The sequence below is a fragment of the Pelobates fuscus genome, chromosome 5 (genome assembly GCF_036172605.1).
Source record: "Pelobates fuscus isolate aPelFus1 chromosome 5, aPelFus1.pri, whole genome shotgun sequence".
In the NCBI taxonomy this organism is placed as follows: Eukaryota; Metazoa; Chordata; class Amphibia; order Anura; family Pelobatidae; genus Pelobates; species Pelobates fuscus.
Window position 1 is genome coordinate 356,766,026 of NC_086321.1, and position 144,179 is coordinate 356,910,204.

Here is a 144,179-nt window from a genome sequence, read left to right on the forward strand (position 1 = left end):
GAGGAGGAAATTAATAAGGCGATCACAGACCTTAAGGGCAACAAGGCCCCAGGACCAGACGGCTTTGACGGCTCATACTATAAGATCTTTAGGGACGTATTGACGCCCAATCTAGTGAAAATGTACGCAGAATGGATGGAGGGTGGGTGCCCCAATTCAGACATGCTCACGGCTGACATAGCGCTTATACCTAAACCAGGGAGAGACCCAATAGAATCCTCCAACTATAGACCCATTTCCCTGATTAACTTTGACGTTAAGATCTTCGCGAAGATTTTGGCCACAAGACTTAACCAACTTCTGGGTATGCTAGTCCACCCGGACCAGGTCGGTTTTGTGCCAACAAGACAATTGTACGAAAACACCAGGAGGGGGGCAGACATCATATGGTGGGCAGTGAGATCTCGAACGCCTTCTCTGATCCTTTCCCTGGACGCGGAGAAGGCGTTCGATAGAGTGCAATGGCACTACCTATTTACACTTCTCGAACAACTACGGATGCCAGAAACCTTCATAAAGGGCATTAAAGCCCTTTATGCCCAACCGAGGGCGCAAACCAAAGTGCCGGGAGCGACCCCGACCCCGTTCGCGACAACCAACGGCACGAGACAGGGCTGCCCCCTCTCCCCTCTACTCTTCGTCCTCTCGTTAGAGCCTCTCCTGCAGAGGATAAGAGAGGATGAGAACATCTCGGGTATACAGGTAGGAGGGGAGGAGTTCAAAGTCTCTGCATATGCGGATGACGTCCTGGTCACACTAACCAAACCTGCTCAATCCCTGCCTCGACTGGTGACAATACTAGAGGACTATGGCAGCGTCTCAGGCTACAAAATTAATCTAGATAAAACGGTAGCCATGCCTATAGAAATGGACAAGGCAGGGACGGACAACATAAAAAACACCTACCCCTTCAAACTCACACGATCAGACTTCAAATACCTTGGGGTAAAACTCACGGCAGACCCTGAGAGGCTATTCAGCGCCAATTACACGCCCACCATCCAGGCGCTCTGTAGGGACCTAGAAAAATGGCATGAGAGGCCCATATCGTGGATTGGCAGGATGCATGCAGTCAAAATGACGCTGCTCCCACGTATTTTGTTCCTATTTCAAGCCCTTCCAACTAAAGTCACCAAACAAAACCTACAAATACTACAAACACACATAGACAACTTCATCTGGGCACAAAAAAGACACAGGATAGCTCGACAGACTCTATACCGACCTAAAGCGAAGGGAGGACTGGGACTCCCGAACCTCTATCATTACTACCTCGCAGCCCAACTGGCCCAGATAGTAGCATGGCATACACCGGAGGGCGCACATAGATGGGTCGACCTCGAGACAAAACTAATGCACACTGACCTCCCTCAATTTTGGATTTGGGTGCCAAAACAGGACCGACCTTCACTACAAACATCTTGCCCAGCGATCCTCAACTCCGTTAGGATCTGGGACTTAACAGCCACCAAATTCGCCCTGAAACATACACCCTCACCGCTAACTCCGTACCTACGGAACAAAGCGTTTGGGCCCGGGCTGAGCGCACGAGACTTCAGGGGGTTAGAAAGCACAGGAATGCAAAGATACAAACACATGTACATAGGGGATTCCTTCAAATCCTTTGAAACCCTACAAACTACAGCACCCCTAACGACCAAGGACGTCTTCCGCCACATGCAGTTACGTGACTTTGCCAGACTCCCGAACATAAAGAAAGCAGCCCAGACCCCTATGACATTTTACGAACGACTATGCGACGCCGAAACAATCCAAAAAGGGATGATCACCACAATTTATGCCCAGCTCAGTGCCCCAGACAGAGGAGCCGCAGACCCAAATTACATACACCAGTGGGAAACAGATTTAGGGGGAGCAATAGAAGGAGAGGACTGGGTAGACATATGGGAAGCAACAGCAAAGACGTCAATATGTGTGCTACAGCAGGAGCAAGCATATAAGATGCTCATGAGGTGGTACACCACACCTGCTCAACTCTATAAAATGGGAAAAACAACGACAGACACATGTTGGAAGGGATGCGGTGGCAAGGGCACCTTCATCCACATGTGGTGGGAATGCCCAGAGGTGACTAAATTTTGGAAAAGTATCCAAACACTACTTCAAGAGGTCCTCGCACGGCACATAGACCTAGATCCCTGGGCGATCCTCCTATCCAGACCACATGACTGCCTTTCTAAAAAAGAACAACAACTACTAAATAAACTTACGCTGGCGGCTAGAAGGGCACTGGCACAAAAGTGGCTACAGCCCACGGTCCCCACTGACAACGACGTTATAGTTAAAATCAAAGACACTTATCTGATGGACAAACTGACTGCCCAAGTAAGACATACAGAAAAATCATTCCAAAAAATCTGGCAACCATGGGAAATTTATGCCAATGAATAATTACAAAATAACCGAGGGTCGCGGGCTGCGGCTCGGCGTGCTTCCGCCTACCGGGCGCCCCAACGGGCACAGTACCTCCACCTCCCATAACCTCCCCCCCCCCCCCCCCCCCTCAATCGTAACTCCCACCCTACCCTATCCTACCCCCTTCCGGAACGACCGATCAGTACCTCAGAGGGCTTGACATACCAGACAGGTACGACAATCTCAACTGGGTAGAATATCACACTACGACGCAAAAGGCGAAAAGTAACTGTGTTAGTATACAGAGAACTACCTCGTAAACACAGAAACTCCACGCCCACCAACAGATTGCCAGCCCCATATAAAGATAACTGGTAAACAAGATACGAAATGTAGTACTGAACTTTCATAACCATGTTAATAGTCACTTAGTTTTCTTTTTTCTTTTATGGTATGTTTAATTTTGATACTTGGGCCACCAACGCCCGGATTATGGAAAACCAGCGCCAAGCGGCATAACCCTTTATACTCATGTATAATGGCACGATATACATCTTGTTAAAACACTGTATTACATGTGCATGAAAGACCCCTGCGTGGGTCATCTACTGTACTTTTTTTTTGATGCCGTTACGGATGCTGGAACAAAAATAAAGAATTTTAAAAAAAAAAACAGGCTATGATTTAACCATTTATTTGGGTCATCAGAGCACTACAGTTTTAGCAGGTTCTAAATCTCCTACAGTCACATTGCTTATGGAGGAGATGTGGTTTCGAATAGTTTGATACGGAATTTTATAACATGACAGGAGGCTTCCTATTTTGCATTAACTCTCTTTACTAAACTCCACAGCAGTAAAGAAAAAACGTAAAGTAACAAGTAAATCACTGAGCAGCACAGTATATAAGGGTCATACAGTCTGCATAACTTCCTCTTTCTTTACTGCTCCATCGCAGACAGGTCAGAATATTTGCTCCTCTGGAGCTCTTATATTTATATTTATATTTATTATAATTTTCGTCCTATTTATTTGTTTATTTATATGTATTCTATTTCCATTAGCCTAAATTGCTGTTTACTTTAGCCTTTGTACTTATTTAGTGGGCTGTGGGACTAGGGGCTCTCTGTGGCCTTTCGGCCCTCTTCTCTGCCCCCTTTTCACCTCCTGGGACCTTTCCCTGGCTTTACCCCGGTCCCCCAGGCCTCCCCACCGCCCCCCCCTACCTGGAGTGCCCTCCTGGGCTCCCTCCTTGCGGCCCGTTCCGTTCGCGACCGGTTCCGCGCCGGCCCGCTTCCACTCGCGGCCGGCCTAATAAATTTAGTCCCCGGCTTTGCGGCCTACCTCGCGGCCGCCATCTTGGATCGCGAATCTCGCGAGAATTTCGCGGCCATCTTAACCTTGCCTTGTACACCTCATTAGGGACTCAGTGTGCCTGTATTCACCTGCTATTGCAGCCTGCACTGCGGTTTTTCACACCCTTTGTGTCTGAACAAAAGGATTACCTGCTCAATCACCTCTATATGCTGTTGTTTTGCTGTCTCATCATCTTCTATCAAGATATACTGTGGCTGGGTCAGTCAGGTCAGTGCTGCTGCCTGTTTATTATTACTGTGACCTGCACTTAAGGGTTCTACCCTGTGCAACCGGGGTGAGCCCCCATTATAATACGCTGCTTACTGGGAGACTAGCTGTCGCAGTTCTCTCTAACTGGGTGAGCCCCAGTTTATAAGGTCACTATCATACCCTGCTGGGGTTATTCTGGGCTTGTTCCCACCATTATACAAACCTGACCCTAAGCCTATTGTCAAGACCTGGGTGCCCGTTTTTACTGTGCCTTCAGTGACGTACTTGCCTACCCTTGCCATGGAAGATTCCCAGAACCTCCCTGTGGACTTTCAGGCCATGATTAACGCAGCTGTCGCTGCCTCTGTGGAGAAGGCACTCTCTAAGACCCGAGCCGCGGCTCCTGACGTGCCAAAACGCAGACGTTCCCGCCACGAATCGGAATCTGAGTTATCCGACCACCAGTCAAGGGACGATCCCCGCCCTAAAAAGCGCCATGACAAAGGCGAAGGTTTCACGCCAAAATCGACTAAGTATAAGGCACCTGCCAAACGCAAGCCCTCTAAATTACACACCCCGGCCCCGCGTCTGGAATACTCTTCGGACGAAGAGCAGGACCCTGCCCAGTCCATGGCAGTCCTGGATGAATGGCAGGCTGATGCTTCCGACTCGGACTACGACGCTTGGGGCTCGGATGAGAAGTCTGTCTCCGCTTTCATGCGAGAGACCCTCCTGGGTGCTGCCCAGTCTGGAGGTACCGAGGATACTGCGGACGCAGAACCTCGCGACTCAGACACTATTTTGGACCCCTCGGGTCAAGCGATGTTCGACCCCCGTAACATACGGCACCCCAGATCGGGTGATTGGTCGCCTCCAGAACACCTTGCCAGGTTTATGCACCTGTGGCTTCGCAAACCTCTTGAGAAGGAGGTACCGTATTAACGGCAAACTGGCAGACCTTGGCACTAAGGAGATTGGGCCCCAGGCACAAGGAAAACTTTTCGGTGAACCGTTCCTCAAGGAACTCAATAAACACGTGAACGTGTTCACCTCCCTCAATAAGGCGCAGTCATCCATGCGCAAAGTTTTCCGAAGCACCCCCACCAGAGGGGTTTTTGGAAGGGCTGGCCGGCAACGGGGCCGTGCCGCCAGCCGATTTTGGCCTTCAGGCCCCCGCACCCAGCCAACACCATTTTACCCGACAAGGGACTACCGACAACAACCCTTCTCGAGAGGCTCAGATAGAGGTCGCGGACCCCGCGGACGTGGACGTTCCCGCTTTGCCGCAGGTAAGAACCCATATTCCTCCACTGTTACCTTGTACCCGCACTGCGGGCCGTATTTCCCTTTCTTTCCAGAATTGGGCCGCCCTTTGCTCAGACACATGGATTCTACAGACTGTACAGGGTTATGTCATAGACCTAGCGGGGACTCCCTTTCAGGTTCAGCCCCCTCGCCCCATCCACATGTCAGCCTCCGACCACAACCTGGTCAACGCGGAGCTACGCGAGCTCCGAGACAAAGGGGCTATCCAACCGGCCCACGACAGGGGCGGCTTCTTCAGCAACATCTTCCTGGTTCGGAAGAAGTCAGGAGAATACCGCCCCGTCATCAATCTACGCGCCCTCAACGCATATGTGGTCTACCGCCACTTCAAGATGGAAGGCATCCACCTCCTACGAGACCTCCTTCGAAGTCACGACTGGTTCACCAGGCTCGATCTAAAAGACGCCTACCTGTCAGTCCCGGTACACCCGGACTGTCGAGCACTCCTACGTTTCCTCTGGCACGGACGTCCTTGGCAGTTCACTTGCCTCCCTTTCGGACTCAGCTCAGCCCCATGGTGCTTCACCAAACTCCTGAAGCCAGTGGTGGCCCACCTAAGATCCAGGGGCGTGAGGTGCATCATCTACTTAGACGACCTTCTCCTCTTTTGCTCCGACGAACACAGGCTCCGCCAACACACTCGCCTGTCAGTGTCCCTCCTGGAATCGTTGGGTTTCGTGGTAAACCAACAGAAGTCGGAGCTGACCCCTGCCCAAACTATACAATTCCTCGGCTTCGAGATCGACTCGACGACTTGCACTCTGAGACTACCAGCCTCAAAGATTGCAGCCATTCGCAAGGAGATTCGCAGGGTTCTCCGACTCGACTCCATTCCACTACGCAACCTGGCCAGGATTGTGGGTCTCCTATCCGCCTCCATCCAGGCCATATTTCCGGGTCCCCTCCATTACAGGGCCATGCAACGTCTCAAGACCAAGTACCTACGCCACAGGCCTACTTACGACCAACCCGTCCCGGTGACGACGGAAGTTCGCGAGGAACTCTCATGGTGGCTGGACAGCATGCAGGCCTGGAACGGCAGGGCCATATTCGGAGACACCCCAGACTTCGTATTGGAATCAGACGCCAGTCTGTGGGGTTGGGGTGCCACCAACGGAACCGTCTCCACGGGAGGAACATGGACAGCGCACGAGCTCTCCATGCACATCAACTGCCTCGAGCTCTTGGCAGGCTCATTCGCGATCCGCAGCTTAGCCCGGGAAAGCACCAACTGCTGCATCCTCCTACGCATGGACAACGTGTCCGCAGTCCAGTACATCAACCGCCTGGGAGGCGCTCGCTCTCGCCTGCTGTCGGATATCACGAGGGACATCTTCGACTACTGCCTCCCAGTAGTAGGACCGGACTTTTTTTGCGATGTTGTACATTTGCGACCAGGCATCTTTTTGACACTTTTGTGGTGGTTGTGTTTAGCTGTAATTTTCCGCTCTCTCATTTACTGTTCCCATACAAATTATATATTGTTTTTTTCAGGACAAAAGGGGCTTTCTTTACATACCATTATTTATATAATCTCATGTAATTTAATTTTTAAAAAATGAAAAAATATGATGAAAAATTGAAAAAAATACATGTTTTTTGACTTTTATGTAAAAAATCTTTTACTCATCTACAAAAGCGAATGAAAAAAACTGCTAAATAGATTCAAAATTTTGTCCTGAGTTTAAAAATACCCAGTGTTTACATGCTTTTTGCTATTTTTTTGCATGTTATAGGGCTATAGGTACAAGTAGGATATTGAGGTTTCAAAACCTATATTTTTAAAATGCATCAATAGTGACATTGTAACACTATTATCTGTCATAAATCGCTAAATAACACCCCACATGTACATATTTTTTTTAAAGTAGACAACCCAGGGTATTCAATATGGGGTATGTCCAGACTTTTTTAGTAGCCACTTAGTCGCAAACACTGGCCAAAGTTAGCGTTCATATTTGTTTGTGTGTGAAAAAAGTAAAAAACTAAATTGAACGCTAATTTTGGCCAGTGTTTGTGACTAAGTGGTTACTAAAAAAGACTAGACATACCCCATTTGCAATACCTTGGGTTGTCTTCTTTTGCAAATGGTATGCCATCATGGGGGTAATTCTCATTCCTGGGCTACCATACGCTCTCAAAGGCACGTAACCAACCTGGCCATTTTCAATGTAAAAATATGACCCATATATTTGACCCTGTAACTTTCAAAAACGCTATAAAACCTGTACATGGGGGGTACTGTTATACTCAGGAGACTTTGCTGAACACAAATATTAGTGTTTCAAAACTGGAAAATGTATCACAACAATTATATCATCAGTAAAAGTGCTGTTTGTGTGTGAAAAATGCAAAAAAAGTCACTTTCACTGACAATATCATCGCTGTGATATGTTTTACTGTTTTGAATCACTAATATTTGTGTTCAACGAAGTCTCCCGAGTAAAACAGTACCCCCCCATGTACAGGTTTTAGGGTGTCGTAGAACGTTACAGGGTAAAATACAGTGATAGCAAATTAAATTCTCTGAACTTTCGGCCTGGGTTGGCAGGCAGGTCCCTTAAATTGCAATCAATAAAATAACTTAATTATGTAAAAATATTACATAAATACGCACGTAGAATTTAAATATATATGCATATTTATATATTTGAAGTCTACGTGTATATTTATATAATTATTTATGTAATTTTGTATATGGACATATGAATAGTTCGTATTCTTTTTATTTATTTATATATACATAGATATATATACAATTTCATTCTAAGTGTATTTTGATATAAATATATATATATTAATATCAAAATACAGTTAGAATAAAATTTCGTATAGATATATATATTTTTTTTAAATTTTTATTATTATTTTTAATTTTTTTAGTTTAATTTAAATTACTTATTATTTGTAGTTTATAATAATATATACACAATATATATAGTTATTATATATATTATATATATACACGTGTGTAATTTAATTATAAGTGTATTTTTATATTAATATATGTACATATTAATATAAAAATACACTTAGTATGACATTATATATATGATATTTAGACGTATATTATATATATATAATATACGTCTATATATCATATATATATACACACATATATAATTATAATTTTTATTTATTAACTTTAAACTTTATTTTTTTTATGATTTTACACTAAGCAGGGAGACTGCCTGTCAGCACAGACAGTCCCCCTGCAGGCAGAGACATGGACACCTATTGTGACCATGTGGTCGCCCTGTTGGGCGATCACATGGCCACAGGGGTCCTAATCCGCCATGGGGAGACTGTCTGGGCTGCAGGCAGTCTCCCCACAACGGGAGCACCGCCGATCGCCGCCGGGGGAACGACGGCGATCGGGTAAGTACATTGGACCGTTAGGACGGTTCAGGACCGTCCTCGGTCGGCAATGCAAAAATGCCGATGACGGTCCTGAACCGTCCTCGGTCCTTAAGGGGTTAAGGGGTTAAATTAACGGATTCCCTCTTCCAACAAATTATCGCTACATCGAACTGGATAGCACTCGTCATGCACACACATCAGCATGAAGAATAAATGTATTATTATATTTGCCATTTATATAGCACCAACAGATTCCTTAGCGCTTTACAAGGATTCCGTGAGTGTCACTTTTACTTCTATACATTTGTCATTATAGCTTTTTCATCTTTTAGCATAGATCTAATAAGCATTATATTTATATATTTATATATATGTATTTGCAGATAGATTTAATGGGTAAAACTACTCATGAAAGGTGAATTGAACCATGGAAAACAGTTTGATTAGTCACTACATTTGGCTAAACGGTAGTTTAACCCCTTAAGGACACATGACATGTGTGACATGTCATGATTCCCTTTTATTCCAGAAGTTTGATCCTTAAGGGGTTAAAGGTCTGGTTTAGGACCAGCTACCTTCTTCCCAGACTTGTTAAACAAAATCAGTAATGTAAACTGAACAGATTTTTTACACAAAAAGTTGTCTTTGCAGATTTCAATGCCCCGTGAGAGCTTTATAAGACAATATGTCGATTATTTACCCTTTTTGTCCCTAAAAGGATAAGAACTGATTAGTTCCCAACCTCCAGCTGCAATTTCCTCCTAAGACAGTACAAGACAATGCTTCTTTGCTGTATCAACCCCATCATGACAAAAGACATACCAGACCTGTCATGATATAAAGGTTTGTTTAACCCCTTTGTGACTGTGGATGTACCGTGTGTGCCGCTTTCCGACAGTGGACATATGGGGTACAGTATCATATAGGAAAAAGCCTAATACGTGCCGATCGAGGATTAGCTAGGGTTAGAGAGTCAAAATTTGATGTTGGTCAATGTTGTGACACACATAAAGTGCTTGCCAGAGACACTATTTGGTGAAAGACATGCCAGAATTTGGATTAGTCTCTAATGTGACCTGGTAAGTCCTTCAAAAAGCCTGGCAAGGGTATATATGGTGGGTATTACTGTACTTGGGGGCTGTATATCGGTGGTCTGTATAGTAGTGGGACATAAATGGTCTGTGAAATTCTCCTTAAAAATGAAGTGTGTGCAAAACACAAAATATGTATAGCCAGCAGTCTTTCCAGTGGTTGGCTATAAAATAGTTATAAGTTATAATAGTAGAAGAAAAGTGGCAAAATGTTCTTAGTTCAATTTCTGGGAAGTGTAATTGTCACCAAAATATACTTTTATGCAGTAGTTATAGTTTTTTTAGCATTATAAAATGTATCATTTTTCTTCAGTTGCACTAGTAATGTAGGAAGTTATTATAAGCAAAACAGTGATATTTAATTCAAACCTAACATTGTGTTATATATGTAAATAGGGAATCAGAAGAAAGGCCTAGCTGTATTTTCAAAAAACAATCTAGAATAATGAGTCCTGTGTTTTATGAATGGGGAGCTACAGATATCCGGATCTATCCATATCCTTATCTGGGATTTCAGATAGCGGAAGGACAGAGTGGCAGAGAGATCCGGAGCGAGCTGGAGCACAGACTTTGGGGTTAAGCCATTCATGAGCAGTTGAACCCCTAGAGTTAAGTCAGCATCAGGGACCTCCTGGCACCATAACAACTTAATTTCAAATATAGTCCTTTAAGTCACAAGAGGCCCTTTGGGATTACATCCATGATCAGTCGATTTATTAATCTCGGTACAGTAATCTGACATGGAAGCATGTTCAATGCCTGATCAACATAATTCAGAATTCATATATACACACACACACACACACACACACACACACAACACTATCTGATTTATTTTGATTAGATTTTTTCCCAATTTTTGTTAAAATGTCACAGTATGCATGATCCCCTCCTCTTTACCCTCTTTCATTACCTGATGTTGACCATTCCTGTCTGCAGTACCAGCTATCTAGTGAGACAGCAGGGTTAGTAAATGTTCTATCAGAATCAGATCTCCCTCTGGCTGCACTTACTACGCCATGTTTGTAAGTTGCGAAGCACCTTGAAAAGATGTTTGCAGAGATGGATCCTACAAGCACTCAAACCGTACAGGACTTTATTTTGGTTTATTTTATTCAGTGATTTATGTTTTATCAATGTCCTTGTAACTGATATACTAAAAGGATTATATTAAATACAGTAATAATTAATACGGTTTTATTTCACTTACAGGCAGAGGTGTAACTAGAAACCACTGGGCCCCGGTGCAAAAATTGCCCTGGGGCCTCCCCCGATGTGTTTCATCCCCCCCCCCCCCCTTTGCCCCTCCACATGTCTCATTCTCCCCCTGAGTCCCTCCACATGCCTCATTCTCCCACCCAGTCTCTCCACATGTCTCACCCACCCCACACCAGACCCTTGCGTGTCATCCCACCTCCATGTGTCTCATTCTTCCCCCTTAGCACCTCTATGAGTCTCTCCCACACCCCAGCCCCTCCATCAAGATCTCCCCCCTCCCCAGCCCCTCCATCATGATTGCCCTACTCCACAGCCCCTCCATCAAGATCTCCCCCCTCCCCGGCCCCTCCATCATGATCTTCCCCCTCCCCAGCCCCTCCATCATTATCTTCCCCCTCCCCAGCCCCTCCTTCATGCTCTCCCCCTCCCCTGCCTCTCCATCATGCTCTCCTCCTCCCCAGCCCCTCCATGATGTCACCCCCACTCCCCAGTCCCTCCATAATGCTCTCCCTTCCCCTTCATCATGCTTTCCCCCCTCCATGATGCTTATCCCCCCTTCCCAGCCACTCCATGATGCCCCCTCCCCTCTCCCCAGCTGGTGGCATCATGCTTTCCCCTCTGCCCTGCCCCTCCTTGATGCTCACCCTCTCCCCAGCTGGTGGCATTATGCTCTCCCCCCTCCACAGCCCCTCCATCATGATCGCCCCCTCCATCATGATCTCACCAGCCCCTCCTTCATGATCTTCCCCCTCCCCACCCCCTCCATCATGATCTGCCCCCTCCCCAGACCCTCCTTCATGCTCTCCCCCTCCCCTGCCTCTCCATCATGCTCTCCCCCTCCCCTGCACCTCCATCATGCTCTCCCCCTCCCCTGCACCTCCATCATGCTCTAAACCCCCCCTCCAGGATGCTCCCCTCCTTCATACTCTAAACACTCCATCCGTCATGGGCCTGGTCGCAGTTGCGACCCCTGTAACTGTGGTAGTTCCGCCACTGCTAACAGGTCTTTACACCTCAAATGTAAATTAGTAGAAAAGACTCTATATTATGCAAACTTGGATATTAATATTAGTGTTAAATGTAGGGGGGGAAAGGATCAAAAACTTTAAAATTGGTTGTCAATGCAGTGCCAATGTACAGTTTGTTAGGATACTTTCACACAAGACTAGGTGATTATCTAAGTATTGGTCCCTAATATTGTGAGGCAGTCAGAAATACCCACACTGTTGGAAATTCTGTGGACTACAATACCCAATAAGCCCAGCCAGCTGTGGGTTCAGAGTTTATTTGTGCATTACTGGGGAATCTTAGTAAGTGACTGAAGACCTATAATGCGTGAGGAAAATGAGATGGAACAGGGAGACAGTGATGACAACATGTGGTCCTTGTGTCCAACAAAAAAATAAGGACTTCTTTTCCCTATGTAGAGCAGTCATTTTGACAAAAAAAATGACAATGGATGGAGCATAAGCAAGGTTTTGTTTCATTTGCCAATCAGATTTATCTACAATCCATCAGTGAAATCGATCCCACAGGAGACAAACAGCAGTGGCAGCTTCGTGGACAGAGGAGAACAAAATGGCTGCTTCCAGGTATTGAGATCCGGCACAAGGAAGAAACTATTATAAATAAGGGCAAGTGGCAAAGCGTCTAATCCTCAAAATACAGCGGGCATAAAGAAAGTAAAAAGTAACTAAAACAGGAAAAGGCTGCTTTAAGCAAAACACAGTTAAGAATGTGTGGTTGGACCATATGTTTGTTAATGTGTATATAGAAAAAAATAACAAATCAGTGATATGACCAAAGTTTGTGTATAATCTGAGCTGAATAGATTGTGTAAAGACGAGATCATGGTAGACACATTTTTTATGAATTGGAAAAGGATTTCAGAGCCATTTTACATTCACACATCTCCTTCATAATGTATATAGTTTATTTTTTGTATATATTAAAATTAGACATTTTCACATCTGAACGGCTGAGGTGACATAGGCGGTGAGTGGTCTCATAGTCCTAGATACCGCTACCATGTTTACGGACAGAATGACTTGTTACAAGGGCTAGACTTACATGGTTGGCTCCAATATTCTCTAAAAAGAAAAAATGACATGCCTTTTGAGTAGGCTATAAGTGACATCAATGCATTGCATGACAAGGCGTTGGGTGGCTAATATTTAGCAATGCCCTTCTAACACAAGGGGTTTTGTGTACCATACGGGATCCAGCCATCACGTCTGCGCTAAGACTGTAGTGATTGACATCTACTTAATTTTGCCTTTAAGGCCTGTTTAAATTGATTGGCAGACATTAAAACTGTACCCTAAAAGCAGACCCTTCGATTGGTCATTATTTTTTCTTCACGTACCATAAGCATTTCTTCAATGCTTTTCTTAATTATGGCCACTGCCCTGGGTTTCCTAGAAAAAAGACCCTCCACCATCAGCTGGAAAATGTGAGAAGAAAATTGTCCTACTGTAGGCAGAACAATTGCTTCCACATTTTGCAGCTGTTGGACTTTGCCATGCTTTTGCCATCCACATTCTAGTCGTCTTTATCCTTGGCTCCGTGTTTTAAGATGCGGGTGAATTCTACATAATTAAAGTTGCCTTTCTTGTCAATGGGAGCTTCTCTGTACATTTCATCCACCTCATCATCTGTGAAGCGGTCTCCCATAGTAGTAAGGAGTTCCCTCAAGTGGTCTTCATTGATGACACCTTAAGGTGGGAGACACAGTAAGGTGAAATGTTTGACATAAGAGTACTAAATATGAAGAGCAAGATACAACAAATTGACTAATGGGGAAATAGGTGGGATGCTAGAACAGATTAACAAAAATAGACTGAAGAAATCCAAAGATGGGGAGGTTGGTAGAAACATAGAACATAATCTATGAATAAAGATTGTAAAGTAGAAGAGGAAAGTGAAATGAAGACTGGGGAGGTTCTAGGATCCACAATTCTAGTGAGGTAGATAGGCAAAAAATCTTGTTAGGTACTCTTGAATCTCAAATATTAAAACTGCTTATTCCAAATAATATCTTAGCAGAAGTTACATTGTTCCAGTGCACATTATGGACCTTTATCAAGATGTTTCAATAAATGGCTCTGCTTCTCTAACAACATCACTTGTTTTAAGTGTTAAACTCTGTCGTATTTAACAATATTGCTTCCGACCTGAGAGAGGAAAACTCTCTAAAGCTGGTCTTTTAAGTATTATGTTAGTCCAATAAAAAAGTTTTATGTATATTTACATAATTATTTGGGTGTTTTTTTTACAACATAGATGACATTTCTATTATTGCCTTTTGTAATACTGGCTACATTTAATGCCACAGAGTTCCAAAAGCCAGTTGGTTACTAGACCACAGGGATTCATGAGATTGGTTTCAGATCCAGAGTAGACTGCATATCGCCACCTGGCTCTAAAACTGGTATTGCAGTTTCCTTGAGAATTTTTATCTACTGTTCCACAAGCAAACTTCTGGTAGCTTGTCTCCTTGATTTGTAACCCTGGTCTGGTACCTACAGAGTATGACTGTTAGGCAGACAGAACCATGAAATCTAACATAGTGATGGAAAAGTCAAATCTACATATGGTCCAAAAAGTTTATGTGATGTCTTGCTCTTGACCATAGATCTCAATTTCCATTTTTTTCTATCATGTCCCTTCCTGTCATCTCGTAGGAAATTATTTATAACTCGTATTTGTCACATTGTACTTTATTCTCCTGCAGTGTACATACCTGTGCCCTCTTCATCGAAGCAGGCAAATGCATTCCTGATGACATCTTCTGGATCTGTACCATTCAGTTTCTCTCCAAACATGGTCAGGAACATGGTGAAATTAATAGGGCCAGGCGCTTCGCTCATCATCGCTTCTAAGTATTCATCCGAGGGATTTTTACCTGGAACACCCACAAATATTTAGGTGAAATACTGTATTATTTATTGTTTACCATCCACTATATGTATCTCACTACGTGTGATTTGGCTATAATATGTATCTAAGGAAACTACCGAGGCCTAAAATACGTTTTGTTTTGTATGTTTAAATTTTTTTTGTCTGTGATAGTTTAATACAGTTTTTGATGGTTGTATTCGAATTCTGGTGTTAGGTATTCTCTACTTGATTGCCGCACATCGCTGTGTCTTCAGCATTTGTTTCATATATGGTCATCAAAGTGCAGGTTGTGATGATGTCTGTAGTTGTCCTGTTTGTTGTTATGTTTTGTATAGGATGTGAATGTCTACATTTCATGTTGGTTTTCCCTCCTCCTAGACAATATTTGTTAAATTGAGGGGTACGTGAACATAATATCCTAGGAAGTAGTGGTTCATTTAAATAGAAGTTGATGTTACCTTAATAGTAATTAAATCATTGGCAACAATATTTAGAGCAATACGTGAAATACTTGGCCAACAGTTACAGCTTTCATATATTTAGTCAACTTCTGGCAAAGAAATCTGAGATGTACTTACTTGCCATGTGTGCATTGTTTTATTTACGCTGTGAATTTAGTCACCAGTGTGTCATATGCAGACCCTTCTTGTGTTTCGTGGAACTCTACTGTTACACTGGGTAGTTAATATCCACAAACGGAAGTACATAATACAAATTCATATTTTTTCACCAAAAGTGGAGTTGTGTTGATGGCACATTGAAGCCAACAGATTATCATCTTACAAGGTGTTTACTGGGGTATACTCCGAAAATTATCAAAAATGAGGAGGACAAAATAATCTGTTGGCAATTGCCAAGGAAGGGGACACCCATGTGTACGTAGTTATTGTGTTAGGTAGTAGTATAACTTTGTTCATTTACCCATGGATGCCAACATATCATGCAGATCTTCTTTGTCGATGAAGCCATCCCGATTTTGGTCAATCATATTAAACGCCTCCTTAAACTCCTGAATCTGGGACTGATCAAACATGGCGAAGACATTGGAGGTCGCTCTCTGAGGGCGCTTCTTGGTGGTCTTTGCTTTGGTTTTTTTGCTCGACATGGTGGCGTGTGTTTTGGGACCTGTGGAAAAACAATAGGATAATGAGATAGGTGAGAAAATGTGACATGGATGTATATAAATCAGCTTGAACCATTGCTCTACTGTGCCTTTTGTATCATTATGATTTCGCTAAAAAAGATTGAATTCTAGTCCGTACGCATTTTATACTTTGCTAGTTGGCTTGAACCCCTCATTTCCTCATTTTCCTAAATACCAGGTTTAATAATGCAAACAGGCTAATGCACCTGGACAGAGGTGTGTATAGGTTTCATAGTACCCGGTGTGGAAATTTATTTTTGACAACGTATATGTGAAGAGAACCAGAGAAGGAATAATAGTGTAGTATTTAAAACTGTAGTGGTGATAAATAAAATAAAAGATGTGCACTCACACTTTTCTGGAGCTTCACCTACCACATCTATAACTTGAAGAATTGCCTCTGCACTTGATCCATAGGCGGGGATTATTCCGCCCAGGCGCATACACTGGAGCTGTATTGAAGCTCCAGGAAAGTGTGAGTGCACATCTTTTATTTTATTTATCACCACTACAGTTTTAATACTAGTGAGTATTCACAAAAGTGTGAACTGAAGGAAATTCAAAGCCAATTTCACATTTTAGACCAAATAGCTGAACTGGAAACATTTTGTAGGAAACTCTATTTTTGCCAATATTTTGAAATCTTGACAAATCACACGTTTCCATCATATAAAATAAACTGTGTTTGTTTCTATAGTTAATATTAATTAATGTAGGAGAGGATTAGTAGACAAGCTGTCATTTATATTTTTAATTTATATGTTTTGTTCACTCTTTACTTATCCCTTTAACACTTTATTTCAGATATTTTAAGAGTTTGTGGCTTAGTGTGTAAATTACTAATGCAGTTTGACATAAAAGTATTTCCCCCTCAGTTAGCTGCACACAGTTTTACTCTTAATCCATTTGGAATGCCGCTATCACTGAGTTTAAACACCCACACAGTTCACATTGTCATAAGCTAATCTCCTCTTCCCTTTTGTTTGTCTGTAAATATAGACCTTAAAGGGACACTATAGTCACCTGAACAACTTTAGCTTAATGAAGCAGTTTTGGTGTATAGAACATGCCCCTGCAGCCTCACTGATCAATCCTCTGCCATTTAGGAGTTAAATCCCTTTGTTTATGAACCCTAGTCACACCTCCCTGCATGTGACTTGCAGTGGTGTATCCTGGTTTTGTGCTGCCCTAGGCAGGACAAAACTCAGGCGCCCCCCTCCCGCCCGCGCCACCCCCATCCAGCCCTTCCCCCGCCTGCACCACCCCCACCCTTCCCCCGCCCCGCCTTCTAAATACACACACACATTCACTTACAGATACGCATACACTAGCTAACAGAAACACACACTCGCTAACAGAAACACACACACACTTACAGACACACTCACACTCACTAACAGACACACTAACAGACACACACTCACTAGCAGATACACACACACTCACACTAACAGACACACACACGCACTAACAGACACACACTAACAGACATACATACACACACACTAACAGACATACACACTAATAGACATACATACACACACACACAGACACACACTAACAGACATACACACACACACACACACTAACAGACATACACAGACACACTAACAGACATACACAGACACACTAACAGACATACACACACACACACACTAACAGACAGACACACACACTAACAGACAGACACACACACTAACATACAGACACACACACACACTAACACACACACACACATTCACACACGCACACACACACACACACACACTCTAACAGACATACACACATACTCACTCACATATTTACCCCCCCCCCCCCCCAGCCTCCTTACCTTTGGGAATGCTGGGGGGGGTCCTATTTCTCCCTGGTGGTCCAGTGGCTGCTGGGCGGCATTGGTGGGCGGCCGGCGAGGGAGCACTTCCTCTGAGCTGTCTGCTCAGCTCCCTCGCGCGCCGCACAGTGAGGCTGGGAGGCGGAGCCGGATTATGACGTCATATTCCGGCTCCCAGCCTCACTGTGCGGCGCGCGAGGGAGCTGAGCAGATAGCTCAGAGGAAGTGCTCCCTCGCTGGCCGCCCGCCAGCGCCGCCCAGCAGATCGCCCGCCCAGACGGCATGTCAGTTAGCCGCAAGGCTAACAAGGCATTTGCCCTGGGCATTTGCCCTGGGCATTTGGGGGCGGCGTTTTTTGCCGCCCCCTGGAAAATGCCGCCCAAGGCAAATGCCTTGTTTGCCTCGCGGCTAATACGCCCCTGGTGACTTGCACAACCTTCCATAAACACTTCCTGTAAAGAGAGCCCTATTTAGGCTTTCTTTATTGCAAGTTCTGTTTAATTAAGATTTTCTTATCCCCTGCTCTGTTAATAGCTTGCTAGACCCTGCAAGAGCCTCCTGTATGTAATTAAAGTTCAATTTAGAGATTGAGATACAATTATTTAAGGTAAATTACATCTGTTTGAAAGTGAAACCAGTTTTTTTTTTATGCAGGCTCTGTCAATCATAGCCAGGGGAGGTGTGGCTAGGGCCGCATAAACAGAAACAAAGTGATTTAACTCCTAAATGACAGTGAATTGAGCAGTGAAATTGCAGGGAATGATCTATACACTAAAACTGCTTTATTTAGCTAAAGTAATTTAGGTGACTATAGTGTTCCTTTAATTAAACACTAAATGCTGACTGTATAGGAAACCTAATAATGAGAACAAAAGTGAGAAAGCCAATAGATGTAGTAATAGGTCATAGAATAGGGCTACCATCTAGTGGACATAAGTGGGACTACACCAGATTTTTATAAATAAATCAAATTGGTCTTACACTTCCTCTATTAACACTTTACATACACTTTAATCAGCCTTTCACACAAACCACTCTATTACAAGTGCCCTATTAGAGGAACAATCCAAGCACCATAACCACTACAGCTCGTTGTAGTAGTTAAGGAGCTTGCAGTGCTCTTGTGACCATGCAGGGTAAACAATCAAATAGTTTGATAACTTACCTGGGGCCACCCAGGTAAGTTATCTCCCTTGGTAAGGCCACAGGAGTCTGAACCCGGCACCTGGTGGTCCCCATGTAAGATGTCAAATTGTTCACAATAGTGTTTGGAGTGTTCCTTTAAATTTTGCAAAAACATTCAGCGTGCCATGGAACAAGGCAATTCTACAGAAGTTATTTTCCCATAGATTAAAAAGATACGGTATCTAATATCAATCGCCAGAACATCTTATTAAACTAAAAATAGAAATTACATTGGGTTTGCCAATGCCTGAAATGTCAAACTATTAGACAAACCGCAATATTTATATTTCCAAATTTGTTTCCATCCCACTCAAAATGACATGTGGCTTTCCACTTCCATAAGATTTCATTCTCAGCTCTCTCTGTTTGCCACAGTGTTCCACCGTTGATTTGTAACACCATAACTGTACACATGTGACGTTCGGTTTTTTAATTTGTCACTTTTATTGATGTATTTTCAAATGAAAATACAATCGTGTAGTGCAAATGATAATACAAAAGTCATTAATATCCATAAAGGATATGACAGTCGCAGTAATAGGTATGAATGTGCCTGTTTGTGGGGTGACATAGGACACAGTTTGTGCGTGCAATATGAGCAAGAGTTAATGATTCAGAGCAAATGTGTTTATACCATAAATCAGGAGAGCCGTTGAGGCTTTATGCAAGACACGTACGCAGATTTTACCATAATCTACGTTGAGAAAACAAACATATAATTTGAGGCTGATTTAAAGCAGGATATCTCGGAGGCTAAAATTATTGTTTCAAAAATCTCAACAACAAAAAAACGAAAAAAGCACAAATTGTCCAAACCAAACACATTCAACATGTAAACATTATTGAGTGATATTTTGGCCCCAGTAAACTCCTGTACTGGAATGTGACCAGATCCTGACCTCTTAATTAAGTATAATAATGATAAACTATCATCTAAAACCTAATTGGTGTTCTATTCAGAAACAGGTCTTCTGGTACATAAAACAAACAAACAAAAAAAACCTATTAATGTCAATTATTGGCTACAGAGTATAGTTTTATGGATCTGTACCACCAATCCATCCCGTTGTACTCAACACCATTAATTTTGTCAGTTTTCTCATCCAATATAATTATGATACCCATCAGTCTGATATGTTAAAATCACTCAAATGCTGGCATTCAAATCGAGGCAAACTTTTCTTTTATCTTGCTTTTATTATGTTTCATAGCCAATACCCCAGTAAACTCCTGCTTTATCTGAACATGGCCATTCCATTAATGTAACTTACCACCTTATTCTGCATTTCCCCGTTACAACAATGAAGTTGGTGGTACAACCTTCTCAAATAGAGCGGCAGAGCTACCACCCAACAAAAAACATCAAATCCCCCACAAACCTGCAATCTCTGAAAATAACTCAACAATATCAACAGTCAAGCATACCTGTAACAACCAAATATGTTATTTATATTTAATCTGTAACCTTGTAGCATCCCGTACTTAACTGAAAAAATTATTTTACCAGACATTGCGATTTCTCTGCCTCACCAAGATATAGCTCCTAAAACAGAAATGTTTCTCTTGCCTTTTTAATAATAGGCAGCCCAACACAAATAGTTCTAGGTTTGCACTTTAAAGGACCTCTATAGTGCCAGGAAAACAAACTAGTTTTCCTGGCACCATAGTGCCCTGAGGGTGCCCCCACCCTCAGGGTCCCCCTCCCGCCGGGCTGAATGGAGAGGAAGGAAAACTCACCTTTCTCCAGCGCCGGGCTCCCTCGGCGCTGGGGACTCTCCTCCTCCTTTGGCCGTCATCGGCTGAATGCGCTTGCGCGTCAAGAGCCGCGTGCGCATTCAGCCAGTCCATAGGAAAGCATTCTCAATGCTTTTCTATGGACGCTGGCGTCTTCTCACTGTGATTTTCACAGTGAGAAGCGCGGAAGCGCCTCTAGCGGCTGTCAATGAGACACCCACTAGAGGCTGGATTAACCCATTTGTAAACATAGCAGTTTCTCTAACTGCTATGTTTACAGCAGGCAGGGTTAATCCTAGATGGACCTGGCACCCAGACCACTTCATTAAGCTGAAGTGGTCTGGGTGCCTATAGTGGTCCTTTAAGATTTGTGTCCTTTCCCTTCTACTGCTTTGGGTGGAGAGCTTAGAACATTTCTCCACCATTGGCTATACCTTTATACTAGACATATTTGTGTTAATAAAATGCTTTATTTTAAATAATCTGTCTGTTTTAGCAATTGGGAAATGTTAATTATTTTCCTAAAGCTTTCTGAGCATCATGGGAAATATATTTCTCAAACATCTATGTGCCAATCATCACTCAGCACGAGTCCTCCCTTAAAGGACCACTATAGGCACCCAGACCACTTCAGCTTAATGAAGTGGTCTGGGTGCCTGGTCCAGCTAGGGTCAACCCTTTTTTCTATAAACATAGCAGTTTCAGAGAAACTGCTATGTTTATATTAGGGTTAATCCAGCCTCTAGTGGCTGTCTCATTGACAGCCGCTAGAGGCGCTTCCGCGCTTCTCACTGGGATTTTCACAGTGAGAAGACGCCAACGTCCATAAGAAAAGCATTGTGAATACTTTCTTATGAGACTGGCTGAATGCGCGCGCGGCTCCAGCTGCGCATGCGCATTCAGCCGAGCAGGAGGAGAGGAGGCGGAGAGGAGGAGGAGGAGAGTCCCCCGCCCAACGCTGGAGAAAGAGGTAAGTTTAAGCCCTTCCACCCCCTAGAGCCCGGCAGGAGGGGGGCCCTGAGGGTGGGGGCACCCTCAGGGCACTATAGTGCCAGGAAAACAAGTATGTATTCCTGGCACTATAGTGGTCCTTTAACTGTTGATAATATTACAAAATGATATGTTTGCCTAGAGCGTACCAACAGCCATCACTGGACCAATCTCTGAAATTTGCATTTGTAATATCAAAATGGTGGACCAGCTATTATTGTGGTCATTCCTTAATCTGTGGTCCATTATGGCAATGCTCTAGCTTCTCTTTTCAGAATCTGAGCACTAAGTTCAGCCTTCCTCACATATGTTTTTGCTGTTGATCCAAAAGAAGGCAAAAAACCCAGTCTGAAGCGCTTCCAATTTTGCAACAAACTAGGAAAAAATTCCTTCTTGACCCCAAAATAGCAGTCAGATATCTCCTTGGATCAAGCAGCTATTACCCCACTAATTAGATATTATATCCCTGTATGTTATGTTTTTGCAAGTATTTATCCAATTGCTGTTTAAACATCTGTATGGACTCTGATAAAACCACCTCTTCAGGCAGAGAATTCCATATCCTTATTGCTCTTTTTTGGCTTAGATGAAATCTCCTTTCTTCCAGCCTAAATGCGTGACCTTGTGTCCTAAGTATAGCCCTGTTTATGAATAGATTTCCAGATAATGGTTTGTACTGGCCCTGTATATATTTGTATAATGTTATCATATCCCCTCTGAGGAGCGTTTTTCCAAACTAAAGAGATTTTCATTTTTTAACCTTTCTTCGTAACTAAAATGCTCCATTCCTTTTATCAATTTTGTAGCTCGTCTCTGCACTTTTTCTAGTGCCATGATATCCTTCTTTAGAACAGGTGCCCAAAATTGCACAGCATATTCAAGGTATGGTTTTACCAGTGATTTATAAAGAGGCAAAATTATATTTTCATCCCGAGAATTTATGCCCCTATTTATACATGACAAAACCTTACTGGCCTTAGTAACCGCAGATTGACATTGCATATTGCTGCCTAATTTGTTGTCTATAACAATTCCCAAATCCTTCTCGTGTGTGGTTATCCCTAATTCACTACTATTTAGGGTGTAAGCTGCTTGTGCATGCTTGACCCCGAAGTGCATAACTTCATAAATTTCATCTGCCATTTTAGTGCCCAGTCCACCAATCTATCCAAATGCCTCTGCAGCAAAGCAATATCCCGCTCACATTTTATTACTTTACAAAGGTTTGTGTCATCTGCAAACACTGAAACATGGATTTCAATGCCTATTTCAAGATCGTTTTCTCCAGTTCTCCACTTCTGGTTCAGGCTTAGCCTACACTTTGTTAGTTAGAGTGCGAGCTAGTAAGTTCTGTAAGTGTTTATGTTAAGATATGAACCTATCTGGAGTTCTTACCCTGCTTAAACATTTCACTTCTTTCAAAGAGCACATCATTAGACACACTTGTGCTATGTTCAGAGCACTGGGACATTGCAGAGAGGACTGAAACAGTGTTTCCAACAGGGTCTACCCTCAGTGGACAGGCCTTAGATGATTAGCAGGCAGACTGGCATGCATTCTTACCAGGCTGACCTGCCAGTAATTCGGGCTGACCCAGCCCCTTTCTGAGCAGGTGCTTTCCATTGTGGCGGAACCACTGACCCAATCATTGGTTTTGTCACAAAGGGGAGCACCTGCCCAGGAATGAGTTGGAAGGTATGCTCTACTCTGTCAAGCACTGTATTGCTAAGAGGAGCCCTACATTTTTATGATAAGCAGTGGGTGTATGTCTGTAAATGAGATGAACCCTGAGTGTTTAAAACTGAGGTAGAAGTTTATTCTTCTATGTATGGCCATGCAAGAAAATAAGAAGTCATGGTGAATGGGGAAGAAAATATATATAAATGAAAGTGTATTTCTGTGCATAAGATAAGATGTGTGTTGGAGTTCAGTCTCTGCATATAAGAAAAAGTGTCTGTGAGACCACATGTAAGGGAGTGCGCGTTTGTGTGAACAAAAGCATAGGTGCCAAGAGTCGAAAATTTGCCAGGACAGTCCTGCATTTTGGGGTACTGGCCCTATGAAACTAGGTACCCGGGACCAATCTTTAGATTTGCTGGGCATATTTCTGCACCAAACGACTGGGCATTAGAACCATGTGTGGGGCACTGCTGAAGCTTTGAATGGAGATGTGACCAGGGGCAGGGCTGTTCTGACAAATTAATTATATGCACACACACCACTAGGACCCCCAATTTAATAAGTAGCCCTTCTGCTTGCCACGGCCTGGAGCACGGGGAGACATTAGGATGTGTCCCCGGGTTTTCTGTTTTTTTTTTTTTTAATTCAATATATGCCAACCACTGGAAGCAATGTGGTGGACAGCGACCTGTTCAACTCCTATTATTTAATTTGTAGTTCACCGCTCTTTGCCCACGAGTGGGTTCATGGGCAGGTACTATATCCCCCTGTTATTTTATAGGCTCTATCCCCACGTGATGAGGCCTTTCGAGCGACTGGGCAGCAATGGCTGTAGATATGCCCCCACCCACGGCATAGTACGTGTTGGCATTGGGGAAGTTTATAGCCTCCCTTATAGTAATATATGGTTCATTTGATCCCCATAGGCTATTTTTAAAGCAGCAATGTCACATCGCATTTACCTTTTACCAATTACTTGCGCCTTCCTTCTTCTTCCTACTCTGTCTTTCTTTTTTATATTTTTCATCAATTTCTAAGACATAAGACAAAGTGGCTTTGCCTTAAGTTTTTTTCCTACGCCCGACTTTCTTACTCAATCCCGACAGCCGTTATCAGTGACAGCTGCAGGGAATTGGATGTGTCTGTGGAGGATCACGCTTAGACCTCAATTATGTCCTCTCACACAGCAGTGATGCCGGCTCCTGGCGCTAACGTGGATCCGCCGGAGGAAGATGGAGCTGCCAGTGAGGGGCAGGTTCAGGTAAGAAGAACTCACCTTTCCTTGCCACCGGACTCCCAGCGGCGATGTCACCGGCGGGGGTCTTTGTAAATTCCGCCGCTCTAATAATTTATTTTCCTACTCTAATATGGCAGCTGGCTAGCAAGCGCTGGCAAGCCGCCACACGATTAACTATTTAGCCCACTGAATTACCCTAGTGTGTGTGCAAAAAAAGATACTTTGTGTTTATATCCCAAACAGCTATTTTGTCCTGAATGGGGCAGTTCATTCCCTACTATTCAGTATTTAGTGAATAATCCCCTTTGTTTGCAGTGTGTATCTGTATGGAAGAGAGAGAATGTGTGTGGGATTACAAAGGGCCTCATTCTATGTAAGAGACACAGCAGATGTGGAGGTGTTTAGACACAAGTGGACTGTTGGAATAAACTGACAGATGTGTTCCTTTCCTCTTATGGAACAATGCCTGCAGACATAAATTAATTTCCATATAAGTCATGAAGAATAGCCAATCGGTGACAGTATTTAGGGACAATAATAACTGTGTTCCCTAGATGAGCAGCAGCGATCTTTTAAACAAAACTAGTTTATTATATTTATTATTCTGCCAGTGACTGTGAGCAGGGGCGGACTGAGAACCCTCAGGGCCCACGGGCAAAATAAATCAAGGGCCCCCTTACAGGCCCCACCCATGCTCCGTAGCAAGCCCCACCCTTGTCCCGCCTCCAGCCACACCCTACACAATCTTTAGACACAAGGAACAAAAGTGCAATAATCCCCTCAAGGCCCCAGTAGAGACTACAATTGAGGGCTAATGGGCCATGGAGGGGGGGTCTTTCTAGCAGAGGCTATCTCAGTGTTATTTAGAGAGTGTTAGAAAGAATCTACTCGAGCCCCATTAGAGACTACAATGGAGTCTAATGGGGGCCTGGAGGGGGGTCTCTCCAACACTCTGGTTCCTATTTACAATATAGCAACACAACATAGCTTGCTGATACCTAGGCCAAGTTGGCTCCTCCTACCTTAATTACTGTTGCTGGAAGGCTGTGGGCTTGCTGGCTGCGGCTGGCAGGCTGTGGCTTCCCGGCAGGCTGTGGGCTTGCTGGCTACTGCCGGCAGGCTGTGGGCTTGCTGGCTACTGCCGGCAGGCTGTGGGCTTGCTGGCTGTAAGCCTGTGGCTTGTTGTAAGTCTGTGGGCTGGCTACTGGCCTGTGGCTGGCTGCTGGCCTGGCTGGCCTGTGGGCTGGCTAACTGGTGGCTTGGTTGGCTTGTGGGCTGGCTGGCTGGCTACGGGGGCACTTGTAGATTATTTAAAGAAATAATCCATGCACAATAACCACTGCTGCTCTGTGTAGTGGTTATGGTGCCAGGAGGGCCAGGACCCCCTCCCAGAGTAAGTAGTCAAACCGTTTAAGAACAGTTTGAAAACTTACCTGGGGTCTGCTGGGATATGGGGCTGTAGTAGGGTATAGGAGCAGTGGTGCAATGTGTGAGGGGTGCAGTGTGTGTGTGTGTGAACATATAGGGTGTGTGTGGCAATGTTAGTATGGGGGTCTGTGTATGTGTGTGTGTGAGGCAATGTGTGTAAATGTGTAGGGTGTGTGTGGGGACAGTGTGTGTGTATGGGGGGCAGTGAGTGAATGTGTATGGTGTGTGTGTGGGGGGGCAGTGTTTGTATGGGGCTAGAGTTCACTCTCACTACTACGACCACCAGGAATCCCTGGTGGTCGCAGTGTTGAGAGTGAACTCTAGCCCGTAGCTCCAGGGCTAGAGTTCACTCTTGCGAGAGCCGGAGCGTTGCCGTGGTAACTGCGGCAACGCTCTGTGCTTGCGTGAGAAGGACCCAGAGAAGCTGCAGGCTAAGCTCCCGGGTCCTCACTTCTTCCCTCCCTGCCAGCTGCCCGCACGGTGCCTGCAGACCGGGGAGAGAGATCGGCTGGGGCGATCCACCAATTATATATACAGCCCTACTGTGTGCCTTTTTGTCTCCCCCAGTCCCTCTGTATGTTTCTTTCTCCCCCTCACTGCTCCTCTGTGTCCATGTCTCCCCTCTCCTTCCCAGTCTCTCTTCCCCCTCTGCCTCTTTCTCCCCCTCCCCTTGTGGGTCTCTCTCCTTTCTCCCTGTGTCTCTCGTCCCCTCTGTCTCTTTCTCCCCCCTTTCCCTGTGTCTCTCTCTACCCCACATCTCTAGTCCCCTCTGTCTCTTTCTCCTCCCTTTCCCTGTGTCTCTCTCTACCCCACATCTCTCGTCCCCTCTGTCTCTTTCTCCCCCCCTTTCCCTGTGTCTCTCTCTACCCCACATCTCTCATCCCCTCTCTCTTTCTCCCCCTTTCCCTGTGTCTCTCTCTACCCCACATCTCTCGTCCCCTCTGTCTCTTTCTCCCCCTTTCCCTGTGTCTCTCTCTACCCCACATCTCTCGTCCCCTGTCTCTTTCTCCCCCTTTCCCTGTGTCTCTCTCTACCCCACATATCTCTTCCCCTCTGTCTCTTTCTCCCCCCTTTCCCTGTGGCTCTCTCTACCCCACATCTCTCATCCCCTGTCTTTTTCTCCCCCCTTTCCCTGTGTCTCTCTCTACCCCACATCTCTCGTCCCCTGTCTCTTTCTCCCCCCTTTCCCTGTGTCTCTCCCTACCCCACATCTCTCTTCCCCTCTGTCTCTTTCTCCCCCCTCCACCATCTCTCTATTCCCCTTCTTTCTCCCCCTGTGTCTCACTCTCCCCCTGTCTATTTCTCCCTCCTTTCCCTGTGTCACTCTCTCCCCCCCCCTCTGTCTCTTTCCTTCCCCTCCCCCTGTCTCTCTATTTTCCCACTGTCTGTTTCTTCCCCTGCCTCTATCTTTTCCCCCTCTCTGTTTTATTTTCCCCCCTCCCATTTACCAAGAGAAGACTGAAGGGGCCGGGTACATGCTGGAGCCGCCGGGCCGGGTGGCAGCCTCGCCGGTCCGGCGGCACTCCTGTCAGGCTGTCAGTAACGCTGAGGACGGAAGGAGGGGAGGAGCATGTCTCTCTCACATGCTCCTTTGCGGTTCCCACATCCTGTGCTGGGAATTGTGGGAACCGCAAAGGAGCATGTGAGAGAGACATGCTCCTCCCCTCCTTCCGTCCTCAGCGTTACTGACAGCCTGACAGGAGTGCCGCCGGACCGGCGAGGCTGCCACCCGGCCCGGCGGCTCCAGCATGTACCCGGCCCCTTCAGTGTGCCACCGGACCGGCCACCCGGTGGCACTTACATGCGCAGATGCCGAGGCCGCGGTGGGGCAATCCGGCCCTGCCGCCGGGCCCCCTGATGGCGGCGGGCCCCCCTCCCAGCCGGGCCCTCGGACCATGTCCGAAGTGCCCGACTGGTCAGTCCGCCCCTGACTGTGAGATTTCCAATAAGGATTGTCACGTCCCAGTAAAATATTAAATCTTTGGGCGCTGTCTTTCCAGTTTATGTCAAATTATTTTCATATGATCTGGTGAAATACAGGGCTCCTAAACAATGTATCGCATTCACACAGACTGATTTCTAAAAACACATTTATTATAGTTTAACCCCTTAAGGACCAAACTTCTGGAATAAAAGGGAATCATGACATGTCACACTTGTCATGTGTCCTTAAGGGGTTAAAGACACATTATTGGGAGTATTATTGCCGTGGGGCTCTGTTATACACTCAGACACACCAACAATATGGAGCTCCCAGAAAAGAGGGACATTAGGACAGAAAAGAGAAACAGATGGATTTGGGTCCAAAATAGGGACTGTCCCAACTAAATAGGGACACTTGGGAGGTATATAATTTATTCAGAGGAGCTGCTATTGCAAAACACACATTAGGGCTATGACCTTAAAACATAGAATGATCTGCAAGCATGCTATCCAGTGCTGTCCTTAAGTATGCTACTTTTTAAGAGTCCATGAAGGAATTAATAATGTGATTAGCCTACCTCCAACTAGGCTAATAGATTGTGATCTCGTATATCTTTCATCCTATGTTCACAAGCTTGCGGCTTTTAGACAAAATTTTGTGTTTTATGTACTAAGTTATTTATTGAATTCTCCGGAGAAATCTATTCCATATGGTTTGTAAATGTTGATTTAAGAATTTCTGTCTTTTGTAGGAACTGGTAGCCGCATGGTGACAATTCTGAAGGCACCAAACTCTCAACTTTTTTATGATGACCTAGCATGATGGGAAGTTTAGTCAAACAGATATGTCGCTTTGTTTATACTTTTGGGGACATTATCTTATTTTGCAGGCCAGGTTAAAATTCCTAGACACATCCTTCTATAACCTATATAGGCAGCATACAGCCGTTCATCGGTTTGGCCTACAACTGCCAAAATCAGACAGCCATTTAATCATCGTACCCACTGCCAGTTATTATTGGACTAGAGCAGCCACAAGTTTATTCCAGGTTTCTGGTGCTAAAATCTGATATCCCGCACTCTGTTAGTTTACTTTAGCTGACTACGCATCATGGGAATAGTAGTCCCACAGCATCATGGGCTGCCCTTCCTTCTGTACGAATATCACATATGTTAAAAAAAAAGGTCTAATAATTCTAAGAACACACATGGCAATGATCGCAAACCTTGGGCCCGCTAGCAGCTCTAGGATATATATCCCATAATGCAAAGCAAGTAATTTAATGGTCTAATCAGGATGGGAAACAGTTCACAGCACCTTGAATGTCAAAAATCAATCTGAATGTAAATCAATTTTAGGATATGACCCTTGTCCATACCCATATTACTATCATCATTTAATCATAACTAGACTGGGCAAAACTTTAAACAAGGTGACCCATTATTAACAGTTTAACAGCTATTACCCTTATGTAGCATTTCATCAGTTATAACAGTAACAGTATAAAAGTAACCAATTGATTTATCTAGATAGAACATCAAAACAAACAAAAATCTCTATAGTCCCCTAAACCAGGCCAGGCCACCTGCTGTAAAGCAGGGAATACACATAACATAAAATGCCAAATCTGAGAGGCCTAAGAATCATCAAATCAGGGCAAAAAATAATAAAATCCAGTTAGAAACCTTGTAGCACAAAGAATGTAGCCAAGTATCCGAAGATTCCGATTCAACCCCCCCAAAAAACACATGGATATGTACTGACACAGTCAGACTCTCTTTAATAAATATTTAAAATAAAATTGTAAACATCCTTTCTACAATGCAAATTGTGTCTGCCTTTAGCCTACAGAATATAAACAAAAAATATACAAGTTATCAGTGTATTATATGGTCTGAACCATAAAACCTACACTAAACACACAGGCAAATGTATCTTGTTCAGACGGTATAAAATATTTAGCAGATACGGTGTAATGGTCCCCTTTCTGTTCCATTGACAGATAAGCACGTCTGCCTAGCTCAGTGACGTTCATAGGAAACATTGTGTTTTGATATCAAGGTATAGTAGCATCAGGTTAAATTAATTAACAGGGGACTGACACTTTCCATGATTTGTAATATTATGCTTTTATGACTTTTTGAGGAGTAAAAAATTAAATTTCATGTTAAAATTCACACTCTTTTTCCTGTATGTGGGTGCCTCCATCTTATTTCCCTATCAGTTATTAAAATAAATGTCAAAAAATAAAAATGTAATTAATAAATACAAGTTATAGGTCATTTTCAAACTTTTTATTCAATGGTGCCGTTCCCTTTTTTAAGAAAGGAATATTTTACAGGACTGCTTAATAAAAGGATAGTTCCCCCTTCCTGGGCCCTGTTGACAGTAGTGATGAACACAAATAAATAGCATACATTTACCATATGTGTAATTAATTCTATATGTTACAGTAGATACTACTTTGTATACCTCTTAGCCCAGTTCTTAGAGGCCCCCAAATAGTGACGATTTAAGGCCAACCCTGTTCCGTTACATTAGAGATATTTAAGAAATGATTTTTATTATCGGTTTTTATAAAGTGCCAACGTATTCTGCAGCGCTGTACAAAAATACAGAGATAACGGAGATAACACACAGTACAATGTAGATACACAATCCAACAGAGAAGGAATAGAGGACCCTGCCCTTAATCTGAGATCTAACATTTAAAGCCCATTTATACAAAGTACACAGCTAATTAGATTGTAAGCTTACAATCTAAAGGGATCAAATTACTAAACTGCGAAAAGTTCTGAATGACCTAAAATGCGACCGATAACAACTCACTTGCTTTGCAATACGTATGGGCACACCTCTGTCTTTCAAACAGTTAAAGAGTGTTAGGTGAGCTATGAAAAGTCCAAAGATCATATTGGGTGTGTGTTGGAGAACAGATAGGAAGACAGTCTGGGTGGGGCAGATATGCATTAGGAGCAGGATGTAGTGTACAGTCAGTGCAGTTGTAAAGTCTATATGGGTGCAGGATGCAACCCTCTTACCTGTTCAGGAGTAAAACTGTGAACCTCAGAGCTCTCCTATGTCTTTCAGGACACGGGAAAGGTCTGATTAAGCTTTCACAGGATACTAAAAGCAAAGAAGGAGGGCAGCCAATAGGGAATGGCTTTCCTCCCCTCCTAGGCTTCCCTCCCGCTTGGGATTTGGCCATACAAGGCAAAGGAATTTGAGGAGGATGTCAGATCTGTGGGATACACATATCCAGACCCAAATACAGGATATTCTGCCTTATATAGCTCTTAGACCCACTGCCTGACGATTTAAAGGGCACCCTCTATACAAGGCTGTATACACTGGGGAGCACTGACAGCCAGCCATATAAGGGGTTACTGCTTGTATACGCTGGAGAAGGGTAAGTTGTACACAGCAGGAGAAAGAAAGAGCCAGCGGTTGATACAGCTGGTGGATTCTAGAGAACCAGCAGCTGATTTAATAAGATGTTACTATACAAGTAGTGTTTAAAGTGAAATGTATGTGTTAATCTCCACTGTTTATGGAGACCCACAGCAAATTACAGAGACAGACAGTGATGTAAGGCTATATACAGTTGTATGCACTATACCAGGCATAGGCAACCTTCGGCACTCCAGATGTTTTGGACTACACCTCCCATGATGCTTTGCCAGCATTATGGGTGTAAGAGCATTATGGGGGATGTAGTCCACAACATCTGGAGTGCCGAAAGTTGCCCAGCCCTGGACTGATAATTCCTCTGTACACTGCTCCACTGGCAATCAAAACGCAATGTCAATAAGACCACACTTTGGATTGATGGTCGAATAAAACTTTACCGATTGTTCAGTGAAGCAGGTTTGTAACACAAAGTTCAACTGCCTTCCACCTGCTAAAGGAGTGTCTGCCACAATATTACCAGTTTAAACCCGTCATGTTAGTCTCGATGGGTTCACTTTAATAAGATAACTACGAGGGATGCCCCAACAAAATACAAATAACACTCAAATGTATAGCAAAATAAAGAAAACTAAAAGTGACAGAACACCGCTGAAGGCTAATTTTTTTTTTTTAAATCTTAGAAATCATACAGTAAACAAATCGTGTTCAATTTAGTGATTTAAAAAGGTGAATGTGTTACGTTGCATTTACACTTTTATAATCACTAAAATGTATAGATTTAGACTGGATTGTCCCCTTAAAAGTAAAGAACTAGCCGATGTGTGTGCTACGAAAACGCACTTGGGACAACTAAACACACGAGTAAACTGTAAATGAGTAAGAAAAATTAATGAAGTGCCGGTAAATATAAACCGGATAGAAAATGCAATAAATAATCCCAATGAACTTTATTGACGCTTAAACCCTATCAGTAAAGTGCGGGATAGTCAATGTTGAGGCAAAACTGGCGTCATATCTGCTTGAGAATTAATAGAAAAGACTCTGTCTGTCTGTCTATCGAACATACACAGAGGAAGTGTAGACAGGATTACGTTACATACATCCCCATTACACACCCTTGTGCTGACATGTTTGCGCAGGGTAGTGAGCACAAAGGGCGCTATGTATAAAGAGGGATTCTGGGGCAAAATTCTAAAAGTAGCGCCTTCAGGGGGAACATTCCATTGGTCTCCATGGTGATAGCTCCACTTTAGAACTTTGCCCCAGAATTACTCTTTACAATTAACCCCCATGATTCCCATAGGGGAGCCTTACAGTGTGAGAATGGGACTGAACTGAAACCTTTAAACCGCCCGTCTTCTAAAATAAGATGTTGTGGGCTGTAGTGTGTATAGTTATATAATGCTCAGTCTGTATCAGTGTGTTTCCCCCCTATTCCTTAATTCACTGCTGAGCTGGCTGTTTATGGATTACACAAGTTCCTACATGACATGCTGGTACATCTTGAAATACCTGATTGATTGATTGATTGACTGATTGATTACCTAATTGATTACCTAAGCCCCCTATCTCTTACCTGTGTCTCCGTGTATTCCTTCCGGTAAGGACACTGCAGTGGGAGGGTTCTCGGTGAGATCACCTGTGACAGGCAAAGGGAGGAACACAGGAAGGTGCAGGACAAAGTGTAAGGATCGTTTACAGGTAAGTCTATATACCCATAGGGACTCGGGGTGGGGCGGTGGGCATTTATTGTGCTTTAACCATTTCTGCGCTGTACAAGTCCACAATTTAGTTTCACTTCTACTGTGTGACTACAGGTATACCGAGCATATAAAAATGACCTATAACAGTTCCTACATTTATCGGTGATTGCACACAGACAGTCCTGGCTTACTATCTAATGTACAGCCACCTAAACTGCAGATTATCAGGACAGGCTCAGACCTTGCTGGGTTTATATCTAATGTACAGTGACCTCCTGACTGCAGATGATCAGGACGGGCTCAGGCAGTGCTGGGGTTATAGCTAATGTATAGTGACCCCCTGACTGCAGATTATCAGAACAGACTAAGACAGTGCTGGGTATATATCTCATGTACAATGACCTCCTGACTGCAGATTATCAGGACAGGCTCAGACAGCGCTAGGTTTATAGCTAATGTATAGTGACCCCCTGACTGCAGATTATCAGGACAGACTCCGGCAGTACTGGGTTTATATCTAATGCACAGTGACCTCCTGACTGCAGATTATCAGGACAGGCTTAGACAGTGCTGGGTTTGTATCTAATGTACAGCGACCCCCTGACTGCAGATTATCAGGACAGGCTCAGACAGTGCTGGGTTTGTATCTAATGTACAGCGACCCCCTGACTGCAGATTATCAGGACAGGCTCAGACAGTGCTGGGTTTGTATCTAATGTACAGTGACCCCCTGACTGCAGATTATCAGGACAGGCTCAGACAGTGCTGTGTATATATCTCATGTACAATTACCTCCTGACTGCAGATTATCGGGACAGGCTTAGACAGTGCTGGGTTTGTATCTAATGTACAGCGACCCCCTGACTGCATATTATCAGGACAGGCTCAGACAGTGCTGCGTATATATCTCATGTACAATGACCTCCTGACTGCACAATTATCAGGACAGGCTCAAATAGTGCTGGGTTTAGATCTAATGTATAGTGACCCCCTGACTGCAGATTATCAGGACAGGCTCAGACAGTACTGTGTTTTTATCTAATTAACAGCGACTCCCTGACTGTAGATTATCAGGACAGGCTCAGACAGTACTGGGTTTATATCTAAACAGCGACCCTCTGACTTCACAATTATCAGGACAGGCAGACTGTGCTTGGTTTGTTTCTAATGTACAGTGACCTCCTGACTGTAGATTTTCAGGACAGGCTCTGACAGTGCTGGGTTTTTATCTAATGTACAGTGACCCCCTGACTGCAGATTATCAGGACAGGCTCAGACAGTGCTGCGTATATATCTCATGTACAATTACCTCCTGACTGCAGATTATCAGGACAGGCTCAGACAGCGGGGGTTTATATCTAATGTATAGCGACTCCCTAACTGTAGATTATCAGGACAGGCTCAGACAGTGCTCGTTTTATATCTAATGTACAGAGTATCCCTGACTATAGATTATCAGGACAGGCTCAGACGGTAATAATTTGTATCTAATGTACAGAACCTTCATGACTCTAGATGGACTGGCTGAGTCAATGTGGGGGTTGTACATAAAATCTAGTGAGTGTCAGACAGCAGGTTATTAGGACAGGAAAAATTAGTGGGCCGGAAGTTTGGAATTTGGGGACAGAAGTCAAGAAGCGAGAAAAGCTGTGATAGATCATTGTGTGATAGAAACAGAATATTATATATAAAAAGATTGAGCATGGGGCAGGGTATTGTCAGTTTGTAACTGCACTTATATAAAGTTAGACCAACCTATGATTTTTCTGTACAACCAGAAGTCTTCAGGGTCCAGTGTGAGTCCCCTGATTATACCACCCCTAGTGGTGAGTGAAGGAGGGGGTAGTGCAGTAATGAGGTGCCCATACATCACACGAAGGCTAAACAAGTCACTGCAGGTGTTTGTGACCTACCTTAAGCTAGCTTCTGGGAAAGCATGAGAAATGCACTTTGCAAACATCTGCAGTACCAAGAAGTCCCATCACTGCCATTTACATAAACAGGAACAAAATGTACTCTTGGAAATCAGCCTATATCTTAAACACTTGATTCTAAGTGAGTCTAAGTGAATTTCAAATTTAAAGGAACGTTCCAGGCACCATAACAACTTTATTGCATGGACAGGCTATAGACACCAGAACCACTATATTAAGCTGTAGTAGGTTTGGTGATTCTAGTGTCCTTTTAACCCACTAATGGTTAAACCCCACAATCTTGAATCCAGGGACCTCCTGGCACCATAACCATTTAATTTTAACTAAGATGTTATGGTGCCCAGAGTATTGCTTTAAAGCCAAAAAAATCTGAATTAGAAAAATTCTCCCTAGTCTGTTATGCTTAAAGTTTGTTTTTTTTTGGTCTAAAATGAAAGATTAACTGTGAATTCTCACGTTGGTGAATAACACCAACGTAGGTACAGTTTGCACAGTTGTAAATAAAATTATCAATATAATAATAAACTATTATAAAGGTATCGTAGTCATTACAGATATTTAATGAAAAGCCATGTATATAGAAGAATATCCATATTTTTCATATTTCCACAAAGCTTAAATAACCAACCCACAATTTGTGGACTTTTTATTAAATATTAGTGCAGCACAGGCTTTGCTGGTATAAACAATCACGCACCAACCTTAAAGGATCACTATAGTGTCAGGAAAACAAATCGGTTTTCCTGACACTATAGTACCCTGAGGGTGCCCCCACCCTCAGGGTCCCCCTCCCGTGGTGCTGAAAACCCCTTCAGTTACTCACCTTATTCCACCACCGGGCTCCCTTACCTCTCCTCCCCCGCCGGCGTCGGCTCCCCCGTCTGACGTCAGCGGAGCGGAATGCGCATGCGCGGCAGTGCCGCGCGCGCATTCAAAGTGTCCATAGGAAAGCATTTCTCAATGCCTTCCTATGGACGCTCTGCGTGATGGAGGCATAATATGCCTCCAGCGTCGCAGATACGCCTCTAGTGGCTCTCCGGAAGATAGCTACTAGAAGCTGGCTTAACCCCAAATGTAAACATAGCAGTTTCTCTAAAACTGCTATGTTTGCATCTGAAGGGTTAAAACCTGAGGGACCTGGCACCCAGATCATTTCATTGAGCCCGGACTGGCCATCGGGCACACCGGGCAAAGGTCACAGGATCTCCCCTGCCGGTCTATGCAGGGCCGGCACTATCCTATCACCGGCCCTGCAGTAGTCCATGGCGGGCCGGTGGGGAGATCAAAGATCTCCCTCACCGGCCCACCTGCAGTCCAACGTGGCCACCGGCTGGGGAGAGAGGGAAGGAGCGAGCCTACCAGCAGAGGAACCCGGCGGAGCTCTATCTTGCAGCTCCACCGGGTTCCTCTCGCGAGATCTGGAGCGTTGCCATGGCAACGACCGGATCTCGCGAGAGTGAACTCTAGCCCGCAGGCTAGAGTTCACTCACCACTGGACCACCAGGGATGCTGTGCGAGTGCCAGTCCCCCCCCTCCCAGATACCACAATGCCAGTCCCCCCCTCCCAGGCTAAAAGGTAAGAAGGGAGGGGGGCACATAATGCTTTTTATTTTATTTGTTTATTTACCCCCCCCCCCCACACACACACACACACACACACACAATCCATTCTAACATTTATACACAGCAGCATTCTCACACCCATCACACTCAGCACTGTCACACACATCACACTCAGCACCCTCACACCGATCACACTCAGCACTGTAACACACATCATACACAGCACTCTCACACCCATCACACACAGCACCCTCACACCCATCACATGCAGCACTCTCACACCCATCACACACCGCACTCTCACACACCGCACTGTCACACACAGCACTCTCACACACATCACACACAGCACTGTCACACACCGCACTGTCACACTCAGCACTGTCACACCCATCACACTCAGCACTGTCACACCCATCACACTCAGCACTGTCACACCCATCACACTCAGCACTGTCACACCCATCACACTCAGCACTGTCACACCCATCACACTCAGCACTGTCACACCCATCACACTCAGCACTGTCACACCCATCACACTCAGCACTGTCACACCCATCACACTCAGCACTGTCACACACAGCACTCTCACACACATCACACACAGCACTCTCACACACTGCACTGTCACACACAGCACCCTCACACCCATCACACTCAGCACTGTCACACGCAGCACTGTCACACCCATCACACACAGCACTCAGCACTGTCACACACATCACACTCAGCACTGTCACACCCATCACACTCAGCACTGTCACACCCATCACACTCAGCACTGTCACACCCATCACACTCAGCACTGTCACACCCATCACACTCAGCACTGTCACACCCATCACACTCAGCACTGTCACACCCATCACACTCAGCACTGTCACACCCATCACACTCAGCACTGTCACACACAGCACACTCAGCACTGTCACACACAGCACACTCAGCACTGTCACACGGCACTCTCACACACGGCACTCTCACACTCGGCACTCTCACACTCGGCACTCTCACACTCGGCACTCTCACACTCGGCACTCTCACACTCGGCACTCTCACACTCGGCACTCTCACACTCGGCACTCTCACACTCGGCACTCTCACACTCGGCACTCTCACACTCGGCACTCTCACACTCGGCACTCTCACACTCGGCACTCTCACACTCGGCACTCTCACACTCGGCACTCTCACACTCGGCACTCTCACACTCGGCACTCTCACACACATCACACATCACACACAGCACCCCTCACACTCTCACACACTCACTCTCACACCCATCACACACAGCACTGCCACACACATCACACACAGCACTGCCACACACATCACACACAGCACTGCCACACACATCACACACAGCACTGCCACACACATCACACACAGCACTGCCACACACATCACACACAGCACTGCCACACACATCACACACAGCACTGCCACACACATCACACACAGCACTGCCACACACATCACACACAGCACCCCTCTCACACACATCACACACAGCACCCCTCTCACACACATCACACACAGCACCCCTCTCACACAGCACCCCTCTCACACACATCACACTCACACACATCACACACACCGCACCATCACACACACCGCACCCCTTACATACACACTACTTCCAAATATATCTATCTATCTATCTATCTATCTATCTATCTATCTATCTATCTATCTCTCTCTATATATATCTATATATATCTATATATATATATATGTATATGTGTGTATATATATAGATATAGATATAGATATAGATATAGATATAGATAGATATAGATATAGATATAGATATAGATATAGATATAGATAGAGATAGAGATAGAGATAGAGATAGAGATAGAGATAGAGATAGAGATAGATAGATAGATAGATAGATAGATAGATAGATAGATATAGAGATAGATAGATAGAGCACCCCAAACACATTACATTCCAGACACACACTAGATCCCTTACCCAACTCTGGATCATATACACACACTAGATCCCTATATACACTCTGAATCCGTTATAAATACACACTCACTAGATCTCCTATACACATTCTGGGTCCTTCAAACACACACTAGACTATATATATATATATATATATATATATATATATATATATATATATATATATATATATATATATATATATATATATATATATATATATATATATATATATATATATATATATATATATATATATACACACACACATACTTTCTACAAACACTACATCACCTATATACACACACTATAGCCTGTATGCACACACTTGCTATATCCCCTATACACACACATTCTCTACAGCCCCTAGCCACATATGCATCACATTACACCACAAACACAACATGACTAAAACCAACCTTATTAGACAATACCACACCACAATCAGCTCACTCTACACACACGCAATACCACAAGCAGGCTCCAAACACATGCACAGTACTCTTTAATGGCATTTTTTTCTCCTGGTATCCATTTATAGAGACACCAGAGACAAATTGCAAGGAAACATAGTGCAAGCATGTTATTAAATTTGCTTGCGCTGTGCAGAACAAATACAGGGCTTTTTTTTCTCATGCTAGAGCTCTTCAGCAGAGCTCTGTGCATGGTCTGCCCTGGAAGAGCATTGAACCAACATGCTCACTTTGAGAGGGGGCGTGTTTGTCATTGGTGATGACAAAACACACCTCCTCTGCCCCGCCCCCTTCTTAGTGGGCCGCTGTGATAAAAAATGCCCGGGCCGAATTTTTCTCCCAGTCCGGCCCTGCATTGAGCTGAAGTGGTCTGGGTGACTATAGTGGTCCTTTAATGTAACAAAAAGTATGTAATAAAAATAATGCTCATTGTACAGAACAAGAAAAAGGAAGCGTTTCTCTGTGCCAATTTGTTTTTTTAATATTGGGGGACTTGCCTGACTAATTTAGAATGTTTGTTTTACGGAGAGTGGGGGGATGGGGATACGTTTATTTGCCGGGCTGCCGTGAAGCAGCAATAGATGATAGAGAGTATTCGGCGTTTGTTAGTTTGAGTTGTTAGGAGGTGTTTAAGTTCAGGTGTGTGCGCACTGCTCCTACTCTGGCGGGTGGACGATTTTTTACTTTAGTATAGACCTAAAGTCTCACCTTAACAATATCGCTAAGCACCTGCTTTATATACTTTTCTTTTTGGCTATACAGTTCAGTGTCTCTTATTCACCCTGCTAACCCTCTACTCTAACAACTATTATATATGTTTTGCCTGTATTTCTCCTATCCTGTCTAACTAATAGATATAACTCCCACTGTGTGGCCCCTCTCCGATGCACTCTGAGAGAAACCAACACTTTAGCCTCCTCCTGTTAAGAGAGTGATTTTCATTCTCAGTCACACTAATTATTACTATTTTTCTGGCCACATTATATACTTTTCTGTCAATTTTGAAGTAATATATTTACCCAAGCCACTGGTGGCTTTAGAGTTTATACAATGTTGACAGTTTCTTGTGGCTCTTTACAATTAGTCTACCCAGTTTTTAAAGGTATATTATCACTTGTTCACATATGTATTTTTTTGTCTCCTTATATTAAGGAGACTTCCACATGTAGTTTGTTTGTGTATTGTTGCATTTGGCCTAATAAAGATTGTACCATATATACGATTTTTTAATACTCTTAAAGAGATTTCATATGGTGAAGTGGAAAACCACCCGCATCCTGCGGAGTGAGTGACCACTTCACTTCTTTCCTTTTCATAATGCTCATTGTAATACTTACCTGGAGTAGTTAGTTTGTAGCAAGCATGCATTAATTCGGTTGAAGCGGAACTGTCACTGTTACTCCATTGACTCAAACAGGGTTCTCCAAAATCTGGCCCTCCAGGTTGAACTACAACTCCCATGTTTCTCTTATTATCGATTTCATTTAGAGATTCATGGGAGTTGTTTTCATCGACGACTAGACGGCCAGAGTTTGGAGGACCCTGGACTATATACAGTATCTCACAAAAGTGAGTACTCCCCTCACATTTTTGTATATATTTTATTATATCTTTTCATGTGACAACACTGAAGAAATGACACTCTGTTACAATGTAAAGTAGTAAGTGTACAGCCTGTATAACAGTGTAAATTTGCTGCCCCCTCAAAATAACTCAACACACAGCCATTAAAGCGGCACTGTCATGCCGAACTTACCTTTCCCCAATCGATTCCTCTTCTCTCCCTCTCTCAGGATCTGTTCCTTATTTCTTCCTGTCTGCTCTAGTTTTCATTAAAACTTAAGAAAAAGTAGGGACTATTTCTCTTATGGAGGTTTCCTACACAGTGACCAGCGGAGGAGCAAAGTGTGCTTTGTTTCCGGTGGTCACAGCAATTTTCCCACAATCCTTACCTTTCCTCCCTGTTCCCGCGATGCTTCCTGTCACTTGGACAGGATGCCGGCAAAATTGCTGAATTACGTTCTAACAGTTTCTCCATTCGTGTTAGAACGCAATTCGGGACTTTGTTCGTATCGGAAATTTCATTTGAATGAATGAAACTCCGATCCTATTCATTGCCGCTTAGTAGATAACTCTCTAATTCCCACGGTATCAGGGAGTTATCTACTAAAAGGCTGAAATACCTAAATTGGTCTTTCAGCCACATTTACTAATACTAAGTAAAGATTAATTAGTATTGGTAAATTGAGCCCCTACTCGCTATACCATGAATAGGGGTATGTCTACTAAGCAGTGAGCAGCCTGTGGCTGCTCACTGTAAAAAAAACACAAAAAAAAAACCTATTGCTCCCACCCCTGTGCAACGGGTGGGGGCCATAAATTACAATGGGGGGCGGGGGACATACTGTCCTCCCCCTCCTGGCCCCCACCCTTGAGCGGTGGGTGGGGGCCATAAAGATAATGAGGGGGGGATGACCTACTGTCCTCCCCCGGCCCCCACCCCTGCGCGGTGGGTGGGGGACATTAATTACAATGGGGGGGACCTACTGTCCTCCACCCCTGGCCCCCACCCTTGAGCAGTGGGAGGGGGCTATAAAGATAATGAGGGGGGGGACCTACTGTCCTCCCCCCCCCCCCCGGTCCCCACCCCTGGGCGACGGGTGGGGGGACCTATCTCCCTTATGCTATTATGGGGGTCATATTGACCCCCATAGAGTGAGGGAGGACATGGGGGGCTTAGGAAGTGGCGGGGAGCACAGCTCTCTGCCACTTCTATCTTTTCATATTACAAGGAGGGAACTGCGCGCCCGTAGCTCCCTTCTTGTAATAAACTGAACGAACAAACGAACACTGATATTCAGTGTTTGTTTGTTCGTCTGACAATGCTATTCATTCATTCGTCTTTCTGACGAATGAATGAATAGATGAAATTCCCGTTCGCATGTCCAAGTGTTTAACTGGGCATGTGCGGGAATCTCGGTGCTATCTAGTGTGGGTAGATGACGTGTCCCACAGGGACTTCATCTACCCACATAAAGATGGCGGAAGGAGAAGGAATAAGGGTGCGCCTAAAACAAGTGGAAAATAAAATAATATAAAAAAATTTGAAAATTACGAGAGTAATAGCAGCGGTACCTAATAGTCCAAATATGCAGGTGGTGGTCCTAGTGGTACATAAAATGGTATGTAAAATCCCAGATGTATATCCGCAACTTGAAAATGGATATGTGGAAAAAACAGAAGAGAAGGAAAACTCCAATGGTGTAGTATGAACAATAAATAATATTGTGTAGATAATAGTAAAGCTACTCACAATATTCAGAGCTTATAAAATTATATTTTATTTTCCACTTGTTTTAGGCGCACCCTTATTCCTTTTCCTCTCTCCATTGTATTCTAAGGGGTTCAGAGGGGATTCCCCTTCTTTATAGGTGTGCTGCCTTGTTGTCCTATTCCCTGGTTTCCTATCAGCGCTGAACTTCTTTTCTGATTTCGATTACATAAAGATGGCAGCGCCCTGAATATAGATCGGAGCAGAAAATAAAGATTAAAAATAGGTAATATGGGGGGCTTAGGGGGTATTTGGGGGTGACTAGGGAGTCAGTTAGATGTAGTGGAGTCGGGTGGCGGGGGGGTTAAAAAAAAAAAAAAACGGGATTCGGCCATGACAGTGCCGCTTTAATGTCTAAACCGTTGGCAACAAAAGTGAGTACACCCCTAAGTGGGAATGTCCAAATTGGGCTCAATTAGCCATTTTCCCTCCCCGGTGTCATGTGACTCTTTAGTGTTACAAGGTCTCAGGTGTGAATGGGGAGCAGGTGGGTTAAATTTGGAGTTATCAATCTTACACTCTCTCATACTGGTCACTGGAAGTTCAACTTGGAACCTCATGGAAAAGAACTATCTGAGGATCTGAAAAAAAAGAATTGCTGCTCTACATAAAGATGGCCTAGACTATAAGCAGATTGCCAAGACCCTGAAATTGAGCTGCAGCACGGTGCGCAAGACCATACAGCGGTTTCACAGGACATGTTCCACTCAGAACAGGCATCGCCATGGTTGACCAAAGAAGTTGGATGCACGTGTTCAGCGTCATATCCAGAGGTTGTCTTTGCTAAATAGATGTATGAGTGCTGTCAGCATTGCTGCATAGGTTGAATGAGTGGGGGGTCAGCCTGTTAGTGCTCAGACCATACATCGCACACTGCATCAAATTGGTCTGCATGGCTGTTGTCCCAGAAGGAAGCCTTTTCTAAAGATGATGCCTACAGTCATGGTGGTGGTAGTGTCATGGTCTGAGTGCTGCCGGCACTGGGGAGCTACAGTTCATTGAGGGAACTATTATTATTATTATTATTATTATTATTATTATTATTATTATTATTATTATTATTATTATTACCATTTATATAGCGCCAACAGATTTCGTAGCGCTTTACAATATTATGAGAGGTGGGATTTAACTATAAATAGGACATTTACAAAGAACTTACAGGAACGAGAGGTTGGAGAGGACCCTGCTCAAACTAGCTTACATTCTATAGGAGGAGGGGTGTAAAACACTATATAGGACAGGAATTTGCAATCAAATAAGATGGGCTGCTCTTTAGGAGAGAGCAAGAGACAGGTGTGTGAGGTAGAGGTTAGTCTGGGAGGCCATAAGCTTTCCTAAAGAGATGGGTTTTAAGGCACTTCTTAAAAGATGCAAGACTAGGGGAGAGTGTGATGGCGGTAGGTAGGCTATTCCATAGGAAGGGAGCCGCCCGCGAGAAGTCCTGCAAGCATGAGTTGGCCGTACGGGTGCAAACAACGGACAGAAGGTCGTCACGGGCAGAACAGAGAGACCGAGAAGGGACATACCTATGAATCTGTGAAGAAATGCCTAACCATGAATGCCAACGTGTACTGTGACATACTGAAGCAGAGTATGATCCCCTCCCTTCGGAGACTGGGCCGCAGTGCAGTATTCCAACATGATAACAACCCCAAACACACCTCCAAGATGACCACTGCCTTGCTAAATAAGCTGAAGGTAAAGGTGATGGATTGGCCAAGCATGTCTCCAGACCTAAACCCTATTGAGCATCTGTGGGGCATCCTCAAACGGAAGGTGGGGGAGTACAAGGTCTCGAACATCCACCAGCTCTGTGATGTCGTCATGGAGGAGTGGAAGAGGACTCCAGTGGCAACCTGTGAACTCCATGCCCATGAGGGTTAAGGCAGTGCTGGAAAATAATGGTGGCCACACAGAATATTGACACTTTGGGCCCAATTTGGACATTTCCACTTAGGGGTGTGTTCACTTTTGTTGCCAATGGTTTAGACATTAATGGCGGTGTGTTGTTATTTTGAGGGGACAGCAAATTTGCACTGTTATACAGGCTGTACACTTACTACTTTATGTTGTAGCAGAGTGTCATTTCTTCAGTGTTGTCACATGAAAAGATATAATAAAATATTTACAAAAATATGAGGTGTATGTGAGCTACTGTGTGTGTGTGTGTGTGTGTGTGTGTGTGTGTGTATATATATATATATATATATATATATATATATATATATATAGAATATACAAAAGGAAGGCTTGCACTCACGGTCTGTATAATGAAATATCTTCTTTATTCCAAAATTTTAAAACATGATATAAGTCATCGACGTTTCAGCCATCTATTGTGGCTTTCATCAGGATCAGTTTAGCACAAAATACATATGTTAATCACGGCGTTTATATAACCAAACAAACTGATAATTAAATAATTGAAAACACTCATCACCTGAAGCATTCCACACCTGGCGTCTCACTAACTAAAATGTGCATGTGTGGATATACCAAAACCGGAAGTAGCGATCTCGCGTCACCATCCGTTGCCAGGGTTATCCGAAATGATTACAAGCTCCCCAGCAACGAGGTGACGCTCCTGAGCGCCCGGGTGAATGCCAGATGATCAAACAAATTAAAACATGATAAAACAACCTCATAGTATGTGTCCTCAGTCCACAAAAGTAACAGCATGTCCATAGTAAGGATCTTAATACCATATTCACAGTACTGTCATACAATCAAAAATATCTATTATAAACAGCTATATACCATAGACCATACTGCTATATATCTAAAGTATTAGAATGTGAATAAGAATATATCCTAACATACATATATATAAATCCTGCAGGGGGCAACATTGATACAAAATGCTTCTCAAAGATACAGTACAATATACTCCCATAATGAGTAAAAAAGTGCCATGCAGTGCAGAAAATCAATTCCCTGCTGTGAAGTGCGTGTATATAAGCACTAAATGCTAAAATGCAACAAATATATGAAAAAATAATAATTTGTATTTATATAATATAAGTGTAACCATTTAGTGAAACTAATTGTTGTTATATACAATAAAGTGATACGTGCTATTATGTACAATCAAGTGTATACAAATCAACATACACTATATGTGCCTGTGAAGGATATTAATATCTATATATATATATATATATATATATATATATATATACATTCAAGTATTTTCAGCGATTCATACAGTGATACTGATTGCCGTTACGTGCAAAAAAGTGATATACGTCTATATCCTGATGTGTCCATCAGATTATATGTTTACAAAGTGATTGAAGTGCTGTTATGTACACTAAAGTGACCAACTGCACTGCACCATATCTAACCAAATATATATTATCGGAATTAAAAATTGTGCTGCTCTGACATCCCCTTACACCTGTTGGATTAGATTATTCTTAATAATGTGTTTTGTTTTTAAAGAAACTTACCAGGGCCTTACACCCCTTTGTGTGTCAATTTGCTTGATCTAAGGATATAAATGTACGGGAATACTCAAATAAAACTAATACCCCCATACACATGTTTATAAAAAAGGTAGATCTATTGCTTCATGCTGTTACTTAAAGACATCCACACAGTTAAAAGATAAAGATACTCAAAAAGACTACAAATGCTTAGACTCTAACTCATATAAAGGGTGAATATGTTAGCTTTTCATTCAGTCCCCATGGTGCCACTATATCCAGTTCATGAATCCAACATGTTTCGCTCTGAAACAATAATTTTCCTCTGTCACCACCTCTGCGTGTCGTCGGACAGGAACAATCCGTGTAAGTCCATGTAAATCCAGGTCTATTCGCTTTCTCTGTAGCTTTAAGAGTTGGAAATATACAACTTTATTTGTTACGCTGCATGGCAACTCTGTACTGGATTGCACCCAGAGTATAGCTTGTGCTTCATCTTGAGTAAAGTAGAGGGTTTCTGCTTGCTCTGCATAGCCCCCTGCATATAACATAAAATCATCTGTTTGATCCATGGTGAAACAAAATTTTCACTGATTACAATCAGCCTCTTTGCTCTGCTCTCCAAACAGCAGGCGAACAATAAACACTCTGTAGGTGCATGCAGGGCTGCCATCAGAAATTTTGGGGCCCCCGACAAAGCACAAGGTCTGGGCCCCCCCCGCCCCCTCCCTCCCGGGCCCGCCCACGCCCTACCTAGTCCACTGACAATGATGCAGGACTGAATGTGGTGTGTATAGTGGAAGTGAATTATAATGTGTGTAATGGATGTAGTGTTTGTGTGTATTAGATACTGTTTGTGCAGTGAATGCAGAGTGTGTGTTTGTGTAGCGGATGCAGTGTGTATAGTGAACGCAGAGTGTGTTTGATTAGTGGATGTAGTGTTTGTATGTACTAGATGAAATGTGTTTAGTGGATGTAGTGTGTGTATTAGACGCAGTGTCTGTGTATAGTGAATGCAGAGTGTTTCAATTTGTGGTGGATGTAGTGTGTGTACTGTGAATAGAGGAGGTTTGTGTAGTGGATGCTGTGTGTACAGTTAATGCAGAGTTTGTGTCAGTATAGTGAATCCAGAGCGTGTGCATAGTTTAGTGAATGCAGAGTGTGTGTTAGTGTAATGAATGTAGAGTGTGTGTTAGTGTAATGAATGTAGAGTGTGTGTTAGTGTAATGAATGTAGTGTGTGTGTTAGTGTAATGAATGTAGTGTGTGTGTTAGTGCAGTGAATGCAGAGTGTGTGTAAATGTGTAGCGAATGCAGTGTGTGTCAGTATAGTGGATGCAGTGAGTATGTTAGTGTGTAGTGTATGCAGAGTGCATGTTGTGTTAGTGAATGCAGTGTGTGTGTTGTATTAGTGAATGCAGTGTGTGTGTTGTATTAGTGAATGCAGTGTGTGTGTTGTATTAGTGTATGCAGTGTGTGTTGTATTAGTGTATGCAGTGTGTGTGTGTGTTGTATTAGTGTATGCCGTGTGTGTGTGTGTGTGTGTGTTGTGTTGGTTTATGTAGTGTGTGTTGTGTTGGTTTATGTAGTGTGTGTTGTGTTAGTGTATGCAGTGTGTGTTGTGTTGGTTTATGCAGTGTGTGTGTTGTGTCGGTGTATGTAGTGTGTGTGTTGTGCTAGTGTATGTAGTGTGTCAGTGTATGTAGTGTGTTGTGTTAGTGTATGCAGTGTGTGTGTTGTGGTAGTGTGTGTTGTGTTAGTGTATGTAGTTTGTGTGTGTGTGTGTGTGTGTGTGTGTCGGTTTATGCAGTGTGTGTTGTGTCGGTTTATGCAGTGTGTGTTGTGTCGGTTTATGCAGTGTGTGTTGTGTTGGTTTATGCAGTGTGTGTGTGTTGTGTTGGTTTATGCAGTGTGTGTGTGTTGGTTTATGCAGTGTGTGTTGTGTTGGTTTATGCAGTGTGTGTGTTGTGTCGGTGTATGTAGTGTGTGTGTTGTGCTAGTGTATGTAGTGTGTCAGTGTATGTAGTGTGTTGTGTTAGTGTATGCAGTGTGTGTGTTGTGGTAGTGTGTGTTGTGTTAGTGTATGTAGTTTGTGTGTGTGTGTGTGTGTGTGTCGGTTTATGCAGTGTGTGTTGTGTCGGTTTATGCAGTGTGTGTTGTGTCGGTTTATGCAGTGTGTGTTGTGTCGGTTTATGCAGTGTGTGTTGTGTTGGTTTATGCAGTGTGTGTGTGTTGTGTTGGTTTATGCAGTGTGTGTGTGTTGTGTTGGTTTATGCAGTGTGTGTGTGTTGGTTTATGCAGTGTGTGTGTGTGTGTGTTGTGTTGGTTTATGCAGTGTGTGTGTGTTGTGTTGGTTTATGCAGTGTGTGTGTGTTGTGTTGGTTTATGCAGTGTGTGTGTTGTGTTGGTTTATGCAGTGTGTGTGTTTTGTTGGTTTATGCAGTGTGTGTGTTTTGTTGGTTTATGCAGTGTGTGTTTTGTTGGTTTATGCAGTGTGTGTTGTGTTGGTTTGTGTAGTGTGTGTTGTGTTGGTTTGTGTAGTGTGTGTTGTGTTGGTTTGTGTAGTGTGTGTTGTGTTAGTGTGTGTAGTGTGTGTGTTGTGTTAGTGTGTGTAGTGTGTGTGTTGTGCTAGTGTATGCAGTATGTGTGTAGTGTGTGTTGTGTTAGTGTATGTAGTGTGTGTGTTGTGTCAGTGTATGTAGTGTGTGTGTGTGTGTGTGTGTGTAAATCTGGTGGGGAGGGGGAGGGGGAGGAATGGGCATTTTCACATTAAAAAAAAAAAAATAACATTTAAATTTAATTAAATTGTTTCTCCCCCCTCCCTGCTTACCTTTGTCCAGGGAGTGGAGAGATTCCATCCCTGGTGGTCTGGTGGGGGCCCCCCGGCTCCCTGTTACCGCAGAGGGGGCCCAGCACACAGCTTCTCCTCTCTTCTCTCCTCCAATAACTCTCGCGAGACCCGCGGAGCGTTGCCATGGCAACCGGGTCTCGCGAGAGTTATAGCAGGGAAGAGAAGAGGAGAAGCTGTGTGCTGGGCCCCCTCTGCGGTAACAGAGAGCGGGGGGGCCCGCGGCTGCACACATAGATAGCGATATTCGCTATCTATGTGTGCAGGGAGGGAAAGTGAGGCCCAGGACTGCCAGTGCAGTCCGGGCCCCCCAGGGCCGCCGGGCCCGTGACAACAGTCATGGTTGTCACCCCCTGATGGCGGCCCTGTGTATAGTGGAAGTGAATTAGAATGTGTGTAATGGATGTAGTGTTTGTGTGTATTAGATACTGTTTGTGCAGTGAATGCAGAGTGTGTGTTTGTGTAGCGGATGCAGTGTGTATTGTGAACGCAGAGTGTGTTTGAGTAGTGGATGTAGTGTGTGTTTGAGTAGTGGATGTAGTGTGTGTTTGAGTAGTGGATGTAGTGTGTGTTTGAGTAGTGGATGTAGTGTGTGTTTGAGTAGTGGATGTAGTGTGTGTTTGAGTAGTGGATGTAGTGTGTGTTTGAGTAGTGGATGTAGTGTTTGTATGTACTAGATGAAATGTGTTTAGTGGATGTAGTGGATGTAGTGTGTGTATTAGATGCAGTGTCTGTGTATAGTGAATGCAGAGTGTTTCAATTTGTGGTGGATGTAGTGTGTGTACTGTAAATAGAGGAGGTTTGTGTAGTGGATGCTGTGTGTATAGTGAATGCAGAGCGTGTGCATAGTTTAGTGAATGCAGAGCGTGTGTTAGTGTAATGAATGCAGAGTGTGTGTTAGTGTAATGAATGTAGTGTGTGTGTTAGTGTAATGAATGTAGTGTGTGTGTTAGTGCAGTGAATGCATAGTGTGTGTAAATGTGTAGTGAATGCAGAGAGTGTGTTAGTGTGTAGCGGATGCAGAGTGTGTTAATGTGTAGCGGATGCAGAGTGTGTGTCAGTATAGTGGATGCAGTGAGTATGTTAGTGTGTAGTGTATGCAGAGTGCATGTTGTGTTAGTGAATGCAGTGTGTGTGTTGTATTAGTGTATGCAGTGTGTGTTGTATTAGTGTATGCAGTGTGTGTGTTGTATTAGTGTATGCAGTGTGTGTGTGTTGTATTTGTGTTGTATTAGTGTATGCAGTGTGTGTGTGTGTTGTATTTGTGTTGTATTAGTGTATGCAGTGTGTGTGTGTTGTATTTGTGTTGTATTAGTGTATGCAGTGTGTGTGTGTGTTGTATTAGTGTATGCAGTGTGTGTGTGTGTTGTATTAGTGTATGCAGTGTGTGTGTTGTATTAGTGTATGCAGTGTGTGTGTTGTATTAGTGTATGCAGTGTGTTAGTGTATGCAGAGTGTGTGTTGTGTCGGTGGATGCAGTGTGTTAGTGTATGCAGTGTGTGTGTTGTGTCGGTGGATGCAGTGTGTGTGTTGTGTCGGTGGATGTAGTGTGTGTGTTGTGTCGGTGGATGTAGTGTGTGTGTTGTGTCGGTGGATGTAGTGTATGTGTTGTGTCGGTGGATGTAGTGTGTGTGTTGTGTCGGTGGATGTAGTGTGTGTGTTGTGTCGGTGGATGTAGTGTGTGTGTTGTGTCGGTGGATGTAGTGTGTGTGTTGTGTCGGTGGATGTAGTGTGTGTGTTGTGTCGGTGGATGTAGTGTGTGTGTTGTGTCGGTGGATGTAGTGTGTGTGTTGTGTCGGTGGATGTAGTGTGTGTGTTGTGTCGGTGGATGTAGTGTGTGTGTTGTGTTAGTGTATGCAGTGTGTGTTGTGTTAGTGTATGCAGTGTGTGTTGTGTTAGTGTGCATAGTGTGTGTTGTGCTAGTGTATGCAGTGTGTGTTGTGCTAGTGTATGCAGTGTGTGTGGTGTTAGTGTATGTAGTGTGTGTGGTGTTAGTGTATGTAGTGTGTGTTGTGTCAGTGTATGTAGTGTGTGTGTTGTGTTGGTTTATGCAGTGTGTGTGTTGTGTTGGTTTATGCAGTGTGTGTGTGTGTTGTGTTGGTTTATGCAGTGTGTGTGTGTGTTGTGTTGGTTTATGCAGTGTGTGTGTGTGTTGTGTTGGTTTATGCAGTGTGTTAGTGTGTGTTAGTGTATGTAGTGTGTGTGTGTTGTGTTAGTGTATGTAGCATGTGTGTGTTGTGTTAGTGTATGTAGTGTGTGTGTTGTGTCAGTGTATGTAGTGTGTGTGTGTGTCTCAGTGTATGCAGTGTATGTAGTGTGTGTGTGTGTGTGTAAATCTGGTGGGGAGGGGGAGGGGGAGAAATGGGCATTTTCACATTAAAAAAAAAACAAAATTACATTTAAATGTAATTAAATTGTTTCTCCCCCCTCCCTGCTTACCTTTGTCCAGGGAGGGGAGAGATTCCATCCCTGGTGGTCCGGTGGGGGCCCCCCGGCTCCCTGTTACCGCAGAGGGGGCCCAGCACACAGCTTCTCCTCTCTTCTCTCCTCCAATAACTCTCGCGAGACCCGCGGAGCGTTGCCATGGCAACCGGGTCTCGTGAGAGTTATAGCAGGGAGGAGAAGATGAGAAGCTGTGTGCTGGGCCCCCTCTGCGGTAACAGGGAGCGGGGGGCCCGCGGCTGCACACATAGATAGCGATATTCGATATCTATGTGTGCAGGGAGGGAAAGTGGGGCCCAGGACTGCCAGTGCAGTCCGGGCCGCCGGGCCCGTGACAACAGTCATGGTTGTCACCCCCTGATGGTGGCCCTGGGTGCATGGGCTAGAAGTTTGGCTAAAAGTCAGCTTCTAATTACATTGAATCCATTGGTGCCCTGCACACACACACACTTTCAAGTATATTTATTGATATAATGCCGGGTGCATCAAAGCCATAGCCAAAGATAATAATAGAATATACAAAAGGAAGGCTTGCACTCACGGTCTGTATAATGAAATATCTTTATTCCAAAATTTTAAAACATGATATGGATGGACACATGATGGACACATCAGGATATAGACGTATATCACTTTTTTGCACATAACGGCAATCAGTATTACTGTATGAATCGCTGAAAATACTTTAATGTATATATATATATATATAGAAGGCGTATGCCTGAAGTTGTGGGAGGGATTTTATGCCTATTTAAACCCAGCAAATCCCCTTACTCACCTGTCTGCGACGATTTCGGAAATTGCCTGCTTCCTCTTCCGGTTCACGCAGACCTCTGACATGGGCTGTGACGCGCCTAAACAATTACAGCGTTCATAGGAAATTCCGTGCTAAGTTCGTGAGTATAAACATACAAACGGAGTCCCTTCGTCAAGTTTCCACTGCAATCGTAAGTTATTTCGGCTATACGACCGTCAAACTCAGTTCACATGTCCTTTTTGTTTAAATTGATTTTGTGCAGTTAGTAGCCCGGCTATCTAGGGTCATTCACGCGGTTCGTTCAAACGAATGCACAGCAGTTTGTCTCAATTTTCACATCATTGTTTGGATAGTCATTTCATCATATATCGATACCAGGTCGGCAAATCGTTCATACGAACTGTTCCCTTTTTAATTCAATTCGTGTAACAGGTGTGTTCGTTTGAATCATTTACATTAATAGGTGTTCGTTAGTTTCTATTTCATGGGCTTTCGTCTATTTCATTTGTATTAAATATACGAGAACAAGCTTTCGTGAATTTTACATGGTGTACTTAGCAGAAGCATTTATTAAACATTAACACTTTAGGCAGGCCAATACCGTTAGCGCCGAAAAATCTTACAGGAAAATCATGGGACATGCTGTTATATATAAGTAATTGCTCTCCTTTGGGATTAACGCATTCCAGGTTACTGCGAGCACACGACTTTTACTCCATGAGCAGAGAGAGGGATTTCTGGTGGTGGATGGAGGGAGTTAAATGAATTCTCCGTCCCCCGTGTGTCACAGATGGAGATTAATTGCCAATCTCCAGCCGTGACTCAGTAAATGCTTTGCTGTATATGTATATCTTAGACATAACGCACACAGGTGAGGCAAGTACATGCATTGCTTCATACACATCTATAACTAACATACTTTTCCTAGCACAACGGACTTCAAATTCCTTTATATGCATATTGTTTTTGGCGAAATTCTGCATTCGAATTATTTCATGGAACATAAATGCTGAAAACCATACAATATTTGCTCCACTTACTGTAGGCAGCGCTTGAAGACTGCCATCTCCAGCTGTTGTTCGACTACATTTCCCAGAGTTCTCTGTCTCATAATTCTGGGACACAGTCCGACAATACATCGAGTTTGAAAGTTTAATGCCCCATCTCTAAATTCTACTGGCAAAATGCCTGGTTCTTTTTTTTTTACTCTGTGTCCGTTAACACTGCTCAGGTGCAGGGTTCGTCCCATGATGGATTGTGCAATTGATCTGCAGTCTTGCTGCTTTTCATTAACTCAACAGTGATTTAGACAATGAGGACAAGTTGATACCCTCACATGGGCGTTTATTCACTAAATAGTGTGCAGACAACTTTGACATCAGGGGATTTGGTACATTACGCGCTTTAAAACATTCTAGAAATTAAAGTTCCACACTGAGTCATTAATGCTTAAAAGAGCCCAGTCATCTGCCCTCACATGTGAACTCAAATTCCACTAATACTGAACTGAAAAATGGCTTAAATTTAACGGACATGTCTGCGTATACGCAAGAAGTCATTCGGGCATCCGATTAGGAGCACCGATCTTAGGTAGTTTGCAGCGACCGCCGCACTGGCTTTCTTTCTCCCGCCCATCATTGCGAGGGTCTTTGGATCACGGCATTTGCGCTACGAGCAAAGCATTGTCCGTACCAGTCCTAATTCATCCTCAGTCAGTTTAGCAATATGCGTTACATGAAGACCCGGCGTACTCCTACGCAGTCAAGCACATATGTTCCGGGCAAGTGCATCTCATTTCACACTGCAGTTCTAGTGAGCGGGCCTCGGCAACGGCTAGCACGTGTTTTAACTATACTATGTACAAGGTCTGCATATATATATATATATATATATATATATTACAAAAAAAAAAATCTATTCGCAGTACATTTCGAATCAAGGCCACGGTCTGGCACCGCGAGCCCCGAGGGCCATGCATACAATCGTTCACGCATTCCAGTTCATACGTCCCGACCATCTGGACCCCACATGCTCACTGGGCACTCCAGTTTCGCTCAGACCGTACGATCCTAACTCATTGCTACCCACGTTTCGTTCTGTAGTGTGTCCTCTCTCACTACCCAACCTTCCATCTTAGTTAGCAACTGCTGGCTGTTAGGTTCCTAGGTGTCCACTAGTTGTTATTCCCCCTGGCTTCTTCGCCATAGGTTAGTGGTCCCGCGAGGCCAACACCCATCCTCATACTTGGAGGTACTATGCCCCTCGGGCCAAATCATAGTTAGTCGCCTCGCATTGTGGCATAGAGAGGGCCTCATCCGTCACTCCCATTCTATCTTATGTTTAACTGTCACCGAGAGGCCGACACTCCGCCACCTCATTCAGTGGCCACGCTACCCCCTCGCGCCAACGCATAGATAGAGCCTCTCAAGCCGCTTGGCAACTAGCAGGGCCTCACCTGTCACCAACCTAGTGTAATCGTTTCGCCGCATTGCGGCACTAGCTAGTCGGCCAGCACACACGCGCTCGCGCTCCTAGTAAGCCGGGGGGGGGGGGCGGCACACCCCAGACCAGTCAAGCATAATCACTATGTTTTAGATCCCATAACCGCTTCAGGTATCCTAGCGCTTTATTTCCCGCCTTAGTTTCGATCGTGCGTTACATACTCCTACATTGGTGCAAAACAGTATTTCGGAACTATCGTACTCTGCTACTCCGGTGCTTTCAATACGTTATCTCTTACGGGCAATGGGTCTGCTAGATGCTTAGTTCTAGCAGTACGAGGATACCTATATATATATATATATATATATATATAATTACCCCAACCTGTCGCTCACTGGCGATCCTTAGGTACCACGTACACTACGTGCCCAGACCAAGCTAGTAGGCACCAACAACACCTTGTTTCAGGCATTTCTTACTTATATTCAGTCAAATTGGTATGTTGGGTCTCACGTTGCCCTCCACATTGCACGTTGTACAGATTTGGCCTCGTATTGGACCATCGTCGGGTCCTCCGGGCGCCGACGTGACGTGCAGTGACTGCTTCCGGACTCATGTTTTACAGATATACCGTTTATTTCTTCACAACGTTTTGGGGGCGCTTTGGTACATTGAGTTCTAAATTACCGTTTATCGACTCATACTATCACTCAATTTTCACGTCGGCGTCGCTTATACAAGCAATGCAGGATAAGCTTTAGCGATCTGATTGGACCGGGCGAACAGAATTCCCACTTGTTTCATATCGAACATCGAGGCATCACTCCGCCTCCATTTTTGGCCAAACAAATACAATTCGAATCCTTAATCTACTAATTAGGGTCTTGTCTGCACGCCTGACATTCACAGGGTCCTCCATGCGCAGTCAATTCATTCGTCACGCATTTGTCGTTGTTCGCGCTTCTCTTTACGTAAGCTTAAGTAGTCCATCAGGAGTTACTTTCGGTCATGCTGGATGTTTTGATTCAAGGCGTAACACCTTATGCATCCTGTAGTACAATCTTTTACGATCTCATGCCTACCAAGTAACTGCTATAGGGTACTTGCTATACGAGCACATGTCGTCTTCAAATTTAGTCAAAGCTTCTTTTCAGGTTCCTCTCTCGTGCAAACATTTCCCTACGGTGGGTCACGGCTTTGCATTCTGTTCTTCGATTCACATTACGGCAGTTTCATCAGGCGCCTGTTACAGTCCTTTTTCACTATGGTTTAATGCAGGTAATCGCACGTGTACGGTCAGGTTAACGCTTTTCCACAAGAGGTTAATACCCTGCCGCGCATAGATGGTACAAGTCCACATGGCCCAAATAGTAGGTAGGGCTTCTCTCAAACACAGGGCTACTAGCACGGCCTCAACTCTTACGGGATAGTCCTTATCTTCACCTATTGGTACCCATTAGCTAGCAGCTCTACTACACGAGAAAGCTCAATGGGCTTCTGAGTTTTGCATAATTTAAACTTATTACGTTTCCTTCCTCCTCACAGCAGGCTACAAGAACTAGCTCCAGGTATTGTATTATCTTTAATAAACGCTAACCCTGACGACTCAAGTCCCCTGCAGTATCCTCCGCTTTAGCCACTTCCGAAGTCCTGAAGTCGGACCTTGCTTAAACATAACGGTCGAGATAAAAGAACACGCAGTCCAGATTTCCTGTGCAGGTCAAAAAAGGTTTCAATCATGCCTGAAGTTAGAGTCTATGCAGGTAAGATTTGTCTACTAATACTAAGCAAACGTACTCTGCGGCTTACGATATGTGTAAGTATTGTATGTGGTTCAAGTTACTAAATGCGTTCCGATTATAATGGTTGCTTGTACAATTTTTGCCACATCTCTCAAACAGTTCATGCTATACATTCGCTCCTTGTTTGTTAGTCTTGGCCTCAATCCGAATTCCTTCTCGGGACATTCATTCCGCGTTAGGGCTTGTAGAGAAGATGGGTCGCTGGAAGTCCTCGGCATACAACCGGTACATTCCAAATCCAGAAAGAATCAGGCTCGCTTTCTATAATACGTCTAAATGATTTGTCATGTTTAATAAATGTCACACACTTTTTGGCCCTCTTTTGCAGGCCTAACCTCACGTCGGTTTCGGCACACCTCAACCGACTCTCATATATTATAATTACACACAGTTTAATGTGCGCCCCTTCCATAATCCCGTACACAAATAGATATTAATATCCGTCACAGGCACATATAGTGTATGTTGATTTGTATACACTTGATTGTACATAATAGCACGTATCACTTTATTGTATATAACAACAATTAGTTTCACTAAATGGTTACACTTATATTATATAAATACAAATTATTATTTTTTCATATATTTGTTGCATTTTAGCATTTAGTGCTTATATACACGCACTTCACAGCAGGGAATTGATTTTCTGCACTGCATGGCACTTTTTTACTCATTATGGGAGTATATTGTACTGTATCTTTGAGAAGCATTTTGTATCAATGTTGCCCCCTGCAGGATTTATATATATGTATGTTAGGATATATTCTTATTCACATTCTAATACTTTAGATATATAGCAGTATGGTCTATGGTATATAGCTGTTTATAATAGATATTTTTGATTGTATGACAGTACTGTGAATATGGTATTAAGATCCTTACTATGGACATGCTGTTACTTTTGTGGACTGAGGACACATACTATGAGGTTGTTTTATCATATTTTAATTTGTTTGATCATCTGGCATTCACCCGGGCGCTCAGGAGCGTCACCTCGTTGCTGGGGAGCTTGTAATAATTTCGGATAACCCTGGCAACGGATCGTGACGCGAGATCGCTACTTCCGGTTTTGGTATATCCACACATGCGCATTTTAGTTAGTGAGACGCCAGGTGTGGAATGCTTCAGGTGATGAGTGTTTTCAATTATTTAATTATCAGTTTGTTTGGTTATATAAACGCCGTGATTAACATATATGTATTTTGTGCTAAACTGATCCTGATGAAAGCCACAATAGATGGCTGAAACGTCGATGACTTATATCATGTTTTAAAATTTAACTGAACTGAAATGTGATTTGGTTTGCTATATACTGTGTGTATATATACACACATACACACAGTATATAGCAAACCAAATCACATTTCAGTTCAGTTCAATCCTGGCACAGCTGGGCACACAATGCAAATGAGGAGCCGAACAGAATTCTCAGTTTAGCGAATAGCCCTGATTGTTTCTCCTCTTCACCCAACTATTTTTATGTCAGAAAATTAGCAACATTTAGAGCAATAATTGACAGGAAGTAAAGATAAAAGTATCCAGTTTCAGGATAGTCATGTGAATTTCTACTTTGAATTTTCTCTTTCAGCCCTCACAAAACATAAGATCAAAAACACAAAAATCCTTTCCTTTAAATGTCCATCCTGTCTACAAGCACGGCTCCTTACCCCAGATTAGGTAAGAGGGTTTATTGCATTATTAAACAGATTATATTAATTTTTCTTTTTTCTTAATCACCTGAAAGCAGATTACAGAGAGACAAAAACATCTACAACACAAAAATCATGACATACTTGCTAATATAAGCCAGTAATATGTGGTTTACCATAATGCCCTACCATTGGTAGTAACGTTTATAACACAATATGTCAATGCATCGCGAGATGAGAGAAGCTGCTTTACTGTTACTCTTAAAGGATTTTACTTACATTATTATCCCTCGACGATCTGGCCTCCATGCTGCTGCTCCACCTGCTTGGCTGACATTATCACCCTTGATGATCTCAGCTAATCTAATGCTTACTCATAGGGTAGCATTAAGAGGCTAGTGTGGAAAATCACTGCGTTGATCCAATCAGCATATCCCGAATCAATGCATCTCTAGGATGGCCGTTCAGAGACTGAAAGTGGGGCCTGCAAAGATTGTAGGACCTTGTCCAGGAAGTCCCTCTAGTGACCGTCTGAGTGACAGCCACTAGACGTGGACTTAGGCAGCAATGTAAACACTGCCTTTTCTCTGAAAAGACAGGATTTATAATGATCAGCCTGCAGTGACAGTCTATAGACACCAGAACCACTACATTAAGCTGTAGTGGTTCTGGTGACTATAATGTCCCTTTAAGAAAGCTTTAAACCAGCAGACTTTTTGTAAGGGGGTGACTGGGAGGATATCAGGGAGGATGCAGCAAAAACCTCCATTTGTGTAACACTTTAGGAGCACAACCTCCGGCAAACAATGTCAAATGGGAAAGTCCCCCACAGAAAAATGTTGTAGAGGCTGTGGCCACAAAGATATTTTTATGTTCACATGTGGTGGATTTGTCCAAAGCTATTGGAATTTGATGCAGGGATTATTAAGAGACGTGTTGAAAAGACACATACATATAGATCCTTGCCCATTGTTATTGGCCAAACCTACTGAGGGCTTGAACTCACAGAAACAAAAGCTGCTGAATAAAATCACTCTGGCAGCAAGACATACCTTAGCACAAATATGGCTTCAGGTGGAAACACCCGAGATTGACAGTGTCATTTAAAAAAAAAAAAAAAAAAATCAAAGACAATTATCTGATTGACAAATTAACGGCTCAAATACGGAATACAGAGTCTACATTTATTAATTCACTAAAGTCTGGCAACCCTGGAAGGACTATATATAGATCAATTACCCTCAGATAGGACAATTAGGATCCTAAACGTAGCGAAACAGATGATCCCCCAGTACTGGAAAAGCAAGAAAACACCCACACTAGACAAATGGTTCACCCACATGGAGGACTTAATAGAACACTATAGGGTCAGGAACACAAACCTGTTTTCCTGACCCTATAGTGTTAAAACCACCATCTAGCCCCCTGGGCCCCTCATGTCTCCCTAAATATAGCAAAATCTTACTTGTATTCAAGCCTGAAGCTGTAACTCTGCATGCTGTTTGCCTCAGAAAAGCAAGCTGTCAGCTGACATCATCAGAAGTGGTGGCCTGATCCAATCACAGAGCTTCTCCATAGGATTGGCTGAGACTGACAAGAAGGCAGATCATGGGGCAGAGCCAGCACTATTCAAACACAGCCCTGGCCAATCAGCATCTCCTCATAGAGATGAATTGAATCAACGAATCTCTATGAGGAAAGTTCAGTGTCTGCATGCAGAGGGAGGAGATACTGAATGTTTGGATGCATTTTAGGCAGCCGTGACCCAGGAAGGATCTCTAACAACCATCTGAGGAGTGGCCAGTGAAGTTATCACTAGGCTGTAATGTAAACACTGCATTTTCTCTGAAAAGACAGTGTTTACAGCAAAAAGCCTGAAGGGAATGATTCTACTCGCCAGAAAAATTCAATAAGCTGTAGTTGTTCTGGTGACTATAGTGTCCCTTTTAAGGGCTATAGAGGACCTACACATGAAGTCAACCGATAAGTCTCAATAATATCTAGACATGTGGGCACACTGGCTACTGAGCACAGCAGGGGGAAGATTTGCTAACAAAATCCAGTGAGTCGACACTCCTAGCATTCCATCCGAATGGAGTAAACCCCCAAACATAGTGCAAGCCACGACAGAGGCCTGCTTCCCCCCTTCCTCCTAACCCACCCCCCATATTCTTCTCCCCTGCCCCCCCCATCCCCCAACTCTCTTTTCACATGGTATCATGCTCGACATCCACCAGACAGACACACAATATACGAGATCGATAACTGATTGCACACCATTCATGTATATAGGAGTTAGTGAAATGTTTACATGAATGTTTCCCTTCGAGGGACCTGCGAGTCCTTTTCAGGTTACGATAGATCGCAAAATAGAGACCTGCGCGTCTCATCTAATGATATGCATGAGTCTGATCCGAGACCTGCGTGTCTCATATGACCGTATTTACCATACTTAATTTACACGTTATAAAGACCCCTGTTTGACGCCATACAATAAAACATGCAAAAGAAGCACAATAAAAATATATTTACAAAAAAACTACTTAGATAGGACCCTGGGATGGAGCGCATGGACCCTACCTTTCTCCCTACCCCACACCCACCCCTTTTTTTTTGGGTGTGGGGGTAGGGGGGGGGGATTTAGTTTGGGATGTATACATTTTATAATTTTTGAAATATTGTTAAAATTAAAAGCTCAGAGTAAGGAGACAACAAAACGAATGACGAGTGATCCATGTAACATAGCAGCGTTTTATCAGTAATAATTCTAGAAGGCAATTAAGATTGAATGTCTAGCAACTATAGCGCATTATAGAGCTCCTGAAAATTTTTTTTATACCTTATATCAAAACGGGATGTATGAAGATGTTCCTAAACTTTATCACATGCTCTTGATTGCATACCTGTCCACTTGTACTCTTAAATAAAGAAAGTTTTAAAACCAATAGCTTTCAATATAAATCTTTTGCTAGCAATTTGGTTAGCACAACGTGCAAATGTGAAGCAAATTATTTTCCTTAAAGGACCACTCTAGGCACCCAGACCACTTCAGCTTAATGAAGTGGTCTGGGTGCCAGGTCCAGCTAGCTTTTACCCTTTTTTTTTATAAACATAGCAGTTTCAGAGAAACTGCTATGTTTATACTGAGGGTTAAGCCAGCCTCCAGAGCCTCTAGTGGCTGTCTCATTGACAGCCGCTAGAGGCGCTTGCGTGCTTCTCACTGTGAAAATCACAGTGAGAGCACGCAAGCGTCCATAGGAAAGCATTATGAATGCTTTCCTCTGCGACCGGCTGAATGCGAGCGCGGCTCCTGCCGCGCATGCGCATTCAGCCGATGACGTCGCGAGGAAGAAGAAGAGGAGGAGGAGGAAAGCTCCCCGCCCGGCGCTGGAGAAAGAGGTAAGTTTAACCCCTTCCTCCCCCAGAGCCTGGCGGGAGTGGGTCCCTGAGGGTGGGGGCACCCTCAGGGCACTCTAGTGCCAGGAAAACTAGTGTTTTCCTGGCACTAGAGTGGTCCTTTAACCCCTTAAGGACACATGACATGTGTGACATGTCATGATCCCCTTTTATTTCAGAAGTTTGGTCCTTAAGGGGTTAAGTAACCAGGCCTATTATCATTTGTTGACAAATGACGGTAGTACAGTCATGCTGAGACAGATACATTTGGAAAGGCTTATGTGATAAATAATTAGTTGTGTGATTCTTCCCCCCTGAACCCAACTGTTTTGGCCTATAGTCAGTTCCAACTTCCAAATGGCCAAAATATACTTTCTAAACGTGTTTATTGAATAAACCCTACGTACGTCTACAGACATATCCCAGAAAGCCTTAAAATGGAAGGCCTGAATTCTAAACAGCTTTTCTTTTCCCATCGACAAGGTTTTTTTTCAATTTAATCTCTGTAGTTTTTAATTGATTATTTTTATCACAGTTGCATTAGAGTAGATTTTTGGGCCTAAGAAAAAATAAAAATAAAAATAAAAGCTCTGCAAGGAAGGCATCTATCTTCTACAACATGGGTAGACAACCTTCGGCACTCCAAATGACTACATCTCCCCTGATGCTTTGCCAGAATTATGGAAACATAGAATGTGACGGCAGATAAGAACCATTCGGCCCATCAAATCTGCCCAATTTTCTAAATACTTTCATTAGTCCCTGGCCTTATCTTATAGTTAGGATAGCCTAATGCCTATCCCACGCATGCCTAAACTCTCTCACTGTGTCAACCTCTACCACTTCAGCTGTAAGGCTATTCCATGCATCCACTACCCTCTCAGGAAAGTAATACTTCCGGATATTATTTTTAAACCTTTGCCCCTCAAATTTACGACTAGGTCCTCTTGTTGTGGTGTTTTTTCTTCTTTTAAATATAGTCTCCTCCTTTACTGTGGTGACTCCCTTTATGTATTTAAATGTTTCTATCATATCCCCCCTGTCTCGTCTTTCCTCCAAGCTATACATGTTAAGTTCCTTTAATCTTTCCTGGTAAGTTTTATCCTGCAATCCATGAACCGGTTTAGTAGCCCTTCTCTGAACTCTCTCTAAAGTATCAATATCCTTCTGGAGATACGGTGTCCATTACTGCGTACAGTACTCCAAGTGAGGTCTCACCAGTGTTCTGTACAATGGCATGAGCACTTCCCTCTTTCTACTGCTAATGCCTCTCCCTATACAACCAAGCATTCTGCTAGCATTTCCTGCTGCTCTATTACATTGTCTGCCTACCTTTAAGTCATCAGAAATAATCACCCCTAAATCCCTTTCGTCAGATGTTGCGGTTAGGACTCTATCAAATATTCTGTACTCTGCCCTTGGGTATTTACGTCCAAGATGCATTATCTTGCACTTATCCACATTAAATGTCAGTTGCCACAACTCTGACCATTTTTCTAGTTTACCTAAATCATTTGCCATTTAGCTTATCCCTCCTGGAACATCAACCCTGTTGCATATATCTGGAGTGCTGAAGGTTGCCTACCTCTGTTCTCTATTAACTATTCAAGACCAGGGTGTTGGGCATTATTTATTGTTGTCCTATTGTACACCCTATCTCCATCATATTACCCTAATACCCTCCACCACATCAGCAAGAGGGTGGAGGAAAGGGCAGTGACTATTCACCATATCAGGCTACCTAGATTAAAACCTAAAGAAATAGCATATATTATTGTATTATAACATGTTTACACCTTAATTTTTTTATTTTTTTTTTACCACTTTGCGATATCCTTTTTATAGGAGTAGATTCTTATTTTTATTTTTATTTTGTACCTGTAAATTTGTTTGACCTGGATGATCCTCTTGCACAATTTGTCGTCTCACTGAAAACCTCCAGTGTGTTTTCTCTGGGTTTCATGCTGATGAATTATACGCTAATATATCTTTATGTGAAAGAAAGTTTAATCCTCATGTTAGGGCTTTTTCTAAAATGTCCTTTTATTTAAAACTTCCACTAGTGTCAATGTCATGTGCGTTAAAACTAAGGAGTATAGTTCTAGATATTGTGTGAGGCTTTAGACTATCCTTCGGAGAATGTCATTCAACAAATTGTCAGTCATATAAATGCACGAAGAGCAAACACGAATTGCTTCCGAAGTGCTTAGAGCCTGCTTGTGTCTGGTTGGCTTTAGTTGGCAATGATCTTGCAGTTTGCACGTGTGCCAACACAAGCCACTACAACGCTGGTGCAGCTTGAGTTGGGCTGCAAAATCATGATTTTAGGGCTTTAATTAATTCAATTAAGCTTTTTAAATGAATTAATATTTTTGGATGAGAGTGTGAAATATATTTTTTTTTTCAAAATATTACAATTTTAAAAATATATCATATATCAATATAGAAAAAAATATTAAAACATTTAAAAAAAAATATTAAATAATTTAGAAAGTTTGTCCAAAAATATTAAATATTCAATCATTGGAAAAGCTTATGCACAAATCTTAATCAAGGCCATAATGAGGGCAGATTAGGCTAAATGCATAGTTTTGTTTAGCAGTGTTTCTTAAAAGTTGTTTTTTATTTCATGGGTTTTTATTAAGTGTCCCTTTCGTTGGTTCTTACTAAATGTCCCTAATGCACGGAGATCTAGTAACCCTGCGTCGTGTTCTCCCTGAGCCATTTATAACCTCAGCAGAACAAGGATGATCACTGGCCAGTAGATGGCGACAGAAACCAAGAATTGTATAACTATTCCTTTGCTATTTAGTACTTGGGCGCGTGCAATGCATTGGCATTTGGTGTGGTAAGGTTACATTAGTAGAATAGGTGTGTACTGCAAGTTTCACATTTTTTTTATTTTATTTTTTATTTTTAACAAAAGGCCAACAGCTGTCGAAAATTTAGTCACAATGAACACTTATTTTTTTTTAATGGAAAATACAGAAATCTAACAATGTATTTATTTTTGTAAATTCCCAATGAAGCTTTACTTAAAAAGATTGTACACTTCTCTCTAGAGATAACATCGTGTATACATAGACATACTACTCAACACTTTGCGGTATGAATTCGGAACTGGTGGTGGTGCATGCTGGACATTAACACCATGTCCATCATTGGTGATGCCATAGTGTTTGGGCTTGCCCGCAATAAGGGGCAGTCTTGCCCAAGAAGGGATAATGTCAGCCTGGAGTACACGCATGCCAACTCTCTAGCTAGTACCACTCTCTTATCTTATGATGCACTCCCGCTGTAATTTCTGGGGACAAGGAATGGGACATCAGAGACCAAAAGCAGGACAGCAAGACAGGACTCTAAAATTGTGACTGTTCAGACTGTTCGATAGCTGTTGGCCTTTAATTAATAAATAAATAAATAAATAAAGTAAATCCTGCAGTACACACTAATTGTACTAATGTAACCTTTGAATAACACAGCAAATGCCAATGCATTGCACGCTGGTTAGTAGGGAGGAACACATTAGCAGTTCTGCATGTTTTTGTCTTTAAAGGAATACTTTGGGTCAGGAACACAAACATGTATTTCTAACCATATAGTGTTAAAATTTCTAGCCACCCCACCTCCCCCACAGCTCTCCCTTGCCACCCCTAAATATAGTAAAATCTTACCTTTGTTCCAGTCTGCTGGTGCTGGCTCTGCCCCTGATCTGCCTGCTTGGCTGTCATCTTGAGAAATTATGTTCTCAGCCAATCACAATGCTTTCCCATAGCAAAGCATTGGATTGGCTGAGACTGTCAATTCTGCTGATCTCAACCAAGGAGGCGGGCTGGGGGTAGAGCCAAACTCCACCCTGGCCAATCAGCACCTCCTCATAGAGATGCATCGAATAGTAAACCTTTATCCCAAAAAGTAGATAGGAGGTCAACACTAGTTAACGCATACCTCCCAATTGTCCCATAGTTTGCATGAAATTCCTTGCATCCCTGGTTGATTTTCTTTTTCTTACTTGCTGGATCACCAAAGACACTCTCCAAACAGCTCAGTGAGAGTAATTAAAGGTATTAAATAAAGGGCTTTCTGTCTAAACAAGAATGCTTTAGCAGCGTGTTGTGCATGCGCAGTGCGTGAGGGTGGGGGGGGTAAAAGTTGACAGTCAACTCAACATGCAGCATGCCGGGCTGATACGTGCATCTTGTATTTGTCATCTTGGCTTGCATAGTCAATTCTCTCCCTGCCATTCAAAATGTGTTAAGAAAACGAAACCTCCGAACTCACCCAAAGCTTGGATGGCTATATTAGGGAAATATAATATATCTGAGCAGCAACAGAGGATTAAGGTCACGGGTTCCCATTTCTGAGCAGAGTCCTATTTTTGTTGAAAAAGGTTTAACAAAAAACAAGGGTAAGGAACCTAAATAATATCTGCCCCATAACCACCGGAATAGTAACAGAACCGAGTTAATATAGTTCTAATAAATTGCATTTTTTTTTTTTATTATTAAATGAAATAGAAAATTAGTCTGGCCTTTAACGTATTGCCCTGGTACTGGATTATTTCACAATTAGTCAAGCCCAGAGATAGGAGCCGCTATATAAAACCCGATACCCATTTCAAACCTCCCTGCAGAGGAAAGGGTCAAGAGCCAAACCCTCTAATAAATAATCCGGCTACAAGTAGCAGTGTTGTCACTAGAGTCTTTTAGAAATTGTCTATATTCCTGTCTGCGTTTTATTCTGTTCTCAGCATGGGAAAATTATCAATCACTATATGTGCTGAGATAAAAAAATTCTGGTTTTTACTTTACGTTGTCTTTTTTGCTCAAAGATGAAAGTGCTAAAAACCAGGCTTCCCCAAACTCTGGCCCTCCCAGATATTGCTGAACTACAACTCTCATGATTCTATGAATTAAATACATAGGCTGAGAATCATGGGAGTTGTATTTCAGCAACATCTGGAGGGCCGGAGTTTGGGGAACCCTGTGCTAAACAGTCAAACGTGTAATCTATAAACATTGTGTACATGCTGGGCAGAGCTATGAGGTTTGGCAACAGAGGAAGTAAAAATATAGAAGATGTTTCAATGATTAGACCTCTTCTGTTTATTTAGAGAAGTGGCCTTTTCTTTCAAGTGAAACACGGTTACGTGACATTTCTGGACTTGCTGTGGACGTCCTTAACCATTTATATTGTTGTCGGACTGAAATGGAAGTTCTTAATTTGTACACATCTGCCTAGAGAGTACAATACAAACCTCTTTGTTTACGGCATGTTCAATGCCTTCCTTGTTTTCTCCTTAGAGGATGAATTATGTGGGACAACTAGCGGGGTCCGTGCTAGGCCGCGTTCGAGACCTGTATAAAGGCGTGAATCCGGCCACACTTTCTGGATCCATCGATGTGGTGGTGATCAGACAGCCAGATGGCTCTTTCCGGTCTTCTCCTTTTCACGTTCGCTTTGGAAAACTGGGCATATTACGATCTGCAGAAATGGGGGTAAAGTTAAAGCATTTTAACTCCATGTTAATTCTTGCCAGTAGAGATTTGCTTGTCTGTTTCCATTTCTGAATCGACATAATATATTGATTATCATGCTATTATTTACTTTCACTGTAATACAAATTTATAACAGGTTCTCTTCTACATGTGTAACATTTGAAATGTCTACTTCCAAAATTGTTGTGTAGTTATATTTTCAGTCACTAATCCTCTTGTGATGTCCGTGCTATACTGGAAACGAGAATATGTCTGATTTTTCTTGAGATTCACCACTCACTCTTTCTATTTATTTTTGCAATGTTTTAAAATCATTTCAAAATTATTTTTAAAAAAATGATATGCTTGTTTACAATCTTTTCGCTACTTGTAAGCAACCATCATTACTGTGCCTATCGTTATTTTTAGAGAGTAGTGGCTGTTTACTAACTGCATATTTTTTGCAAAGTAGCAACCGGCTGCCGCTACTGAAAGACAGTCACTAAGGCTAATGGCTCCATTATTCTCCGAGGAAGCAGTAACCCTCTGCTTAAACATGTATTCCTGAACCTATAGTGTTAAAAACAGTCTCAAGCCCCTCTGTCCCCCTTCCCCCTAAATATAGTAAAATCTTACCTTTATTACAGTCTGCTGGTGCTGGCTCTGTCCCTGATTTGCCTCATTGGTGGTGATCTGAGCCAATCACAATGCTTTCCCATAGAAAAACATTGGATTGGCTGAGACTGTCAAGGAGGCAGATGAGGGGCAGAGGCAGCACAAGTCAAACACAGCCCTGGCCAATCTGCATCTCCTCGGAGAAATGCATTGAATCATTGCATCTCTATTAGAAAAGTTCAGGGTCTCCATGCAGAGGGTTGAGACACTGAATATCATTAACACTATGCAGCACTGCCCTGGGAACAACTCTAGTAGTAGTCATCTGAGGAGTAGAAAAGACAGTGTTTACTACAAAAAGCCTGCAGGGACTGATTATACTCACCAGAACAAATACAATAAGCTATAATTGTTTTGGTGATTATAGTGTGTCCCTTTTAATTACATTGTTCTTCAGCATTTATTTTATGTTGTGTTACAGTTGAAAAATAGTAATTACGCTAATATTACAACTAAAGAATGTGTCGCCAAGCTAACTGCCAACTACATTATTTGTATCCACTGGTAAGAACCACTAGTGAGTAGACATGGTGTCTATCTTTATTTGTTTAACATTTCCCTAGAGTGGGAGAGAAAAGAGAAACATGATGTCTACTTTCATAACTCTTGTTTGCTTCCAATTACCTTGCAAGCTTACTCAGTCTTTATATAGAGTTGTACTGACACCATGTTTGACCACTGAGAGCTTCTCATGAATTACATGTGGTACTTTCTCCAGGTAGATATCGAGGTGAATGGAGAGCCAGTGGACCTGCAGATGAGACTTGGGGAAAATGGAGAAGCTTTTTTCGTGCAAGAGCTGGAGGAGACTGAGGTTGGTGGAGCAGAGAAAATAATGAATGTAGATTAAGGATAGATATAGGAGTATGATGATGGGTTTTTATAAAGCACATGTAATAGAAAATGTTGTGAGTACTGTATTGTGACACAATTAAATAATTAAAAATGAACTGGATTTAAAATTATTTATCAAAGTGTCACCAACCCCATTACATTTACTTTTCAACAACATTTCTGCACAATTGATTCATCTGTTTCTTTTTTCTTTTTTTTTTCATCTGTTGCTTCTTGTGGGCACTGAACATAAATCTTAAAGATTCACCACTTTTTTTTTTTTACTTTGCCATTCTTCTGAAATTTCTGTGAAAACTGGTGGAATTTACTATGACGAAAAACTGTCACTTTTTAGAACGCTTTTATGACACTTTAATTTTTATGACCAAAATGACCTAATGTAACTGTGAAGAAAACAACAAACTTTGGTGCTCATTCATGTGTAACCATACAACATGTGTTGGAGAAAATGACGGCCATCTTGGCACACGTGTCTGGAAGTCGAGTATCTGGAACTCCTAATCGGACTCTCGACTTCCTGAATGCCGGTCAACTTTGCGAACGCCTGCTTCTTTTCCCCGACCAGCCAGGAGAGCGATGTTCGGTAGGTTTGTTCTCATGAACCCAGGGAACAAACGCTACCTATGAGCCAGGGGCAACTTTTATGGATTTGTTCGGTTTGGGAAATCTTTGCCCCGGTAGCGATTCCGCTGTGTTCGTGGGATCTGCGCACCTTTTGGACAACTTGGGTGCTCAGATCCAAACTATCTGGGGATATGCCATTTAGGGGGGTCCCTATAATATTTGTGTGTTTTATTATGTACATTTAATATTTAATATTTTATGTCGCGTCATTGTGACTCGGGAATGTAAGGGGCGTGTTGTGGAGGTTTCTATGGGCGTGAATACTGTACCGTTGTCTTGCATAAAAGCCGGCCGTTTGACCTGAATAAATTAATTCTTGTTGTACCCTTCATCTAATTCAGGCTGATGTTTGAGTATGCATCTGATTACTTGGTGGATTCACTTGTATGCTGTATTTTCATCTGGAGATCGTTCGGATCAACACCCGAACTATGAGCTATAATCACTCAGCCTCTAGCAGTTCGGGAGAAAGCAAACAAACGGGTATTCAAAATACCAGCGTTCGTAACAGTAACCGTCACTTTTCAGAACAATTTGATCAATATCCCCCAATATGTTTCTCAGGGCTGACTTTACACATCTGATGCCCGTGATAATCTGCATATTATGTATTTCATATATGGACTTATTTTACTAAGTTTTTCACTAACATGAGAATTCAAAGTGAATTTTAAAGACCAACTAGCCAGACTAGAAAAATGTACCAATGCTTCTAGTTTGGCTACATTGATCTTAATTTAATATTTACTTTGAATTCTCACTTAAGTGAATAACCCAGATCGCTTTGCAGTGCATATAGAGAGGATAGTGTGGGATAGATTTGCCTGTAGAAGGAACTACCATAAAGATAAAGACAATGCATGGCGGATTATTAGAACATTAAATAAACTTTGTATTTTGGGATTTTAATGTTCTTCCTGATTTCAAATGTATTGATTTTGTTTCTGTGTAAATGTCCATATACACTTGTCTGTTTCACAATGCACATGTTAAAAAAAAAAAAAAAAAAAAACATGAAATTTAAGCCTCTTTAGTTTAGAAAAATGTCTCCTCAGAGGGGATATGATAACATTATACAAATATATACCATTATCTGGAAATCTATTCACAAACAGGACTTTACATAGGACACGAGGTCGTGCGTTTAGTCTGGAAGAAAGAAGATTTTGTCTAAGGCAAAGGAAAGGTGTTTTTTTTTTTTTTTTTGGTTTTTTTTTTTTGGTTTTTTTTTTTTAACGGTAAGAACAATAAGGATGTGGAATTCTCTGCCCGAAGAAGTAGTTTTATCAGAATCTGTACAGATGTTTAAACAGCAACTAAATGCATGCTTGTAAAAACATAATATTCAATGATACAATCTTTACACTGTAGGGTAATAGCGTCTTGATCCAAGCATTAATCAGACTGCCATTCTGGGGTCAAGAGGGAATTTTTTTCTAGTTTGTTGTAAAATTGGAAATGCTTCAAACAGAGTTTTTTTTTTTTTTTTTTTTTGCCTTCTTTTTGGATCAACAGCAAAAAAACAGATGTGAGGAAGGCTTAACTTGATGGACACGTGTCTGTTTTCAGCCTATGTAACTAAACTAACCCTTGTTTCACAATATACTACAGTGCATAGAAATTTCTTAGTCTACTCCCTGCGGTCTCCTTTGCAGAATCTTTCTCCACTCCCAGCCAGCAGTGACTATTCTTTGTCTCCTACTGAACCCCATCCTAGTCTGTCAGAGTCTCCTATTGACACTACTACAAGAAGACAGCGCTGGAGCAGGAAAGGAGACAAAAGGCGAGAGGAGCTGACTTTGGAGGTAGCTGCAGAAGAACAGATGCCTGTCCTTTCTGCTCGGTGAGACAAACCTACGCATGTGACATCTTTATAATGCACAGATACAAGCAGTGTGTTTACTAACATATATCTTCATTCTTCCCCCATCACATTGCAGAGAATCCATGTATTTCTCATTCTGCGATGTAGCAGAGAAAAATTCTCAGTCCCAGCCCAATGTTTTCTACCCCTGCTACGACGAGGAACTTGTAACACATCAGTCGAGGTAACCCTAAAAGTGGGTGAACATGTACAGCAAACACTGTATGATTCTTCCAAGATATTGTCGATATAAGGATACGTGCTTGTGTGATAAAGTAACATATTTATTGGCTCACATTACTATGTGCTCACTTGAAGTACTGTGTGGACAGTGTGACTGATACAACAATCCTGGCAATACAACCACACGTATGCCTGATTGCACGAAGAACTAGAATAACATGTATGTTAACCTATTTTCTCCACCATTTCTCCACCAGTCGCTCTCCTTCACCGAAAAGTGACTCTGAACTGGAAATGAGGCTTCCAAATACACCTCTAACTGAGCAGTGCATGGAATGGGACTGGGGAAGGCTTCCCCAGGTAACAAGAGTTTCCACAACTACCTGGATTTTCTTCAGACATTAGCACATGGATATAACCCTCATTACCAAGTGGATGTTATCTCATTCTGTTTATTTTTTTTATTTTTTTTACAGGTGAGCCGGGCAGAATTAATACCCCAAATTTCACAATCGGCACCTCCAAGCCCCACCAACTGGGAAACTCTTAAGTCACAATCTTCATTCTTCCAAGAGCCAGCAGACCAACCTTCAACAACAAGTTACGATGCACTGGAGGACCCACCCCAAATCCTAGACCAGGATGGTGAGCTAAAGTAGAAGAAATAGTGTATGTATGGTTTTCCTAGTACAGTCTCAATAGTCAAACAGGTCTATTTTTTCTGTTTAGCTAGTTTTTTTTTTTCTTCTAATCTAATCATCTAATTTCCATTCATTAAATGTTAAAGATTTCTGTTTCTTTTTTTTGTGTGCCTTCTACTCTCCATAACATTCTAGCTTCATTACATTTTGATCTGTTTTATCTTCTTTCTATCCTTTTTTTTTATTATAATAATTATCCTATGGTGACATTTCACCTGATTTTCACGTCTAGCTTGTGCCAACCCTCCCATTAATTCACCAACTCCAAAGCCTGAGGACCTTCTATCTCCGGAATCCCAGGAAGTGTCTCTCTATTTCCCAAATAGGTCAGTTGAAATGCAGAACAGTTGGGATGTAATAATATTTTTTAACTAAATTCAAAACCTCCCAAATTCTGTCACTGCAGTGATCCGTACCCACTGCCAGCCCCACCTCCGCACCAGAGAATCTCTGAACAAGACTCAGATGAGAATGAGGAGGCATTGGTCAGGCAGCAGGAGAACTACATAGAACTGTCACTGTGCGGCGGGCTAACAGACACCTGGGACATTCCCATGGGTAAGTATGCATGGGTTTCTCGAGTAATGATGTTGAGAATTAAAGGAGCGTGCATCCCGCTGTAGCTCCCTGTATGTTTTGTATATCCTTACTTTTTGTCTCTGTCGTACTGTCGGGTACAATGAACCGGGTGTTTATTTGTTTTTCCTGTAAAAGTCATTTCAGTTATTTCTTCTCCAAACACAGAAAGATTCCTGAAACACCAGATATCGTATTCAGAATTCTGTCAAAATCCTTTGCTTATAGAAGACACAAGATTGGTGTTGCGGATACACGACAAGTAAGGCCGACATTACTTCTTACTCGAATCCCCATAGTATTTGGTTTTAAAAAGCTTTTTTTTTTAATGCCTTTGCTTCAATGTGCATTTTTGTGTGTTTATTCAATGTCTCCACTATTATCCTTATGTATGCATTTCCTTTTCTGCATCGAATTCTCTGCTTTGTCTTATTTTCCTCTATATTTTCAGGTTTTATAACTGGGCGACTGCTGCCCCTATCATCCTGTGTAAGCAGGTTTTTAATGAAGACCTACCCAAGGTAATATCACTTGCTATCGGATGTATTTCACATTTCTGCCAGGCTGTTTCTAATACGTTATTATTTTGCCAGGACATAGTTAATCAGCTTGTCTACCAAAAGATGCCCCCCAGATCAGGAAGATGGTGGTTCTCATGGCGGCGAAAGGATCTCCCTCAACATATGGTAAGAAAATAAAATCTGTCAGTGCAGAACTTTTACTAATTTCACACAAAGTCAAACCATGGGTCACTTTATATTTCTAATTGCTCCATCTTTTGTACTGTTGTCCGTTCACACTTTCCCCTTCTTACGATCCCGTTCAGGTTTATTTAGTAAAGTGAGCATTCAAAGTGAAGGTCAACTTTTAAGGTCAACAAACTGGAACAATTCTCTACGTCAGCTATGCTTTTTAGTGTGGCTACTCTGGCCTTAAAGCTGAAATTTACTTTGAATTCCCACTTCAGTAAATAACCCTGATTATCTTTCCGCTACATTCTTCCCCACTACTAATGTAACAATGGGAAAAAAATGGCATCTTACGACAAATATCAACTACGGCCGTCTTTATAAATCTCCTTAGTATTTTCAAATTATTTTATCGCCTTCCTTCCGTATCCCCAGCTAAGATTGGCCTGCAGCTTATAATAAACCCTGTAATATTTAAATACATTTTATATTAAACCCCCTAACAGTAACCTAAGTCTTCATATTAAACCCCCTATCAGTGATCTAAGTCTTCTTGTTAAACTCCCTAACAGCTATCTAAGTCATCTTATTAAACTCTCGAACAATAATCAAATTCTTCATATCAAACTCCCTAACCGTGATCTAATTCTTCATATTAAACCCTCTTAATAACATTGACCTAAATCTCAATATAAACCCGCTAAGAGATTTACTTCTTCATAGTAACCCCTCCAACTAACAATGACCAGCTAATTTACCCTCTAAAAAGAATCAACCATGTAAAACATTTGGATCCATAAGCAAAACTTTGTTGTTCTTTAAATGAAATTTCACAATAAGTAGCTATGTTACCGGGCATCATTCCCAGAATGTTTTGTTTGTTCTCAGTCTCTCCCAATCATAATTTCTCCATTCCCACTTTAAACAGTTCTTGATTTCTCTATATTATAGCGTTACATTCTCCTAAATCTAATATTCTCCCTTTAAGTTGATCCCAGTGCTTCCATTCCTACCCCTCCTCACACTCCACTTTCTCCATCACTCTCACTCACGCAGCAAACACCCCAAACTGATGAATCTGAGGAGCAGAAAGAAGATCTCAACCAACATAGGTGAGGATTTTTCGTTTAATTATTTCTCCATCTGTTTTTCACCTTCTCTCAATTTTTTTTCTTGCTTATCAAAGTAATGGGACTATAATTGCACGGCAAGGGATCAATGTTTCCAAAATTACTATTTTTTTAAATCATCTTCCAGGGCAAGAATTCCTTTCTCCCAAAAGGGGAGACCTCATCACCCTATTTCAGTCCGTTGTCTTCCTTCCTCCATTTCTCTCGTCTCTCTTCTGTATTCCGAGACAAGTATCTTTTTCCATGTTTTACTTGAAGGTTGACAGAGACGATTGTTACCAGTGAGCTTTCCAAAACACCAGGACAGCCTCCACAGAACAGGAGATCCCTACGTCTTACTTCAGAGCAGATAGTAAGTGAGAGTTCCATTGTAGAAGCTTCACATTCTTGTCTTATTACGTCTCGCTTTTGGTAGGATACATGTTTTTTCTTTTCCACTGCATTTGTGTTTATGAATTTGTCTTTTCTCAGTGCTCATTGTCATCTCCTCTAAGCTGTAACATTATCCGCTACATTCTTGACTGGCGTGCTGGTGACATGAAAAAAAAAACACTCTCTTTCTTGTGCTCTTGGCCAGCTTGTGTGAAAATAATTGGCAAGTACTCTGGTTTTCTTGCAACACCTGACTCTTACAGTCTCTCTCAACAGGAACGTTTAAACCTTCAAGATGGGGCTAATGAAGTTGTGTTTAGTATTTGCACTAAATTTCAGGGGACATGTCGCACCCGATCCCAGATCTACCTTTGGGATAGCCAGGATCGCATCATCGTGAGTGACATTGATGGCACAGTTACCAAGTGAGTACATACCTCACTATAATAACCTCAAAAAAGGAAGGAGGACTGCACTCAATTCCTAGAAATCACAGGGCATTTTAAGCAGGACCAGCAAATCCTTGTCATATGGTTTATCCAAGTAGAGGCTTCAGGTGCTCATAGAGTTTGTCAAGGTCTATATGAGCTTGACAAAGACCTTGGTTTAGGTCGAAACGTTGCTCATTGCATTTTGATCCAATAAAACGTCTTTGCATTTGAATTCTGTGAGTGCCTGAAGCCTCTTCTTGGATCTAATAACCTGACTGTCACATTTCTTTTTTTTTTTTATTATTTCTTTTTTTTTTGTTGTGCGGGAGGTTACAAACAGACGCCACAACAGCGTATCTCAAGAGTCACATAGGTCAGACAGTGGCGTGATAATTTGCACAATTTTTTGTATTTATAAGCTTAGCTAAACATTTATTCCAGCAAAGTAAGATTTAGTTAAAATAACTAATGTGAAGAGAAAACATAGATTATTACCACACGTTTAGTTGCATCGCCTTTATACCATGCTATTTCAATAGAGGGCTATTTATTCTGGATAAACTAGGGGCATGGTTGTGGCTGAGACAGTGGTTCCAGCTAAAGTGAAAGTAAAACTCCCTAGCTACAGTAGCATCTTAGCTTAATATGCAGACCTCCATGTTGGCTGCGAGTGATGGGAGTTGTGGGAAGCAAAACTGAACATTAAACAAAAGGTTGAATAATAGAGATATGTCCAGTTCCAGTGGGGCAAAGAGTCAGGTGTAAGACAATACTATGCCTGTGTTAGAGTCTCAGTCCGTTTGGGGTCAGCCGATGCCTTGAATGGGCTGGGTGAATACCCCCTGCTGTAGATGGTGCAGCTGGTGCGATCTCCCTGGTGACCGGGTGCCGAGATCCTCTGGGCTTTTCTGAGTTGCTGTGGGTGCTGAGTTTAGCTGCACCTGCATTGTTTGGGGTGGTCTGGTGCTCGTCTTTGGCGGTCTCCTCTGCTTCCCCGCCTTGCCTGGAAGATGCCGTTTTTTGACCACCCTCCGCCTTCCATCATCCGCTTTTTTGGGTTGTGTGTCCTGCCTCTGCTCCCGCCGGTTCAGGTTAGTGCCCTTTTGTTGCTTCTGCCGTTGGGGTTGCTCTGCTATTTTTACCGGTTTGGCGTCATGTGAGGTACCCTGTGGCAAAGTCTGGGGGATCTCTGCAGGCTCTGAGCCCCTCATGCGGGCTTCTAGAGACTCCCAGAAGGCATTGAATATGATGTCCAGTCGTTTCTCGGTTTCCCGCCAAGTGTTGGACGTGACGGCGGTGCTAGAGGCATACGCCATCTTGGAGGTCGTAGGGACAGTAGCTTTTTGCCTCCATATAGCCGGTACTGGGCCATTGCTGTGCCCGGGAGTTGGTTGGGGGTGGACCGGGATAACCCCCACCGGTCCAGAGGGGGGGGAACGAGGGCTTGCAGTCAGCCTTCCGGCCTGGCCTTGCTGCTGGGGAGCAGCCGCCTCCCCTGCGCCTGCCATGCTTGTAGGCCTTATTTTTTTTTCGTTGCTCGGTTCGACGCCGGGGAGGTACCGATCTCTGCACCTCGGTATCCTCTCTCGAGTGGTAGCCTTGTGGTCGTAATTAAGTGCCTGTATGGCGGTCAATTTTGGCGTTAAGTCCCCGGTTTAGCAGGAGCTGCTGAGATGAGCGTCTGCACAGCTCTGCGATTAGGCCCCGCCCCCGACTGTCACATTTCTTATAAGAACTTCGTCATGTTCCATTTCTGAAGATTGTTTCGCAAACTTTGTAACCCTTCAGGTCAGATGCTCTTGGTCACATTTTACCACAACTTGGAAAAGACTGGACGCAGCAGGGAATAGTTCAACTCTATCATGCCATTGAAAGGTCAGTTCTATATCAAGTTATAATATGTACTGCAGTCAGGGTATTTCTGATTCACTTGCTTCCAATGTGCCTAACCGTTGACTCCACTTGTGTCTCCTAGGAATGGATACAGATTTGTGTATTGCTCTGCACGCTCAGTGGGTCTGGCCGAGCTCACCAAGAACTTTCTTCAGAGGATAAATGAAGGAGGTCTTACCCTTCCCCTTGGACCTTTACTGTTATCTCCCAGCAGCCTCTTTACTGCTCTGCATAGGTGAGTACAGCAGATAAAACCATCATGGCTTGACTGCCGAATCGTGCTGTATTGATGGTATGTGTTACTCTGTGTATTCTATACATTGATTTTTTTTCCACACATTTCTCACATTCACCGACCCCTGACTGTGTTTTATTATTTTGCAGGGAGGTCATAGAGAAGACACCAGAGCGTTTTAAGATTTCATGTCTCTCTGACATCAGACAGCTCTTTCCGGACCCTCAACCTTTTTATGCAGCCTTTGGGAACAGGCCCAATGTGAGTTAAAGGAACACGCACGCAAAAAAAGATATTTAAAATCCACAGATCTCAGTAGGAACTCTTAGCAAATATACTGGAAGTGATCTTGGTGTTGAAAATAAAAAGTATTTAGCGTGAAACCACAGGGAGATGATAGATTATGTATGGTTAAGAGAAAAGAGGGGAAAAAAACAAAAAACACAACATCAGATTCATGTGTTTGCCCTTTATTTCCTCTAATATCTAAAATCAACCCCATCTTTCTATACTTGTCCCTCTCTTTTACTTCAAAATAAATGCCCCATCGGCACCTTCCTCTTACACCGCTGTTTGCTTTGCAGGACGTTGTGGCTTATAAGGAGGTGGGAGTACCCGAAGTACGTATCTTCACTGTCAACCCAAAGGGAGAACTGACTCAGGATGTGAACCTATGCTTTAAGTCCTCGTAAGTGCTTGGTGTGGTGTGAGAGGGCACAGACAAGAGTGTGAATTAATTAGGAAATGTCAGAAACAGTAAATGGGGAATCCTCACTTCCCAGGGGTCTTAAACATTATGTTCACATAATCTCTATCTTTATCAAACTATGTAATTGTGAGATGTAAAAACATCTTGGCTCTCTCAATCAGTGAACCTTAGGAATTTGTTGGGATGGGGGAGTGGGGGGTGGGAGTGACTTGTTAGATGTATATTCAAAATGTTCACAGCATAATGTGTTTCACAGCAGGTATGCATTTTTTGTTTTCCCTTTTACAAAAAATGAGCTAAAAGATGTTTTGTTTTTTTATAATGTTCAAAAAAGCTTATAGAAACATTTTTAAAAAAATAATATATTAAGGAAACCTTACATTTATTTCAAAGACGTGTATAGTGAGCCAAGGGATAGTGGCATCTGGATGCAAGTTTGTTATGGGGGTGTTTTTTCCAGCTCAATTACTCACCTCTTTCTACATATTTTTCTAGTAAAGATAATTAACCACATAACCGAATGATATTTTACTGTATATCCCATTGTGTTATATGTCAGAAGTCTAAAACAATAGTGTGCCTTTTATGTAGCACATTTTCAGTAATAATACTTAGCAAGCCTAATTGCTAGCCGAGTATAACTGTAGTGTGGTCCACAAGCAGGACAGGACACACGAATTGACACATAAAGGGTTATTTAATAAAGTGAGTATTGAGTGAGGTTCAAAGTTAACTTAAAATGTAAGGATAAAATAGCCAAACTTAAAAATTTTTTCCAAGTCACCTATGCTTCCAATTTGGTCTCAGATTTAATTCCACTTTGAAGTCCCTAAAAATTCTCACTTTACTGAATTACTCTGACAGCATTTCTGCCATAGCCAGATCTTCATCCATGTTCCTTACGTTTGACCCATGTGACTAGTGATGTCCCGAACTGTTTGCTGGCGAATAGTTCCCGGCGAACATCGCTTGTTCGCCACGGATGGTGAACACATGCGCTGTTCGGTCCGCCCCCTATTCGTCATCATTGAGTGAACTTTGACCCTGTACCTCACAGTCAGCAGACACATTCCAGCCAATCAGCAGCAGACCCTCCCTCCCAGACCCTCCCACCTCCTGGACAGCATCCATTTTACATTTTACATTGAGTAGGGACAGTGTAGCTGCTGCTGATTTGATAGGGAAATTGATAGCTAGGCTAGTGTATTCAGTGTCCACTACAGTCCTGAAGGACTCCTCTGATCTCTGCTGTAAGGACAGCACCCCAAAAAGCCCTTTATAGGGCTAGAACATCAGTCTGCTTTTTTTTTTTTTTCTGTGTAATGTAATTGCAGTTGCCTGCCTGCCTGCCAGCCTGTGTGTCAGGCTCACAGCATATACTGTGCCCACTTGCCCAGTGCCACCACTCACTCACTGGTGTCACAATAGCTTGCATTTAAAAAAAAAAAAAAACCTTTTAGACTGTAATATAATAGCAGTCAGCTTCCTTCACGAGTGTGCGTTTCAGGGCCTGCCAGGGCACAGTGTCACACCAGTGCAACTCATATCTGGTGTAACAGTAGTGTACATTTAAAAAAAAAAAAAAAAATTTTGACTGTAATAGATTGAATAGCCGTTAGTTGTCTGCCAGCGTGTGTATCAGGCTCACAGTGTATACTGTGCCCACTCGCCGAGTGCCACCACTCATATCTGGTGTCACAATAGCTTGCATTTAACAAAAAAACAAACTTTTTGGACTGTAATATAATAGCAGTCAGTTTCCTTCACTAGTGTGCGTTTCAGGGTCTGCCAGGGCACAGTGTCACACCAGTGCAACTCATATCTGGTGTAACAGTAGTGTACATTTAAAAAAAAAATATACAGGGGGCTTGTTGTCACCTTTCGGGGACCCTTGGTGTTGTACGTGGCTGGGTGGAGCAAGAGACCTTCAATGACATCAGTGAGGACAAGGAACGGGAAATGGCTAGCTTGGTATCCAACCTTGTGCAAATGGGGAGTTTGCGGTTGTGCAATTGGACTGTTTGCAGTGCGTTAAATAGGGAGTTTGGTCTGTCACTGTGAAGCGGGCGTAACCCTTACACTACCTGATCGATACAACATCATACCTGATGTTTTAAAGCACGTTATTCCAAACAATTTAGGAATGTTAGGTGATTTTTGCCCTTTCTGGATTAAAACCAGACTCTGCATCAACTATGTAATTTTCCATGGGAGTTTTGCCATGGATCCCCCTCCGGCATGCCACAGTCCAGGTGTTAGTCCCCTTGAAACAATTTTTCCATCACTATCGTGGCCAGAAAGAGTCCCTGTGGGTTTTAAAATTCGCCTGCCCATTGAAGTCTATGGCGGATCGCCCGGTTCGCCCGTTCGCGAACATTTGCGGAAGTTCGCGTTCGCCATTCGCGAACCGAAAATTTTATGTTTGCGACATCACTACATGTGACTGCATATACATGTGTAACCTGTGACAGGGTGTGTATGTGTAATAAAAAAAAAGTGGATATTCGATATGTTCTAATGGGTATCCATTAGAACATATCTAATATCTACTTTTTTATTTTGCACTTAGGGCTTTTTAGTGTAGAGTAGTGCCCTCCACCATACCAGTTGCTCTAAATCTGAGAATTTCAATTCTCAAACCATATCTGTGTATGTGTAATGTATGTGGCCGGGTTGGCGGTTAGTGACATAATATGTGACTTGAGTAGCTATGGCTGTGTGATAGGGTGGGTGATGTTCCAGGAGGGATAAGCCCAATGGCAAATTATTTAGGTAATACAAATGATTGGTGTTGTGGCAGCTGACATTTAATGTGTATAAGTGCAAGACAATGCATCTAGGACATAAAAACCCAAGGGCAGAGTACAGAATATTTGATAGAGTCCTAACCTCAACATCTGAGGAAAGGGATTTAGGGGTGATTATTTCAGATTAATTAAAGGTAGGCAGACCATGTAATAGAACAGCAGGAATTGCTAGCAGAATGCTTGGTTGTATAGGGAGAGGTATTAGCAGTAGAAAGAGGGAAGTGCTCATGCCATTGTACAGAACACTGGTGAGACCTCACTTGGAGTACTGTACGCAGTAATGGACACCGTATCTCCAGAAGGATATTGATACTTTAGAGAGAGTTCAGAGAAGGGCTACTAAACTGGTTCATGGATTGCAGGATAAAACTTACCAGGAAAGATTAAAGGAACTTAACATGTATAGCTTGGAGGAAAGACGAGACAGGGGGGATATGATAGAAACATTTAAATACATAAAGGGAATCAACAAAGTAAAGGAGGAGACTATATTTAAAAGAAGAAAAACTACCACAACAAGAGGACATGGTGTTAAATTAGAGGGGAAAAGGTTTAAAAATAATTTCAGGAAGTATTGCCTTACTGAGAGGGAAGTGGATGCATGGACTAGCCTTCCAGCTAAAGTGGTAGAGGTTAAAACAGTGAAGGAGTTTAAGCATGCGTGGGATAGGCATCAGGCTATTGTAGACTTAAGATAAGGCCAGGGACTAATGAAACTATTTAGAAAATTGAGCAGACTAGATGGGCCGAATGGTTCTTATCTGCCGTCACATTCTATGTTTCTATGAATGGCGGGAGAATTGGGATGTGTTATGTGACTTGGTGGGGAGGGGTTTACAAATGGCAAGACAGGATGCCGGTTGGCAGTATGTGATAGGGGATGAGATACCTGACTGTGTGGAAGAATGTGATATGGAGCTTCAAGTGCATGTACTGGTTGGACAGGAGTTTATGGCTTGGGCCAGTTGTTCCACCCATTGTGCAGTCGCAAGCGAAGGTATCTGATTCTACAGCAGTTTATACACTTATACCCATACAGTAACGGGTATAATGACAAAACGTACAGTGGAATCTGACAACCCTGTATGCATGCCTGTCTAAATCAGTAGTTTCTAGAGCGGCACTGTCGCCCCCATATTAAAGATGAGTATTTCATAGCGATATAATCTTTATGAAATAGTTTTTATGACTGTGTTGGAAATTCACTAAAATTCCAAACCAGTCAAGAGATATACAGAGATAAAGTAGGGACTACTATGTCTCTGTATTACTCCTCCGCCTGACACAAGGTGGAGCCTATGTATCAAGACCTGAAGCCGTCATCCGTGACAGCGGCAGGGAATTGGCTGTGTCTATGGAGGATCCTGCGGTCTTGCCTGATTCACCACAGACCTCAATGACGTCGTCCTGTGCATGCGCGAAAGCACAGCAGTGACGTATGCTCCTGGAGAGTCCAAGAGGAGCATCGCAACCAAGATGGTGGTGCCCATGAGGGACCGGTTCAGGTAAGCAATCTCACCTTTACCTCCCCCTTCCCCGGTCCACCAGCGGCGATGTCACAGTCCCAAAACTGTGACAGTGCCACTTAAACCCCACAGTTAGGACCCCAGTTGGGTCTCATGCTACTTTACGGAGTCCTAAATGACACTATAGGCACCAAAACAACTTTAATGCATGTGACAGGATTTGGTCTCATTAACATGCCTTATTTTTTGCGTGTTCAAATATACATAGTTTCTGCCAAAGTAAAATAAATGTTTTGCTGCTTTCTAGGCTTTTTCATTGAATAAGAGCAACACAGGTAAATCCCAGACGAATTGTTTTGTTTGGGTGTAGATTCAAAGGATTTTGATTCAGACGAACCTGTAGAAACTGATTCTACTCACCCCATCTCTCACCCTGTGCCTTTGGTCTTCTTCCTGCACCAGGCTATTACGGCACCATTTAAAAGACCAGTGTATGTGTGTCAGTGAGAGATTTATAATTCTAACCAGCATATCCGTTGCAATCGATAAACTAAAAGGCCAGTTGTAATCATACATTTTGTTTGCCCCCAGTTTGGAGTGTAGAGGGGAGGAACATTTGGATGGGAGGAAAGAATAGAGGAGGCACTAAGAGCTGCCGAGCCTGGTGGGCTCCCAGCACTGAGGGGAATAAGGGGTCTGTAATCCCTGGCTGTGTGTGTAGGGTCCTTAATGCCTTTGAACGGGAGATCGGTCTTTCGTGTCTTGTCTTTGTACGTGTATTATATGGGATCTATATATATATTTTTTTTTATCAAATACCTTTGTAAATATTAGAATTTCCAAAAATACAATGTAATGTTGATAAATCATAAGCAAAAATTATAAAGCTTGACCTATAGAATTCATTACAAGCACCATAACCACTACATACTGCTGTAGTGGTCATGGTGCTAGGAATGCCCTGGAATGGTTGGGCTTCTTGGCTGCGGGGTGCTTGGCTGGGCACCACTCCCCACCTCCACTATTGCAGACAAAGAGCTTCTGGCGCCCTCTCTGAACTAAGCCCAGCACTATAGGGCTTAGCTCAGGAGATCTAACAGAAGCTTCTGCTAAAGAGCCTGTGGATTTCCATCGTCAGTAGGGGAGGTTGGGAAAGGCACCAGGTAAGAGATCAAACCATTCTAACACAGTTTGGCTACTTACAATGGGTGGGCAGGTATGCACTATAACCACTACAGAGCAATGCAGTGATTATGGTGCTTGGCGTGTTCCTTTAATCCACACATTACATTCTAGAAGTCGTTTTTTTGCAACAGTAAACTAATTTCAAAGTAATGCAATACGTTTTGCGCATTCATACATCAAAAGGGAAATTTGGAACCACAATATGTTATTAACTTTAATATTTATGAAGTATTTCAGATATGTATTACTGTAGATTTTCAGCACACGTTGTTTTTCTCTTATCCATCTATTTCGCTAACTCTATTTTTCATTGTTTTTTTTTTCTTTCTTTCATTTGCAAACCTGTATACTCCTCATATTTCCAACCATAGGTATTCTGGGCTGTGTGAGCTGGTGAATGTCATGTTTCCTTCTCTGTCCTGCTCGACCTCTGATGTACACTTACCGGAATTCAATCACTTTTCATACTGGAAGGACACTGTGGCCACCATCGATGAAGATGAACTGGCAATGCTTCTGTCTGCTCAGCTATAATCATTAAAGAAATATTCGAATGGGGGAAAAAATATTTTTAACAGTTTATTACATATACCCCCAAGAAAACATGCGTGTAAATAGTTTTGTATGTTTCTTTTGCGGGTATATACAAATATAGCTGCAGATCTAGAATCTGCAGCTACTGTAGGCCCTCCCCTTATCCCCTAACACAAACTTTTCTCATCATTGCTGGAGAATACCCAATCAGAGGTTTCTAATTGAGAAGCCTTGTGGAACAGCCGAGCATGTGTGCAGCTGTCCAATCACAGACTCCTCAACAAGTTGTATTCAACGCATTGAGAAGTCTTTCAAAAGCAGGGTAAACGCACTGGGTAAATGCCAGAGATTTGAGTTTAGCTCCACGGAGCTCAACTTGCCAACCTGACTGCCTGGCTGATAACCGGGAGATGCAAAAGGATTCATTAGGAGTTTAATATACAGAAACAAAAATACAGTTCCTAGTATACAGACATTAGGACCACACACCCCTCGCCTTCTCTTAATACACAGGCATCAGGACACCCACCTCCTCCTAATAAACAGATATTAAGAAAATGCATAGATTCACAGATGACCAATATTAGGTTAATTTCACTCCAGCAAAATATTTTAATTTCTATTGAACTTAGAAAACAGCAATACACGTTATATTTCTCAGGACCATTAACAACCAAAATAAAAAATTTTTTAAAAAAATCACAATCTTGTTTCCGGTTGCTGTTATCTTTTACAGTTCATATTTAAAAATAATGTTAAACATCTTTAAAAAAAAAAAAATAGCATAACAAAACAGAGACACACAGGATTACCGTCATCAGGCCTGCATTTATTTTTTGTTATGTGTCTATAAATTGTCAAAGATTTGGCGGTGGTAATGTTGAAATTGGCAGGAGAACCAGTGCGGGGGTGTCAATCTGCATCCTAGACATCTCTCCTCCTGCCAGAGGTTTTACAGTTTTTTCCGCATACCACAAAACTTTGCAACATGTCAAGTGGTATCCTGAAAACACTGTGTGCTTATGGCTCTCCAAATTAAAACTCCTGTATCAGAAAAATAATTACATGGCCCATCTGTCCACGAATGACCATGTTGCCATTTATTTAAGACAGTCGTGCGAAATATGATCAATAGAACAAAGAATATATAGAATGGGCAATATGGGGGCAAAGTTTTAAGTGGAGTAATCGGTAAAAACATCCCGTTGATTTGCGGAGGGATTGTTCAGCTTTTCGCAAAATTGCTTCTTATACTTAGCCCCCATAGTGTTTAGACCAAGTAACACAATTCAGTCTTCAAGCATGGCTGATAAGATTTGAAATCCCTGCTGTATAATTTAAATACAATTTTTAAATAAAATGATTTCCCCAACCATGGGATAAGACACCGGAGCTGATCATTTACTTTCTATGCAGTTTCTATTCAAATGTTGGCTACCATTCGTTAAAAAAAACCTTGATATTTCATGACTGGTGGACTGGTTTCATGACTAAATTGTCCTCAGTGGGAGCTGTGCTTATGCGGGAATGCCTCGAAACTCAGATGCAGATCTAGGTTAAAAACACTGAAATGTGTAAACGTGCATTAACGTAATAAAATCCCCACAAGAAGGACATTTCGTATTTTAACTACTCAAATTGCCAGCACCAAAAGTTCTAAATGAGGTGGAGGTGATTACCAAGGCAAAATATGTGCTATTTTGGGTGTAAACTACTAACTGTTAAGAAATATTGTATCAGTTGTCATGGTGATTGCTCCTTATTTAGCACTTTACCCCAACCAACAGCTGTTTTTGACTTCTTAAATCTCCCCCTAAATATTCATTTTTGCAGACAAAGGAAAAGGATATACCTGGGATTTTATGTAAAATTAGACAATTTGCACTCACAGGGTTATTCAAAGTTAATTTCAAATTCAAAATTCATAGGCCTTAAATTTGAAATTAGTTTCAAATTCACTTTGAATTCATACTTTAGTGAATAACTTTGCTAGCCAACACCTTCAGTGTTCTGCAATTCCAACAGAGTCCAGATGGTGGCGGAATAGGCTTGTGGATTAATGACTAGATATGACAGTCCACAACAGCAGTAGTGCCAAAAGTTCATCATTGGTCGAAAAAGTCTAAAGAGTTTCCCATGATACTAAGCCAAGCCGAATGACTCATACAGTAAGTAGCAGAACAGAGCCACGCTACAAGCTTCTACAATACCCATAATGGTTAGCCAAACCTGTCACTACTGAGCAGCAGATAATTACTAGTCATTCATTTATGCATCGGATAGAAAACCTAGCAAGGAACAGGCACGTATCTGAAAAGGGATTTTTACAAAAGCAAATGTACAATCAATGAAAAACCTTGCTATAATATTATACTAAATTTATATTACAGCAAGGTTTTATAATATAATAATATAGGCCCGTTGTTGACATGCATGCAATTATTTTTCTTTGGTAATATCCATCAAAGAAGAATTAATCTCAGGCATGTCAATAGTCTAGTGCATTGATCTAGTGATTACTCAACTCTGTTCCAGTGGGGATATCGTTAAAATACCAATCACAAGTGGTCCCTGACTTTTGGTTGAAAAACCATTTATCTTTTTTTGTTTTGTTTTTATAAAAAAAAAAAAAAAAAAAAAATCAAGGTTATGCCAATAAATAATACTGTTACTGCAAAATTTTGTTCTCATCCCTCTGCGGCAGATAGACGTGGAATGGCAACTTGGAATTTTTTTTGATCTTGTTTAAATAAAAGCCCAAGGCTGGCTGAGTCCAAACATCACTGATTTGCAACAGCGCTATGGACTGAGGGGTAGCTGTAGGTTTAAAACACTACATGACGCCATGATGAGACGGTATACAATCGCCTGCAAAGTCTCACGTGTATTAAATGTAGCATTGCTTTTCAAAAAATCAAGTCAGATCTCCCTGGTAGGTTAATAATGCCCAAGCACCAAATGTCTCCCTGCACTCCCACTGTCTTTGACACATCCACAGGCCTTTACGCAGGGTATGGAATAGTCACATAGCTGCCCCAGAACCAAAGGATCAATGCCCATTATACATTGGATATCTCTTGCGTGCCCTCTGGGCCTTATGTATTTCAAAGTTTATCTCCACCTTAAAAGGCACTGGTTCCTGAAGCTTTCTCAGTTATTACAGCTTTTACTTCCTTCAGCCTCAAGTGCTATTTCCTTCCAGAGGTGGATTGAGTGCTTGGCGATGGCTGGAAGTTTGATACCTCTTGAGTGATTTTACCCAGGTCATGTCTAAGCGCTATTAGACCATGCTCATGGGCTGCCAGAGTACTATTGACATGGTCCAGATAACTAAACAAAGTTTCCTCCTGTCCTCCACAAGTGCTCTCCACCTGTGAAACTCTTCGTTCAAATTGGGCTACTTCCCCTTGCAGTTCCCGAGCTACGTGCTGACAGCTGCCCAACTGCCCTGCAAGCCGTGCCTTCATCCTTTCCATGTCTCCTCGCAGTCCAAGCAATTGTGCCCTGCCGGAACGGATTTGGGAGCTCTGCCCTTCCACTTGATTATGAATTACATGAATTTCCTCATTTAGCCTGCTCCCTCGTTCCTCTGCACTGGAGTTAACCTGGATGACAGTATCTGCATACCTAGTAACAGTCTCCTCAAGGCCATGCAGAGAACGTCCTACATTCCGCAGGTTGACCTGTAATAGTGTGATCTCACCTTGCAAGGCTTCTTCCTGCTGTCTTTGTAGCTGCCTTTTGATGCCCACAATAGTGTTATTGAGGTGACCCATTTGAGATCGGAGATCCCGATTCTGCTCTTGACACTTTGCAAGATCACTGTGGATCTCCAGCAGGGAATCTCCATTAGGTATTGAACATCCAGCAGCACAAAGGTCCTCAACTGCAGTAATCCTGTTTTCTAAACCTGCTAAGCCTTCCATACCTTCCTTCTTTAAACCTATAAGCTGGGCTTCAAGTAGTGGCATTACAGCTCCATCCACAGAGAATGGTGTAGAAGCATTGCTTAGTTCTCCCACAGCAGTGAGAAGTCTCTCTTCCAAGATTCTCAGTTTGTCATCCACAGAGACTCTTACTCCATCCAATTCTGTAAGTATCTCACTTTTCTCTCCTCCCTCTTGACAGCACCTCATAATACCTTCCTCAGTGAGATTGAGCCTTCCTTCCACTTCCTCCAATCTTACACTAATTTGAGGCTCCATCACAAGCCTTGTCAACTCCATATCAAACCTCTGGCTCAAAGCATGATGCTCTTCTGTTAGCTGACGCATTCCACGCTCTAGTTCATCCACCCGTCTGCTTAGATCATCCAAACGTCCACAGCAGCCCTCAGGAGCACTAAGCCCCTGCACTCTGGCATTTAATTCAGACATTTCCTCTCTCATCTTTACTTCACGCCCATCCATTTCCTGCTGCATTTTCTGCCCCGATGCATAATCTCCATCCTGGCATTCTTTTTTTGCTGCTTCAACCTTGACATCACAAGCACCTTGGATCTTCTGCAAACGTGCTTCCAGTCCATCCAGAAGCTGTGCACGGGACTCTGCCAACTTGCCCTCTAGATATTGCTCCAGCAGTTCAGTAGAAGTGAGTGGAGAAGGCCTTGCAGCCTCCAGTAGGTGTTGTAGCTGTGCTTCATGTCCCATCACCATACCATTCACCTCCTCCAGCAACTCTGTTTTGGAACGTAGAATTTCACTGACCTCAGCCACTCGACCTGATAGGTCCCCAGTTACGTGTGGGGCTTCAGCTAGAGTATCAGAGATTACCCCGAATCCAACTGAAGAATGTGATGAGGAACTTGGTCCACTCACTAGGGAACCAATCATCTTGCTTGTGTCCTCCTGGATGGTGAGACGAAGTGAATCCCCTAGGCTGTTCACCACTCCCTGTATGCTATCATAGGACTGAGAAAGTCTACGGACCTCTTCTTCCACTCGTTCCAGACGTTCTCCAAAAACGGGAGACAACTTTCGACCTTGTTGGGAAATAAGAACAAAGTCTTTGAGAAACACATAAAACAACAGCAATTATTTATTTAGTTATTTGCTATTTACGTGCCTAACATTTCTGGGGAATAATAATACTATATGACATAACATTGAATCACAGATGAAAATGCATATGATGTACCTAAAAAAATAAAAACATTATGGCATATCTGTTGCCATTGGTTCATGTTTGTCAGTTTGACTTGGCCATGAAGTATGTCAATTTTAATCAGCTATGCATTGTCACATCGAGCAGATACACCATCAATGGTTTAGGATATAGGGGTTTACCAATTCTGTCCATTGAAGATATTTACTAAATTCTGAGCCATTGTGAGACCACTGTTTCCAAGTCACTAATATAGTATGACTTTTACAAATAGCTAAATTAAAACGGTGTCAATAATACTGGAGATTTGATGCCAGGACGTTTAGTTCATTTGAATCATATTTTATTTAGAGGTTGCCGAAAGTAGATGCAACAGCCAAAAGGTGGGCTATCTTGACTGCAATTAAGTGACGTTTTGAGTCAATGAAAGGGGCCTGAATAGTTTATGATTTAACAAATGTATCTAGTTAAGTTAAAAAAAAGTCTGTTGCCTATATCTGAATAGTTTAATGAAAGATTTTGTTTTTTCCCTTCTGTTAAACACGATTACACCAACCACAACACACTATAAAATAATAATCAAACCCTTAGTCACATTAACCCATTAATGAGTAATGACTAGGTTATTAGGACCATCTTGGAATTCCATTCTAGCATAGGCTCACAAAGGCTCAAATTGTAAATGGCATATTGTTATTCCTTAATTATATGTTTACATGATAATATATATACAGCGCTACGGAATCTGATGGCGCTTTATAAATAAAATAATAATATGTAGCAATTGTGATATTCTCGGGATAGCATGAGTTGGGGTGGGAGAAAAGAAGTTGTTAAAAGGCAAGTATGGTCTAATGGCAAAAATGCAAAGGGAACAATGATGGACCACTGGCTTGGCGCATTACCTATTCCCGCATCTATAAAAGCCAATACAGGTGACTGTCTTCTTAGGATGTATACTAAGCAGTTAAAGGACCACTATAGGCACCCAGACCACTTCAGCTCAATGAAGTGGTCTGGGTGCCAGGTCCCTCTAGGGTTAACACTGCCTGCTGTAAACATAGCAGTTTCTGAGAAACTGCTATGTTTACATATGGGTTAATCCAGCCTCTAGTGGCTATCTCATTGACAGCCGCTAGAGTTAACCCTAGATGGACCTGGCACTGTGATTTTCATTGAGAATGCTTTCCTATGGACTGACTGAATGTGCACGGGGCTCTTGCCGCGCATGCGCATTCAGCCGATGGAGAGTCCCCAGCGTCGAGGGAGGAAAGGTAAGAGTTTAACCCCTTCCTCCCCCTTCAACCTGGCGGGAGGGGGGCCATGAGGTTGGGGGGGGGGACCTATTAACACTATAGTGCCAGGAAAATGATTTTGTTTTCCTGGCACTATAGAATCCATTTAAAGCAAAAAAAAAAAAAAAAAAAAAAGTGGAAATTGGGACAGACCTAAACCATGCTCTGCTATTCCTCACAATTCACATAATATGATAAATAATTGACCATACTGTTCTAAATTGAAGCAGTGGGTTGTAGACTTTTGTCACAATCGTTTGATAATATTTCTGAGGGTTCTACTCAATGCCCATTACACAGCAAACAATTTAGGACAGACTAATGTGGAGTATGTTAGTATGATCTTATGTTAGATAAAATCAAGAATATGACAGCTTTAAAATGATTACTCTCCAACTTTTATGTCATTTTAGTAAATGGACTGGGACTTTCTCTACTTAAGATGATCGGATGCTCCACAATGTAATAATTTAATAATTTTACTTTGACGCTCAGTTCATTAAAAAAGAATAGAACATATGTTTCAAACATGTGCTGCAAAACTAGCACATTAGTTTGGCACAAAATGGGAGTTTCCAAAAATAAAATGAAATATACATAGTACGACATTTTTTTTATTTTAAGCGACTCTGTCACTTTAAATAAATAACTGTTATTGGACCTGCAACAAAGACCTGTAGTGGGCCCAGAGTCCCGCGGAATGTTGTCACACATTACTCATTGCCAGGCATAGGCAACCTTCGGCACTCCAGATGTTTTGGACTACACCTCCCATGATGCTTTGCCCGCATTGTTGGTGGAAGAGCATTATGGGGGATGTAGTCCGCAACATCTGGAGTGCCAAAGGTTGCCTATCCCTGCTCTATGCCGAGGGACTGTCTTGAGCCAAAGGAGAGAAATACGGAGGTTCAACATGAGAGGTTTATCCATACACAAAAATATTATTATGACCTAAAGCCTAGCAGAGGAGGAAAAAAAAGGTTATCAGTACACCCCGCACAGACTGGGAAAAGGGAGACGAGGACAGCTAGCAGCCTGCTTCAAGTTCATTGGGTAGTGTCTTGACCCAGTTTTTTAAGGTAATTATTGGAAAGTCTGCTATAGTTTATTGGGGGCGAAATCTGCGTATGGCATGTTTAAGTGATCAAGCAAGCTTCCATTCACATAAAGTTCTCCAACTGAAAAGTTGCCACTATCGGAAAATATGGAATGTAGCCCAGTAGCTATTTCCTAGACTTAACATTGAACTTGGCAGAATCAGCATTCAGGAAATGGTGCCACATTCAATGTTAAGTGAATACTAGAAGCTAAACAGAGGGTACGGGGTATAACTCGGAAAATCGACTGAGTTTCCAGACAATTACCAACTTGGGAATAAGTCAAGGTTTATAAAATACATTCCAAGGATTGGCAGCTGTATTTCTGAGGAAACCCATCCATCAGACCATTTAGCGTCGCACACATTTTTGTGGTTACTTTTTAAAGAGCTTTTACTTGCAAACTTGTGCCTTAACACGATATCTTAGGTTTTTAGATCTTTGATTGAATCGTAACTCTTTACAATTAAATATATAAAAAAGTATTACATAAAAATCTCAAGCATTCCGAACAGATCACAGGCCAATGTAGACTAGCTTTTTTTTCTTCGAAATTTGCAATAAAGTCACAGTTACTTTGTAATTTTTTTGTCAGTAAATATGCAGGTCCTTTTTATTAATCAACATCCCAGTTTGAATACATTTACTTACCATAGCCAGATTTCTTGGTTTGTGTTGGAACATCGGGAAACGTCTCTGCCTGCGGTTTGGAATACTGTGGTGGGCTCTTGGGAGGAGGGAAGAGTCGCTGGTTTGGGGCAGCTTTGGGACCCATGTAAGGGGGCATGAAGCCAGATTGAGGTGGGAATCCATCTTGGCACGAATCCCCAGAATGTCCTGCACAGCAACGCCACTGCATTTCAGTCACCACCTTGTACCCAATCTTGTACTTGGGTCTGAATAATGTTCTGTACCTTTAAATGCAAAACAGCAGTAAGGAAAACATTAGTAAGTGGGTCAAAGAGAAACCCGAACTCCCCACTCGTCATGATTCAAGGTCTGAGGAATACAACTCGCCAGAGACTGCTAGCTTTGGTGTGTTTATTGGGAGCAGGCTCAACACATCAGTTAGAAGAAATGAATAAAGAAAGCATTCATCAGGATTCTATTGGGTACCTAATCTTCCTGCACAGGACTGCAAGGACTGAGCAGGAGAATGTGCTTGTGCCATTTTTAACAGTTTCAGTGCTGGGCTAAGAGGTACTACCCATTGTACAGCGCCACGGAGTTTGCTGGCGCTATATAAATAATAAAATAATAATGGTGGCAATGAGTTATTGGATCTTATTATTGGAGTTAATGATCTGATGCCGTTGCAATAGTAATGAGTTAATGACTTGCACGACACTTGGAGTCTTTCTGCATATTATTCTGTATCTCTCGTTAATAAAGAAGTACTCTGCAGGGGAATGGACGAATACTCTGCACATCTGGGTAAAAGTTTTTACTTGTTACTAATTCAAATCATGGTACTCACACGACGGTCCCCGGACACTTGGGTCCCCAGCTGCATTTCAGATACTCAGCCTTGATGTACGGCTCCGTCCCATCCTGCATAGTGCACGTTATGTTCTTCTCCACAACGTACATGCAGTAATTCCTGAATAAAAAGAAAAGTGTTGGCGGGATTCATTGGGGCCCAAGTGAAGCTGAATTAGGAGGACAGAGGGGAGAGATGCATAGAAAGCACCAAATACTAAAAAGAACAGACTGGCAGAAAAACACAGAAAAAGCAATGGGCAATCACTATTGATGGGTTATAGTTATAATAAATAATCCCCAGCATTGTACAGAAATACTGAGAAACATAGAATGTGACGGCAGATAAGAACCATTAGGCCCATCTAGTCTGCCCAATTTTCTAAATACTTTCATTAGTCCATGACCTTATCTTATATCTAGGATTGCCTTATGCCTATCCCACGCATGCTTAAACTCCCTCACTGTGTTAACCTCTACCACTTCAGCTGGAAGGCTATTCCATGTATCCACTACCCTCTCAGTAAAGTAATACTTCCTGATATTTTTAAACCTTTGCCCCTCTAAGTTAAAACGATGTCCTCTTGTTGTGGTAGTTTTTTCCCTTTTATATATAGTCTCCTCCATTGATTCCCTTTATATATCTGAACTGAACCTGCCACTGTACACCTATAAGCAAACATGGCTCTGTGTACCTGTTCATGTTCAATGATGGGGAGTGAAATGCTGCTCCACACAATGATATGAAGTACCGTATGGTGTTTGTATACAAAGTGAACACACTGCTTGATACCGTAATACAGAATAGTTAACACTGCCTGCTTTTTAACCCCTTAAGGACCAAACTTCTGGAATAAAAGGGAATCATGACATGTCACACATGTCATGTGTCCTTAAGGGGTTAAAAGTTTTATATAAACACATGAATGTTTAGCTCGGTCGAACACTCTATAGACAACTGGCAGTCAATATTTAGTTCTTCAGTTGTTGTACAACTGCAACTCATGTAACGCTCAGCCAGCCATGGTCGCTTACCTTTTCTTATAGGCAGGCTGCTGAGCATCATGCGAATTTTAGTTCCACAACAGCTAAAGAAAAAGATGATGATAATCCCAGATCTACGGGCTATTCAGTTACTCTAAACATGCAGCCCCAATAAATCTAAATCAACCCAAGTAATGATCTCTATTCCATATAGCAATGCTGAAAGGTCAGTCACAGTTTATGTAAATCCTGTATAATTTATTGACACTGAATAACGCATTAATAAAGGACATGCTGTGAAGTCAATTCATAATGAGCACTTGTTGCTCATGTTTATATTTCCCTCGTCTGGCTCTGTCAAGTCTGTGTATAACATGCCGTAGGAACCCGCTGCCCACACTAATTATATTCAATGGGCACTGCCAAGTACTTGGCATCTGGAATAGGAATGTTCAGAGAAAAGTCATAAAGGTCTCGCTACATACAGTGAGGGTTTCAGCCTTACCTGTGCTTGCCAATGGGTTTGCCTTGTGGTTGAGGATGAGAATTAGAGGTGTATAAACTGTGAATGAATCTGCCAGCGGGTGGTGGAGGGTAATATGTCCCTTTGGCACCGACTGACCAAAGATGCCCTCCTAACCATTGGAGAAGACAGACCAAAATCATGAGGCTACAGTATCCCCCCTTCATCATGCCAGTTACGTGTGAGAATTGGGGGACACCAGGGACAGGCTGGGGTGAGGGGCTCCGTTAACTTCGTAGTCGCTGGTACAGTCCTTGGGGGTCTTTCTCCTCGTCAGTAGACTCCAGGCGTCTTTCTGTTTCCGTTTACACTTGAAGGGGGTCTTTTCAACTTTTGACTCTCCAGAGGGGTCTCGCTACTCCACGCCACGCTCTAATCAGTGTCTTTTTTTTACCAAAATTCCTTTTGCCGCTTCTTTGCTTGAACACTTGTGGGGAGTACGTTATCCCTTAGGGGTCTCCTTTTCTCCGTAAACACCTGGGCTTCTCGATTCACCAGGGCAGTCAGTTTTACAATCTTTGGCAAGGCAGTAGCTTATTCTTTTTGAAGAGTGTCCTCTTATGTCACTTTCTCATCACACGCCAACTGCTGTGTATCCTTGGCTTTGCGAGATACAGAGTCTCTATTTTTGTTTGTGTCACTGTGTGTGACTGTCACTGTGTCTATCTGTCACCATTTCCCTGGGTCACTATGTGTGTCAGTCTCTTGCTAAGTTTACTCTTAGTTAAACGCTGTTCCCATCTCTCTTTATTCCGTTCCTCCTACTTTCTTGCAATTTGATGCCTCTTGTAACTTTTACTCTCCAATAAGTCTCTTTTGCACTATTTCTCTCTCTTATCCTACCTACAGTACATCTTACAATTAACCATCAATGCTGTTTCTCAGTGTTCAGTCAATGCACGTCCCTCTGTGTATTTGCAGCCTGTCCTGTTCTTGCTCTCACTTTCAAACTGCAACTCTCTCTCACCCCTTGTCCCTCTGTCCCTGTCAGCTCCTCTCGGCTCCCTCTATACCCCAGACCTGTTGGAAAGGGGGGGTGGATTTGGGTGGAGAGAGAGGAGGAGACACTGGGATTAGAATAATATACCTCCTTTCTCTGCCCTTTCCTGAAACTGTATTAACTCTGCCAGGAGCAACAGGAGACTGCAGACTGGCACCGCGTGTCACACACGGTCTCAGTGCACACACGTGCACAGCTAGACTGAGAAACAGATGCTTCTAAAAAAGATTTAACTATTTTTTTTACACTGAGTGCTTGCAGGGAGGTTTGTGGAAAAGGATACGATGAATGGAAAGAAATTTAATAACCAGTGAAAAGTTACAGACTTTATTTTTTTAAATGTATTAAACTGGGAATTATAGAGAATGAACAATAGAATAGTACATTTAAAAAACAAACTCACTCCAATATCCTTCAAACTGTTTTTGGTCTAAAATTTGCAATTCCCTAGTCATTTTTTAGAAAAATTCCCGGTTTACTAAATGATTCCAAAACTTATTTTCATTCAAGGTCTTGTTGTCAAAGTGATGAATAGGCTGTATAGGTTGCCACTGATGAAAAATCTCTCCAATTTTAGTAAATCTCAGTGGAAAAGCCATGGTATACTACAGGTCACTCGTGCAACCGCCAAAGGTGCTGTTCACAATTATGGAGAGCTGATCTATCCAGGTATCAAGAGTAATGAGATCCAGTGTACATGACCGAAACTGGTAATCAGCTGTCCTAGAACTTTTTTTGGTTTCCAATTCCAGTCATTTTTAACCATGCTAAAGAATGTGACTAGAGTTGGCCACTCCTGTTCCATAGAATGGACGGTATCCTCTAATAAGTGACTATGATAATATAATTTACCATGACAGGGTGACAATAGCGTAGCTCTGATGATAACCTCAAAAGGCAGGTGGAAAAATGCTAGAGGGGATTTTAATGGAAAATGTTAACTTTCCCACCTACTCTACCATGAGTGACCCTGGATGTCAGGATATGGCGTAACCCTAAAGTATGGTGTACAGGCAACAAGTTATGTAGGATGGGTAGGGCAGAGGGATGGGTATAGGATGATCGGAATGCCAGGAATACACAATCATAGTAATCAAGTCAGCAAAGGTTCCAGAGGTCAAGAGAATAAAAATGGTAGCTGTGTCTAAAGCAAGAACAAACTAGGCACAATGCAGGACACCGGGGTCTGTAGCCAGGGAAGGGTGCCATGGTACTGGTAGCTTATATAGAGTTGGCATACAGTGCCAATGCTGCCATGTCCACATGTATAATTGTGACAAATGGGAACATACATTGCTAGAGTGAGACTGATTGGGAGTGCCATAAACAGGTACTGGTGGGCACCAGCCAGCGTCCAACAGTTTAGAAAGGGGAAGAATCACAGATATCTGTCATGGCACGGAGTCTGGAAACGGTGCTGGTAAATGCCAGTTGGACAACAGGTGACATAACTCCTGGCTACACAGAAAGAGATAGGTCCAGCTTTTTAGGGGGGCCCTGACCTTAAGTAAACCACTAGTATAGATGTATTGCTGGCCACACTCATTGCTGTACAGCCATGCACTCAATGTGACCACACACTGGGCAAGGTCACTACTGCAAGTCCAAACCCCACTTGTTGTGCGGGTACACCTGGGTGTATGTTCCACATCTGGAGCACAATCAATTCTTTCATTATTAATATAGTTCAGACTGTAACTCAACAAATATCTTGTTTATACTGGCACATATAGCCGTTATCTCCATCCCCATGCAGCTTAGTTTTGGCAGCCTTTAGTGCTTCTGATTCCGACGGTTTGTTCTGGACTTCTTTTTTTGTGTTCTCCAATGGAATGTCTTCCTGGCTCATTCCACCAAAGTCCTCACATAACATAAGAGTTCGAACCTTGAGGTGAAAGACAGGCTGTGTTGCTTCATTGCGGTCTACTGTGATATATTTTAAGGTGACAGTACCCATTGTTTGGGCACCAGGTGACACAATTTTCTTTCTATCTGTATATCATGTGGTATGATTGTAATATCAGGTGGATTGACTTTTTAGCAGTCTTTCGGGTTGTATTTGGTTTGATAAGTGACATCTGCCAATCTGTTGGACTTTAGTTAATCACCCTGCTCTCTCCATCCTCTGTTGGAATTATACAATCGGCTTGTTGTCCTATTCCCAGTAAACTTAGGTTGGCACGTGCCCTGGGGATAGTCCAGGGAATCCTTCAGTACACATTAACGCACCCATAATTACGTCTCTATGGAGTCCAGGCGTGATGTGGTGACACGGTCCTTTGGTATGCACTGACTTGCCTACACAGAGGACAGACACAGAATTCCACATCTCACTGTCACCAAACACAGACGTCTGTCCCTTTGATGGATCCAAAGTATCATCTCCGTCCTCATCACCTGAACAAATAACAACGGTACCAATTTCCCAGCAAGGACCCTCAAGGATAATGAGGGCAGGGGTAAACAAATAAGGCACAGAGACTGCACGGTATGATGAAAGGCCACTAACAGAGATGTATCTGTGTCAAGTTAGTATAAGCATACTACACAAGACCTCAAAATATGTGCCAAAAATACCAGAGTTAATAATGATAGGAGTTCACAATGTGGATATGTCTAACTTATAATCGTTACTATAGTGATAAAAATCATCCCATTGTACAGCGGAATTTGCTGGCGCTATAGAAATGATAAAATTATAATAATAATAATAAAGAAAAGTATAACAAGTATCTGAATGGCATGGGTATAGAAATGCCATGATGGGATGTATTCATTATTATGGGTGAAATCAAACCACTAAGCCAATGTAATCAAAGTTGATATAAATCTAATTTCTTTGGTGAAGTCTCAGATCTGTGAATGGCTGAGAATTCTGGGAAGTGTTGTCCATTACGGCTGTGATTTGAGATTCCAGACTGGGATGTAGTGAGCACATGGAGATTGTTTGAAGGATGGCATCTCGGATGTAACAAAATATGGGGTTATGAGAATTGCAAAATTATGGATCTGCTGGTCTTCAGGTTCCGGATTGCAATTACAACCCCCCAGAATCTCCACACATGCACCCCATTCTTAATAAACAATAAGAGACGACTATGTATGGAAAAAAAAAAAAAATAAACACTCACGTTTGAAAAAAAATAAAATAAAGGATAAAAAAGCTTTTAATACACCTCTGGATAGGGATGTAACTTTGCCGTATCAATTCAGGGATTTTTGAGGGCAACATAGAAGGCTAAAGGTGCAATGGCAATAATTTTAGTGTGCGGCCAGTCCTGTGATAGTTGGGGGGCAGCAAGAAGGAACTGAAGTGCAGTGTTAGCATTTTTGAGTGAGGACCAGTACTGGGATAGCTGGGGGACAGCAGGGAAGGACTGAGATTCAGCATTAGTGTTTTTAAGTGTGGATCAATATTTGAATAGTTAGGGGACAACATAAGGAATGGAAATGCAATGCTAGAGCTTTTCGTATCACTACTGGAATATTTAAGGGGACACAAGGCGGTTACAGAAGTGCAGTGACAGGCAACTATGCTTGCGTATAGGTTCTGAGTGTCCTGTCACTACATCATATTTCTCAGTAGACTTTAGATTATTCTATGGGGGAGGGTGTCGACTCCAGGGGTGGGGGGTAGGGGGGCACCACTTCCCAAGTTCCAACCCCAGACTGCCTGCTATTTCCTGTGATTAAAGCACCTTAAAGAAAACACTCAGAGAATTTTCCCTGCGTCCTGCTTTGCGCAGCACATACTCGGGGGGGAACAGGGGGAGGGCAAGAGGTGCTATGAGGAGTTGGGTTAGCAAAGAAACCATGCAGGGTTGATATAAATCAGGTCAAACGGTGGTGACAGGTCACAGGTTGCATAAAAGCGGCGATGTTAAATTACCCTTCAAATCTGCACATTGAGGTCCTAGTTTATTGTGTCTGTGTATTGACCTTGAATTTGCAATGTTTGTGTCAATGAAAGAATGTTCTGCTCGACGATGCTGTTACGCCTTTTAAACCATTACTGTACATGCTATTATTTGTCTAAATGTTGTTATACAAGCTAACATTTTTGCATAACCTTGGCTTTGTGGGATAGGCCAAGATCCCAGGTGATCATTTCAAAGTACAAGAAAATATATAAATATTATGTTTAATATACAGTAAAGAGAATACGGGTCATGTTATTATTATATATCTTTGGATGATATTATAGCACTGTGAATGTTCATTCTCTGGATTGTATTCACCCTGTATATTATTAGACAGCTCTGGATCATATTATAACACTCTGAATAATATCTCTCTGGATTGTATTATACCACTCTGAATGTTATTCTATCTCTCTGTGTAATTTGATATCACACTAAATGGTATCTCTCTGGATTGGATTATATCACTCTGAATCTTATTATATATCAGGGTAATATGATATCACTCTGAATGGTATCTCTCTGGATTAAATTATATATTTCTGTACATTATCTGTATGAAACTATATCTCTCTGCACACTATTATACATCGCTGGAAGGAATTAGATCTCTCTGCAAGCAAGTATATATCTCTGGGTGATTTTATATCACTCTACATGATATGTCTGTGAATTATATGATATTTCTGTGCAGAGTATTATAAATTTACAGGTGGCAATAAAATATGGAGAGATAACGTACAGGAGGCATTTAATGTCTCTTTTGTGACATTCTACTATATTGGCTTTTTGTATGTTATTACATGTCTCTGATATTATATTACCATTACTTGTATCTCTGTGTATATTGGAATATTTATCTGCATATTATAAAACCTCTTATTTTATCTATGCATATTACCACATCTATCTGGGTGTATCTCTACCTATACCGGGTATCTCTACCTATAACGTTACATTTCAATTGATATGATGTCGCTGATGGTGCCTTTGGTGCGACTGACTAGGTTTGTCACCTCCTCAAAAGGACGCATGAGCCTACAGGCATTGCGCATGAGCGTCCAGTAACGTGGCAAAAAAATTCCCAGCTCCGCAGAGGCTGTCCTAGCACCCCGGTCATACAAATAGTAGTTAACGGCTTTTTCTTGTTGGAGCAGGCGGTCGAACATTAGGAGTGTTGAATTAGAACGTGTCGGGCTGTTGCAAATCAAGCGCCTCACTGGCATGTTGTTTCGCCGCTGGATATCTGAAAAGTGCGCCATGGCCGTGTAGGAATGCCTGAAATGGCCACACACCTTCCTGGCCTGCTTCAGGACGTACTGTAAGCCTGGGTACTTATGCACAAAGCGTTGTACGATCAGATTACACACATGTACCATGCACGGCACATGTGTCAACTTGCCCAAATTCAATGCCGCCAACAAATTTCTTCCGTTGTCACAAACCACTTTGCCGATCTCCAGTTGGTGCGGAGTCAGCCACTGATCCACCTGTGCGTTCAGGGCGGACAGGAGTGCTGGTCCGGTGTGACTCTCTGCTTTCAGGCAAGTCAACCCCAAGACTGCGTGACACTGCCGTATCCGGGATGTGGAATAGTACCTGGGGAGCTGGGGGGGTGCCGTTGATGTGGAGCAAGACGCAGCAGCAGAAGAGGACTCAGCCGAGGAGGTTATGGAAGAGGATGGAGTAGGAGGAGTAGAGGAGGTGGCAGCAGGCCTGCCTGCAAGTCGTGGCGGTGTCACCAACTCCTCTGCAGAGCCACGCATTCCATGCTTGGCAGCCGTCAGCAGGTTTACCTAATGCGCAGTGTAGGTGATATACCTGCCCTGACCATGCTTTGCAGACCAGGTATCAGTGGTCAGATGGACCCTTGCCCCAACACTGTGTGCCAGACATGCCATTACTTCCTTTTGCACAATCAAGTACAGGTTGGGGATTGCCTTTTGTGCAAAGAAATTTTGGCCGGGTACCTTCCACTGCGGTGTCCCAATAGCTACAAACTTTTGAAACGCCTCAGAATCCACCAGCTTGTATGGTAAAAGCTGGTGGGCTAAGAGTTCAGACAAGCCAGCTGTCAGATGCCGGGCAAGGGGGTGACTTTGTGACATTGGCTTCTTACGCTCAAACATGTCCTTGACAGACACCTGACTGTGAGCAGATGAGCAGGAACTGCTCAAGGCGAGAGACGGATTGGCGGATGGTTGAGAGGGGGCAAGGAGGACAGCAGTGGTTGACATGGCTGAAGATGCTGGACCAGGAGGAGGATGGCGGCTTTGAGTTTGTGTGCTGCTTGTACTCATGTGTTGATCCCATAGGCGTTTGTGATGTGCAATCATGTGCCTTCGCAAAGCAGTTGTACCTAGGTGGGTGTTGGACTTCCCACGACTCAGTTTCTTTTGGCACAGGTTGCAAATGGCATCGCTGTTGTCAGAGGCAGACACACAAAAAAAATGCCACACTGCTGAGCTCTGCAATGACGGCATTCTGGTGGTGGCAACAGCATGAGTTGATTGGCGTGCTGTCTGGCTGACCCCGGGTGCCGATGCATGCTGTCTGACTGTGCCACTAGCTCCTTGTGACGACCTCCCCCTGCTTCCAACTCGTCTCCTCCTCCTCTCTGTCTCCCCATCTGAACTTTCCCCCTGTTCTTCTTCTCTTCTAGCGGGCACCCACGTGACATCCACAGACGCATCGTCATCATCAACCGCTTCACTTGTATCTGACAACTCAGCAAAGGAAGCAGCAGCGGGTACAACATCATCATCATCACACCGTACGTCCATGTGTGTAATGCTGCCTGACTGAGACATATCCCTGTTATCTACATCCTCTGGCAATAATGGTTGCGCATCACTCATTTCTTCCAACTGATGTGTAAATAACTCCTCTGACAGATCAAGTGAAGCGGCTGTGGTGCTAGTGTTGGTGGTGGCGGCAGGCGGGCAAGTGGTAACTTGAGAGGTGCCCGAAGCTAAGCTGGAGGAGGATTGTGCGTCAAGGTTCCGAGCGGAAGCTGTAGAAGATTGGGTGTCCTGTGTTAGCCAGTCAACTATGTCCTCATAACTTTTCGAGTTCAGGGTATGTGGCCTCTGAACACTGGGCATTATTCTAGGGCCAAAGGGAATCACAGCACCACGACCACGACGGCCCCTGCGGGGTGGCCTGCCTCTGCCTGTCATTTTTTTTCGATTAGTGGTACTATGCGTGCAAGCTACTGTGACAACAGATATGAGTGGCACTGTGCACTGGCAGAAGTTGGCAGAGTAGACGCTGTAGGCCTGACACACACGCTTGCAGACAGCTAACTGCTATTCAATCTATTACAGTCAAAATTGTATTTTATTTTTTTAAATGTACACTACTGTTACACCAGATATGAGTTGCACTGGTGTGACACTGTGCCCTGGCAGGCCCTAAAACGCACACGTGTGAAGGAAACTGACTGCTATTATTTCACAGTCAAATTTCTAGTTTTTTTTTTTTAATGTACACTACTGTTACACCAGACATGAGTTGTACTGGTGTGACACTGTGCCCTGGCAGGCCCTGAAACGCACACGTGTGAAGGAAACTGACTGCTATTATTTCACAGTCAAATTTCTAGTTTTTTTTTAATGTACACTACTGTTACACCAGATATGAGTTGCACTGGGCAAGTGGGCACAGTATACGCTGTGAGCCTGACACACACGCTGGCAGGCAGTCAACTGCAATTAGATTACACAGGGAAAAAAAAAGCAGACTGATGTTTTAGCCCTAAAAAGGTCTTTTTGGGGTGCTGTCCATACAGCAGAGATCAGATGAGTCCTTCAGGACTGTAGTGGACACTGAATACACTAGCCTAGCTATCGATTTCCCTATTAAATCAGCAGCTACACTGTCCCTCCTCTCACTAAGAATGCAGCTTCCGAATGAATCTAAAATGGATGCTGTCCAGGAGGTGGGAGGGTCTGGGAGGGAGGGTCTGCTGCTGATTGGCTGGAATGTGTCTGCTGACTGTGAGGTACTGGGTCAAAGTTTACTCAATGATGATGAATAGGGGGCGGACCGAACATCGCATATGTTCGCCGACCGAGGCGAATAAGAACAAGCTATGTTTGCCAGGAACTATTCGCCAGCGAACTATTCGGGACATCTCTAATCATAATGAATATTATTACATCTCTTTGCTAATTATTATTTATCTCTCGATCTTACCTGGGTTATATAGATTTTATTGCATGTGATGGGCAAAAAAATACAAAAAACTGCTGATGTCTTTACATTCAGCCTGTTTATGTCATTGCAATATAGCAGGGAGAAATAATGAACTCTACATGCACCATTGCCATCTATCTTGACCAAACTTTCAGCCTCTCGCAGTGAAGAACAGGGGGCAATAGCCCCCTCCCCCAGTTACAAGGCATCTTAAACTTTTGTAAATGTATTTCTTCCCCTCTACAAGCTGTACAGATTGTGTTTTCGCACAAAAAGCCACATAGTTCGTGCAGGCCCCCCAATCAAGATTTTGGTTTATTTTTCGTACATTTTATTTGGGGTAAGTTGGAATGTGTGGGTAGAATGTATTATCAAGCAAACTAGCCTGTTATGGAAGCAATAAGGCTGCCAGAGAAATTTAGACAGCGCTGAATGATAAAAAATAATTTTTTTTCAGAGGTTCCACCATTCCTAATCGCGTGGACCACTTGATATCATGCGTCTGCACTCGTTTTTCCTCTATTATTGATGTTCTTAAATGTACAAAAATTTTATCCTCTGTTTGTTGTTGCATGTCTCTACATAGTATGAAATCCATGGTTTTGCTCTTATGTCTCTATCAGACCTGTCACTTCTAAGGTTTTTTCTTTTTTTTTTTTTTTTTACAGATATAGAATTTTCTTAATGAAAAAAATTCATATATGTTGTCTTTGAATTTCACTGAAATTCCTGCACATTTAAAAATATGCATAACACAAATTAGGGGCTGTTTTATCTTTAAGATTAATAGTCAGTTACTTAATGAGTGACAGATGATTGGTATTTTATTGCACAATGCTCCTTATACACCTATTCTAAACTCTAGTACATGCGTGAGACCACAAGATGGCATGACTCCTGGCATGGAATTTATTGGGGCTTTATAAATAATAATAATAATAATAATAATAAATGTCAGCTGACATGCTTCCAATAGAGGTCTTTGTAAAAAGACCCCTATACTTAGTTTGACAGACAGAAACTAATATAGTTGGTTTTGAGAGCCATGACCACATGGTTATAATATTAAGTATAAGGAGACAGCTAAGATTCAAAGTATTATTATTATTATTATTGGTATTTATATAGCGTCAGCATATTCTGTAGTGCTGTACAATATTAACAGAGAGGGTGATTTAACAATAAATGAGACAATTACAAAAACTTACAGGAACAATAGGTTGAAGAGGACCAGGACCGGCGCATCCTATAGGTCGATTAGGCGGCCACCTAGGGCGCTTCTCAAGGGGGGGCATTGGGGCGCCAGCAGCAGCTTTACTGCTGGTCTGGGCTGGTCCCCCTCTATGTGGGACAAATTCTGTAGTTCATGCCGCAGGTGATGGCACCGGGCGCTAGGTAGCACTTACATAGCTGCAGACAACTGCACGGTGCCATCAACCTCAGACCGCAAAGTTCACAGAGCCAACTCCCCCTACACACCTCTCATGACGGCAGCGCACAGGCGCATCGTTCAATCGCTCCTGCCCTTACCCTGCACTCGGGGGCAAGTGAACGGGAGTATAGAGGGGGGGGGCGGAGCAGAGAGAGAGTGGAGGCAGCCAGGTACAGTCCAGAAGCCTGGGACACATGGAGAGACTGAGTCATTGTGAAGTGAAGGCAAGAGGGGGACTGAATAGTGTGTGTGTGTGTGTGTTTTAAAGAATGTGTGTCAGTCTGTTTGAGTCAGTGTGTGTTTGGATCAGTGTGTGTGTGTGTGTGTCTGCTTAGGTCAGTGCGTGTGTGTGTCTGTTTGAGACAGCGTGTGTGTGCTTGTGTCAGTGTGTGAGAGTCTGCTTGGGTCTGTGTCTTTTTCTCTCCTTGGGTTAGCATGTGTGTGCTTGGGACAGTGTGTAAGTGTCTGCTTGGGTCAGTGTGTGTCTGGATCAGTGTGTGTGTGTCTGCTTGGATCAGTGTGTGTGTCTGCTTGGGTCAGTGTGTGTCTGCTTGGGTAAGTGTGTGTGTCGGTTTGGTCAGTGTGTGTGCGTCTGCTTGGGGTAGTGTGTGTGTGTCTGCTTGGGCCAGTGTGTGTGTCAGTCTACGTGAGTCAGTGTTATGTTGGCTTGGGCCAGTGTGTGTCTGTCACTCTGCACGAGTAGTGAATTTGTGTGTGCATTGGTCACTGATTGTGATTGTGTGGACCATTGAGTGTAAGTGAATGAATGAGTGTGTGTATGTGTGTATCAGAGACTGCATTTGGACACCACAGACCATTTTAATAAAACAAATTAAAAATGCAATACTTTTAGAGGAACACTATAGTGTTAGGAATATAAACCTGTATTCCAATACTATAGTGTCTCTGTCCCTACATAGATTCAAGTCTGGAGTGAATGGGGCGGCAAAAATCCTTCCACCTGCCCTGAAGAGGACCCTGCTCAATCGAGCTTACAGTCTAGAGGAGGTGGGGTAGAAAACACAATGACAGGAGATAGCAGTCAAACAAGGTGGGAGTGAAGCAAAGCTGGTGGACAGAGTAGAGTGCTGCCCTTTAGGAGAGAGCAAGAGACAGGTATGTAAGGTAGAGGTTACGCTGGGAGGCCATAAGCTTTCCTAAAGAGATGTTGTTTTTTTTTTAATTCTTTATTTTATTTGTGCATCAGATAACAGAAGTCACGCAGAGCCACGACAGCATCTGCAGGCATTTGCATAGTTTGACATATACGTGGCAGCGTAAACGGCACATTTTTTTTTTTTGAATGACATACAAGAAACAAACTCGTGTAATTAAAATGTATAAGCTTACAGTGCTCGATAGGTACATAGACTTAAAACAGTGTCAAAAGTAAAGATCGCGCTCAGACGCTTAATATGCTTAAAGTTGCTTAAAGAATATGTTTAAAATACGCTTAGAAATTTGCCTGGCATATAATAATATAGTGAAGATCGCGCTTCAGCGCTTGTTATGCTTAAAGTCGCTTAAAATATGCTTAGAATACGCCTTGAAGTTTGCCTGGCATATAGTGATTTAGTAAAGATCGCGTTTGACATAAAAGTGTAGGATTAACACCAAAACCAAGAAAAACAGTAAACGCTTCATACGTTAAGAGGCTTCAATGCGAGAAAATAGACTGCATTTCTATATTGTTGGTTTACGCCTTTCTGCGTCTAGGTGAAGTATATGCGAAATATGACCGCTTATTTATAAGTAGAAACTTATGGAAAAACAACATATAAAATGATTTCGCTTTAAATGACACCACAGTTTCTCCTGTTTAGCCACGTAGTTAACCCTGTGCCTATTAGTCAAAGGCTAGTAGAACAAGTGTGCCAGATTGTGTAACCACCTTAACCTAACCCAGTGTTGGCGTTGCATAACCTTAATTATAAACCTGCCGGTGGTCATTAATGCAGTTCTCTTGGCATGTATATGGACCAGTCCCGGATCAGCCGACCCCGCACATGGGCCATTTGGGATAGACAGTCTCTGCAGCTGGGGAGGGCCAGGGTTCCTCTTTGGCTTGATCGTGTGCGGCAGTAAGCTGTGCTGTGGCTTGGTAGGTGGCTGTATTCCACGATTGCAGAGTAGAGGCTTGCTGGTCTAAGGTGCTATGTCTAGGTGCTGTGCCGGGGCTTTGTGGCTGCCTGGCTGTTTTGCTCTTACTTGTGTGTGAGTGGTGGCCTGCACCCAATGTGCTCCGAACTTTCGTCCGCCGCCATTGCGTTTTGGTCTGCTTGTCCCCTCCGAAGGCCCGCAGTGGAGCTCCGTAGTGGCGTCGGCGGGTGTCAGGACGGATCCATGAGGACACCATCTTAGCCGCTTGAAGGTACAGCACCCCTCTGTTGCATAGCATCATGTAAAACTTTGAGCAAAGTCGGTCCAGTGCTTCTAGGTGCTGTGAGTGTGGGTAGCTGTCTGCGTGCTCCTGCTCTGGCTCTTGCTGGGCGGCCATTTTAGGCATGCTCAGGCACCCTTTGTCTTGGTCGGCTAGTTAGCCTTATTTCTCAGCTGCAAATTGTGTCCGCTTTTCTGCTATGGACCGGGATGACCCCCACCGGTCCAGAGGGGGGAGGGTAGGAGACCGGTATTTATTATGGGGATTCCAGCGTCGAGGAGAGCGGCCGCCTCTCCCCGGCATCCACTCCCGCAGGCCGCAATTTGTGTGTCGGGTCACCAGCTCCGACAGGCTCGGGAGAAGGCTCCTCCGGTGCTTTGGTGCACCCCCGTCTCGGGTGGCACACCCCAAAGGATGTATGAGCTCTGTGGCCTCCGGTATCGGCTTTTTTGCTGTCCGCCTGGCGGGAGCTCTTTCCCCGCACGTCCGTGCTGCTTGGCGGTCAGGCTCCGCCCCCCCCTGAAGAAATGGGTTTTGAGGGACTTCTTAAACAATTGAAGACTATTATTATTATTATTATTGAGATTTATATAGCGCCAACAGATTCCGTAGTGCTTTACAATATTATTAGGGGGGGGGGGAATTTGACTATAAATGGGACAATTACAAGAAAATTTACATAAACGAAAGGTTGAAGAGGGCCCTGCTCAAACGAGCTTACAGTCTATAGGAGGTGGGGTATAAAACACATTAGGACAGGGAAAGGAAGTCAAATTAGGTGGGAGTGGAGCAGAGCTGGAGGAGAGAGTAGAGTGCTGCCCTTTAGGAGAGAGCAAGAGGCAGGTATGAGAGGTAGAGGTTAGTCTGGGAGGCCATAGGCTTTCCTAAAGAAATTCGTTTTAAGGCACTTCTAAATGGTGTAAGACTAGGGGAGAGTCTGATGGCGGTAGGCAGGCTATTCCATAGGACGGGAGCCGCCCGCGAAAAGTCCTGCAGGCGCGAGTTGGCCGTACGGGTACGAGCGGCGGACAGAAGGTGGTCACGGGCAGAGCGGAGGGACCGAGAAGGGGCATACCTATGTATCTGTGAGGAGATATAAGAGGGGCTAAGATTATTCAGTGCTTTATAGGTATGGGTTAGCACTTTGAATTGACTCCTTTGGATACAGGAAACCAATGTAAGCACTGACAGAGGGGTGAGGTGTGAGAGGACCAACTAGAGAGGAAAATCAGTCTGGTGGCAGCATTCATTACAGACTGTAGCGGGGCAATACGGCTATTGGAAATACCAATTAGGAGAGAGTTACATTAGTCCATGCGAGAGATTACTAGAGCATGGACGACCTCTTTAGTAGCATCTTGTGTAAGAAAGGGGCGGATGCGGGAGATGTTTTTGAGGTGGAATTGGCATGATTTGACAACAGACTGGACGTGAGGCTCAAAGGTGAGGCCAGAATCAAAAGTAACACCAAGACAACGTGCTTGTAAGGATGGGCTGATATGGGTATCACCAATCTGAAGGGAGAGCGAGAGAGGAGGATTAATATTAGGAGGAGGAAAGACAAGAAGTTCTGTTTTGGAAAGATTCAGTTTCAGAAAGCGGGAGGACATCCAATCAGAGATAGATGAAAGGCAAGAGGTGACACGTTGCAGGACATCAGGGGAGAGGTCTGGGGAGGAGAGACATATCTGGGTGTCATCAGCGTACAGGTGATATTTGAATCCAAAAGAGGTAATAAGCTTGCCAAGAGAGGCAGTGTAAAGAGAAAATAGAAGAGGACCAAGGACAGAGCCTTGAGGGACTCCAACTGAGACAGGACGAGGGGAGGAGGTATCATTAGAAAAGGAGACACTGTTTCTACGAGCATACAGTAATTTGATAACATAGCGGTACAAAAACATAAAATCCACGATGGGGGGCAAGTTGTTCAGAATGTATGAAACGGTGTGTTATATGGGCTGATGCCAATTATTATGTTTATAAATCTGGTATATTATATTGTGGCTTCTGCGTAAGCCCTCAGGTTGTTTGTTGCTTGCCTAACCTATCGTGTGCAAAAATAAAGAATTTAAAAAAAAAGAAAAGGAGACACTGAATGAGCGTTGGGAGGGATAGGAGGAAAACCATGAGAGGACAGAGTCACAGAGACCGAGCGATTGAAGAGTTTGGAGAAGGAGAACATGATCAACAGTGTCAAAAGCAGCGGAGAGGTCAAGAAGAGATTTAGCTATGATAAGGTCATTAGTGACTTTGATAAGGGCAGTCTCAGTAGAGTGGAGGGGGCGGAAGCCGGACTGAAGAGGGTCGAGGAGAGAGTAGGAGTTGAGGAAGCAGGCCAGACGGGTAAAGACTAGTCTTTCAAGAAGCTTTGAGGAAAAAGGGAGCAGGGATATAGGATGATGGTTAGAGGGGGAGGATGGGTCGAGACATGGTTTTTTTTAAGATGGGTACTACAGTAGCATGTTTCAGGACAGCAGGAAAAGTGCCAGAAGAAAGAGAACAGTTGAAGATGTGTGTTAAGGAGGGCACAAGGCAAGAAGAGAGAGATCTAATAAGGTGAGACAGGACAGGATCAAGCGGGCAAGTGGTGGGGCGAGAGGAAAGGATAAGCGCAGACTAGGGGAGAGACTGATGGCAGTAGGCAGGCTATTCGAAAGGAAGGGAGCCGCTCGCGAGAAGTCATGCAAGCGCGAGTTGGCCGTACGGGTCATGGGCAGAGCAGAGAGACAGAGAAAGGGGAATAACTATGGATCAGTGAATAGATATAGGAGGGGCTAGAATTGTTCAGTGCTTTATAGGTGTAGAGATATGTTGTAAAAGACTAACACCACGGGAGAAATGATAAATGAAACAACAAGCACTTCAAGTCTTTCTATTTCGTCCTAAACTTTGTGAATTCCTGATATAATGATTTGTAAAACATAAGCTTTGAAAACACATTTGAACTTGGTTAAGGAGGGAGAGCATCTGAGTTCACACAAATGTCGTAGCTGTCACATTTAAATAGCCTGCTGGACATCACGTGAGGTCCCTGGAGTCTTATCTGTCAGTTTCACCGACTCCAGGTCCCACATGATTACTCTCCTGTTTTGTCCTTGCAGATTGCCTCTGGAAGTTCCTCTGCTCTTGTAGATAAGCAATTCTATCCGTCCCCATTCCAACATCTCTATAGCTACTCTGTCTGAAACAAATGGCTCAGGGGGCATCTTGTTACATTTATTATTTTTTTTCCGGAAAAGTGTTATAAAGCCAAGTTTAGGAAGCAAATTGGAACTTTCCCAATAGACGGAAAGAGGTTAATGAGGTGAATTAGGGATGGGCCTAGCATGGAGGACAGAAAGTTAATGAGGTGGAACGGAATAGCATTAAAGGGGCATGTTGCTGACAAGAGGAGAGAGGGTCAGATATCTTTTCCTTGTTTACTCGTTGGGACCAAATGGCTGGTGTGCTGTAACAGATTTATAAGACTTGGCAGAACAGTGAAATTTAGTTCTGCCAAATCAATTTGTACAAAAAAAAAAAAAAAAAAATAGTTGTATTAGTTCGATAGTCATCCATGTGGATGGTCAGTTGGGATGATATTTGTCCATGAAAATTATTCTGGAAAATGACTGGGAGAAACCAAAAAGGGTGCAAAATGGGCCAAGAGGTGTAGGTAACCAATACAATGAAAAAATGAGGAGCATTAAAAAAAAACAAAAAAACTTTTTATATAATATAGATTTATTCAATATATATGTTTCTATATAAAATATTCCTAAATTAAAACATTTATTGGTTGTCCCTTAGCCATCATTTTTCATTAATTTCCATCAATCATCTTTTTTTTTCTTTGTTCCATGGTTGGAATTCAGAATCACAAATCAGACCAACATGCTCATGCACTGCGCAAGTCGTTTGTTCAGTAATATGTGCATCGGACTTACAAGCTTTAGATTATCAGTCGATTGGTCAAATTAGGATAAATTGCAGTCTAATATTTATTGACTCAGGAGAGGGAGAGTTTTTGATGCAGTTGATATTGTCCTTGCAATGAGTGGAAGGATCTTGAACAGTCAACCAGAATTTAAGCCATAGGTGGCGCTAAAAATTGGTCAATGGCACTGCGGGTTGGATGAAACAGTTAAAGGGACACTCCAGGCACCCAGACCACTTCTGCCCATTGGAGTGGTCTGGGTGCCAACTCCCACTACTCCTAACCCTGCAAGTGTAATTATTGCAGTTTTCTATAAACTGTAATAATCACATTGCAGGGTTAACTCCACCTCTAGTGGCTGTCTACTAGACGCGCATGTGCATTAGGTCTCCCCGGCCGGTGGGCGGGATCAGTCTCGCCCACCGGCCGACGGAGTCAGTAGGAGGAGCGGCACGGAGGAGGAGACAGCGACGAGGGACATCGTCGCTGCCTCAGGTAAGTCACTGAAGGGGTTTTCACCCCTTCAGTAACCGGGGATTGGGGGGTGGGAGGGAGAGGGGGACCTGCATTTCCCAGGATGTCACATATCTTTGCATAATATTCAACGTACATACATACTATTATATCTATGTGTATGTCATGTCTGCATTACAGTTATATTGTTGATATTCGGGTACTGTGTCCGCACTCTGTCTTTTCGGATGACTAATTATTTAAGTATGTCTTATCTCTTTGGATGTTATGCGACCTTTATGTACCCTATTAAATATCTCTGAATATTATCATCTTTGTGTGTATTTTACTGTAGGCCAGGAAATACTTCTCTGACAGTAGCTAACCTCGGCATGCTTTTACACAGTATTCTTTTTATGTTACACTTTTCTAAAAATCTAACATTTTTTCCCAGCATGTTACAATACCTCCTACATGTCCCTATAGAACTCTAAAATATACTATTTGATTCTGCTCAAACCAATAACTCTCTGCATGCTATAATTACATTTTTCTAAACTGCATATTACTCTGCATGTCATTATAATCCTCAGTATAATATAATGATATATTCTCCTGAACACATACAATATAAAATATCCTATTCAGCACAGCACTTAAAGAACCATTGATTCTCACTGTGAAAATCACAGTGAGAAGATGCTGGACGTCCATAGGAAAGCATTGAGGAATGCTTTCCTATGGGCGGTTTGAATGCGCATTCGGCGCTGACGTCGGCAGCGGGGAGGAGAGTTCCCCAGCGCCGAGGGAACCCCGGCGCTGGAGAAAGGTAAGTGGCTGAAGGTGTTTTAACCCCTTCAGCGCCGAGGGAGGGGGGCCATAAGGGTGGGTGGGACCTAATGACCCTATAGTGCCAGGAAAACAAGTTTGTGATGACCCACTGTAATTTATTAGTTCACTATAAAATATATTGTTTCTATTTGGATATCGCATTTATTAATATTAATAAAGCACATATGTTTTCAGCAGCACTGTGCAATGGTTGGAATTGTCATGTAAGTGATTGCAACAGAGCACGTTTGGCATACATTAACAAGAAGTGGTGAGGCCCCACTTAAACAGGCTAATGATTTCAAGGAAGTATAGGGAAATTGCACAATGTAATGGAAAGTGCATTCTATTCAATGTAAAGATTGATTGCAAGCTGCATTAACAACATAACATCTGTAAACATTGTACAAGTGGTGATTACGGAAAAGAGAAAAAAAAATTAACTCATTGGTTGATGTGTCTTTCTAAAGAAGTGGGCTTTAAGGATTTTCTAAACGAACACTTGATTAGCAAAAGCAGAATAACTATTTAGTAGATATACCCTCAATGAAAACATACATGTACTTTTATCAACTTTAAGTGTGTGGAATAGTCATTTAAATGGTTGCTCCAAACAAAAAAAAAACATTGATTTGGATGGAGCGTAGTAGTAGTTAATAGTTAGTAGCCTAGCCCACCCATTTTAAAATAAAATGAGAGATCCTGCATCATGGCAAAGTTTTTTAATTGCAGCCTGGTCCTTCTCATGCAATGTCGATCCCTTTCACTGTGGGCATTTCAAACTGAAACACTAGACATAAAAACTCCAAACAACGTGACCACCACCGCATATAACGAACGTGGTCATGGTGCTTGGAGAAACCCTTTAAGTGGACTAGAGACTAGGGCAAAGTCTAAATGGGCTTGGAAGAAAATTCCATTTGAAAGCGTATTTCTGAAGAAGTCCTATGTTGGAGAGTTGGAGGAGCACATGCAAGCATAGGACAGGTGCCAGTTGCTGGACAAGTGGGTTGGGCGGGACGGGGCTTACTTATTAATGAAGGTAGCTAGATAGGGGCTCAGACCTGGAAAATCGTGTAGGTGAGCATTAGGATTGTAAATCCTAAATGTCGTAGAAATCCAGGAGGTCTGGAAGTAGGTCTCGCATTGGAATTGATTATGGACTGTAAAGGGGTGATCCTGGCACAGGTAAGTACAAGATGGAGAAGGTTGCAGCAGTCAGACGTTAGGAGACAATTTCTGTAACATTTTAACTGCGAATGGAATTAGAAGAAGGTGGATATAAGCTTTGTTTTTTATGATGAAAGTTGGAAGATATGGAAGTTGACTGCATATGGTGACATAAAAGACAGCATGGCACTGAACCTGTGGGATATAATTACTGGTATTGCCAATAAATATTCAATAAGCTGTAAATTATGCAAAAGATACAATGAGTCTTTATACTTTAGAAAAAATTCTCTGTGTGCTATGATATTCCTTAAAAACACTGTCACTCTCTACGGTTACAATAAACTCATTGTGCACGCACTTCTCATCCCAGAAAGCTCTTCTACATCATTTACTGAGCCGAACTAATAAGGAACGGTCTCCTTCAGACAGAGAAGGATTAAGAACACCCTGGTCTCTAGGCTGGTTATGGGTTTAGAACCTTGTTTATTCTTCACACAGAAATGGTGAATGGGGGCTGTTGTCTAAAACCTGGGCCCTAGGCAAACGCCTAAGGTCATGTTATGGTTAATTGTGCTTTGCTTTCAGAGAAGGGACAGTTCCGATTTAAATCTATATATCTAATGGCATATGTCACATAACACTGGATTTCCCCCAGGATAGCTGTATTCTGTTAACTAGTTTCTTCGGTTTACGCATGTTATTATATCTATTTTAGGGGTTTACTCACTAAATGGTAACCAGAAAAAATAACAAGATAATTGCATATATTTGGCACAGAAAAAAAAATAAAAAAACAAATTTATGAACCAAACTACAACAACAAAAAACACTTCCAGAATAAGTTACTACTTCTGCTGGAAAAGTCTATCCTAAATTGCATTTCATTTGTCAATTCTCCATAGTTCACTGTTTAGCTAACCTCCATACATGGTAATAAATGGCCTTCTCTTTTTTACAGACTAGACTGTGCACAACACATTGCAAAGTGCTGCTTGGCAGTCAGGCATTTAATTGGTTAAACATCGTTTCCTCATTCTGTGCATTCTTTTCTTGTGTTTTTTTTTTTTTGTTAGAATGTAATCTACTAGAACAAGGACTCATTATCTTTTATGTCTGCCTGCAAAAATAATATTTCCTAACCTCTGTCCTCTGAATTGTATCCTAACCGAGCTGAGTTTACAAAATGTCATTAGATTGAAACAGTTGGCACAGGATTTATGTTTCTCCTCTACAGAGATATTTGGGTAACCCTTTTGTTGTACCCCTAAATGCCAAAGTCTTGAGTCCTCCACATACATTCTGGACACCTTTGCTTAGTAACAAGTTCCCCCGAGGCTGTGCCAGCCAGCAAGAGGTAGGAATGTGATGGATCATGACACAGTGCCAGTTGGGGGTGTTTATGGGTAGTGGCAGCCATGTCAGGAGGAAGCATTATTCTTCTGCCTGTTTCCTTGTTTTTTGCTCTTATAACCCCTACATTGCAAACTTGCTAAGCAGTCATTTGATGGATAATGATAACAGTATAATGATACAGACAGCACCTTTTATTAAAGGAACACTTCGCAGTCCAAACACAAAAAAAGTAAATGTAGCAGAATGAGTTTGCTATATAAGACCTCTTCCTCTCTGTTCAGCTGTCCGTACCCCGTCTTATCATTTCCAGAATGGAAGATGTGTGGTCCCCCTTTTATACCCCTGAACACCGACCATCTCTGGCTTGTTAACTACAAAGGAGCAATTAGCTCAAGTTCTTTCCCTGGGTGACCGACATTCATATAACCGAATAAACGTGCTCTAGTGAATGGCGGCCATGTTGTCTCCCGAACGCAGGCTGCGGAACGCGCTGGTCGAATGCGTGGAACTCTTCTCCGGCTACGCGATCCCGCGAACTCCAAGGAAAACTGTACCGCTGCCCTTTTAGCTCCCAGACAAGTTAGGAGAACACCGTTCGGGAGAAAGGAACTACCGACTGGAGCTCCCTAAAAGCCAGGGGGAGCATTCGTCTGTGTTCTCACAGGAATTCCCGAAAGTAGACCAGCTGTTCCTCTGGAACTATTTCGGGCTGTCACCTTGTGGCCGGCCGGTCAGAACTTTACCCAAATGGCGATTCTCTTCTACCGAAGGGATCTGAGCGCTATTTGGACAACTTGGGCACTCAGATCCGGGCTATTTGGGCATATAAGGCTTGTGGGGTTCCTATACATTCTGAATATGTTTTGGGGGTATTTTGTATATTTCTGTATCGTTTCCTGTAACTGAGAGATAATTGAGTTATCCATCTTTTGACTCAATTATCTCCCAGACACAGATGCCATAATGGCATAATAAACCTCAGTTGACTCCCAGAACTATGTGTCGTCTAGTTACTGGGGGGAAAGAGTTATGATCACGCAGCAGTGCTTCTTACAGCTTCGAGGAAGAATCAGAGGAGATACCTAGTTGGGGTATTGGAGCTCCGATACAGTAAAATTTACTGTTTAGTAGATAAACGCTCAATGAAAACATGCAGGTACTTAATTGTGCATTTTGTCATTGGGGTATGTCTAAAAACAGCTTGCAAAGCAGCAAATCTTGTCCCATTCTAACTTCGCCAAGACTTTCTGTGTCTGTCCAATCACAGACTTCCCAACGCAGCTCAATGAGAAGTCTTTGCAGCGCAGGTGCTCTAGGCAATTGCTGTCTCCTGAGTCTAGCTCCACTGAGCTAAACACCAGGGAAGTAACAGGAGTAACAGGGAAGTAATGTCTGCGAATTTCTATTCCAAGAGAAGGACTCTTCACACATAAAGCACTTCAACAAGCTAAAGTGCTTTTGGGAGTTTTGAGTGTCCCTTTAAGTTCACAAAACAATAAAATAGAGACTGTGGTGACCAAAATGGTATCAATGAAAATGCAACTCCCTCCATATGCTATATATGAATAGGAAATTTCCAGGACCTACGGACAACCATCCCTCTGTTCATCATTCATCAACAAATATGAAACAATTTTACCTCCAGAACACCGTGTCATTTTGCTATATTCTACATACCACCACTGCAGCAAGGTTTGCATACAGAGATGAATAAATGTAACCGTGTTGTTTACCTCTGACCCAACCATTCACAAACAGCAATCCAAATAAGAGAAAACATAGTATTTTGAGAGTGAATGAGAGAACATGGATAATGGACAAAAACTAAAATAGCTTGTCCTGCAATTAGTTCCCTCTCTTCTCTAAAACAAGTTTCAGATCACATATGCCATCAACAAGTTCTAGCTCATGTGTATTTTCCATTTAGATATTGAATGACTTACCTAGAATCGAAATCCTGGCATGCACCCACCACAAGATCTATCCGAGACTATTCTGTGCCAGGAATTCTGTGCCTTCGTGAAGAAGTCAAGTGAAGGAAATAGTTCTACTGTGCAATAGATATTAAAAGCTTGAATAAGCAAGAACTCATGAGCCACTGGATATACCGCCTTCTATGAGCATGATGTGGACTAGCAGCAAGGCCTCAGTTAACCTTACAAGGATCTGTGTTGGGTAATCTTGAGATGAGCCAGGTGACATCTCTTTTATGAGAAAGTTTGCAGTTAATCCTGTGTAGCGAGAGTATATCCTGTTGCTGAGATTAACCAATAGGATTCAAGGTACAGCTAAAGGTGCCAGTTTAGTGGTGTTAAGTCTATCATAGATGCCCTGCAAAAAGTTAAAACAAAATTATTCCAGCACCATGTCAATAGAATAGAAGGGCTCTCACCATTTTCCAGGCAGGTCCATATTTATGGCATCAGCACAGCCACTTGACAGCAAAGCATGTTAAACTCACCGTGGCTATAGGGTGGATAGCATATAAAGACGTTGACATTAGGCCTTTCAGTCTGCTATGTGGAGCCAAGCCAATGACCAAAGCTCATCAATAGCCAAGCAGTGTGGTGAAATGTCAATGCGAAGCCTGGTACCCAAGACTACTTCATTACAGCAGTGTAGCCATTTGGATTGTAGCTGTAATTGGAGCTCAATACTTTGCAGTAATTGCAGTAGACATAATTGAAATAGGTCCAGGGGAACTTTACGTAACGTATTTACTGATTTGTAGTTATTTATGAAATTATCATTAAAATAAAACAACAAAAAAACTAATGTTAAATGCTTGTGTTTTATTTCTAATGGTCTGTACAGTAAATGTAAAATTAAACCGCTGGTGTCCTTTTAAATGTATGGCTTTCATTAATACACTTGAATAACATTTACATTCTTACGTTACATACAAAACAGATAAGACACAAGGTTCACTGTCCATATTCATGAAAGTTAAACCCTCCTCTTGATTGGAATGCTACTTAAACCATGATTTCAACAACAACTTGGGTGTCTTGCGCTGGTACGTATGTACTTGTTTAGTCTGATATTTTACATGAATGCGGCTGTAATTCATTGCCTTGTAAACCATTCTTTTATTAGAGACACAGTGCGTTCCAGATGCCTTCACACTTTTTTTTCAGCTACTCCATGGTACTGGTCGGTCAGTGCTAGCAACTGGCTAATTCTCAGAGATTAGACCCATTAAATTTAACGTCAGTTACGGTCTATATTTTGGTGTTTATATTTACGACTGTGTGATAGCTGTATTCGTTACCAATTTTTATTCCAGAGGAGCCCTGCCCTTTGTGGCAAACACTTTTTATGTATTCTGCCTCTGATCATGAGCTCCCCTCCATTCTTGCTTCTCGATCTTGTAACATTTTTTTTTTTTTGTAATTCTTTATTTTTCTTGTGCATTAGAGTTTACAACAGAGATACCTGCAGCGCCACAACAGCGTTTACAGGCGTTTCATTGGCATACATAGTCATGGCTTAACTTAACCGCACAATTTTTTTTTATTTTTTTTTAAGCATAGAAAAACACAGGTTAGTAACACATTTAGGTTTTTAAACATCTTGTGTGCTGGCTAGCAGAGCCTGTCTATTGAGGTTGGTCACATTGCTTTATTCATACTACAGGCTATGATTCTATCCGGTACAATAGCAATTAGAGCCGTTTTAACTTTGCCTAACTGGCTGAGAGTATTATCTCGGTTGCTTGTACGTATGGCATTAAACCGATGGCATAGTGTCATCAACTGAGCAAGTAATATATACAAACATGGAATAACATTAAGTAGCAGGAGATTAGGTCCCCAGTTTATTTATGAGCAAGCTACGCGTATTGCCAGATTTTCACACGTTATGGATTAGCATAAGTATTCGCTCGTTTCAAGAATAGGAACCAGCTTATTTAACCGATTAACTGACATTACGTAGCATTCATGGGTATACAAGATTAGCGTGCGCCATAGGTTATAGGCTGGATTTTGCGAAAGAAGACAAACAGGCTCACAGATTATGGGTTAATGTCGCTCGTCAAGGGGTTACCTCCTGTCTAGTTATTGGTGGGAGTGATGAGCAAAAGTATATACAAACTAGATATAAACATAGTTTAAATGTGCTCTATATATGGTTAGTAGTATGAAAAACCTCAGGTACTCAGTTCTCTGTAGGTAAGAAAGAGGGAGTCCGCAGGAATTTGGAACTTGGTTAAAATTGCGAGTTATACTGAAACCACTGGGTCTGATGGTATAACGTCAGCTAGCATTCACCAAGTCTCAGCATATTACGGCAGCTTCATAGTTCAGAATGGATGAGGTATGGGCATTGTGTCCTTGTATGCTATGCTTGGGGCTGTTTGGATAGGCCAAGTGAACCTATTCAGCCGATGCCCCTGCGTGAGGCCAGTACCATCGAGTCTGCCGGTGGTGCTGCTGAGTGCTGGTCCCGTGCGTCCCAGGAGTGTAGTCTGTGAGACTGGTCAGTGTCGTGAGGGTTTCCTCTGTGCTGGTTCGGAGCTGTTTGTGCTGCTGGGTGGAAGGTTGGATGGGTGGATCGTCGGGTCCTACTCTGAGGCTTGGGGTCGTGGGCGCTGCTGTGTGAGGGCCCCGGTTCTGTTTCCCGCCATGCTGAGCTTCGGTGTTTCTTCCGTCCGAAGGCTGCTCGTGGGTTACAAGGTGGGTTATTCTGCAGATGACGCCGGGTGGCTGGGCGTATCCACGCCTTTACTTCTCTCATCGCTAATTTGTAGCTTTGTCTCTGGGTTTTAAACTTCGCCCAGAGATAGGTGCTTAGCCGGATCACAAACTCCATTGTGTGCTTAGGTGGCTTAATGGGTGTTCGCTTGGTAATAGGTTGCTCCTGAGCCGCCATCTTGGCCGGGCTCAGTTTGTCTTGCATTACCTCTCGCTTGGAGCCCTCGCCATGCGGTATTAAGGGGAAAAGCTCCGCCATTTTGGATCCCCAATCAAGGCCGCGTGGCTTGGCGCAGTTGGTAGGTGTGGACTGAGTCTTTAGGTCGCTTGAGAGGGAACGGGATGACCCCCACCGGTCCAGAGGGGGGGGGGGTTAGGAGTGCTGCAGGCTTCATTACCAGAGCACGAGAGGATCGGCCGCTTCCACTCAGCTCCGCTCCAGGTAGGCCGCAGCAGGGTTCCCAGGTACTCAACAAAAGATACACCCGAGTTTGGTGTCGGTCTGCTTGTCTGGGATCCCCCGTCCTGATGAGAATATGAGGCTTGAGTGCCAGCCGTTTTTTGCCGTATTTAAGCGTTTATTTAAGCCAGTTAGTCAAGAGCTCCGGCTTGCTGCGTCCAGCTCGCTCGGAGGTCAGGCTCCGCCCCCAACATTTCTTCATCTGGAATACTAAATGTACTGTGCGGGGAAAATAAACCTAGTGCATCTTAGATGTATGGATGGCAACTGATCTTGTAACATTTTAACTTTGAACAAAGCAATGGAAAAAAATTAAGAGGACACCCCTAGATTACAAGTTGAGATGGCTGCCTCTACTGAGGTAAAGATTTGGAAAGTTGGTACTTCTCTTTCAGTAGGTTATTATTAATGTATTATTTTACATTTGTTAATTAGCACTATTGCTAGGAGTGAATCCTATGTAATTCCCCCCTCCCAAAACAAAATAAAATAATAATATATATATATATATATAAAATATATATTGGGTAAGTCATCCAACCTCGTCCTCTGTGCACGGGAAGAGCAAAATAAGAGGCAGGTGTCTGCACAATGCCCCCATGCCCTGAGGCCGTGACATGTAGCAGGGTATAAATAAACATGGGTCAGGGGTTCCAAATCTCTGGCCCAAAATAACTTCTTAAACTACTAGCAAAAAGCCCCGTGTCCTATATATCCCTCCCTCTTACAGTAACCTAATAGTCTAGTAATCAGCGGGACCAATTTATATATATTGCCTTTTATTTTTATGTTACATTAGATTAAAAAAAAAAATATATGACAGGGTTATTTAGTAACGTGACAATTCAAAGTGAATTCCAAATTTAGGGCCACAAATAGTCCACAAGTCCAGGACTCATCATCTTCTGCTTATAGAATTGTGCTCCAAAAATATGAATAATTGAATGCGGTAGTGAAAAACCTGAAAATCTAGATGTTGAAGAATCAAAACCTTGGACTACAATTCAGACTCTAGTTGCGAGAAAAAATAAAACGAATAGCATACAACATATTGTATAAAAATCCAAAACCCTGTGCAACTATTCATCTTCACCCTAGTGGAACAGCTGTTGCCAGGTGAGAATGTTCTCCCAAGAATGTCTGATAGCTTTCAGTAGTTTTGCCATTGAGCTGTATTCTCATGCAAGAATCCAGATGGCTTATGTAACCATAATATTTATACATTTGTGCATTGAATTTAAAAATGACTTCAAATATGTATTGTAGCCTACGTGTGCATTAGTTTGTAATGCCATCATATATGTGAATGCCTCTTTTCAGTGCCCACCCTTACTCTATGTACCCTTATATCTCAAAGTTCTCCTCGGTAGGTAATTAGGTCCTTTTTGGCAATGCTTCTGACCAAAGAGGGCTAATAAAGATGGCTTCCATGAGCTTTACCAAAGGAAATGTATTAACATTTATTTATTCTTTGGAAAATAATGCAAAAATCTATATAACATGTTACATTTTTTATTTTAGATATTAATGGAAACAAAAACAGGTTTTCCTCACAAATGATTTATAAATGCAATACACCTTTAACTGGATTTACTTAGTGAGGGTGGCGCATACAATGCTCATTGATATTCTGAGTGATGTGAAATAACTATAAAAATATACAATATTATTTGCCTTTATACTATGGTTGAACATAGAACCATGCGGTATATATCACTTATTCTTATAACAAGTTGAAGTAATCTGAACTAACCAATGCGTAAAAGCAAACAACAGTCCATTAAGGATCATACATAAAACAAATATTACACAATTGTCTAACTGCAGAACATATTTTGTTACCATTATTAAGTACTTAAGTGTTTCCCTTTTGTGTTCATCAATTAGTGAATTATACACATCTCAGATAGGGATTGGCTACAAGTCCATACAATGCCGGGTTTAAAGCACAAATGAATGGAATCGAAAACTGAATGGAAAAATGAATACAAATGAAATAATATGAGTCATGCTGGAGCTATTACAATGTGGCAATACACTACATTAAGGGTCTACAGAGACCATCAAGTCATAAGGTTGGACATCTAGAGTAATAGTAGCCATAATTCCACTGTGAAATATCTAGTCTAGACATGCACTGACCCAATGTAAATTAGGGACTACGTTTCAGTTGTCTAAGGGGTTTCCTTTAATTATAAAAAGTGGAAAATAGACAACAGGCATGGATTTTCTTCTCAAGTGGGTTCCTTCATAATTATCCTTTCTTTGAGCAGACGTGCAAAGTACTGGTGCATGGCAAGTCCCTGGATCTCTTTACATAGGAGAAGGCTAATAATGAATCCCTAAAGAATTTGAATACCCCAGACAATACCCTTTCTAAATCACCAATAACACCCATGAGGAACATCTGGATAAGATGTATGTCCAGATGTTCCAAACATAACACATCTTGTCCATACCACATGGACCCAAGATAAGCCTCATTCAGCATTGTTTCTGACTGCCATGAAAGGAAGACACATTTTTGAAATGACACAATCCTCATGCACCTGTTGTTCCGATGGAATATTAGTTACTTGGTCTGTAGGTTCTGCTATCTTTGAAAGTGATTCATACTTCATTTTATATTTTTTATCCTGAGACAAAAATTCATGTATGCCACAGGCAGGCTTTTAAAAAGAAAAATCTAACCCAAAGGTTTCAGTGACCCAAATATGTTGTGTTTGAATGAGATATTGATTGCCCAAGAATGGAACCATCACAGCAATTCTAAGTTCCTTTGTACTTGAATGGACACACATCTAAGGCTTGCATACACAATATTTAAACTTGGATGTGTGGTCTTTAAAGGAAATATCTAATTTTGCAAAACCAAAACAGCAAGATATTATGGTAAATGGAAGATATTACACATGGGATGTCATTATTTAACAGCAAATATCAACTGTAGTGTAACTGTCCTTGCCCCTGTAATTTTAATAGGGGTAAAGAGACCCAAGGGTGTAACATTTCATCATGTTCTGGGTCACTCAGAGGAGAAATGCTGAACCCTTCCAGGAGGGCATTATGCTGATGACTCAGCTCCAGAGGAGAAATGTGTCAGTCTATTTGCTCTTCGTTCACCCCATCAGCTTGGTGACCCCGCATTTACCTCTTGGTACAGCCAAAAATGGAAGAGGAGAAAAAAATGGAGAGGAAAAAAATTAAATCAGCAATTATGTTTTGTAAATACCATTTTTGTAGAGTACAAAAGAAAGAAATTACTTCCGAGAGCAAATCATTGTACTGTATTGCAGAATATATTGCAGCTTTCAAAGTTATAATATATACCATTCAAACCATATTTTCTGTCCCTGAAGCTGAGACGACGCTAACCCATATGCTAGTGAAGTCTTGGTTTGCAAGGAAATCCATTTTGCCCATCGAGTGCCAGTCAAGCAGTACAAGAAAGGGAATATAATGGTTGGTCTATTATCCCATTGAGTGCCATTTAGATACTTGAAATGGAATAAGTATGGACTCTACAATCGATATAGGTAAAATTCTGACCAACCCAGAGAGCCACAATGTTCTCGGTATAATACTTTCAAGAACATGTGTGTACTGTTTTCCTGGCTCACTGGGGAAAAAATAATCAGATAATATTCAGAGCTCCCGCAATAGCACAGACTTGTTTTCTGTAAATAAGATCCCAATCATCATCAGCCATAAGGCTGGTCAGCAATATCCAATTGCCCATTGCATTTCTAGATGCTCAGTCGTACTTGAAGAGTTAACGAATCTCAGTCTGTGCCATTAAACCTGAAAAAAAATATGAAGGCATTCCATTGACTATATTTAATGTTTTTAGAATTAAACCAGTTGGTATCAATAAAGCTAATTCACAATCGTTCATTTTGCTAATTATGTACATGTTGATTGTTTCCACATTAAACATTAGCATTTTACTTCCTTGGATCTCAAGTGCTCACCCCTCCCTTGAAAACAAAGCATGCATTGTGTAATTATTGTGTACAAGCAGAGTGCATTCTTCAACACTGTAACTAACATAATAGGCCACAGTAAGGAAGTTGATGAAGTTTATTTTGATTACGGCAAAGTATTTGACACTGTTACACACAGTAAACGCATTCAAAAATTGCTGACTTCCAGACATTACTCATTTCCTGATCATTATTCATGGCAGCATTTACTCATGGGTTAGCTCCTCCCCTCACAGCAGAAAGGACAGGAAATAGAACTCTGAAACTGGTATAAATTGGTATATATAGATCCTCCCCCTTCCCATCAGGCAATCTATAATTTCTAGACCGTGTCTGGGTTTCGTGGAGGTTCTCTAAATTTAAAGATGGGTTCCTTATTTCTTATGACATTTTGTCTTGTATTGGTCTCACCTTCTCTAGGTTTGGCTATCGTGACCTTAATTCCTATCTGGCTCTATGTTTCTCCAGGATATTTCAGACATTTGAATGCCAGGAGGTTGCTGGTTCAGCAGCCTCAAGGGTAAAATTAACTTGTCTGAACAGATTTTATGACAATATCCTATTGATTACTTGTTTGACTTTTTTTAAAGTCTTCTAAGGTTTATGCAGCTCAATAATGTTTCTTATAACTATTGTATGTTTTTGAACTCTGTCCCTCCCTCGATATGTATACTGCTTGTGTATTCCCCATGAGTAAATGCTGCCATGATTGATCAGGAATAAGGAAAATTGTTTCATACTTACCGTAATTTTATTTTCCTGATTATTATTCATGGCAGCATTACGTTCCCACCCATATACTATAAGAGTTATGAAGCTAGTTACAAAGACTGCCTGATGGGAAGGGGGAGGATCTATGTATACCTATTTCAGAGTTCTATTTCCTGTCTTTTCTGCTGTGAAGGGAGGAGCTAACTCATGAGTTAATGCTGCCATGAATAATGATCAGGAAATGCAAATTAGGGTAAGTATAAAACAATTTTCCTTAATGTATCTGAACTATTGTGGTTTTATTTCTCTTTTACATACAGAGATATATAGGTGACACCTATGTCACCTATATCCTAGAGTGGGGATCATACCACTTCAGGCTATCCCTGTGGAGAAACTGTTCAGGCTCCAATATATGTGAGTGCATATTTTTTTTTACTACTGTATTGCTGCTACTTGATTGGGCATACTACACCGTGTTATTTTGATTTTCCTCCACATATCTACTGCCAAGAGGACTCAACGCGAATTCTTTCACCACGTTATATCCATAGGGGTGGATTATATCCAAGCGTTTAAGTTGGAGCTAAACCCAAGCTCCTGAAAAGTGTGAGTGAACTATTTCTATCTTTTCTCCATCATATTTCATGTAATACACTATTTGTTCTTTCCCTTCTCTTTTTAATATGTATCCTCAAGGACACCCTAGGCGCTATACTTACCTTCCTGCTTTTCAATTTTCTACCGGACAAGATTCAATCAACGAGATTTCGTGATTGACCTGCTTTCTGAACGCTTGCTGAATTCCTTTCTGTTTTTGTTCTTTTAAATATGTCAGGTTGCTACACACTTGAAAACATATTATTCTGTAATGTCTTCAGCTGGTCTCAATCTATACAGTATAACAGCTGCCAAACGGCATGCAGTGAGGTGGGTACCCAGAGGCAAAGTATACATCAGCTTTTAATATAGATCTCTTATAAAAATTCTAACATTTTGACAATAATTCTGTATTATATTTGTACAATATTATTTCTCTCCGCATGACAGGATGCCTGTTAACATTACCGTATCGCATGATTAATTAATAACTGTGTGTTATTTTCTTGCTTGAAATGTTACTTTGATGGCCCTGCAAGCTCCTACATTGCTGGATAGGCTGTGATATGGTTAATTAGCTTCTACAATACTTGTCTCCTATAGTTGGTACAGAAAGAGTGCTGTATCCCTGTGGCTATCTGAGTTCCTATAATATTTCACATTCCACCCTTCTCCAGCTCTCATTAGGATTTATATAATAAGCATTTAATTACTCAACCCTACTTATTCCCCAGATATTAGGATCTTAGAGGCACCGGGTCTAATTGAGTTAGTACTGGTATGATTAATTAGCTGGAGAAATGTCAGGACGGCTCTTTGTCTGGTGGTGAGAGCATCGGCTATAGGAATGTTCCCTGGTAGAAGGGGAATATGCTCCTAGAATAAAAAATGAAATTGTCCCATGCACGAAACACCTGCAGCTTAATACAAGAAAACAAACTGATATTTCTTTATTTTTTTTTTTTTTTTATTCTTTATTTTTGCACACGATAGGGAAGGCAAGAGTTAACACAAATTATGGGCTTGCGCAGAAGCCAAAATATACAGGAACATATGTTTAAATACAAATATAACTCCTTTAGCACATATCACAATTCACTTTATGCATTCTGTATCACTTGCCCCCCATCAAGGGTTTTCGTTTTTTAAGTAACAGCAATTGGGTTCCTTATAGTGAAATAGGAGAGGCATATCAAGGAAGAGCTTTATAATAAATCGTGTGCAGTGGTATACAATGTAAGATAACCTCTTCCAGAGCTCAAAATATATATCGGTTCTACAGATTATCCATCTCCGGAATTTCAGGCCAACCGCCTCTCCACTTTTACTACTAGACAGGTTCTGTACCCCGAGCAATAGCAAACTGATATTTCTTACACTGCACCAGATTTAATAGCCCTTTAGGGTTTGCAGACATGATTAGAGACCCGAGGAGCAGCACACTGCGAAAATATAATCTAAGTACAAAGCCTCCGTTGAATTTCAAGCGGCCAGCTCTGTACCCTAGAGAAAATAATCTTAACAGCCCAGATAGGCATGAAGGTGGTAAAATAAAAAAGCAATATTCTGAGTCAAAGTTTCAATGGAAAGGTCCCGTAATTGCTCCACCTCAAGAAAACATTGGTTGATTTCTACTGTGATAGAATGTGAGTAGACAGCAGATAAGAACTGTAACGGACCGTTTCACTTACAAGAGGATAAAACCCAGTTTAGGCGATAATCCCCTTTCCAGATGCACAGGCAGCTACTGCAAACACCATTCTCCCGACTGGAACCACACGAACACTGGAACAGCTGAACAAGAAAAGCAGACATCGGCTTACACTCTTGGCAGTCAGCATACAATCCCATTCCCCCAAAGACCGAGACGACACATCGCTTTGAGGGTTAAGCAAGAACTCTGGACTGGGACACCCAGTCTGGCTTTTATTACAAACAAGTACATACAGGACACTCCCAGGGGGAGGATGAATTTAACCAATCACATGGATGTACCTCCCACACATTTCCTCCCCTTAGATTAGCACTTAACATAATTATACCGTACACCCTTTTCCCCAATTCCTGGATGTACCCCAAAAACAGGGGGTACACCTTTAAATCCAGCATCGCTGGATAGCCCTCATTCAGGGGGGAAACATATCCAAAATTCAAGTCATTCGGATGAACAGTTCGGCAGATATGGGTTTCCAAAGATTTGACCGACCGCATGGGTAAAGTATCCGAAAACAGTTCCATGCATTTTGGCCCTGCGGTCGGTCACAAACAAGTGAATGAAACAGACGAATTGCCTGTGTTATAGAGCCTGGAGAGGGTTTGAATGAATTCCCTTGTTTGTGGGGTTCTTTCTACCGAACGGCTGGTCATTCGGTAGTTTCCATACGAATTTCTGGAAGTATGGAGGTCTCAGCGGTGTTTGCCTAGTCAAGTGTCCGATTTTAGTTCCAGACACTCGACGGCAAAACACCGCTGTTCGGTAGTTTAAGATGGCCGCCGCCACGTGTTTGTTTCCCGAATGGCGGCCACCCAGAGGACAAAGAATACATTACATGGATTGCCAATTACCTGTTTGCAACATTGTTGCAAACGGTAATTGGAGGCACACTTATTCCTGGGTGGTCTGGTTGTTCGGTAGTTTCACTCAATATAATGAATGGAGTGATTCTACCGAACAATCAGGTGAATGCTGCATACATATCACCCAGGTTAAACTTAACACATGAATACATATACAATATTACAGGCAGTACACTAGAATATGCTTCACAGTCTTAAAGGGACAGTAGTCCCAAAAGTCCCAATCTGTTCATAGATGATTTTAAAGGGCCAGTAGCAGCAATATAAATTATTACATGCCCAAATATAGTGTTTATAGAGCAATATGTCCATGGGCCGTAGTCGCAGGGCAGGAGGCTAGCAGCCAGGCCTCTCCAGTTCACAGTGGCGAAGCTGGTTTCGCCACAAGAACCATTCGGCCCATCTAGTCTGCCCAATTTTTTAAATACTTTCATTAGTCCCTGGCCTTATCTTATAGCTAGGATAACCTTATGCCTATTCCACGCATGCTTAAACTCCTTCACTGTGTTAACCTCTACCACTTCAGCTGGAAGGCTATTCCATGCATCAGTAATACTTCCTGATATTATTTTTAAACCTTTGCCCCTCTAATTTCAGACTATGTCCTCTTGTTGTGGTAGTTTTTCTTCTTTTAAATATAGTCTCCTCCTTTACTGTGTTCCATTTATGTATTTAAATGTTTCTATCATATGCCCCCTGTCTCGTCTTTCCTCCAAGCTATACATGTTAAGATCCTTTAATCTTTCCTGGTAAGTTTTATCCTGCAATCCATGAACCAGTTTAGTAGCCCTTCTCTGAACTCTCTCTAAAGTTTCAATATTCTTCTGGAGATTCGGTCTCCAGTACTGCGTACAATACTCCAAGTGAGGTCTTACCAGTGTTCTGTACAATGGCATGAGCACTTCCCTCTTTCTACTACTAATACGTCTCCCTATACAACCAAGCATTCTGCTAGCATTTCCTCACGCTCTATTACATTGTCTACCTACCTTTAAGTCAACTGAAATAATCACCCCGAAATCCCTTTCCTCGGATGTTGAGGTTAGGACTCAAATATTCTGTACTCTGCCCTTGGGTTTTTACATCCAAGATGCATTATCTCCATCATATTTTATGTAATACACTGGAGGGGTTGTACCTAGTGTTGTCGTATTAAAGCATGCCAAGACATTTTAAAACAAAACCACCCTCTCCATAATATCCCAACTGATCCTTGTGCAACTCTAGAAAGTTCTTATCTTGATGACACTGACTGATAGCTAAAGTGACTCTGTCATTCGGATGCAAGTTGGTGGGGAATTCATCTAGCGAGTTACAATCATAAGATGATAACTTCACACAGCATCAGGAGCAGAACTACTGGTTTATTCACACACTCAGTTTTTAAGCATTTCTCCCATGCAAGGGAGACACCCACAATAATTAGTACAGTAACGAATCCTTTACTTGTTACCTCCCATACATCTCCTTCCCTCAGTATGATACATAATCCACTTAAACAGTATATGATTTTACCCAGTTTTCAGATGTACCCCAAATATATTAGATACTATGTTACATTTTATATCCCCTGGTAGCCCTGATCTGGGTGAGCAACATATTTTAAAAAATCACCCAGATCGAACCAGGGGTTCGGGAGTTAGATGGAAGTAGAAATTTGATTGACCGCACACGAGGCAGTAGCCGAAAGCACTTCCACGTGTTTTGGCCTTGTGGTCAGTCTTTGTAAAAAGCACGGAAATCCCTGCCATCCAGGGCTGAGCTGGAGTTCGGATGAATCTCTTTGTTCGGTAGATCAATTTAAACGAATGATGGCCTTATTCGTGGTTCCGTTCGGTAGTTCTGGAGAACTGGAGGTCTTAGCGGTGTTCGGGTAATCGAGTGTCCGATTTGGGTTCCAGACACTAGACGACCAAACACCGCTGAGCGTTCGTATGTAAGATGGCCACCGCCACGTGTTCGTATGCTGAACGGTGGCCACCCAGCAAGCCCACACGGAGGGGTTACTCAATTGCCAATTAGCTGGTGGTTACAATGAATCAAGGGGGTAAACAAGAGGCACACTTATCCCTAGGGTGGTCTGACTGTTCGGTAGTTTTATTCGTATGATGAACGGAGTGATTTTACCGAACAATCAGTCGAATGCTGCATACAATATGAATACACATAACAGGAAATTAACTAAAGCCTTTTTAACACACAATTTTAGCAAACAGCCCAATGCAATTCGCTACAACGTAATTATGGAATTACACATCAATCTACTTTTCTAATATTGAGCAGTCAGTTTAACTACTTGTAAATGTGCTGATGTGGCCTCTATAAAGGCATTTTGTATTAAAAAAATTAAACGTATCAACGTGTTCTTCGGATTCGAGGAAAATGTGTAAACCTAACTGCTCCCATGAAATGCCGTCACAATAATCAGCTCCCTTCCCATAAATAGATAAATGAAACAAAACATTTAGATCTCAAAAGGGGCACCCAACAAATTCCTACTTGGCTGAGCACCCCACCTGTCCACTATAGATACTCCTTTGGAGGTGATCAGTGGAAAGCATAAATTGAGGAGAGTCTTAAAATTTGTTTAGATTGGAATACTGTGACCTTGTGGTGGGATGAACATGATATGGCCACATGTTGTAACTGAATCCCGAAATTTGTTTGATTTTGAGTGGTATAGTGGTGATTTTAAGTAGTTTTGTAACATTTTAAACTGTATTTGTGTGTGTTGTTCCTTAATCTGTATTTTGTACATATTTGGTCTTTATGGCAGCACTCTAACTTAGAAATGCGTTTTCCGGATGTGCCCCCAATTCCCCTTTTTTTTTTCCAGTGTGTCCAGACACAGCACTGATGCCCACAGAGATCTATGTCGCTGTATATACTGAGGCTAGCCTAATGAAAATGAACACACAGACAGACCCCCGCCTGTGGGACCTTTTGTCTGTTGATTTAGGCTCTATCCACCCATCCTTGTCCCTCTCACGGATGTTATTTTTGTCCTGGAAGCTTTTGTTTATAAGCTGAGGTTTGCCACCAAGAGACAGAGGATAGCGATCAGTCAGACATTTTCCTTTCCATGTCGGATGCTCCCGACCGTGTGTCATTGTGTCACGTGCTACTCTGTCACCAGCGGAACATGTGATATGACTATTGCTTACACTTTGTGTTACCCCCTACATGTGGCGTCATGTCACACTGACAATCACTGTTTGACTGATACTCTGTCATATCACAGAACACTCTAAGTCAGTGCAATACTGTATCATCCTTCCTCTCTCTCAGTGTAATACTGTATCACCCTTCCTCTCTCTCAGTGTAATACTGTATCACCCTTCCTCTCTCTCTGTGTAATACTGTATCACCCTTCCTCTCTCTCTGTGCAATACTGTATCACCCTTCCTCTCTCTCAGTGTAATACTGTATCACCCTTCCTCTCTCTCTGTGTAATACTGTATCACCCTTAATCTCTCTCTGTGTAATACTGTATCATCCTTCCTCTCTCTCAGTGTAATACTGTATCACCCTTCCTCTCTCTCAGTGTAATACTGTATCACCCTTCCTCTCTCTCTGTGTAATACTGTATCACCCTTCCTCTCTCTCTGTGTAATACTGTATCACCCTTCCTCTCTCAGTCAGTGTAATACTGTATCACCCTTCCTCTCTCTCAGTGTAATACTGTATCACCCTTCCTCTCTCTCAGTGTAATACTGTATCACCCTTCCTCTCTCTCAGTGTAATACTGTATCACCCTTCCTCTCTCTCAGTGCAATACTGTATCACCCTTCCTCTCTCTCTGTGTAATACTGTATCACCCTTCCTCTCTCTCTGTGTAATACTGTATCATCCTTCCTCTCTCTCAGTGTAATACTGTATCACCCTTCCTCTCTCTCAGTGTAATACTGTATCACCCTTCCTCTCTCTCAGTGTAATACTGTATCACCCTTCCTCTCTCTCTGTGTAATACTGTATCACCCTTCCTCTCTCTCTGTGTAATACTGTATCATCCTTCCTCTCTCTCAGTGTAATACTGTATCACCCTTCCTCTCTCTCAGTGTAATACTGTATCACCCTTCCTCTCTCTCAGTGTAATACTGTATCACCCTTCCTCTCTCTCAGTGTAATACTATATTATTCTTACCCTCTCTCAGTGTAATACTGTCACACACATCCTGCCCTGTCACTATCAGTGTAATGCTGTCACACACATCCTGCCCTGTCACTATCAGTGTAATACTGTCACACACATCCTGCCCTGTCACTATCAGTGTAATACTGTTACTATCAGTGTAATACTGCCACACACTCCCTTCCATGTCACTATCAGTGTAATACTGTCACACACATCCTGCCCTGTCACTATCAGTGTAATACTGTCACACACTCCCTGCCATGTCACTATCAGTGTAACACTGTCACACACTTCCTGCCCTTTCACTATCAGTGTAATACTGTCACTATCAGTGTAATATTGTCACACACTCCCTGCCCTGTCACTATCAGTGTAATACTGTCACTATCAGTGTAACACTGTCACACACTTCCTGCCCTGTCACTATCAGTGTAATACTGTCACTATCAGTGTAACACTGTCACACACTCCCTGCCCTGTCACTATCAGTGTAATACTGTCACTATCAGTGTAATATTGTCACACACTCCCTGCCCTGTCACTTTCAGTGTAATACTGTTACTATCAGTGTAATACTGCCACACACTCCCTTCCATGTCACTATCAGTGTAACACTGTCACACACTCCCTGCCCTGTCACTATCAGTGTAATACTGTCACTATCAGTGTAATATTGTCACACACTCCCTGCCCTGTCACTATCAGTGTAATACTGTTACTATCAGTGTAATACTGCCACACACTCCCTTCCATGTCACTATCAGTGTAACACTGTCACACACTCCCTGCCATGTCACTATCAGTGTAATACTGTCACACACTCCCTGCCATGTCACTATCAGTGTAATACTGTTACTATCAGTGTAATACTGTCACACACATCCTGCCCTGTCACTATCAGTGTAATACTGTCACACACTCCCTGCCATGTCACTATCAGTGTAATACTGTCACACACTCCCTGCCATGTCACTATCAGTGTAACACTGTCACACACATCCTGCCCTGTCACTATCAGTGTAATACTGTCACACACTCCCTGCCATGTCACTATCAGTGTAACACTGTCACACACTTCCTGCCCTTTCACTATCAGTGTAATACTGTCACTATCAGTGTAATATTGTCACACACTCCCTGCCCTGTCACTATCAGTGTAATACTGCCACACACTCCCTGCCCTGTTACTATCAGTGTAATACTGCCACACACATCCTGCCCTGTCACTATCAGTGTAATACTGTCACACACACCCCTGCCCTGTCACTATCAGTGTAATACTGTTACTATCAGTGTAATACTGCCACACACTCCCTTCCATGTCACTATCAGTGTAATACTGTCACACACATCCTGCCCTGTCACTATCAGTGTAATACTGTCACACACTCCCTGCCATGTCACTATCAGTGTAATACTGTCACTATCAGTGTAACACTGTCACACACTTCCTGCCCTTTCACTATCAGTGTAATACTGTCACTATCAGTGTAATATTGTCACACACTCCCTGCCCTGTCACTATCAGTGTAATACTGTCACTATCAGTGTAACACTGTCACACACTTCCTGCCCTGTCACTATCAGTGTAATACTGTCACTATCAGTGTAACACTGTCACACACTTCCTGCCCTGTCACTATCAGTGTAATACTGTCACTATCAGTGTAACACTGTCGCACACTTCCTGCCCTGTAACTTTCAGTGTAATACTGTCACTATCAGTGTAACACTGTCACACACTTCCTGCCCTGTCACTATCAGTGTAACACTGTCACACACTCCCTGCCCTGTCACTATCAGTGTAACACTGTCACACACTTCCTGCCCTGTAACTATCAGTGTAATACTGTTACTATCAGTGTAATACTGTCACACACTCCCTGCCCTGTCACTATCAGTGTAATACTGTCACACACATCCTGCTTGGTCACTATTGTCTTTTAACACCAATTACTCAGTATACCATTTTTTGGTTATATTTAATTATCATCTTGTCACAAGCACTCTTAATCAACAAGTCCCATTTATTCTGACCATATGATCTACTAAAAGACCCTCCTCTTAAAGAAGGCTGCTATGGTGTCACCAAAACCAGACTGAAATAGCACCTTTTCTGTTGGGGTGCGAGTAGAACTCTGATACCTCGGTAATCATACAGAATATGAGGATACGAACATCTGGGGGAACTTTTTTAAACGCATGTTTCCACAGTGAGAGACATGAGGGGGTCCGTTGCAGAGCAACCACTATTTGTTCACAGTTCCTTTTAGAATGTCATCTCTGGGTGACATTGTGGCATGTAAATAATACTGTATGTCCTAGGATGACACATTCATTTGCTCGCACTATCCCAGAAACCACGATCTGTCTAGCAACCACAGAGTTTACATAGATTGACTTGTTATTACAAAGTACAATATTAACCTCTTTACATCCAAGGATGGCCTCCTCTGTCATAATCTAGTCTGGTTTAACCCCATAAGGACATATGACATGTGTGACATGTCATGATTCCCTTTTATTACAGAAGTTTGGTCCTTAAGGGGTTAAAGATCCTATTAATAAGTAGAAATACCCAACATATATAACGACAGTCTACATAGAGCTATGCACACTAGGTTAGTAGGACAATTTACAGTGGCATAAGGTCTTCGGGGACCAGATTGTGATATAGACACAATGGTATCTAAAGAGTTAAACATACAGATCTATAATAGAGGTATGTAATAGAGCACTGTCTCTGTCCACATATTAGCGGATGTATTTTTTTTTTTTCTGTATGTCCAAATGTTCTGCGTAGAAGGTTGTTCAGAACTTGCCCTTTAACGTTGCACTGCAGGCAAGAAAAGAGTTAAATCCCCTTCGGCTCCGCTCACCTCGGGGGTTTATTGCTGGGATTTTAGTTTTTCCACATTATTTTGGAAAAGATATTCCAGACGCTGCTCCGTAACCCCCTTCTCCCCCCCCCCACCCCAAACCCAAACTCCATCCAGTCCGCACCTCTCCTCACGCCCCCCCTCACCCCAATCCTGCAGCAGCTGGGAACGAGGTGAGATTTTTACACAGCAGCAGCAGGACACCTCTAACTAGATGCATATTTTTGGCAGAGAAATCGTGCCTCAAATAGTTATTATATTGCGATCCAGCATCCGGCAACAGCAGCAAAACTCTCTGTAACTCAGATATTTAAAGGGTCAGCGCCACAGGGAAAGATTCATCTTTACTTGGGTTAAAGGGTCTGTCTTATGTATGAGTAATTATCTAACCACTGTTACATGTTTGATGTGTTATCAGGTGAGTTTGTTCTAGTTACTAGAAACCTATATGGTTAGCCTCATAAGTACAGACAGTTCTGTAATATATCACCCTCCTTCTCTAAAGTCAAATGTTTAAAAGAAACATCTGACATATGAGGAAAGTATTCTAAAAATAGTGACCTGCCTTACTGGAGGGATTGCCAGTCTTGGCACCTTACATGATTGACCACTATTCCCATGATGCTTAGCCAGTCTTACGAGGATCATGGAAAACGTAGTTTATTCCATATGCCATCACTGTGCTTTGGGTTGCAGGGTTAGTTCAATGATTTGGGTAAAGTGACCAAGAAGAGGAATAGCTCTCGAACTTTCTGGAATATTTTTTTTTTTTTACCAAATGTCCCACTTTTAGTCTAAAGTTCCGCAGACCGTGTTAATCCAGGAGACCCATTTATAATGTCAACTGGCGAATGTACAGGGTGGGCTAAAATTCAGGATAGGGTTTGAGGAGTCAATGACTTTTATTTTTTTTTTTATTAATGAACCGATATTACATACAATAAATGCTTAACATATGAAGATTTATTTGACTAGGTACAGAAGATGATATTTTTTAAATGAGCTCCATTTGCCGCCTCGCAAAGTCGAACTCTGTCGATTGAATTGTTCATAACATTAGTTAATGATTGATGCTCTAGCGTTCGAATTTCTGCGCGGATATTCTCCTTCCCCTGCTCAAGTGTACGCTGCTTGCTCACGTACACTAGCTCTTTCAGATATCCACACAGGAAGTGATCAATAGCTGAAAGGTCGGGTGAACGTGATGGCCAATTAATCTGGGAATTTCAAAAAAATTAGAGTTGTCTCAGCTTTGAAAATAAACTTTCACTATTTTCACTCGTTTTTCCTTCGTGAAATTACCCATGATGAACCCCCCCCCCCCAAGACTCGTCAAAACCTACTCTGAATTTTGGCCCACCCTGTATAATAGAAAATGCTCATGTTAGTGTGTTGGCAATGCATAGAGCTGGCAGGTTGGCAAAAAGCAAGTAACCTTTCTTGTTGGGGTGCTACTCCATGCGTACCTTTTTTTTTTGTTCCACACTTGTGATCAAGGAAACTTCAGCACCATATTTGTTTAATGTTTTCAAAGTCAAAGGAAATACAGCTTTGCTAGCCAAATACTTCAAAAGGCCAGGGAAGCAATAATTAGCCAAATGATAGATGTGTAGTCATATCACACCCAAACACGGTTAATAAAACCATTGTCCCTCTAAAAAGTATCCTCAGCCAGACCCACAAAGGCCATGTCCCAGGGTGTGTTGTTCGCCAAAAGTGTGCTCGATTGTGTCCCCTTCCTAGAGATAGAGGGTTTGAGCTACCCGCACCAAAAAACTCTGAAGAAGTGAAAAGACATTAGCGTTACTCAAAATAGATCAAAAAGAATGCATGATGACGAAAAGTATTAGAAACCTTGATTAAACTCACGAAGCATTACTTGATATACAGGTATGATTCCCTAATGACAGTAAGGAGCAGTTCAGTGCTCTGTAAGTAAACAACTCAGACAGTGATGTAGGTGGAAAGACTGACCTTGTTTGATAGGCTACAATGTAACGTGTTTATAAAAGGTTAGGTAAGAACACTCCAAGCCCGCTGTAGTGTTTATGGTGCCAGGAGTGTACTGGTACTGCCCCAGCATAGACTAGCTCTTACCTGGGTCCGTTTAGGTGCCCACTATGCATCCAGTTTTTGAGCAAGAAGTTGAATGTCGAAGGCAGTCATTTATTGCCTGAGAGCTCAGGTGAGTGGTCGATTACGTTCCTTTATTAAACAAACCTGCTTCTCCAGCTCCGAAAAGACCGGATGCAATTCATATGTCAGGATAGACCCAGGTAACCGCTAAATTCTATTAAATCGATTTGACACTCCTAGCACCAAAACCATTACAGTGAGTTGCAGTGGTTTTGGTGCTTGGACTTCAAGGGAATGGTTTAAGTGATCAATCCAATAATCGATCAACGTGCACCTAGTGACACTAGCTTGTTTAACATGTTAAAAGGTTAAATCAAAGTAAAAGCGTAAGCACCTACTGGCAGTGTCGGGATTAATGGGGGATATTATTGTTAATATTTATATAGCCCCAACCCAGTTTGGAAATTTGAATACATTAGGATTAGAATAATAAAACGTATTCTAAAGGTTAACACACCAAACCACAGAAATCAAAACAGGTAAAGGATGAATTGTTATAAATGCCAGTAAATGCAAAGTAAATTTCAATGTTGGGCTAAAAAAAGTAGAAATAAAAACAAACTCAAGGTTTACAATTTTTGTTCAAAATTATGGAAATCACTTTGAATTACTGACAATTCACTTTAGAGAATAACCCTATATGTTTAGAAAGCCCTGCCACAAACCTACACCCATGTCCCACGCAGGAGCATAAAGAGCTAACAAATGGTTTACATTGTTTAAAGGTTAATAACAAATGCATTCCCTTCTAATGGGCAAATTACTTTCTGTTCTCTGTTTCACATGACAGAGAGATGCTTAATGGCCATTCTAATGGGGACCTAAGAAGTAAGATGTAATGGGAGGGGTTGAGTGGCTCTTTTCTGGGTACTTGAGAGGGTTTTTGAGTGGTTAACGACACTCAATGTCAAATCTTGCTTGTTCTCTAAAGAGTTAAAAAGCATACGCAGAATAGTTATTATTACACTTAATAATATTTACATGTTCCCCCAGGGGGTAGTTAAGTAAGAGTGCAAGTTCTCTGGTGGCGCGAGGTGGAGGGGAGATCAAAATAAGCACAGTTGGGTATCCCCTGCAGGGGGGCTCTCTGCTCGTGCCTTCATGGGGTCTCAAACCCCCTCCCTTCACTAGGCAGAATCATCCCCCCCCCCCTTTCCACCACTAATTTCACAATGGATCCCATTATCCCTAGAACATGTTCTAGGCAAGGAAGGGGGAATGGAGGGGGGGCCGTGTACAAAGGCAGCTTTCAGAAATTATAGGCTCATCACAGCATTCGCCCCGCAGGTGGGGGGTCAAGGAGACCTACCCCGGAGAGGTGCATGGTGACACCATACATAGGTACAAAGCTTGACTGTCCTACTCTTGCATTACTTAGCATTACCAACACTTTCAGCTGTTCTTTACTCTGTCTCTCTGCAAATGCAGTCTTAATTCTTCTCTTTCCCTAGCCTCTCCCTAATTCCAGCGTTCCTATTTCTCACTCCTCCTCTTTCCTTCTCCATTCTGTCTTCCACCATTCCCTTTTTATCCCTTCTTAACAGCTACTGTGCCCATCCCACAGCATCCAAACACATTTTATTACATTCCATCTCTAATAGTCGATGCATCTTAGCACAGAGGGTGCCAGTTGTTAGTCGCAATATAGCCTGGCAGTGCCAGTATTTATGTTTTCCCCCCTGCCTCTAATTTGCCACATCTGGACTCTGTTACTGGGGCCTACAGAGAAGGACCGGGATCCTGTTTTTTTTTTTCCACATTGTAATTTTCTGCGGGAATGTGAGAGGTTCTGGGCCAGACCATAAAAAGAAAAAATATATAAAACGGGGGACAGTGGGGGCAAACGCATTCTCAGGGCCGGATTTTATTTTATAAATAGACTATAGCCATGTAACTACACATAGGAAAGTTATAACACAGCCAATCATCCCCATCTCAATTTTATACAGTGAAATGTGCGTGCAGGGCGCAGGTGCAGGCCAACAGAAGGAATATCTCTCTTATACACAATATTCATATTATTAACCTAGTGATACAATGTGCACATGGCTCTTTGCCCTGCTGCCAGTTGTCTTTCCACCCCACTGCCAGACACAGGGCAATGGATCTATTGACATAATAGCCTGGTTACCGGGCATCTGCCACCACTGACAGGGCATCCTAGAGGCACTCTGATTCCGTGTGTGGACAGTGATGTCATGGAGTGATGTCACAGATGACATGTCTTTAAACTCTAAACAATCTTGGACAGTCTGCTGTATCTACAAAATATACCCATGACATCTGCTTTTTTTTTTTTATATAACTCCAACTAACTCTAATAATATTTCTTGTTATCTTTCCAAAAATCTGGTCGACGTATGCTGCACAATGACATTCTCATACAGCTCACGCAGCAGCCGTGCCAATGCCCAAGTGATATATATGTTGCAAGGCAGAACAGCAAAAGTATCCCTCGCTGAAATAAAGTCTGCACACATCTCCCAATCTGATTCACCATGACATTCTTATCCAGCAGCACACATCAGTCTTCCTGTCTTGCACAGATATACAGTGACATATACAATCAGTATACGGGAAGGACAAGTTCATCCCTCTCTACCTATCTCAAAACAGAATGCACCTGTCATGGTTGAGTATATATTTCTTACCTGTTCTATGTTAAATTTTGTATATATTGTGTATTATTATTGATTTTGTATTTTATTGTACCGTTTTGTGTCAATGTAATGTTTTGTGGACCCAGGACATACTTGAAAACGAGAGAAATCTCAACATATCTTTCCTGGTAAAATATTTTATAAATAAATGTATACATTTTCCAATCTGCTGGACTGCAACACATTCAGCGCCATGCAACCTCTCTCTCTGTTTTGCAAGATATAGTGCAAGCAAAGACCTCCATTCACTAACCGTTTTATTTTTGTTTGTTTTTTAAACTACCATATTAAACATAAATAAATATACAAGGACCTGTGCTTCAAGTCCACAAGCAAGGGGGTGCGCCTCCCTCCTCCTCCGAATCCCATTGGGCCCCGGCAGTCTCAGGAAGAACAAAAGATCTTTATATTATCTCACTTAATTTACGGATATGCAAACCCTCGCTCCAAAAAGGAAAGAAAGTGAGAGAAGGGGCGAGAGGATGAGAAAACACTGCAGCAGGATGGGAGGCGGGGGGGATGGAGGAAAGGCAACTGAATGTAGGGGAAATAAAGAACAGTCAGAGAGAAAGCACATCGGAAAAATAATAACAAAATGAAAAGACGAAAAAAGGAATGAAAATAGACGTGACAAGACATGAAAAATTCATTAGAAGATGTGATCCGTGGAACAGCTGAAAAAATGACTCACAAAATATAGCTCGTACTATATGAACCAAGCTGCAAAGCTGAAGAGGGGCATTTGACAACTCTGTTATTAGGCGATAGTACACATACTGTAGCTAAACAACACTGATGGCACACAGACGTGTTATGCTAAAAACACACTAGCCCTCATACAACTGGAATGGCAGAGCATCCCAGAGAGGTAGCATACAACATATTTCAGTCATGGTAGAAATGCAGAAAAAAAAGTATTATTGAACAGCACTGTAAATAGCCCTTGTGGTCACATTTGGAACTTCAAGAAAAAAAATATTGGTCCAAATTCTTTAAATCAGATTACCCAAGTCAACCCTCATACACGTATACTAATGGGCGCTGCAGTGCATAAATTCATGGCACAAATAAACCAGATATTTTTATTTTTAGAAATACATTCCCTTCTGTAGTCACTGTGGACCAGTTGTAATGATGGAAAGGTAAACACTTAAGTATAGATACATAATTGTAAAACAACCACAGATTTCAAACAGACACTTAAGGTCACTGGAAATACGCTGAAACAGGAGGATATATTGTGAAATTCACTGTGATATATACTCTCTGCATTACTGAAATGGTTAAAGTTAATTTGCTCCAATGAGTATACCCAGCATGCTCCTCTGCATTCATTAATGTCTGGGGCAGACTACGTTTCATGCAACTGGTGTTTCACAGCCAAAGTGACTAACAACAATGAGAATCTTAATTCAACAGCTGGAGGATCAAAGGTGGATGTTGTCCAAAGTCATCTGCAGGTGCTGATTACTGTGGGTGATTTCATTTGTCTTTTTGCCTTTTCGTGAGATGGAATAATTGGCGGTTGTGCCGCTCCATTAGCTCTGGGCATCTACCCTTGCCATGGCGTGATTGGGCTGTCACGGCTATGCGAACAATGTTTGATTGGGCTGAAGTGGTGCTTGAAGGGGGCTTAATTTAATCCAAGTCCGACTCTCTACACTCAGTAATGAATCCTTAAATCTAAAGCAAGTAGCATGCCTAAAGCAAGAATTCAAGCAGTCATGACAGCTTGCACTTTTATTCATCTTATCAAATATGCCCTGTGCTCTTCTAACACTGAACTACCCTTCCATTCAATCATGTTTCCACCAGTCACTAATCACAGAATATACAAGTAGACTGAATTCTATTAGCTATTCCAGTCTCATTTGCAGACAGCCTGAGTCTTAAAGGGACCCTAAAGCAATTTAGCTTGCTGAACAGCTTTATGTGTGAAGAGTGCGTCTTCTTTTTCATTTGGCAAAAACTGCAGATTGCAATAGAAATTTACACCGCCCTAGTTTTAAAGCTGACAACTGGCCCAGTTACTTCCTGGTTTGGTTAGCTCAGTGGAACTAAACTCAAGAAACAGCAATTGCCTAGAGAAGTCTTTCCCAAACCAGTCCCCAAGACCCACCAACAGTCCAGGTTTTGTCAGTATCTCCATTGGAATAAAACTGTGAAATAGATAAATCCTGGACTGGTTTGGGAGCCACCGGGAAGTCTGATTGGACAGCCACCGGTTTTGCAAGCTGTTTTTAGATATACTCCAATGGAAAAATATGAATTATTAAATGCATCCATGTGTTCATTTGGGGTACATCTACTAAACAGTGATTTTTATTTAGTTTGTATTTGGGCGGTGGAGTGTCCCTTTAACCCCTTCCCGACCGCGGACGTGCCAGGTACGTCCGACAAAAAATGGTCGGCAAACCAGGCACTTACCCCACCTGAGATCGCGATGTGGGGACTTGCCTGGCATCCCCCCCCCTCCCGGTCCTTACGATCGCAGGGTCCTTGTGATCACATGGCCAGAATAGCCGGCTTGTGCAGTGCCTGCAGGGGGCCTGCCTGAGCTCTGAGGCTGTCCCCCTCATGCCTGCAAAAAAGTTTTAAAAGTTAAAATAAAGATTGAAAACACTTTATAAATGTAGTAAAAGTACTTAGATCATATATATCTATGATCTCAGTACTTTTATACACACACACACACACATATATATATATATACATATATATATATTTGTAGACGGGGACAAAAGCCGTACTTATAACTGGCTAGATATCTGAGCAAGTCGGTTGTGGTTTTCCCGAAACCGATGTATCGGGTAGGCCTGTAATAAAAGAGGGCCCACCTTGTAATAGTATATTTATATAAGGGGAGTGGTGGTATGGATGAACCCGGAGGCATTAGCCCTGTGGAGTAGGGGGCTTGGGCTTAAATAGCCGGGTAACGCCTCCCACAACTTCAGGCCCCCACCTTCTAATTTGTATTCAGGGACAAAAGCCATACTTAGAACTGGTTAGATATCTGAGCAAGTCGGTTGTGGTGTGCCGAAACCGACGTATCGGGTAGGCCTGTAATAAAAGAGGGCAAACGATTGAATGAAATTCACTTTATTACATATCTTTACATAGCAAGATTCTTAAAGGCTTGTCTCAATTCTAGCTCTGGTTGAGGTTTGTCTTGATGCGGCAGAGGCTGCCCCTATTCTGAACGAGTGTCCTGTAAAGGCATTGGGGTTAAGTCCCAGCCTGGTTAAGAGGGTTCTGATATATGAAATAAACTTGGCTGTGGTAAGTAGTTTGCCCTGTATTGTTAATATTAAAATACACTTAGAATTACGTTAATTATATATATATATATATATATATATATATATATATATATATAAAATAGAAAATAAATTGAAAAAAATAAAATATAAATAAAATAAAATTGAAAAAAATTATATACCGGTTTAAATTTGTTCTAACTGTATTTTGATATATATATATATATATATATATATACCTATATATTTAAATCAAAATACATTTATAATGACGTTATAAAAACATTTAAAATGCATTTCTAGACACTGCAGATATGGAGCAGTATAAGAAGGATGCATATGGCTCCTTCGCAGACATACTGGGCTCATTCCCTCCCTACATGATGTCAGAAATGTGTAGCGCTAAATTCTAACTATGTATTTCTCACTGAAAAAACACATGAAAATGGCAAACGGGGTAATCGCAATAGTGAGTTCTCACAACATCTGGGCTTTACTATGACCTGGAGAATGTTACCTACCACCTGTGGCAGAAGTGATGGATAACATTAATGACGTAATGTTTACATTTTTATCATGATTTTCCTCATATTTTATTAACTGGTTGAAGTGTTAGACATTATTAAACCAATCAAGTATTTAAAAAATAAAAAAATGAATATGTTATAATAAATTAAATATATCCAAAGCTATCCACTTTGCAAATCAAAACGTTTGCTATAAAAATGTCCCTCTAAGGTCCTTTGAAAAGCTGGACTGCCTCTAACTGGGTCTTTGAAGTTCTGATCAAAACTAGGCACATTTATCTTCAAAATTAAACATGTAAGTCATGCTACAATTCATCCGTTACAGTATCATATTTTATTATTGCCTTCTTCGCAGTGTGGTATCAGATATCATTATTTACTGCACATTCCAAACCAAACATATGTTTACACTTCCCAATCTAGTGCCCTGTGTACAGTAGCCCACATCTGGATATAATATGAACACATTGTAATGCTTTGGGACATGGGTTCTAGCCTGGGGGTAAACTAAGTGTCAGGAGGCTCTTAGTCACAATTCACTGTTTGAAAACAATCACAACATTTAAATGACTACTTACCCACGACTTTAGATCTGGGGCACAGAGGCAAATTGCACAGAAGTATGTTGACATAATAGGTAAGAAATAAGACACCCTACAGCAGGGGTGCCCAATAGGTAGACCCCCAGATGTTGTAGAACTACAAATGCCATGATAGTTTGCTTGCATCTAGAATGACTTTGGAATGACAAATGGTCATGGGAGCTGTAGTTTTAAAACATCTGGGGAGCTGCCTTTTGGACACCTCTGCCCTACAGGAATGGTATATTTTTTTGTCAAAGAGCTAAATGTTATTTTATTACATTTACACTCTTCCTTAGTAGTATCAC

General features: G+C 42.4%; 3 protein-coding genes across 5 annotated transcripts; 1 reads left to right on the plus strand and 2 right to left on the minus strand.

Annotated features, from left to right (window-relative positions):
• Nucleotides 1-12,848: 12,848 nt before the first annotated feature.
• Nucleotides 12,849-33,064, minus strand: LOC134611772 (myosin regulatory light chain 2, smooth muscle major isoform). Of its 3 annotated transcripts, none has more exons than XM_063455986.1 (4): nucleotides 32,977-33,064; nucleotides 15,758-15,961; nucleotides 14,679-14,840; nucleotides 12,849-13,650 (listed from the first exon to the last, which is right to left on the minus strand). In XM_063455986.1, exons 2-4 carry the CDS (start codon nucleotides 15,939-15,941, stop codon nucleotides 13,478-13,480), a joined length of 519 nt encoding a protein of 172 aa, XP_063312056.1. In that variant the 5' UTR covers nucleotides 15,942-15,961; nucleotides 32,977-33,064; the 3' UTR covers nucleotides 12,849-13,477. The 3 variants fall into 3 exon arrangements, with proteins under 3 accessions (XP_063312056.1, XP_063312055.1, XP_063312057.1); XM_063455985.1 differs by lacking the exon at nucleotides 32,977-33,064 and adding an exon at nucleotides 31,031-31,127; XM_063455987.1 differs by lacking the exon at nucleotides 32,977-33,064 and adding an exon at nucleotides 30,793-30,875.
• Nucleotides 31,273-84,885, plus strand: LOC134611774 (phosphatidate phosphatase LPIN3-like). The gene is made up of 22 exons (XM_063455989.1): nucleotides 31,273-31,398; nucleotides 33,006-33,101; nucleotides 57,673-57,761; nucleotides 66,435-66,627; nucleotides 68,000-68,095; nucleotides 70,416-70,603; nucleotides 70,701-70,808; nucleotides 71,065-71,167; nucleotides 71,284-71,452; nucleotides 71,741-71,834; nucleotides 71,915-72,066; nucleotides 72,253-72,346; nucleotides 72,536-72,605; nucleotides 72,678-72,770; nucleotides 73,830-73,885; nucleotides 74,162-74,255; nucleotides 74,552-74,700; nucleotides 76,495-76,581; nucleotides 76,682-76,834; nucleotides 76,984-77,095; nucleotides 77,419-77,522; nucleotides 83,373-84,885. The coding sequence occupies exons 4-22, from the start codon at nucleotides 66,436-66,438 to the stop codon at nucleotides 83,533-83,535; spliced, it is 2,277 nt and encodes a 758-aa protein (XP_063312059.1). The 5' UTR covers nucleotides 31,273-31,398; nucleotides 33,006-33,101; nucleotides 57,673-57,761; nucleotide 66,435; the 3' UTR covers nucleotides 83,536-84,885.
• Nucleotides 84,886-86,161: 1,276 nt separating this feature from the next.
• EMILIN3 (elastin microfibril interfacer 3) lies at nucleotides 86,162-95,001 on the minus strand. The gene is made up of 4 exons (XM_063455981.1): nucleotides 93,999-95,001; nucleotides 92,508-92,630; nucleotides 91,682-91,944; nucleotides 86,162-88,516 (listed from the first exon to the last, which is right to left on the minus strand). The coding sequence occupies exons 1-4, from the start codon at nucleotides 94,184-94,186 to the stop codon at nucleotides 86,724-86,726; spliced, it is 2,367 nt and encodes a 788-aa protein (XP_063312051.1). The 5' UTR covers nucleotides 94,187-95,001; the 3' UTR covers nucleotides 86,162-86,723.
• Between the last annotated feature and the right edge of the window lie 49,178 nt (nucleotides 95,002-144,179).

Excerpts from the sequence above, each read along its gene's own strand:
- LOC134611772 (XM_063455986.1), bottom strand. The coding sequence starts at position 15,941 with ATGTCGAGCAAAAAAACCAAAGCAAAGACCACCAAGAAGCGCCCTCAG. Across the intron at positions 14,841-15,757 it reads TGATATGTTGGCATCCATGG|GTAAAAATCCCTCGGATGAA; the intron begins GTAAATGAACAA and ends TGGGTGTTCCAG. Across the intron at positions 13,651-14,678 it reads CTTCGATGAAGAGGGCACAG|GTGTCATCAATGAAGACCAC; the intron begins GTATGTACACTG and ends TCCCACCTTAAG.
- LOC134611774 (XM_063455989.1), top strand. The coding sequence starts at position 66,436 with ATGAATTATGTGGGACAACTAGCGGGGTCCGTGCTAGGCCGCGTTCGA. Across the intron at positions 70,809-71,064 it reads CTTGTAACACATCAGTCGAG|TCGCTCTCCTTCACCGAAAA; the intron begins GTAACCCTAAAA and ends TTTCTCCACCAG. Across the intron at positions 72,771-73,829 it reads AGGATCTCCCTCAACATATG|CAAACACCCCAAACTGATGA; the intron begins GTAAGAAAATAA and ends TCACTCACGCAG.
- EMILIN3 (XM_063455981.1), bottom strand. The coding sequence starts at position 94,186 with ATGATGAAGGGGGGATACTGTAGCCTCATGATTTTGGTCTGTCTTCTC. Across the intron at positions 92,631-93,998 it reads AAACCCATTGGCAAGCACAG|GAATTACTGCATGTACGTTG; the intron begins GTAAGGCTGAAA and ends CTTTTTATTCAG. Across the intron at positions 88,517-91,681 it reads AACCAAGAAATCTGGCTATG|GTCGAAAGTTGTCTCCCGTT; the intron begins GTAAGTAAATGT and ends TTTCCCAACAAG.